Source organism: Pseudophryne corroboree, chromosome 3, assembly GCF_028390025.1.
Source record: "Pseudophryne corroboree isolate aPseCor3 chromosome 3, aPseCor3.hap2, whole genome shotgun sequence".
Lineage (NCBI taxonomy): Eukaryota > Metazoa > Chordata > Amphibia > Anura > Myobatrachidae > Pseudophryne > Pseudophryne corroboree.
Genome location: NC_086446.1, coordinates 199,392,753 through 199,536,931, shown reverse-complemented (window position 1 = coordinate 199,536,931; position 144,179 = coordinate 199,392,753). Strand labels below are relative to the sequence as shown.

General features: G+C 42.3%; 1 long non-coding RNA gene and 2 pseudogenes across 1 annotated transcript; 2 read left to right on the top strand and 1 right to left on the bottom strand.

Annotated features, from left to right (window-relative positions):
* The first annotated feature begins 47,960 nt into the window (after positions 1-47,960).
* On the top strand, positions 47,961-107,578 carry LOC135057591 (uncharacterized). The gene is made up of 3 exons (XR_010244223.1): positions 47,961-48,049; positions 49,263-49,321; positions 107,356-107,578. It is a non-coding gene; the product is annotated as an uncharacterized LOC135057591 (long non-coding RNA).
* On the bottom strand, positions 82,970-83,088 carry LOC134896824 (5S ribosomal RNA; annotated as a pseudogene).
* On the top strand, positions 84,813-84,931 carry LOC134897910 (5S ribosomal RNA; annotated as a pseudogene).
* Positions 107,579-144,179: the final 36,601 nt, after the last annotated feature.

Genomic DNA, 144,179 nt, shown 5'->3' with positions numbered 1-144,179 from the left:
CCTCATCATCCTTAGAGCTGAGTTCTAAAAATATGGTGCCAGACTGCTTACAATAAAGTCCCTATTGTAAGAGCAGCACATTTATCTTTTCACAGTGGAGAACATCCCATGAATCATGTGCAAGTATTGTACACATTGAGATGTTCAGACTGGACAAAATTTATACATTCCTGCCAACCATCTGTTATAAGACCAATAGGTCTCCTTGCTCATCTCACTGTTCCATTGTGCAACTTCCACCTTTCCTAGTAAAGGCAAATACATCAACATATTGGCCCTTTTCTATGAGATTGTGCATAAGAGGGCAGATACCTTGTAATATAGAAGTATTGTCACAATTTATAACACAAACTCTTGGCAAACTTAGACTCAGAACTATTGGCGCTAGGAGAATGCAACTGTCTCCCTGTTCCCTTATACTTCCAGCATGTTTGCTTACTGTATGTAATTTAGCCGCAGTACCTAATAACTACATTAAATTACTACTGGGCAATATTACTGTGAACTAGTGATAAAGCGATCAGTGCCAGTCAGGGATTCCAACTCACCAGAGAGATCACGTAAAGCATCACACTCACAAGGTAAATTAAACACAGCTGGATTGCCTTCAGAAGACATTGTCTATAATACACCTGCAGAGGAATAATTAGAGGGAACAACCAAACAAGTAACAGGCAGGGATGGGGAAATAACATTGGCTGCATAAGAAGCTAGCAGGAGATTAACACAACAGAGGTGACATCATGACACCCAGTGTCTGCAGTAATTGTCCCATTAAGGGAGTAAACTGTGCCTGATTTTGCACTATGGAAGCCAAATTAGTTAGTTTAGCTGATGTAAATGGTTGAGCAGACAGCAAAAGTAGCAGAAGGCACAGTGGTAACTATAACCAACCCTGCTGCCATGTTGGAAGAGGCAGATGTCATTGTGACTGCAATGCACTGCTATTGAGCAAGCCACAAAGCATAACCACCACATTCATGTGTCTAGGGGACCCCTGTCAAGCCTCAGACCTCATTGCTGAGGCCAGACATATTGTAAGAGAGTCCGTATGGCAGTAACCTTGCCTGGTGGGGAATACACCCCTCAGCTGGCTTTTAAAGGACCTACAGTAACTGCACAGACACAGGCTAGTGTCTGAGATGAGCTGTAACACACACAGATACTTGGCACATAGCCAGCAAATAAAAGCCAAAAGTTAAAAAAATAAAGATCAGAAAAATTAGGGAAATAAAGGGAATAAAGGGAAAGGGCATAAATAAAAGAAAAATAATAAAAGGATAATCACTAAGGCATATGAGAAAAAGAAAAGCAGCACGTGATAGTATTTAAGTAGAAAATTGCACAAAGCAACAGCACTCCTCTGTCCAGCAAAATTTCCACATGAAGAGGGGAAGCTGCTAGCCTACTGTTACATATAAACAAACACAAAAACACCTGTGACGCCTAACTTAATAACCTCTTAGTCATTTAAAAAATTAACTGATAACTTAAAGCAGCAACCAAATAAATATTAAAGGGGGATTGCTCTTACCCAAACAAGGGTTTAATTATACTCAGCCAGATCCCTGTGTTTGAATGAATATTAGCATTCATGTAAACACATATCACATGTATACTATTTTGCATAAAAAGAATGCTATGTTATGCATGTTTTGCCTCATGCAATCTTGGCAAAATCATATTACACTGCAGAGAAGGGGGGGATTTATAATGAGAATTCAGATTTACTGTTGGGAAGAGCATATCTGCCCACCACCCCAATTAAATTCTTAATTTTATTTTAAAAACTAAGATGCCCACTATATATGTGCTACATGAAAAAATCAGCCCATATTTTACTTGCATGGTGAAAGTTGAGGGATTGGGATAAATGATGTTCTGCTCAGCAATATTTGTGCAGTTCTAAAGAAAAACCTTAATGTCTTATTTGTAGTAACTTGGGCCCCTAATGGAAAGGAGGTGTGGCATGGTTAATATGTTTGCAAATTTGCAATCCATCTGTGGACAGACATTTTCTGAGTATCTCTTTGCTCCACATCTTAGACAACAGAGTTGTTATAGAGATTTTCTTGAAAGATTGTAGCAAAAACTATCCATGGCCATTGACCCCATTGTAATCTATTCCTTTATGGACACCATTTTCTATTGGATGAATCCCAGTAGAATTTCAGAAGTGGCACCAGATAGCTTTCAAAGATATATGTGTTGCTTCTTCAATGGCCAGAGCATTTTAGCCAATGTGTCAGCCTGAGCAGGCAATCTCACAGTGGCAAATGTGGCAGAAGTCACCAATAATGAACTGTACAGAGATGAAATCAGCAATTATCATAATAAGACAGAGGATACACCAAGGCCTAAGGTTTGTCATCTGCAAATGGCTTGTCTGACCAACAATGCTGACAAGTCTCTGTTGTGAGTAAGAATAAGTGAGAGTAAGTATTGTTCCATTATATGGAGAGATGTAATGGAGTCTGAGATTGCCAGAGGTGCAAGAAGCTGGCCGATCTCAACATTTTTTAAAGGGCCAATCACTTACAAGGCAAGGTTTTGCCTTGTAAGTGTTTTTCCCCCTTTAAAAAATTGTCCAAGATTGTCCAGCATCCCACACCTCCGACTCCATTACATTCTGCCACTAGTCTTTATAGCTGCCTAAACTATTAATATAGTCATCAGAATCCTAATCTGCCAAATTGGCACAATCTGATTATGTATTGTCAGTTAACAGGGAGGAAATATAGTCTGCCCAGGAGCACATCTTACATAAACAACAAGAGCAAATGACCATTGTGCTCCATCCAGGATTTCTGAATTTCTTAGACATGATGTCTTAGTAATAGCTACCAAAACTAGAACTGGTCCCACTGCGTACACCAGATTGCTACAGTCATTGTTAAATCAGTGAGGAAGGAATATGAAAGTGTGTTCTTTTCTGTACTACCTGGAGTGCAGACACACATAGCAGCAGCTGGTGCACAGTAAGAAGATTCACAGTAAGCAAGATTACATGAAAAAGGTGAAAACACAGCAGCAGGTACCTACATGGTAACAGTATAGCTAGCAGCAATAGGCCTAACAGAGTTTTTTTCAGAGCTTTGCAAAAGTATGTTTCTCTCCTGGAAGGAGAGAATGGATCAGACTCCATTTAAACTTAACTTTTTTATTGCCAGTGCCAGATCTCCACTTTGTCATATAAGTTACTACACACTCATAAAGAATCAACATTTTATTAGCATTTCTATAAGATATCCTTATTTGCAGCAGATGTCTAATTGCCTACCAACTATTTAGAGATCTACGTATATTTAATGAAATTTCGTTTTTGTTTTTGTCTTTTATACACTAGCACTTTAGGCTTGTCCTGCTTATTTGCTCATTTTACAACCGTCTGATATTTTTATCCTTGTACTGTACATCTGACTCTTGAAAGCATTAAATAGCTGTGTGCCTCAGCCCACTAATAGAAAGTCTATCCCATGGGTTCCAAATGAGCTATTCCAAAATTTGTGCTGCTAATCTTACAGCACCAAGAAAGTTCCTACAGTTTATAGCTTGCGATAAATGTGACTATTTCAAAATAGCCAAACATATTTTCACTATTTTTACTGTCTTTTCTATTGCCTGTGATCTGCTGAGACTTATTGAGGCACTAAACATGTGCTACTAACTTAAGTGAATTCCCATTAGCTGAATTTTTTTTTCCCCATAAAAAAATGTGAAATGTTTTACATCCCCGCACCAACTTTCACATGCTTAAATTATCTGGCTTGATGAACTGGCAGAGCTAATTATGACAAGTTCAAGGCTGAATGCTTTTTTCACACTCCATGTAAATAGCCCCTAAGCCATTCTTTTTATGTTAGAATGATGTGCATTTTTTTGCTCTGAGTACATCTTGTGGTTGTAATTGATATAAACATTTCTAGTCATTGCTAAATTTACTATTTTAAGATAAGGTGGAAGTTAGTTTCATTGCATTTTGATCTCTTCTAATTTGCTAATACCTACTGTATAGAAGGCAAGGAAATACCTTTGCATAAGGCAACAGGTTTTAAACGGACATAAAAAGAAATGTACAGTACCTACATTACAGTAGCTTCTTTGCAAGTTAGGTACCATAAAATAATTACTGAATAAGATGTTAGTATATTATAATATAATATTGCTTGTGTCTCTATATATTTTGAGAGTATTAATTCCAATTAAATTTTCAATAAATTTACTGATTAGGAAATGCAAGTGAAAACATCTAAATGTGTTTAATAATAGAATAAGGAACATGTGGAGGACAGTGCGATATGTTTGAAATTACAATCACCAAGCAAAGGGCAATTTAGTTAGATGTTTTCATTTACATAGATTTTGGTCAATACAATCCAGGTTTTCACAATTCTTTCTCTTATTGTACACCTGGCTTGGCTTTAGAAACATATCATAGTTATCCTTTGTTGGATTCAGTGATTAGTTCTATAGTCGATGACAGAGCGATTCTAAAATAAACCGTTTTCCCAAATTCTACTCTTTTTTGTAGGTAACTTGAGATGTGTGATTAAGACATGCATAAAATCTGTAAACAGATGTCACTTTGAAAAAAAATATTTTTTTTTCTCTAGTAGATTTTGTCAATGTAACTGTATAAAAGCTTTGTGTATACAGTACCATACACAAATGAGAACTTAAAGAAACAAAGTACTATTACATAACTACATAATTCATAAATCGACTACAAGTTGTGAATTGTTTTTAATAGTTTGTTGTGTAAATTTAGTGTAAGGGAGAGAATTACAACTTCGCTAGGCAAAATGCTAAACAGTATAGGTGGTTTAAAATGTATGGACCCATGTTCAAATTTATTGCAGCCCCTCCCCTCCTAGAAATATCTTACTGCCAAATGAACAGAAGACAACAAATAGTCTTGCATATACAATATTTCTATTGCACTTGTTCGATGTGGCCATGGGACTTACACCATTTATACCCCTTTGAAGTGCCAGCTTATACCCTTGTCTGTCCCTGGATATTGAACACGGTTCAAAGCCAGGGCTTCAGTTTTACTTATACCGTTCACAGTGCCGTATGAGCCCGGGTCAACGTTCACACAGAATGCTTGGATATGATGTCATCTCCTGAGCCTGCCAATCAGTGGCCTTTTAGGCATGCCTTTCACACTGCAGCCAACTAGGGTTGGACCCTGGAATAACTCAGGGTAATGCACAAGGAGAGAGGTCAATACCCTTTATTTTTGTTTAAACATTGGAGTTTTTATTTAAAATTTCACAAACAAGCAGTGAGGGAAACAAAAAAAAAATTAAACATGGAAAACAGAATGGGAGGGGCCTAGGCCCCAGGAGGATTACAAAATATGTACTTTTATATTGTGTGAGATAGCAGAACAACAAATATACATGAACCTGTATAGGCAAAGCAATATAGTCTCAAAAATCATCACAAAGGACATCTAGAATACTACAATCAACCTACTACAGTATGTAAGAGGAGCATCCCTGCACATCATTATATTCCCTTAATTTCATGCCATTTCATAAAGGGAGATGAAGCAGAGGAAGATTATTTACAATCTGCTGTTTCAAACTCAAAGTGTTTCTGAATCTTAAACATACAGTAAATACTAACTGGTGAATAGGAACCTTTCCAATTAATGCGAAGACTTCAACCAACAAATGTTTGCAGGAGCTGAAAATTCCAAAAGACATGAATAATATTGTCCACTTATCCACAGTTTCTTCAGCAGTATTCGAAACTGAAGACCAGATAGTGTGCGGTCTGTCCGGGGTAAAGTATACTCTTAGGATTAATTTACAAAACATTTCTGTATGGTTAATACACCAGAACACCTTAAAACACATATGGAATATAGTCTCCCTGTCCTCCTCAGAAATCAGTTGTGACAGTTCAGTTTCTTATTTAAATATTCTATATTCTTTAGTGACCTTAGCAAGCCAAAATAAAAAACTGAAAACGGTTAATGTCTATTATTTTACCTGAAATGGCAAAGGAATATTGTGAAAATATTCATCCATGGAGTCCTCAAACTACTGAAAAATAGCAACCACTTCTTTTATCTTGGCCAGTAGATCACCACAAAAATATTAAATTGCAAAAACAAATCCCAATGTGCTTGTCTCAAATTAAGTTTCTTGGCTGTATTTAAGTACAGTATTTAGGATGTTTGTGATCTGTAAATGGTAATGAGCATGGAAACCCCTTTTAAGAGTTGATGTTACTCTTTTAGGGCCATTGGAATAGTAAGTACATTTCAATATTTCATTGAATAATCTTGTTTCACTGAAGATCATTCTTTTTTAAAATAAAGCACTTGGATGAAGAGCATCTTTAGGGACTTTATGCTGCGATAGAATAGTAAACCTGGTAAATAATAGAAACCAGGAACAGCTCATCACCAGGCCAATAACATCCCTACAGTGAAGCATAGTGGTGGCAGCATCATGATGTGGTGATGTTTTTCAGAGGCAGGAACTGGGAGACTAGTCAGGCTAGAGGGAAAGATGAACACAGCAATGTACAGAGACATCCTGGATGAAAACCTGCTCCAGAGCACTCTTGACCTCATACTGGGGCAATGGTTCTTCTTTCAGCAGGACAACGACCCTAAGCACACAGATATTAAAGGAGTTGCTTCAGGACAACTCTGTGAATGTGCTTGAGTGGCTTAGCCAGAGTCCAGACTTGAATCCGAATGAACATCTCTGGAGAGATCTGAAAATTGTTGTGCACCGATCCTTCACATCCAACCTGAGGGAGCTTGAGAGGTGCTGCAAAGAGGAATGGGCAAAACTACCCAAAGATAGCTGTGCCAAGCTTGTGGCATCATATTCAAAAATACTTGAGGCTGTAATTGCAGCCAAAGGTGCATCAACAAAGAATTGAGCAAAGGCTGTAAATACTTATGTATATGTGATTTCTTAGGTTTTTATTTTTTATAAATTTGCAAAGAACTTTATTCACAGTGTCATTATGGGTTATTGTGTGTAGAATTTTGAGGGAAAATATTAATTTATTCCATTTTGTAATAAGGCTGTAACATAACAAAATGTGGAAAAAGTGAAGCACTGTGAATACTTCCCGGATGCCCTAAAAGCAATACATGGGCAAGAGCATCTTTCTTTTTTTTTTTTACAAAGAATATTAGAGCCACCACTGGATATCTTGAGGTTCTGATAAAATCCTGTATCCAGAATATCTTAAACATATTCTTTTAAGACCTTCAACTTCAGATAGAGCAAAAATATGTCTGTATGGGATCCCTGGCATTAAATCATTTGGACAATCAGATTGCCTATGAGAAGGAAATGGCACACTATAGACATTATTATTATTTTTTTTTACTCTTTTCCATTTGATGATGTGATTATTCTTCTTTAGCAAGGGTATCTTCAACACTATCAGAAATTTTAAATAATGAACAATGTAAAAAAAAGTGTCTCACAATATGATTAAATGATTCTAATTACTAATTGTGCAATTCCCTGAGCAATACATTCTCCTGATATGATTGGATACCCATAATTTGTTTCTATTGGCAACAATTTTGGTTTTATTGGCATAGACATCATGATGTCAGGATCCGGAGCGTTACCCACTGTCACTTAACTGCACGCTGTTGTGAATTTTCCAGCGATCCGGAAGTCCACCAACCACAATCTTCACTCCACTCAGGTGACTCATGCTTCCAATCACAATTCAAGGGGGATAAAAGGACTCAGCTTTCACTTAGCATTAGCCCCGAACAACGTCGCTGATTCCAGTCATGTTCCTTGGCTCCAGCTTCCAGTGCTAAACTCTTGTTGCTATTTGGACCTGAGTTTGTGGAACTACAGATCCCAGCCCGCTTCTGCAAAAGCTTGGTTTCTCTCTGCCTCTGCACTAGCAGTCTGCTGATACTCTACAGTTGCTTATACATTAACATAATAAGTGTTGTGCTTCAAACGGAGTGCAGCTAAAGACCTTATGACCACCTGTATGGCACAGAGATAGATCAGTTATATAGGAAATGTTAGGTTTTCCGCAATCTCCTGTAATTGTAAAGGAACAGTATATGGTGGTAAAGCAAAAAATAAAAAATATATAAAAAAATATATAAAATCTCTTACGTCCTCCAAATAAATGAAATGCCTCACTTTCTCTAAATGAAAACCTTTTGTTGGTCTTTATGTTTCACCATAAAACTTTTTCTTATCCTTTATATTCAAACTGTGTTGGTCAATTGTCCACCCTCTCTCCAACTCTGTCTCTAGATATATTATTTCTGCATCTCAGGTATATAGAGGGATACAAGAGGTGTAAATTAGTGCAATACAGTTTTATTAAAACAGGATAAGATAAAAAGCACATGTCTGTCAGCATACCTCAGTTAATGGTGTATGATGCACACCAAGTCTCGTTTGTAATTTGACATATATTTGGTACCTTCTGCGAACACGAATCCACCATCAGTGTCCAAGGTTGGGTAGTCTGTCAGGCTAGTGTGTCCTCACCGATGCGTTTCAGCTCTTGGTGAAGTTGGGTTTTGAAAGAAGTTTACTACTGCACAGACTGTAGTCTTCCATTCCTCCAGGTAGGCCTCATGCCCTTTCCCAAGATGACCCCCAAGATCACTGCTATGTGGTCTCTTTGTCTGTGCCCTGTGATGAGCGGCCCTTCTCCTGTATCTACAACATTCCATAGCCCGTGACCCACACCTCAACTCCACTTCTTTACTGGGTGAAGGTTCTGAAGATTCCAAAAATCTAATTATTTTATTTGCAGAGCAAAAAAGCATGCAACTGGGCAAAAAAATGTTGCATTTGAGGTGAGACAGATGTAACATGTGCAGAGAGATTTAGATTTGAGTGGTGTGTGTTCAAACTGAACTATAAATTGCAGCTTAGAAATAAAGCAGCAAGTATTTACCATGCACAGAAAAAATATAATCCACCCAAATCTAAATCTCTCTGCACATCTTACATCTATCCCACCTGCAGTGCAACATGGTTTTGCCCAGTTGTGTTTGTTTTTGTTTTGCTAACAAATTTGAAGCAGGCAGACTATGCCATGAAATTAGTGACATCTGAACCATAATGCTACAAGTTTTTCTTTCATCTCCTCTGGTAATTTTGAGCAGACAATAGTGCCCAAACACATCTAACCTGCAAAGAATCAGGTTAATCCATTTCAGGTTTATTGTTAGACTCCTTTCTTGTTCAAGTTACGGGCAAACCTAAGGAAACTTTAGACTGACACCTCTACAGCCAGCAATCAGTTGAATGAGCGTCAATAGTGATGCAGTGATCGATAAACTTCTCCAACCCATATGGAGGATCTATCCTGGCTAACTAACCTTTGATGTAATTTAACCCATGTCTAAATTGTTGATATTTAGCAGCTGCATAACACTAAGAATCATTCTTCCAGTTTCCGATTTCAAGGGGGAACTCTAATATACTGTACAGTAGACTGAGAACTTTGGCAAATATTAGCCAAACAATTCTCTGTGTAGATGCCCCATGAGGTGAGTATGATATATTACAAAGAAGTACTACACTTGTGTACACCAAGCAATGTTACAATGCTTAACTATACTGTATTGTTTTTGAGCACATTATCACATATCAAAATATGTATTGCTATTCTTGTTAGCAATACATCAATTAATTTTTTATGTACATTATTTCATAAAGAGCTCAACATTGGCAGTGTTTCACATATTAGAAACTACTGTGCAGTTTTTTACATATTAGAAACCACTGCGCAATATATATATTAGAAACCACTGCGCAATCAGGAAAGGCAACAATATATATTATCCACAATGCATCACCATGCAAATTTCACAATTATACATCAAAAGAGGAAGGAGAATAAGACCCTTTGTTGCATTCGCCTCTCCAGGGGTCCTTGTGGGTCAAGACACCCTAAATCAAGAAGAAAGGGTATATGTTAGACTAGTATAACCAAAGTGTGTATTCATGCAACTGCGGCTGCCTTATGGCTGGTGGGGGCCCAGGGGCAATGAAGTTATAGGGGCTCCTACTAGTCAGAGTGATGGCAAATCCTGAGCACACATACCAATGCAACATCACACATCACAAGCAACAGATATGTCCAGCTCAGGGTCACTGTTTCATGGACGAAGGAGCTCCTCGATGGACGCTGTTAATGAACAGCAGAGCCACCAGAGGGGACTCCTCAGCTTAACTCTGCACTATTTGGGGGCCCCTGGACAACCGCCCTATCGCCCCTCCCTTAATCTGACCCTGCATGAAACATATATCAATACTCAAACCACACTTGTCTATGTGACCAATATAATTTCTTATTGTCACACCATAAAATGCACATTACACATTAAAATATATTCATAATATGGCTTAAATACACAAAACATATCACATAGCATAATACTGTATACCACAGTCAAATTAGTGGATTTTATATTGCACTCAACCTTTTCAAGGGTAACTCAGGCCTTGTGTGTCTTTGGGGGTGATTCAGACCTGAGCGCAGATGTGCTAAATTTAGCACATCTACAATCAGCTTCCCTGACATGTGGGGTGAAACCCAGCGCAGGGCTAGCCCTCCCTGCATAGCAGGCCCTATCCCACCACACAAGCACAAAAGCATCCCACAGCGGCAATGCTTTTGTACTTGAAGAGTAGCTAACGTGACACCTGTGTGCTGGCAGGGAGCTATTCATTGCTGCGTTGCCCATACTGTGCCCCCTAAATGGCGGCCAAATGCCACCGGCCTGCCCCCTCCTGCCCAGCAACCGCCTCTGCCTGTCAATCAGGCAGAGGCTGTCGCAGGGCTAAGACAGCCGTTGGCTGTCTGGCATGTACCGGCACACTGCAGTGCCGACGCATGCACAGTTCAGACCTGATTGCTGCTGTGCGAAAATGTACAGCACCAATCATGTCTGAATTAGCCCCTTTATGTCCTTGGATACTCCATTCAGTGGATCTGCTTTTAAATTCAATGGCCACTGGAGACATCAGGTGTAGGGGTAACACATACCTTATTTGAGCACACTATTAAAATACCATATGAGGCAAAGGAACCAATCACCCAGTATCTCAGAGTAGAACAAAGTCACAGTAAACTCACAATCTGGTATCAGTAATTCAGGGGAATCTTACTGGCAAATCCTCTGATATATAGGTTCCTTCCCTCTCCACCAGTACGTGAGTGTGAATGTGTGTATTAAAGTTATACTTTCTATGGTGTTTGTTTGTGTCCTGTATATATATTTATTTTACAGGCGGCCTATAGGTATAAGTGGGTCCTTAATGCCCCACATGCTGGTACTTGTGGTTATCCAAGTGCTAGCATGCAGGGGAGGCTTGCTGGGACCTGTAGTACTCCTGTAAAAGACAATATTATGCTAAATTTCACTTATTACTATCAACTTGACATCCACCACTCAGGGGTGCACAGAATAGCCTTGGGCTTCATCCCAGGCCTTGGGTCCCTTGGATACCCCTTTATTTGGGGGTACACACTTCCACAGCAATTCCCAGCCTGGGCTGCCTAGTTAGGCGAGATGAATACTACTGCCATGTGACTCCATTGAGTGTCCCCCCTGGCTGTGGCATTACTACCCTGCTATTAGAACCCATTGCTGGTTCTAAAAATATACTCATTTGGTTCCCAATATTTTTAGAACCAGGGTATGTTCACAGAGCCTGGGGCTGTTTATGTTTTTTGGCGGAAACCCCACACCTTTTTGTTATATATATTTTTAAATTTTGTCAAATTTGCTAGCCAGAAGCATGTCTTTTCTTTCACAAACTTTTTTTAATGGTTCTGTGAGAGTTTTCAATACATTGTGAGTTTTATGTTTTAAATTGAGATACTGCTGGATTAGAGTTTGCCCTCTGCGAGTAGTGGTAATGTGAATTACATGTGAGTATGCATGTTCCCACAGCCTATTATATGTGCAAGTTCTGAAAATGTGCAAGATTAGCCCTAAACTTAGACCAAGGTGTGGGAGCCTGGTGTCGAAGTTGGAAAATATTACAGTACACACATCACGTACAAACTCCACAAAGATGGCCTCCGTGCGCGTACTTGTTTTGTCGTGCTTGCACATATTCGCAAGTTTCGTATGACCGCTCACGCGGTCCTGCATATTAACGCGTGGTATGGGTAATTACGGTAGCATTGGTACTCGCATGAAAAAGCCACAAAGACATATCTCATATTTAATCCACATAGTGCACAATGTACACATAGCCCACACGCACCACACCAGCAAGTTATACTTGTTTAAAAGGTACAACAACAAAGGGATTCACCTTTACAGGATATGAGGGGACAGCATTAGGTTATAAGGTGGTGCTTGGTATCCAACTGTAGGGTATTTTAAGGGCAACATTCCGGTAGCAGTTTGCAGAAGATAGCACGCTCCTGCGCATAGTTATGTGCAGGAACAGGATATTAATATTATACTGTGTTTACTGTACTCTGATATTCGGCGGGAACCCAGTGGAGACCAACTGCAAGCACACCTGGAACGGACATCGCCCACCTATTCAAACCAACCTATGACCCCTCCTGTACTGTAAATGACCAGCCCTTTGACCTATGGATGAAGAGGTTACAGTTTCCATTGTATTGTGTTTTTACCAACTGTATAAAAGCCAAAGCTGCCTAGCCGGTCACTCTCTCTCTCTGAAGGTCATCTTGCTTGATTGATCTGAGCACCGGGACCGTGTGGCGCTGGCGAAACCAAACGTATGTACCATTGTATTGTAGCCTCTTTTCTCTTATTGTAATTGTATATTTGTTGTAACCCCCTTTTATCAATTATATGTTGGCGGGTCGGATCTCAACTTCTTAAATACAATTGGTGTCTTGTCTCTTTCCCTGCTAAGGTTATAAGTGTATTTCAGCCACACGTGAAGCTGCATTGTGCTCTCAGTGTGTCGGTGTGTGTGTATGCACTGCGTGTACTTTGTATGACCGTCGCGGCGTAAGTACGCAAAGTGCGTACACTGTACGGGGCTTTGTATGCTAGCTGAGTAAAAAGTACGTAGGTTAAGGATTGAATACAGCAGCCGCAGTGGCTAGATTTTAAAGTGTATTGAGTATATTTTAAAGTATTGCTTTTAGTCCTGTAAGTAAATCAGCATTTACAATTGGGGGCTCGATTCGGGTTTTCACACGCTCAAAGGCTAGCAGATCATAGCAGACTTTAATCTATCAGCAAAGGGTGGAAATACATCTTTAAGTTAAACCTTTTCCTGGTTGCTTGGATGTTTTAAAACTCTATTTTGTGCTCTTAGATTGAGTCTGCTCTGTCTGGTCTGCCGAGGTGCTGATAGAACCTGGAGGTAAACAGGAAAAAAGCTATTTAAAAATCGGTGTAATTTTTTTTTGCGCCAAAAGCGTAACAAAGCGTACCAATATTTTGCATACTCCCCCCCACATAGTGTTGCCATTGGTTATTAGTCATTTTAGACATGTGTGAAATCGGATACATTTGTTTGCTAGATAGATAAATTTGAAATAAGTGTATTAAGGGAGTAATTATAAAGACACAAAACGCAGTTCTGGCCTGGTTGCAAAGGTTTATACAGAACAAGTGTGGGTTGTGTTTGTGAGCGATTATAGTTTGTATTGCTCACATTTATAGAGATTGTGTGGTTTGTTTTATTGTGGATGCACGTTTGTACATGTGGTCCGGACAAAATACAGGGTCGCACACACGGCGTAAAAGGCATGCACGGTAGCGTGTGTACACAAGGTTGCGTAGGAGTACAGATGCTAAGTACAAATCACACGATAGTTGTTCAATTAAAGGCGGGATAGTATACATTTAATACAATAGCACATAACTATGTGATTTCAAAAACAGGTTACTTTAAAAATTTAGTTTAAAAACTTTAATTACCTCTAGGGTAAAGTAACCAACCTAAGGGAGTGGAAATTTTCTGTACAGAAAAGAAAAACAAGGTGTATTTGAGTGAGTGAAAGCGGAGTGAGTGGAGCTGAACCCCGGAAATTCGGGTCCCGTGGGAACACTGGGTTAGTAGAGGCTTGGTGGCGTAGGGTTCGCAACCTTACGTGAAAGTGAACTAAGTGTTCAAAGTAAACTGTGTGTCCCAAAGTGAACTAAGTGTTCCAGGTGATAGCGACCATAGGGCGGATAGATAACTAGTATCTATACGCTGTGCGATTGAACCGCACGTCCGTGTGTTCTACACAGCACAACGTGATACCATTGTGTCATATGCGCTGTGGAAAAGCATACGCAGACGTGATTGTGTAAACAAAGGGTTTTTTCTTTGATAACGTCGGGAAATCTCCCTGGTGGACTTCCATTGGAAAGGGTGAAGCAATAGTTATAAGGTAACTGTTTTTTTTTCACCCTACAAAATTCCAGTGGAAAGATACCGAAAAAGAATTTTTCGCTGACTCTCTCAGGAAAATATCCCAACAGAAACTCCACCGAAAGAGATTGCGGTGCTGTAAGGTCTTATAGGAGCCCTAAGTTGGGTACATTGCGATCCACTATCGACAGTGTATCGTTGTACTGGCCAGTGTGGGCGAGAGCGAGTGAAAGGCGCTCGAGTAACTTTCACCACCTGCTTGCATTGAATATTTTGGTGTTTGTGGGTAAAGACCCACAATTATGGGAGCCAGTTGCTCAAGTGAGAGACGTTCAGTATTCAGTGTTCAGGCTGGAGAATTGCGGCCCAGGGGGTCAGCAAGGTTTATTATGTGTGAGAAATATGGTTCACACATGGAGGCTTTTTGCAATGAATGGGTACGTATGACTGCTAAAGATAGGGCATCATTCCCTGGTGTGGGTTGCTTTGAATCAGAGGTACTGCAGAACATAAGGATTAAAATATGTCTGATTAAATCTAGAAAACAAAGGGTCAGACATACCGATTATTTAAACCTATGGCAGCAAGAGGGGGAGGTGCAGAAGGAACTAGCTCGTACAGCAAGTTCCAAACCTAGCGGGAAAGCGATTGATAAGTGCACCACCACCACCATATGTTGATGGGGAGAAATTGGCTACAAGCAATGGTGCATTGGTAAAGAATAGTAAAGTGATTGATCAATGTGTTAACCCTAACCCTTGCCAGTTGTATCCCATCTTGAATTTTCCTTAGGATTGTGAACAGGAAGATGAGCCCAGCACGATATTGGCACTCTCTCTAGCAGCCACCATAAGGGACACCCAGGTGGGCACGGCCCAACCACCAAGAGTAGTAGTGATACCCCCCAGCGGAGGGGTGAGTGAGGTTGTGTCCACTGGTAAGTACGGTACTATACACTATGCAGAGACGGTAGCTCCCCGCATTATAGAATCAAACAAAAATTATATAGTTGAATTAAATCCTGTCAGGCTGATTACAGTTCCCAATGGGAGAACTGATAGTCAGGGAGTAACTCCCATCAGGAACATTGCCATGCATTGTCCTTGGTCCCGAGCAGAGTTAAGGTCAATTATGTCAGAATTCCCCGATCCCAGAAAAGATCTAGTCGGATGCCAGAAATTCGTTATAGAGTTAGGTAACGCCCACGAGCCCACGAATAAAGATTGCCGAACAGCCCTATGTGTGTGTCTACCCTCAAATATTGACATCACGAAATTCATAACGGATTTTAAGTTAGATGCAGAGGTACCTCTCACTGATTAATACAATCAGGAGAATGTACGACAAATCAACCTGCAATTAGGAGTGTATTTCCCTACTGATGTTAAATAGAATAAAATCTTCTCCATAAGAAAAAAAGGAAGGTGAAAAGGCATCCGAATATTTCCATAGAACACTGCAGAAAATAGCAAGATAAACTGGGATCGAAGATATTAAGGAGAATGCACACCACAGGGAGGTAGTTGTTTCTGTGTTGATGGATGGTTTAAAGGAATCACTAAGGACAAGGGTGCAAACCTCTCTACCTAACTGGAGAGGTATCTTGGTGGCTGCGTTGAGAAAGTCCGCTATCGAGCACGATCGGAACATCAGCAAACACAGGGAGTCGCAAGGGGATAGGCTGATGACGGTAAGTATACAGGCTCTTACAGCAAAACCACATCAGCCAAGACCCCAGACCCCTGATGGTAAGTCACAAACAAGACTATGTTACATTTGTAGACAGAAAGGACATTTTTCCCAGGATTGTAGGAGTAAAGGGACATAACGTATAAAGGCCCCCTAGACCTGAATACGAGCTAAACTACAATTCAAATAATTGGGATCAGGGACCATATAGAAGAGAATATGAGCCACATAGAGGGGAAACAAGGAGGTACCCACCCAGGAGAGACTGGCAGGCCTCCTAAAACTCACAGATAACCCCCTCACATATTGTAGCTGCCAACGCGCTGTGGGAGGGTCCCACTAAACAATAGGGGTTGGGCCACACCTGTAGTCTGTAGCCAGTGAAGTTGATTGCTAGCCTTGGTAGTGAACCTGAGGTCATGGTTGATGTAGCTGGTGTACCATTACCTTTTCTTATAGATACAGGGGCGGCCAGGTCAGTATTAAATTACACAGGTGTAAAAACCACGGATAAAACAATTTCGGCAATGGGAGTAACAGGAACGGTGCAACAATACCCTTTGAGTAGACCTGCAGAGATTACAATAGGGCCCTTGCAGACAAAACATTCCTTTCTGCTGGCTGCATCGGCTCTGACTAATCTACTTGGCAGAGACTTATTGTGTAAAATGCGGTGTGTCATATATTGTACTCCTGAGGGTGTCTTCTTGGATATACCTGAGAACCACGCACAAGAAGTGCAAAATATACTAGACACCCCTCAAAGGCTAATGTCACATTCTACTGTTAAAGACACGTGTCCATCGCAGGTAGAGGAAATGATCTCACAAATACCGGGTTCCCTTTGTACCAAAGATGGACAGGACACTGGATTGATGGAGAATGTAGCTCCAGTAGCAGTACAAGTAAAAGATGGCAGGATAGCTCCAAAAATCCCTCAGTATCCTCTGAAGCCAGAGGTAGAGTTAGGAGTGTACCCTGTCATAGAGCGGCTGCTACAGCAGGGCATCCTAGTCAGGACATCCAGCACAGCCAATAGTCCCATCTTCCCTGTGAAAAAGAGTGGGGGGGAGGAGTTACAGGCTAGTGCAGGATCTAAGGGGGATAAACAAAATAGTTGAGAGCCAATTACCCGTAGTGCCCAATCCAGCTGTCATCCTTATGCAAATTCCCTCTTCTGCAAAATTCTTCACTGTAATTGACCTCTGTTCTGCTTTCTTTTCTGTCCCTCTTCACCCTGATAGCCAATACCTCTTTGCCTTTACGTACAGGGGAGTACAGTACACCTGGACTTGACTTCCCCAAGGTTTCATTGACAGCCCGAGTATTTTCTCCCAGGCCTTGCATGACTATTTACAATCCTTTCAACCTGAGAGTGGATCAGTCCTAATACAATATGTTGATGACTTGTGTTCTGACTCACTCGGGTCGTCCTTGAAAGATACTAAACAGCTTCTGTTTCATCTTTCCCAGACAGGACACAAGGTTCAAAGGATAAGTTGCAGTTGTGCCGGACCAGGGTTAAATACTTGGGACACTGCTTGACACAAGGACTTAGGCATCTGACTGCTGATAGGATACAGGCAATTCACGACATGACTCTGCCGCAAACTCAACAACAGATCCGCATGTTCCTCGGAATTTGTGGGTACTGTCAGAACTGGATTCCAGGGTTTTCCATACTGGCACTACCTTTACATGAGATAGTCTCTTCGAACAAACCAGAATGGGTCTCCCACACAGAGGAGTCTGAACTGGCGTTTGAGAGACTAAAACAGTGCTTATCACAAGCACCTGCGTTGGGTATGCCAGATTATGAAAAGACCTTTGAATTGTATGGTACTGAAAGTGCTGGGTGCACGGCAGGAGTCTTAAAACAGAGACATGGTGATGCCAGCAGACCGGTCGCTTACTACAGTGCACAGTTGGACGCCATAGCGCGGTCTCTCCCCACTTGCTTGCAAAGTTTTGCAGCGATAGCTTTGCTGGTAAGTAAAAGCGAGGATGTAGTGTTAGGACCCGACTTGACCATCCATACTCCTCATGCAGTATCAGCCTTGCTGAACTCCGCCCAAACCAGACATGTCTCATCCGCTCGGTTTACAAAGTGGGAATTATCACTGATGGCCCCTGTAAACATCACCATTAAGAGATGCAGCTTACTAAATCCTGCAACTTACTTGCCAAGTGTGCCTGGACAGGCACAAAGGGTGGAAGATGAGAATGATGGTGAAGGAGGATTTAGTGCAGATACTGATACACATGATTGTATGGAATATCTGAACCAAATTTTTCAGCGAGACTTGACATCAGTGACAACCCACTGGAAGGAGTAGACTTTACCTTCTACACTGACGGTAGTTGCCACAGACAGACAGAATCGGGAGATTTGTGCACCGGATATGCAGTTGTAGATGACGAAGGTATCATAGAGGCGGAACCCCTTGGCCCACCACACTCAGCACAAGTCGCTTAGCTGGTAGCCATGACCAGAGCATTTGAGTTGGCCAAAGGTAAGTCAGCTAATATATACACAGACTCTAGGTATGCCTTTGGAGTGGTGCATGATTTTTTTTGTGGCACCTCAGAAATTTCATGACGACAGCTGGCACACCTGTAGCGCTTGCGTCCCACATCAAAAGGCTCCTGACAGCAATACAGGAACCAGACAGAGTGGCTGTTATCAAGTGTAAAACACACACTTACAACCAAGACCCAATCTCACTTGGTAACAGCCGGGCAGACGAAGCTGCTAAATCAGCAGCAAGCACAACCATACGAACTAACATCACATCACTGATGACATTTGAAGCAGTTAAAATGCAACAGTTAATCAAAATGCAAAATTTGTGTTCCCTACAGGAAAAGGCCATCTGGAAGGCGAAGGGATATGGTCCTCAGGACTTTGGACAGATGGACACGGTAAGCCAGTGGCCCCCAGAACATATCTCCCAAGTCTAGCTGAGGCGACACATGGTCTGACTCATCTGGGCAAGGAGGGTATGTGCAAGCTGGTAAGAGCCTACTGGAGTGCGCCAGGTTTCTCTTCTCATGCAGGTAAGAAAGCAATGACATGTCTTACTTGCTTGAGGAAGAACATTGGTAAGGCAATACCAACTGAGCCATCCCATATCCCTCCTACAGACGGACCATTTCAGGTAATACAAATCGACTTCATACAGTTACCACCCTGTAGGAATTTGAAATATGTGTTAGTATGTACTGATGTGTTTTCCAACTGGGTAGAAGCATTCCCCGCTGCCACAAATACTGCTGTGTTCACTGCAAAGAAAATCATGCAGTAATTTGTGTGCAGATATGGTATCCCTAGAATGATTGAAAGTGATAGGGGTACCCACTTTACAGGTGAAGTCTTTCAGGTCATGTGCAAATTGATGGGAATTAATAGCAAGCTGCATACTCCGTACTGACCACAGTGCAAAGGTGGAGAAAATGAACAGCACTATTAAGAACAAGCTGAGCAAAGTGATGGCTGAAACTGGATTGTTGTGGCCAGAAGTTCCGCCACTAGTGTTGTAAAGCATCAGAACCACTCCCAGGTCACCGCTTAACTTATCACCCCTTGAAGTTCTTTTTGGTCGACAACCACATGTAATGATAGACCCCCAGGATGATTTGAAGTGCAATAATGAAATAACTGTGAAATATTTGGTTAGGATGAGCCAGCAGCTGAGAAATCAACAAAGAAATCTAAAGCTAGTGATTCCTGAGCTACCGAACAGTAATTGTCATGACATTGAGCCTGGGGATTATGTGATGATATGAAATTTTCTACGCTCAGGTTGCCTCATTGACAGGTGGGAAGGACCGTACCAAGTCTTGTTAGCAAGCACAACAGCACTAAAAGTCGCCGAAAGAGAGACTTGGGTCCACTCGTCCCACTGCAAGAAGGTTGCTGACCCAGAGAAAACTCGTGACAAAGAGCAAGGCGAAGAGAACCTCGTATCACTAGAGTGTTTGTTCCGGGAAAGCTGAGAGGCAGGACTGTTGAAACGGCACCTGAGCGCGGAGAGCAACAAGATCAAAGGTGGTTGTCGTAGCAGTTTTCTTTTTTTCACCTCCCACCTCCCTTTTTCTCTTTTTCCACCTTCTTATCTCCCTTCTTCTTCCCTTAATGAAATGGATCTACCCCAAGAGACTGCATTTCGGGTTTGTCTGGTAATTCTGTTTTTGCTCAGGACAATTTGTTTTGGTGAGGGTCCCGTAGAGGTCAAGCAAGGATCTGGAATGGGTTCTGATGGCAAGTATGGATTTGTAGGATCTCAGGAGCAGCATAATCACTCGAGTAAAGGCTGGTATCAGTAAGCGCTTTGGTAGTCATGGTGCTCAGAGGCAATGTGACGGGTTATTGTCTGATGAATATTGTATTTGTAGGAATTGTGAGAACATAGTCAAAGATGGGTGCATCCAGAGATTTCAGTCCAACATTAATATCGACATGGACTGACATCCGTTGAGTAATTACCACTCATTAGTGGGTAAGGTCTTAAACCAGACAGAATGTTGGGTGTGCTCACAAGTACCTCAAGGACAGAGTAAGTCAGGATTAGTACCGTACCCTTTAGCAATAGATGAGGTACTTGAATTATGGGGTGGGAGACCAGTGGACAAGGAATTTAATATATCTAGGCCCCCTTGCTTGAAGCTCCACCAGTAAAATGTAGATAGGTCCCTGTTGTGTTTTAATATTTCCAATTTCCAAAAACCAGGAAATTGGGAAGTGACTTGGAATAACCAGACAATGACCTTTTCACACAGAGCTGATAGGATTCCTATCGACTCTGAACTTGTATGCAAGATAGCCAACAGTGGAAAGTATTTTCGGTACCGGTATACAGGTGGAAGCAAAACCATGTGGGTTGGAAAAGTATCGCAGGGGTATTGTGCCCATATCATCCAGCCCGATACTTGTACTGAGCAAATGAGAGAACAATGATTTGTTTCTTTACATGCAAAATTTGCAATATGGTGATGTTACATTTTGTCCCCTATGTTCTCCCAGATGATGCCTATTTCATATGTGGCAGGAAAGCGTACAAGTGGCTTACTCCGAGCTCTGAGGGATTGTGTTATATTGGGAGAGTGCTACCAGAAGTCATGACCATAACCCACGACAAAATAAAAGACGTTCACCGCAGCGCTCATACTCCTTATACTCATACCCACTATGAACACATCATCAAGAGACACCTCATAGATAGGGCAGAGCACGCAGCCTCTGATTTGATCCATGAATCCACCGGAATTCAGTTCCTTCTCGCATTAGATATCACCCGTACTGCCAGAGGAACTATAAATTATAGGTACATCCATGCGCTAGCGAACTTGATAGATAATATAACTGAGATGTATGATGACACCTTCAGGTATACGGGAAGGGAGTTACAAGCGTACAAGATAGAGCTGATCCAGCACAGAATGGTCCTTAATTACGTTACAGCTGTGACAGGTGGGTACTGTGTTACCCTGGCAACTCAATATGGTGTGAAGTGTTGCACATATATCACGAATAGCACTGACGACCCCACGGAGATCATCGATCAAAAGATGGATGAGATCTTACAGTTGAAGTGGGAGTTCAGGAGTGTCACACTGCCACAGTCGCTGCGCTTACCCCTCTGGGTGCGCTGTGTCTCCTGGCGGCCATCCCCGCTGGTGGCCTCCGGGTCCCGGTGTCCCGTTGGCGCTGGTCCCGGCGGTCATTCAGAGTGTGGACGCCGCGGGTACGCCCAGCGTCCACGGAGGATGAGTGGGCGGGTGACATCATCGGCGCTCCCCACCAATCAGACGGAGGCGGGAAGTTCAAATTCAGATGCCGGGCAGAGCTCTGGCGCCTGAGTATCATCTCTTTCTTGGATAAGAGAACTCCAGTGCCCCAGCGTTCTAAGTGTCTCCTATTTCTGCCAAACGAGCCTCTGTGCTTCCAGCATTCAGCGTGCTCCTTTGCTGCACGGACCTCTGGGCTTCCAGCATCCTGTGCTCCAGCATTCAGCGTGCTCCTCTGCTGCACAGACCTATGTGCTTCCAGCATCCTTGTGCTTCAGCAACGCTCACAATCATCGGACACCATGTGCTTCAGCAGCGCTCACAATCATCGGTCACCATGTGCTACAGCAATGCTCACAATCCTTTGTCACCATGTGCTTCAGCAACGCTCACAATCATCGGTCACCATGTGCTTCAGCAACGCTCACAATCCTTTGTCACCGTGTGCTTCAGCAATGCTCACAATCATTTGTTACCAAGTGCTTCAGCAACACTCACAATCAATTGTCACAGTGTTCTTCAACATCGCTCACAAATCCTCTAAATCACTGTGCTTTCAGCATCGTCCTTAAATCCCTGTCTCTGTGCTTGTCAGCCTCAACCCCAGTGCTCCTCAGCATCGCTCACAGTGATTCTTCAGAATCACTCACAGTATTCACCAGCACCGTTCTCAAGTCCTTGTCTTTCAGGTGGCTTCCAGTATCCGTCACGAACCTTGCCTGCGGCTAAATCCTGCATGAAGAAAACCTACATTCGGCCATCTCTACTTCGGCCCAGCTGTGGTTCCCCTTCCCGGTCACCGGAAGAACCCCCGAGTTCACAACACTCTCAACACAGGTCAGTGATAGTATACTCAGGCCTCATGGACCCGGGGGATCGGAACACAGAGTCGAGCTCCATCCAAAATTTGGCTTCCCGAGTTCATAGTCAGGAGGCGACACAAGGCCAGGTGATGCAGTATCTCCAGGAATTGTCCGGTCAATTGGATCAAATTCAAGCATCCTTAGCTTCAGTAATTCCGGTTCCAGTACCCGTAACCGCTCCAGTTGCCGTTTCCAGTAATGTCCAACCTTCGGCCGGTACCAGGTCACGCCATCAGCTTCCTACTCCTTCTCGCTATAATGGGAATCCAAAGAATTGCCGTGGTTTTTTAAACCAGTGCGAAGTGCACTTCGAGCTTCTCTCACATAATTTCCCTACGGATCGGTCTAAGGTGGTGTATATTATTTCCCTGCTCGAAGGGTCAGCGTTGGATTGGGTGTCTCCACTATGGTAACGATCTGATCCATTGGTTTCCAACTACACCGACTTCATCACGTCCTTTCGAAGAATCTTCGATGAGCCCGGCAGGATGACCACTGCTTCTTCCGACTTGCTCCGTGTCCATCAGGGCTCCCGCTCCGTGGGTCAGTACGTGGTTCATTTCCAGACCATTGCCTCTGAACTTCGCTGGAATAATGACGCCCTGAGGGCTGCTTTCTGGAACGGTCTCTCCGACCATCTGAAGGATTAGTTGGTCACTAGGGATCTGCCGGATCCATTAGAAGAGTTGATCTCCCTCTGCGTCAAGGTGGATCTCCGGATGCAGGAGCGTGGAGGAGAACGTAGTCGATCGGATCGTTCCAGGTTCTGGATTCCTCCTCCTAGGCAAGAAGCTGTACCAAGTCCGGACGAACCCATGCAAATTAACCAGTCCCGATTGTCTCCGGAGGAATGACAGCGTCGTCGTGAGGGTAAACTCTGTCTTTACTGTGGAGCCGCAGATCATTTCATCAAGTTTTGTAAATCCCGTCTGGGAAATGGGCAGGCCTAGCTTGTTCCGGAGGAGTCAAGTTGGGAGTCACGTCCAAATCTTCTCCGACTTTGGATTGCTTACTTTCCATGTCTTTGATCTCCAAGTCAGTTGCCAAATCTTTTAATGCCCTATTGGACTCTGGGGCAGCTGGGAATTTTGTTTCTTTTTCCTGTGTCCAAAGTCTGGATTTAAAGTTGCAGTCTATCAAACGGCCTATTTCATTGACTGCTATCAATGGTACCAGAATATCCAATGGCCTTATTACATGTCGCACAGAGCCCGTTAGGCTGCAGGTCGGAGCTCTACATCAGGAACATCTGGAGTTCCTAGTGATTCCGGAGATGCCTCACGATCTTGTCCTCGGGTTGACTTGGCTCAAAACTCATAATCCCCACATCGACTGGAAGTCTTCACAAATTCTGTCTTGGAGTTCATTCTGTCACACTAATTGCCTTACTCCTGTCTGTCCGCTCCGTGCATCTTCTAGGTCGGATGAAGAGCTTATTCCGGAGGCCTATCAGGAGTTCACGGATGTGTTCTCTGAGCAGGCGGCTGATCAGTTACCACCCCATAGACCTTGGGACTGCCCCATTGACCTCATCCCAGGGAAGATGCTGCCTCGGGGTCGCACTTATCCTCTGTCTCTACCTGAGACCCAAGCTATGTCGGACTATATTAAATCCAATCTTCTTAAGGGATTCATTCGCCCCTCTATCTCTCCGGCTGGAGCAGGTTTCTTTTTTGTGAAGAAGAAGGACGGGGGGGTTAACACCATGTATTGATTATCGTGGCCTAAACGATATCACTTAAAAAAATAAATACCCCTTGCCGCTAATCACGGAGCTACTTGATTAAGGTTCGTGGAGCCCACGTTTTTTCGAAGCTCGACTTGAGAGGAGCCTATAATCTTATACGTATCCGACAGGGTGACGAATGGAAGACCTCCTTCAATACCAGAGATGGGCATTACGAATATCTGGTAATGCCGTTCGGCCTTAGCAATGCTCCTGCCGTTTTCCAGGGATTCGTTAACGAAATCTTCAGAGACATGTTATACCAAAGTGTAGTGGTGTATTTAGACGACATTCTGATTTTTTCCAAAAATCTTGCAGAACACAGGACACAGGTCAAAGAGGTACTTCTCCGACTACGAAAGAATCGTCTCTACGGCAAGATTTCCAAATGTACTTTTGAGGTATCGTCAATTACGTTCCTCGGTTATGTCATCTCGGGTACGGAGCTTCGCATGGATCCGGAAAAACTCAATGCCATTCGCGATTGGACTCAGCCTCTCTCTTTGAAAGCAGTACAAAGGTTCTTGGGCTTTGCAAATTACTACAGGAAATTCATTAGGGGTTTTTCCACCATTGTTGCACCCATTACCGCATTGACCAAAAAAGGTTCCAACCCGAGTTTGTGGTCTTCCGAAGCTGTGGAAGCTTTCACCCAGTTGAAATCAGCTTTTGTGTCAGCTCCGGTACTCCAACAACCAAACTTCGAAGAACCATTCTTCCTGGAGGTCGATGCTTCCTCAGTTGGAGTCGGAGCCGTTCCCCAGTACTCTTTGGATAAGAAATTGCATCCATGTGGTTTCCATTCTCGTAAGTTCTCTCCTGCTGAACAGAACTACACTATTGGAGATCATAAACTTTTGGCAATAAAATCTGCCTTGGAAGAATGGAGATACTTATTAGAAGGTGGCAAACATCTGATTACTATTTACACCGATCACAAGAACTTGTTGTACATCAAAACCGCACAATACTTTAATCCCCGTCAAGCTAGATGGGCGCTCTTCTTTACTCGATTCTCTTATGTTATTAAGTACCGGGCCGGGACTTTCAACACAAAAGCTGATGCCCTGTCTCGTTCTCTAACTAAAATTATATGCACACACAGGCGTAGGACACAACCTAAAGATCTTAATACTTCTGTGTGTGTATATTAATTCAGGCGCAAGGTGCTTTTTCAATATACTGTGCTAGTCAAAAAACATAAAAAATATAAAACTACAAGCAGCTCCCACTTGGTAATCTGAAGTATTACCAATTAATAGACACAACTAATACATATAAGAGAAGAGAGCGCATAAAGTTTTATATATTTTTATTACAATTTAAAAATCCTAAAAATCCTTTCAACATTAATAGATGCATATATTACTAAAGTGCTAATTAAATCACTCAATCAATAATCACTATAGTGCTGCTACAGATAAATCATTAGTCATCGGTCTATACCAAACCAACTTAGTCCATATAATTATATATAGTAAACAGCTGCCGCTTAGTATCAACTCAAGTTCCAAGGTTACTTTTGTTTTCACTTAGATGTTTACTTTGTAGCTAACTGTCCCATACATGAAAAGACCACTCGTTGGGTTGAACCGTGGTATTTGAAATGAATAAATGCTGCAGCATTAGTTGTGTTTTACTCTGAATGACCGCTTAAATAGATCTTTCACATGTGTTGGATATTTTTGATGTAGATAAAATATCCTTTCATCCACTTGAACAAGTGTTATAATATATATTGCAGGGATAGAATCTGTTGTTCGTCTATGGCACTGTTTCTCACCTCACTGCGGGCCGGGTTACACTTTCCCCGCTGTCTAGGAGCCACTTACAGCCGTAACATGCCGCCGCTGTTAGCTCTGATGTTCCCGTTTTGCTCCGCCCGCTTGAGTCAGATGAAACAGACCGCGATGAAAGCTCCCAGCCACGGTTACGTATCGCTCAATCTCCCCCTTTGCATCCAACTTCTCTCTGCCGGAGATCGTAATATTATAGTTGGTAGGGAGAGGTAGAAGACATACCGCTGGACTTTAAACCTGCTGGGGCCGTAGCGCTTCCCACCTCCGGAGTACGGGTGCACAAAACGGTGGTTGTCAGACCTCGCCAGTCAACAGCTCCTGCAACAGTGTGGTCCGTATCAGAGTCCCATGTGGATTTCAAAGCACAAGAGTAAGACCCTCTTAACGTGTTTCTCCGTTGTAAGATTCTAACGGTTTCCTCAGAAGATAGCCACCTGTATTATGCACCCTTATTTAAACAGTCTCCTCCAATCACATGTTCTTATTCATTATAAGGAACAGGTGTGCTACAGGTGTATATGCATAAACGTTTCTCTACATATGACCAGCCAAATATATTTCATTCAACAGATAACAGGCATTATATCCTACATCTTTAAACCAAAAAATTAATATATTTTATACAATCAATCACATAAAAATTTCTTTAAAAAGATATTATTAATTTAATCATGACAGCACGTGAGGAATAGAAATTAACATAATTTCATCAATATAAAGGATAAGTGGATCCAAAATGCTCTCCTAACTATCCACCCAGGATCTGGCCTGGTGGAGAGAGCCTCTGACTTACAATCAGTCATCCTGGGTTCAAATCCCATTCTGTCTTTGATATAGACCTCCATTTTCTTGTATTTATAATTTACTCTATATTATCCACTTATACTTTATCTGCAATTCATTACAAATTTTGCATATAATTAATTTAATGTTTAACCATAAAAATACTACCTAATACCCAAACAGAACTATTCTTTTATTCCTGGTTAGATAAATACTTCTACTCCATAAAACCATGGTCTATCCAACTCCTAGGGAATTTTCTAATGGTTTCATAAGTAAACAGAGAATACCAATATATCCAAAACAATTTAGAGGACATATAAAGGAGAAGAGGGAAATAAATAAAGAGGAAGGGAATCCGGAGGCAAACATACTATTATTATTACAAACTAAGCTCATATATTATCATTTTTTAAAAGCCTAGAAAAGAGGAAAAAGGGGGGGGGGTGGAGGGGAGAGGGAGAAGGGGAGGGGGAGGAGGGGGAGAGGGAGGGGGTGGGGGGAGGGAAGGGAAGAGGGGGGAGGGGAAAAAAGGAAGGAACAAGGAGAGGAAGAGATTTTATTTTTAATAAGACCGGCAAACTACTACTGACTAGGCTCATATGTTATTAATTTCTATATTATCATTAAGCCCCAAAGGGGATAATGAACCCAAAGAAAATATCCAGAAAGCCTCTCTCCTGCAGAGACAATTGAATCTATCACCCCCCCTAACTGTAATGGGTATATGCTCAATACCCTGTAATTTCAAGCCATCTATTTTGCCCATATGTTTTTGTTGCAAATGCCTAGACAAACTATGTGTTTTTACTCCTTTCACTATATTTCGCCTATGTTCTAGAAATCTTGTGATAAGCTTTCGAGTAGTTCGTCCTACATATTGAATACCACATATGCAAGTTATCAAATAAATTACATATGTGGCGTTACAATCAATACGACTTTTGATCTCAAAATCAATGTCATACGTAGTAGAATGAAAACAAGTACTCTTGTGCTCTAGATGCTTACAGGTCATACAACCCGTCCGTCCACATCTAAAGCAACCTTTTTTTAGGGGGTCAGAACTAAGCCACGTTTGTCTTGTCTTTTCCATTGGAGCAGAACCCACATAGTGACTAGGTGTCAAAAAACTTTGCAGATTCCGTGCCTTTTTAAACACTATCTGAGGCTCTACTTCTAGCATTGGTGCTAATATTTTATCCGCTTTCAGTATGGACATATTCTTTCTCAACAGATGTTTAATTTCTCCTGAGCTCGAATTAAATTTTGTGATGAACCTAAGTTCAGCATTCTCTTTAGAGTTACTACATTTGATTTTTTTAGGGGTAAGAAGAGACTCTCTATCCACAGTTCTGGCCTGTTCTTTTGCTTTATCTAAAATATCCACAGGGTACTCCTGTTCAAGGAGTGCAGTTGTGAGGTCATATGCTTGCTGATTATAATCCGCAATATCTGAACAGTTTCGTCTATGCCTCATATATTGGCATCTTGGTATATTTCTAAGCCATGGTTGATGGTGACAACTGGAATAATTTAAAAATGTATTACTATCGACCTCCTACTTAAAAGTCGAGGTCGTTATATTACCATTTTTAATTTCTATGGCAATATCCAGAAAGGAAATCCTTGTGTCATGTATCATGCTAGTGAGTTTTAATCCAAACTTATTTGTGTTTAAACTTTCCACAAAGGATAAAGCCGAACTCAAATCCCCCTCCCAAATGAAAAACATATCATCAATGTACCTGCCATAGAGCACCAAGTTCGCCCCATGTACACCAGACCAGATGAGATCTTCCTCAAACCGGCCCATATATAGATTGGCAAAGCTTGGGGCGAACTTGGTGCCCATGGCGGTACCTAGGATCTGTAAATAATATTGTGTATTAAAAGTGAAGTAATTATGAGTAAGAGTGAAAGTGATGGCATCTAAAACAAAACTCCAATCTGGCCTTACTCAGATCGTCATCTTGGAGTAAAAAGCTTCTAATAGCCTGTACTCCCCCTAAATGTGGAATATTTGTATATAGTGATTCTATATCACAGGTGATAAAAATATAATCATTCCGCCATCTCACAGCAGACAATAGATTCAAAAAGTGCATTGAGTCTCTAATGTACGACCTGAGTGTGGTCACATGTGGCTGTAAAAAAGAATCAATAAATGAAGATAAATTAGTGGTGAGGGACCCAATACCAGAAATAATTGGACGCCCAGGAGGTGTGGTGAGGGATTTGTGGGTTTTGGGTAAATGATAATAAGTGGGTATTACAGGATAGGGATTAAATAAAAAATTATATTCCTGTCTGGATATTGCACCCTCTGCACAAGCCCTGTCCAGGAGCACCCTGAGTTCACTCACAAAGCCTGATGTTGGATTGTAGGTTAATTTGGAATAAAACCTTTTATTGTTAAGTTGTCTATATGCTTCCTCCTCATATGTACTTTTATCTTGCACCACTGTACCTCCACCCTTATCTGCATTTTTAATTATGATGGATTTATCCTCCATTAATTTTTTGAGGGCTTTTCTTTCCTCTTTATGTAAATTATCCCTTTTTCTTCTCTTCTTACCACAAATATCCCTTAAACCATCTAAAGTTAGGGTATAGAAGGTTTCAATCATCCCACTTTTGTATTGCATCGGATAAAATTCAGATTTTTTCCTAAAAGTGCTTTTATTTGCTGGATTTATATAAAATATTCTCACAGTCTCCCTACTTTCCTCCTCTAACTCTACAAGAATATTGAGAGCTACTTGATCTGTCGTATCTAAAAAAATAGGCCACTGGTTCTCTCCTTTATTTTTCAACATTTTATTTGCAAAATATCTTTTTCTACACAGATCTCTTGTAAATCTGTTGAGCTCAATAAAGAGCTCAAAGAGATCAGGTTTCTGTGTAGGGGCAAACTTTAACCCTTTTGCGATCACTGCCTTCTCACTCTCACTTAACACCCTAGATGATAAGTTGAATAAACCTCTATTTCTTAATCTTTTCTTGCACTTTTGGTGGTGTTTTTTACTTCCTCCTCTGCATCCTCTGATTCGAGACCCTTTCTTTTGGGTGAGTCTTGGTTCAACATTGCGAAACCTGTTTCAACCTTTCCAAATGGGGTATAGATCTTTCTCTAAAAAAGAGGAACCAGAGGAGGCACCCATCTTTTCCTTACCTATATTAGTAATCTGCTCCTTAGTTTTATGTCTAGCTCCCTTCCTGATATATTCTGTATTAGGGCGGGTAGTATTTATTCCCATTTGAGGATTTCTCAACCTCAAATCATCCCTTGGACTTAGATGTTTTACTGATCCTCTCCTTCCTTCGGTATTCTCTCTATTATTCTCCTGATTTACAAACTTATTCCTCCCATGAGCCTTATTTCTATAACCATAATTACCCTTAGGATATACATTCGACATTTCCTGTCCAGGATGATTCCTGAATCTTCTATTGTAGGACCTAACTTCATTCCTCTCATAATCCTGTATATCCCTAATGAGCTTTTGGTTCTTTGTAGATATCAACTGCGGTTCAAAAGCTTCTAATTTCTGGTTGAGTTTATATTCAGAGTCCTTGAAGTCAGCTCTAACATTAAAGGGCTTCAACAGGCTCTGTATTTTGTCTATCTCCCCAGTTGTTTCTTTAACCTTTGTTTCCCTATATTCAATCAAGAGGTCTATCAGAGAAAGAGAACAACAGTCAAGTGTTTTGTTCCATTTCTCCGTCAACTCCAAATTATCTTTAAATGAACAAGCTTTAAAAATTCTTAGGCCTCTTGGAATCATTTTCTCTTTTCTATATTTTACCAGAAGCCTTTTATCTAGCCAATGACGTGTCTCAGTCATTAATAACGTTTCTAATCTAAAAAATAAATGATGCATATCTAATGGGTTAGCTTCCCCCAAAATATTCTCTCTACTTAAAGTATTATTCAGCAGAAGATTTCTCCTCACATTCCTTTCATCAACCGTCTCACGTGTTGTCATAATGCACTGGTGCCCAAATAAAACTTCAGATATAGACTACAATTACTAAAATTATATGCACACACAGGCGTAGGACATAACCTAAAGATCTTAATACTTCTGTGTGTGTGTATTAATTCAGGCACAAGGTGCTTTTTCACTATACTGTGCTAGTCAAAAAACATAAAAAATATAAAACTACAAGCAGCTCCCACTTGGTAATCTGAAGTATTACCAATTAATAGACACAATTAATACATATAAGAGAAGAGAGCGCATAAAGTTTTATATATTTTTATTACAATTTAAAAATCCTGCAGGAGCTGTTGACTGGCGAGGTCTGACAACCACCGTTTTGTGCACCCGTACTCCGGAGGTGGGAAGCGCTACGGCCCCAGCAGGTTTAAAGTCCAGCGGTACGTCTTCTACCTCTCCCTACCGACTATAATATTACGATCTCCGGCAGAGAGAAGTTGGATGCAAAGGGGGAGATTGAGCGGTACGTAACCGTGGCTGGGAGCTTTCATCGCGGTCTGTTTCATCTGACTCAAGCGGGCGGAGCAAAACGGGAACATCAGAGCTAACAGCGGCGGCATGTTACGGCTGTAAGTGGCTCCTAGACAGCGGGGAAAGTATAACCCGGCCCGCAGTGAGGTGAGAAACAGTGCCATAGACGAACAACAGATTCTATCCCTGCAATATATATTATAACACTTGTTCAAGTGGATGAAAGGATATTTTATCTACATCAAAAATATCCAACACATGTGAAAGATCTATTTAAGTGGTCATTCAGAGTAAAACACAACTAATGCTGCAGCATTTATTCATTTCAAATACCACGGTTCAACCCAACGAGTGGTCTTTTCATGTATGGGACAGTTAGCTACAAAGTAAACATCTAAGTGAAAACAAAAGTAACCTTGGAACTTGAGTTGATACTAAGCGGCAGCTGTTTACTAAATATAATTATATGGACTAAGTTGGTTTGGTATAGACCGATGACTAATGATTTATCTGTAGCAGCACTATAGTGATTATTGATTGAGTGGTATAATTAACACTTTAGTAATATATGCATCTATTAATGTTGAAAGGATTTTTAGGATTTTTAAATTGTAATAAAAATATATAAAACTTTATGCACTCTCTTCTCTTTTATGTATTATTCGTTCTCTAACTGCCTCAGATGAAGAGAATTCCTTTGAGAGGAGTTTAGTTCTCAGTCCAATCTCCATTTCCACTGCTTCCACTTCTCTAGGTCCTCCTCCTGGAAGAATGTTTGTACCAGTTGAATTCCGACCGAGAATACTGCAGTGGGCCCATATCTCCAAGTTCTCCGGTCATCCGGGGGTCCAAAAAATGTTCGAATTCCTGCGAAGGTCTTACTCGTGGAAGACCATGAGGAGGGATATACAAGATTATGTTAGTTCTTGTCCACAATGCACGCAGCACAATACTCCTCGTCTGCCTCCTGCCGGATTGCTTCGTCCTCTGTCTATTCCTAGGAAACCTTGGACCTATATTTCTATGGACTTCATTACCGAGTTGACCCACTCCAAAGGTTACAATACCATCTGGGTGATTGTCGACCATTTTTCAAAGATGGCACACTTCGTTCCGTTGACAGGTCTACCGACGGCTCCCAAACTGGCTCTACTATTTATCTGGGAGCACTTTCGTTTGCATGGCTTACCTCAGGAGGTGGTCTCAGATCGAGGGGTACAGTTCACTGCAAGGTTTTGGAGAGCTCTCTGTTCAGCCTTACAAATTAAACTCAAATTCTCGTCTGCCTATCATCCCCAAACAAATGGACAAACTGAACGAGTCAACCAGGATTTGGATACTTTTCTCAGTGTTTATCTCTCTCCTTCACAGGACTACTGGGTGGAACTGTTACCCTGGGCGGAGTTTGCCCATAACCATTTGTTTCATTCCTCCACTGGCGAATCCCCGTTCTTCATCAATTATGGGTTCCATCCACGGGTTCCAGAATTACCAATCCTTCCATCGGAGGAGGTTCTGGCTGTAACTTCTACTCTACAACACTTCAGTCAAATTTGGAGTAGGGTTCATGCTAACCTCAAGAAAATCTCTGTCCGATACAAATTCTTTGCGGACAAGAAACGGCGGGCCGCTCCTCAATACAAGGTTGGCGATAGGGTATGGCTCTCCACGCGCAACCTCCATCTAAAAGTACCCACTATGAAATTTGCTCAAAGGTTCATCGGTCCTTACCCTGTTTTACAAGTCCTGAATCCTGTGGTCTGCATATTGGGTTTGCCCCCTCACTTTCGTGTACCAAATTCTTTCCATGTTTCTCTCCTTCATCCTCTCATCCTAAATTGTTTCCATTCAGAGCCTTCTAGTCCAACCTCAGTAGAGACTAAAACTGGAACAGAATTTGAGATCAAAACTATTCTGGACTCTCGTTACTATCATAAGAATCTACAATATTTGGTAGAATGGAAGGGTTATGGACCTGAAGAAAGAAGTTGGATAAAGGCTTCTGAGGTCACTGCTCCTCGACTAATTCGGATCTTCCATTCTAGACACCCGACAAAACCAGGAAAGTGTCCAGTGGCCACTCCTAGAGGAGGGGATACTGTCACACCGCCGTGGACACCGCGCTAACCCCTCCAGGTGCACTGTGTCTCCTGGCGGCCGTCCCCGCTGGTGGTCTCCGGGTCCCGGTGTCCCGTTGGCACTGGTCCCGGCGGTCATTCAGAGTGTGGACACCGCGGGTACTCCCGGCGTTCACGGAGGATGAGTAGGCGGGTGACGTCATCGGCGCTCCCCACCAATCAGACGGAGGCGGGAATTTCAAATTCAGATGCCGGGCAGGGCTCCGGTGCCTGAGTTTCATCTCTTTCTAGGATAAGAGAACTCCAGTGCTTCAGCGTTCTAAGTGTCTCCTACTTCTGCCAAACGAGCCTCTGTGCTTCCAGCATCCTGTGCTCCAGCATTCAGCATGCTCCTCTGCTGCACGGACCTCTGGGCTTCCAGCATCCTGTGCTCCAGCATTCAGCATGCTCCTCTGCTGCACGTACCTCTGTGCTTCCAGCATCCTGTGCTCCAGCATTCAGCGTGCTCCTCTGCTGCACGGACCTCTGTGCTTCCAGCATCCTTGTGCTTCAGCAACGCTCACAATCATCGGGCACTGTGTGCTTCAGCAACGCTCACAATCATCGGTCACCGTGTGCTACAGCAACGCTCACAATCCTTTGTCACCGTGTGCTACAGCAACGCTCACGATCATTTGTTACCAAGTGCTTCAGCAACACTCACAATCAATTGTCACAGTGTTCTTCAACATCGCTCACAAATCCTCTAAATCACTGTGCTTTCAGCATCGTCCTTAAATCCCTGTCTCTGTGCTTGTCAGCCTCAACCCCAGTGCTCCTCAGCATCGCTCACAGTGATTCTTCAACATCACTCACAGTATTCACCAGCACCGTTCTCAAGTCCTTGTCTTTCAGGTGGCTTCCAGTATCCGTCAGGAACCTTGCCTGCCGCTAAATCCTGCAAGAAGAAAACCTACATTCAGCCATCTCTACTTTGGCCCAGCTGTGGTTCCCCTTCCCGGTCACTGGAAGAACCCCCAAGTTCACAACACTCTCAACCCAGGTCAGTGATAAGGAGGAAGCACAACCGCACCTTGACAGCTGTGGGTAATGAACTGACTGGCTGGGTCTCATGGTTGAACCCACACAAATGGTTCTCAGGGTTAGGAGAGTGGGCACAGAATATTATGAGTGTGGGGAAGTTTCTTCTTTGTATCCTGGGAGTCATCATAATTATTGGTCTGATATTCAGGTGTGTTCGAATTTTAACACAGCGCAAGCACGGCACAAATTTAATGAGTCTAAGGAGCGAGGACATTGTCGCAGCAGATTTGGTTTATGACCCATCAATAGAAACAGTGCTATGATAAGGATTGTAAATGAATTTCATGGCCTGTTTCTTTCACCATTTTTCTCTGTCTCCCCCTTTACCCAGAAACATCCAACCGGAAAAGACGTCAACCCTACCCAATGTTTATGTGAATGTATTTTTATATATGTGTCTTATCTTCATCACTGCAACCCTCAGTTAATGGCACACATAGTTGACAGGTGTTATCCACATATAGTAGCATTCACATATGTTCCCCCTCCATGTATCATCAACTAAATGTGCTCCCCATTTGTTGGAATAAGAAGCCGAAAAGAGCTCGGTATTGTTTGTTTGCCCATTTACAGACACTTAATACGGGATGAGAAGGATTTAATGTATACTTTGCAATACCTCGAAACTTACTTAGAACATATACGGCACGATGATACATGCCCCTCAGACATTGATTCATACATACATGCTTTTACTATCCCACTAGGCTATACATTTCCCACCTACAACTCTCCCCCGAACATCCGAGCTGTGTATATATTGTATAGGTAATATTTTTAGTTTATTAGTTAAGAGTGGCAGTTATTGGTGACTGCCAAAGGGTGAACTGTCGAAGTCGGAAAATATTACAGTACACACATCACGTACAAACTCCACACAGATGGCCTCCATGCGCGTATTTGTTCTGCCATGCGTGCACATATTTGCAAGTTGCGTATGACCGCTCACGCGGTCCTGCGTATTAGTGCGTGGTATGGGTAATTACGGTAGCATTGGTACTCGCATGGAAAAGTCACAAAGACAAATCTCATACTTAATCCACATAGTGCACAATGTACACATAGCCCACACGCACCACACCAGCAAGATATACTTGTTTAAAAGGTACAACAACAAAGGGATTCACCTTTACAGGATATGAGGGGACAGCATTAGGTTATAAGGTGGTGCTTGGTATCCAACTGTAGGGTATTTTAAGGGCAACATTCCGGTAGCAGTTTGCAGAAGATAGCACGCTCCTGCGCATAGTTATGCGCAGTAACAGGATATTAACATTATACTGTGTTTACTGTACTCTGATATTCGGCGGGAACCCAGTGGAGACCAACTGCAAGCACACCTGGAACAGACATCACCCACCTATTCAAACCAACCTATGACCCTTCGAAGGTCATCTTGCTTGATTGATCTGAGCACCAGGACCATGTGGCGCTGGCGAAACCAAACGTATGTACCATTGTATTGTAGCCTCTTTTCTCTTATTGTAATTGTATATTTGTTGTAACCCCCTTTTATCAATTATATATTGGCGGGTCAGATCCCAACTTCTTAAATACAATTGGTGTCTTGTCTCTTTCCCTGCTAAGGTTATAAGTGTATTTCAGCCACACGTGAAGCTGCATTGTGCTCTCAGCGCGTCGGTGTGTGTGTATGCATTGCGTGTACTTTGTACGTCCATCGCGACGTGTGTACGCAAAGTGCGTACACGGTACAGGGCTTTGTACGCTAACTGAGTAAAAAGTACGTAGGTTAAGGATTGAATACAGCAGCCGCAGCGGCTAGATTTTAATGTGTATTGAGTGTATTTTAAAGTATTGCTTTTAGTCCTGTAAGTAAATCAGCATTTACACTGGCAAAGTAACAACATGACAGAGTAGACTTGTGCCACCAAAAATTAAATTCTAAAATCCCTTTATGGGGACAATATTCTCCTCTTGACACCTAAATCCTTGATAAATAAAAATCTGCAATCTTGTATCAACTACATTTTATTTACAGGTTGTACTGTACAGTATACAGATAGATCCACTGTTATCTTGGCTTCTCTGCTGCGCCTAGGCACACCATGGTTTATTTACATAAACCCTTCATTTATTGTTCTCAGCTGCAATACAATAGAGCACAATACAGCATTGGATTAAATCATTACAGCAGGGGATTAAATCCGACTGCCCAATTTTAGTTAATCCTATTAAAGGCCAAGATAAACATGGACCCACCTGTATGTATAATAGGTTTCCAGGAATTACCTTTGCTAACTAGATTTCTAGTCTTAAAATACACATTCAATACTGACTAAATGTAGAGTACATGTCCCTTCACTTTTTACAAAGTTTAAACTCTCAGCTTGTGCAGAAAAACAAAATGTGATATATAAATGTGCCATTTTGAGAATATATCACCTTTTCTTACACTGAATAAATGAATTAATCCAAGAAGCCATAACTAATGTATGCATTTCTCAGGGATATGTTTAGACATACAGTAGTATAATCATAAAATCTAAAAGATACATGTGCGTACGTATACTTTGCATTTTTAGCAAAATATACAACGCAGGATCAGGCTATGGGGGACATTTACTAAGCAGTGATAAGAGCGGAAAAGTGAGCCAGTGGAGAAGAGCCCATGGCAACCAATTAGCACTGAAGTAACATCTATAATTTGCATACTATAAAATTATACAGAGCTGCTGATTGGTTGATGGGACAACTTCCCCACTGGCTCACTTCTCCACCCATATCACTGCTTAGTAAATATCCCCCTTAGTGTGGAAACCCATCTGCTGTGGAATTAAATATCCAAGCATGCCCTGTCACTCTTGCTGTTAGGACATGCTAAAATTGAGGTAATGCGTGCCATGATGTGTAGTTCCACAGCAGCTGGAGTGCCACAAATTGTCTAACGGAATTCTGAATTAAATAGTAGTTATTCATAATAATAATCATAATAATCTTGCTAGATATTTAGACTATAGGGGGGTACTCACAGAGAAATTGCTGCTTAAAATCTAAGCAATCTGACTAGATTGCTTAGATTTTAAGCAGCGATCACTCCGTGTGTACCCCTCACAGCGATAGCGATGCGCAGGCCAATCTAGCAGGTCGCTTACTTCACCCGCTTGGTGAAAGGAGCGCCCCCTTCCCCGGTCCTCCCACACGCTCAGCACACATCTCATTAGATCTGCCCGTGAATACGGGCCTTATATTTGAAGTACACTGAATAAAGGGCATATTTAACACAATATGCATTGTGAAAGTGTATTTGATTATTACCATTTACTTATTACCAGTTACTTATACATATTCTCCACTGATTTAGAGAATATTTGGCCATTCACATCAATACCTGCCCCAGTGGAGTTTGCGCTCTATATTCCCTACCACATGTATACATACACATACACTAGAGTTACTTGTTGTTGGGAGCCATCTCCTCCCACAATCTGGAAAATATATTGGATTTTTGAATTTTGGAGGAAACCATAAGACCTGGAGAAAACCCACTCAAACATAGAGAGAATATACATCACACAGTTACGGCCATGGTGGGAATCAATCCCAGAACATTAGTGCTATGAGGCAGTACAACAACTGTGAAGCCCTAAAAATAATAACTTCCTGGCTTGTGCTGCAAAAATGTATAGTTAGGCATACAGTACATTAACCAAAGTTGGGACACAGGAATAGCAATTTTGAAAAGCACTGCCTTGGAGAACGGCTACAAACATGCAACAACTAGCACTTTGCTTCTGGGTTCAGACCCAGTAAGTTTAATGCTGGATGAAAAGTATAATATCCAGATGTGCGGGCTTAAAACAGCTCCAGTGAGACTGAGAGCAGACAAACTGAACATCACAGTAGCTAAGTATCTGCTTATCAAATATATTTGGTTTATTCATATCCACTGTATCTCAATTCTTCATAGCAAATAGATCTAGCTTTTTGAATAAATGTCTACTTATTTTCATAATCCTGCTGTTGCGGTGTCACTTTATACTGCTGTGTGCACCGCCGGTCACATAACTATATCCCGTGTGCACCTTATCCAGATAGTTGAGTTACTTGTTGTGATATGTTCTACAAAAATTGTAAGCAAGTTCTCAAAATGACCAACAAAATTACAGTTATAGAAAAATGAGAACAGTTAGTTTTTTAAAGCAGTATAAAAATTCACAATGTATTTTTTTGACATGTATATCATGGGTGGCTGGGGTGTTTTCTAACTGAAACTTGTTTGCTTAGAGCTTAGAAGCTGTACATACATTCAGCCTCATGCTTAACCTGGTAAACAGCAACTGTGTACTAGAGATGAGCGGGTTCGGTTTCTCTGAATCCGAACCCGCACGAACTTCATGTTTTTTTTCACGGGTCCGAGCGACTCGGATCTTCCCGCCTTGCTCGGTTAACCCGAGCGCGCCCGAACGTCATCATGACGCTGTCGGATTCTCGCGAGACTCGGATTCTATATAAGGAGCCGCGCGTCGCCGCCATTTTCACACGTGCATTGAGATTGATAGGGAGAGGACGTGGCTGGCGTCCTCTCCATTTAGATTAGGAGAGAGAGAGAGAGATTGACCTGAGGCTGATACTGTAGAAGAGAGTGCAGAGTTTAGTGACTGACCACAGTGACCACCAGCAGTGCAGTTGTTTTATTTAATATATCCGTTCTCTGCCTGAAAAAAACGGTACACACAGTGACTCAGTCACATACCATATCTGTGTGCACTGCACAGCCCAGTGTGCTGCATGCCTGCATCATCTATGTATATATTATATATCTGACTGTGCTCAGCTCACACAGCTTATAATTGTGGGGGAGACTGGGGAGCACTGCAGTGCCAGTTATAGGTTATAGCAGGAGCCAGGAGTACAAGACAGTCACATACCATATCTGTGTGCACTGCTCAGCCCAGTGTGCTGCATCATCTATGTATATATTATATATCTGACTGTGCTCAGCTCACACAGCTTATAATTGTGGGGGAGACTGGGGAGCACTGCAGTGCCAGTTATAGGTTATAGCAGGAGCCAGGAGTACATATTATATTAAAATTAAACAGTGCACACTTTTGCTGCAGGAGTGCCACTGCCAGTGTGACTGACCAGTGACCTGACCACACTGACCACCAGTATAGTTAGTAGTATACTATATTGTGATTGCCTGAAAAAGTTAAACACTCGTCGTGTGACTTCACTTGTGTGGTGTTTTTTTTTTTATTCTATAAAAAACTCATTCTGCTGACAGACAGTGACCAGCAGGTCCGTCATTATATAATATATATACCTGTCCGGCTGCAGTAGTGATATATATATATTTTTTATATCATTATTTATCATCCAGTCGCAGCAGACACAGTACGGTAGTTCACGGCTGTAGCTACCTCTGTGTCGGCACTCGCAGTCCATCCATAATTGTATACCAGCTACCCGTGTTTTTTTTTTCTTTCTTCTTTATACATACATACTACTACATCTCTTTATCAACCAGTCTATATTAGCAGCAGACACAGTACAGTACGGTAGTTCACGGCTGTGGCTACCTCTGTGTCGGCACTCGGCAGTCCGTCCATAATTGTATACCACCTAACCGTGGTTTTTTTATCTTTCTTCTTTATACATACATACTACGACATCTCTTTATCAACCAGTCTATATTAGCAGCAGACACAGTACAGTACGGTAGTTCACGGCTGTGGCTACCTCTGTGTCGGCACTCGGCAGTCCGTCCATAATTGTATACCACCTAACCGTGGTTTTTTTTTCTTTCTTCTTCATACATACATACTACGACATCTCTTTATCAACCAGTCTATATTAGCAGCAGACACAGTACAGTACGGTAGTTCACGGCTGTGGCTACCTCTGTGTCGGCACTCGGCAGTCCGTCCATAATTGTATACCACCTAACCGTGGTTTTTTTTTCTTTCTTCTTTATACATACATACTACGACATCTCTTTATCAACCAGTCTATATTAGCAGCAGACACAGTACAGTACGGTAGTTCACGGCTGTGGCTACCTCTGTGTCGGCACTCGGCAGTCCGTCCATAATTGTATACCACCTAACCGTGGTTTTTTTTTCTTTCTTCTTCATACATACATACTACGACATCTCTTTATCAACCAGTCTATATTAGCAGCAGACACAGTACAGTACGGTAGTTCACGGCTGTGGCTACCTCTGTGTCGGCACTCGGCAGTCCGTCCATAATTGTATACCACCTACCCGTGGTTTTTTTTTCTTTCTTCTTTATACATACATACTACTACATCTCTTTATCAACCAGTCTATATTAGCAGCAGACACAGTACAGTACGGTAGTTCACGGCTGTGGCTACCTCTGTGTCGGCACTCGGCAGTCCGTCCATAATTGTATACCACCTACCCGTGTTTTTTTTTTCTTTCTTCTTCATACATACATACTACGACATCTCTTTATCAACCAGTCTATATTAGCAGCAGACACAGTACAGTACGGTAGTTCACGGCTGTGGCTACCTCTGTGTCGGCACTCGGCAGTCTGTCCATAATTGTATACCACCTAACCGTGGTTTTTTTTTCTTTCTTCTTCATACATACATACTACGACATCTCTTTATCAACCAGTCTATATTAGCAGCAGACACAGTACGGTAGTTCACGGCTGTAGCTACCTCTGTGTCGGCACTCGGCAGTCCGTCCATAATTGTATACTAGTATCCATCCATCTCCATTGTTTACCTGAGGTGCCTTTTAGTTGTGCCTATTAAAATATGGAGAACAAAAATGTTGAGGTTCCAAAATTAGGGAAAGATCAAGATCCACTTCCACCTCGTGCTGAAGCTGCTGCCACTAGTCATGGCCGAGACGATGAAATGCCAGCAACGTCATCTGCCAAGGCCGATGCCCAATGTCATAGTACAGAGCATGTCAAATCCAAAACACCAAATATCAGTAAAAAAAGGACTCCAAAACCTAAAATAAAATTGTCGGAGGAGAAGCGTAAACTTGCCAATATGCCATTTACCACACGGAGTGGCAAGGAACGGCTGAGGCCCTGGCCTATGTTCATGGCTAGTGGTTCAGCTTCACATGAGGATGGAGGCACTCAGCCTCTCGCTAGAAAAATGAAAAGACTCAAGCTGGCAAAAGCAGTAGCACCGCAAAGAACTGTGCGTTCTTCGAAATCCCAAATCCACAAGGAGAGTCCAATTGTGTCGGTTGCGATGCCTGACCTTCCCAACACTGGACGTGAAGAGCATGCGCCTTCCACCATTTGCACGCCCCCTGCAAGTGCTGGAAGGAGCACCCGCAGTCCAGTTCCTGATAGTCAGATTGAAGATGTCAGTGTTGAAGTACACCAGGATGAGGAGGATATGGGTGTTGCTGGCGCTGGGGAGGAAATTGACCAGGAGGATTCTGATGGTGAGGTGGTTTGTTTAAGTCAGGCACCCGGGGAGACACCTGTTGTCCGTGGGAGGAATAGGGCCGTTGACATGCCTGGTGAAAATACCAAAAAAATCAGCTCTTCGGTGTGGAAGTATTTCACCAGAAATGCGGACAACAGGTGTCAAGCCGTGTGTTGCCTTTGTCAAGCTGTAATAAGTAGGGGTAAGGACGTTAACCACCTCGGAACATCCTCCCTTATACGTCACCTGCAGCGCATTCATAATAAGTCAGTGACAAGTTCAAAAACTTGGGCCGACAGCAGAAGCAGTCCACTGACCAGTAAATCCCTTCCTCTTGTAACCAAGCTCACGCAAACCACCCCACCAACTCCCTCAGTGTCAATTTCCTCCTTCCCCAGGAATGCCAATAGTCCTGCAGGCCATGTCACTGGCAATTCTGACGAGTCCTCTCCTGCCTGGGATTCCTCCGATGCATCCTTGCGTGTAACGCCTACTGCTGCTGGCGCTGCTGTTGTTGCTGCTGGGAGTCGATGGTCATCCCAGAGGGGAAGTCGTAAGCCCACTTGTACTACTTCCAGTAAGCAATTGACTGTCCAACAGTCCTTTGCGAGGAAGATGAAATATCACAGCAGTCATCCTGTTGCAAAGCGGATAACTGAGTCCTTGACAACTATGTTGGTGTTAGACGTGCGTCCGGTATCCGCCGTTAGTTCACAGGGAACTAGACAATTTATTGAGGCAGTGTGCCCCCGTTACCAAATACCATCTAGGTTCCACTTCTGTAGGCAGGCGATACCGAGAATGTACACGGACGTCAGAAAAAGACTCACCAGTGTCCTAAAAAATGCAGTTGTACCCAATGTCCACTTAACCACGGACATGTGGACAAGTGGAGCAGGGCAGGGTCAGGACTATATGACTGTGACAGCCCACTGGGTAGATGTATGGACTCCCGCCGCAAGAACAGCAGCGGCGGCACCAGTAACAGCATCTCGCAAACGCCAACTCTTTCCTAGGCAGGCTACGCTTTGTATCACCGCTTTCCAGAATACGCACACAGCTGAAAACCTCTTACGGCAACTGAGGAAGATCATCGCAGAATGGCTTACCCCAATTGGACTCTCCTGTGGATTTGTGGCATCGGACAACGCCAGCAATATTGTGTGTGCATTAAATATGGGCAAATTCCAGCACGTCCCATGTTTTGCACATACCTTGAATTTGGTGGTGCAGAATTATTTAAAAAACGACAGGGGCGTGCAAGAGATGCTGTCGGTGGCCAGAAAAATTGCGGGACACTTTCGGCGTACAGGCACCACGTACAGAAGACTGGAGCACCACCAAAAACTACTGAACCTGCCCTGCCATCATCTGAAGCAAGAAGTGGTAACGAGGTGGAATTCAACCCTCTATATGCTTCAGAGGTTGGAGGAGCAGCAAAAGGCCATTCAAGCCTATACAATTGAGCACGATATAGGAGGTGGAATGCACCTGTCTCAAGCGCAGTGGAGAATGATTTCAACGTTGTGCAAGGTTCTGATGCCCTTTGAACTTGCCACACGTGAAGTCAGTTCAGACACTGCCAGCCTGAGTCAGGTCATTCCCCTCATCAGGCTTTTGCAGAAGAAGCTGGAGACATTGAAGGAGGAGCTAACACGGAGCGATTCCGCTAGGCATGTGGGACTTGTGGATGGAGCCCTTAATTCGCTTAACAAGGATTCACGGGTGGTCAATCTGTTGAAATCAGAGCACTACATTTTGGCCACCGTGCTCGATCCTAGATTTAAAGCCTACCTTGGATCTCTCTTTCCGGCAGACACAAGTCTGCTGGGGTTGAAAGACCTGCTGGTGAGAAAATTGTCAAGTCAAGCGGAACGCGACCTGTCAACATCTCCTCCTTCACATTCTCCCGCAACTGGGGGTGCGAGGAAAAGGCTCAGAATTCCGAGCCCACCCGCTGGCGGTGATGCAGGGCAGTCTGGAGCGACTGCTGATGCTGACATCTGGTCCGGACTGAAGGACCTGTCAACGATTACGGACATGTCGTCTACTGTCACTGCATATGATTCTCTCACCATTGAAAGAATGGTGGAGGATTATATGAGTGACCGCATCCAAGTAGGCACGTCACACAGTCCATACTTATACTGGCAGGAAAAAGAGGCAATTTGGAGGCCATTGCACAAACTGGCTTTATTCCACCTAAGTTGCCCTCCCACAAGTGTGTACTCCGAAAGAGTGTTTAGTGCCGCCGCTCACCTTGTCAGCAATCGGCGTACGAGGTTACATCCAGAAAATGTGGAGAAGATGATGTTCATTAAAATGAATTATAATCAATTCCTCCGCGGAGACATTGACCAGCAGCAATTGCCTCCACAAAGTACACAGGGAGCTGAGATGGTGGATTCCAGTGGGGACGAATTGATAATCTGTGAGGAGGGGGATGTACACGGTGATATATCGGAGGGTGATGATGAGGTGGACATCTTGCCTCTGTAGAGCCAGTTTGTGCAAGGAGAGATTAATTGCTTCTTTTTTGGGGGGGGTCCAAACCAACCCGTCATATCAGTCACAGTCGTGTGGCAGACCCTGTCACTGAAATGATGGGTTGGTTAAAGTGTGCATGTCCTGTTTTGTTTATACAACATAAGGGTGGGTGGGAGGGCCCAAGGACAATTCCATCTTGCACCTCTTTTTTCTTTTATTTTTCTTTGCGTCATGTGCTGTTTGGGGAGGGTTTTTTGGAAGGGACATCCTGCGTGACACTGCAGTGCCACTCCTAAATGGGCCCGGTGTTTGTGTCGGCCACTAGGGTCGCTAATCTTACTCACACAGTCAGCTACCTCATTGCGCCTCTTTTTTTCTTTGCGTCATGTGCTGATTGGGGAGGGTTTTTTGGAAGGGACATCCTGCGTGACACTGCAGTGCCACTCCTAAATGGGCCCGGTGTTTGTGTCGGCCACTAGGGTCGCTAATCTTACTCACACAGTCAGCTACCTCATTGCGCCTCTTTTTTTCTTTGCGTCATGTGCTGATTGGGGAGGGTTTTTTGGAAGGGACATCCTGCGTGACACTGCAGTGCCACTCCTAAATGGGCCCGGTGTTTGTGTCGGCCACTAGGGTCGCTAATCTTACTCGCACAGTCAGCTACCTCATTGCGCCTCTTTTTTTCTTTGCGTCATGTGCTGATTGGGGAGGGTTTTTTGGAAGGGACATCCTGCGTGACACTGCAGTGCCACTCCTAAATGGGCCCGGTGTTTGTGTCGGCCACTAGGGTCGCTAATCTTACTCGCACAGTCAGCTACCTCATTGCGCCTCTTTTTTTCTTTGCGTCATGTGCTGATTGGGGAGGGTTTTTTGGAAGGGACATCCTGCGTGACACTGCAGTGCCACTCCTAAATGGGCCCGGTGTTTGTGTCGGCCACTAGGGTCGCTAATCTTACTCACACAGTCAGCTACCTCATTGCGCCTCTTTTTTTCTTTGCGTCATGTGCTGATTGGGGAGGGTTTTTTGGAAGGGACATCCTGCGTGACACTGCAGTGCCATTCCTAAATGGGCCCGGTGTTTGTGTCGGCCACTAGGGTCGCTAATCTTACTCGCACAGTCAGCTACCTCATTGCGCCTCTTTTTTTCTTTGCGTCATGTGCTGATTGGGGAGGGTTTTTTGGAAGGGACATCCTGCGTGACACTGCAGTGCCACTCCTAAATGGGCCCGGTGTTTGTGTCGGCCACTAGGGTCGCTAATCTTACTCACACAGTCAGCTACCTCATTGCGCCTCTTTTTTTCTTTGCGTCATGTGCTGATTGGGGAGGGTTTTTTGGAAGGGACATCCTGCGTGACACTGCAGTGCCACTCCTAAATGGGCCCGGTGTTTGTGTCGGCCACTAGGGTCGCTTATCTTACTCACACAGTCAGCTACCTCATTGCGCCTCTTTTTTTCTTTGCGTCATGTGCTGATTGGGGAGGGTTTTTTGGAAGGGACATCCTGCGTGACACTGCAGTGCCACTCCTAGATGGGCCAGGTGTTTGTGTCGGCCACTAGTGTCGCTTAGCTTAGTCATCCAGCGACCTTGGTGCAAATTTTAGGACTAAAAATAATATTGTGAGGTGTGAGGTATTCAGAATAGACTGAAAATGAGTGGAAATTATGGTTTTTGAGGTTAATAATAATATGGGATCAAAATGACCCCCAAATTCTATGATTTAAGCTGTTTTTTAGTGTTTTTTTAAAAAAACACCCGAATCCAAAACACACCCGAATCCGACAAAAAAAATTCGGTGAGGTTTTGCCAAAACGCGGTCGAACCCAAAACACGGCCGCGGAACCGAACCCAAAACCAAAACACAAAACCCGAAAAATTTCAGGCGCTCATCTCTACTGTGTAGTCATCTCTACTGTGTACCTGAACAAACCTTCGATTTTACCTAGGAAAAACTGCCTGTTTATGAAGCTCATTTATCTGCACTAGTTGGACTGGCAACAAGTAAAAACATTGTGATCTCTTAAGGACCAATGTTGCATTATGGATGTTACATCTGAGGAGATCATCCCTCTATTGGTGGCCTATATGGTAACTACAGTATGTGCTAAAATCAGACCTTCTTAGTAATTTTAAGGAGCAACTGCTCTATCTAAATTCTGGATTGTCAACTACATGAGTTCTAATTAGAACAGACACTTATTTACTCTATCAGACTGTTTTGCATTTCTATGTATTACTTTCATTTATTATTTGTGTGAAAGTTTTTTTTAGCTTCTGTTGTATATTATTTATGATATATTTACCTATTTATTAAATGTATGATGTCACCTATCCACTTTATTTATATTATTATAACTGATATGGATGACTGATATAGTTACTAGCACTGCTAGTTATCTTTTGTCATATCTTTTGTAGGACTGCCTATCCCCCCTATGTGGTAGCTGCTGTGCATTAGCATACCATTACAGCACCTGAATCATACCTTGGTAACCACTTTCAAAATTAAATTTGTTTGCCTAGAGCTCAGAAGCCATGTCCGTGGGTACTTCAGCACCCTCTGTCATTATCAATCATATTTAGAGCTCCCCAAATGATTAGTAAAAATGAGTTCCTATCGTTTGGAGCAAGCTACCTTCCAGGCAAGCAAAATAAACATGGTCCATGTGTAATTCTGGATCTTAAATATAAGCAGAGGGGTAGTGACCCTAAAATCTGGAGAATGTTCCTTTCTCTGTTACTGCACAAAGAACTTTTTTGATGTATCAACTAGTTTTGTCTTTTTATGACTGTCATTAAGGTGCTGCTAAATAATATGTCAAGATCACCCTATTTACATGTCCAATGGTATATATGTATGTAATTTACAGTGTACGACATATGTGAATTATTAGAACTCAATTATTCTGTGTAGATGTTTTGCCTACTATCACTAACATACAAACACTAATTAAGTGGTTCATTTATTATACAATTGTAAAGTATTTTTTAGCATTGTTATTTTATATAATAAAGTATATGTAAAAAACAAAATGCATAAAGGACCAAAATAAATAACTGATATGCCTTGTACAGTATCTTTGAGTAATGTAGAGAAATGTTCTCTGTAAATGCATAAGGAAATTTGTTACAACCCAATATCTTTGCAAGTGCCATGCAGATTTGGAAATAAAATCTATATCCAGGGTTACATACATTCTTTAGATAAAGATGGCCCTGATCTGATACAATATAATGTTCTTTAGCGATACAATATTCCTCTGCATAAATTTGTTTCTAGCAGGTGATATGATTATGGTAGGGTCTTAAAGGATATACATTGATACCATGCTTCTGTATTCTCATATTTGTCTGCATGTTATTTAATGTTAACAAGTTGTTTTGTTTATGTATCACTGTTAGGTTACCGGGGCAACGCCCAGAAGGACCCGTCTCTGGTTCCCTTGGTAACTCTCCTGTTCACGCAGCGCTCCGGGACGTCATCACCCAGCAATGCGGAAGAGAGCAGAGCGGGCTGGGGGCGGTGGCACCCTGGAATAGGTGAATATGTTTAGACACTTCTGCTCATTGGTGTGTAGGTATAAAGGTGTGTTTTTTATTGTATGTCTTATTGCTGTCTGGCCCTGAGGACAGGGTATACCCCAGAAACATGTCGGACTAATGGTCAATAAACAGACACTGCTTTAAAGACCCTGTGCAAGTCTGACAAGTGCCGCTGTCATCCAGCGAGTATAAATATATATATATATATATATATATATATATATATATATATTTAAATATTGTGTGATATGTCGTAACCTTTTGACACAATTTGACCTTTTAATTTTAGAAGCATTGTGCTGCTTTTATTTAGCAAATGCCAATATTATTGATACAACTAGGAGATTACAATCTTTATTACTTATTACGGCATATGGACAGACACACAAATACTAGGATTAATCTTGTCAGGAGCCAAATAACCTACCATTATGTTTTGGAGTATGGAGGAAATGTGAGTGCCTGGAGGAAACACATGCAAACACAAGATCTTCATGCTAAAGTTCTCCATTCTCATGCTGGATCTTTTAAATCAGTGATTCTCGACCACTGTCTTCAAGGCACACTATCAGTTCGGGTTTTTGGTATAGCCATGCTTGAGCACAGATGGTTAAATTAAAATAACTGAATAACTAATTAATCCACCTGTGCTCATGTATAGCTATCCCTAAAACCTAGACTGTTAGTGTGCCTTGAAGAATGTGGTTGGGAATTCCTGTTTTAAATGAATCCAGTACTTAAATTATATCTGTATTGATTTATAACTTAGAATTGGCTACATTGTTTGATTATATTTATTTAGATAGGTAAAGAAGTTAGGAGTTTAGCTAAGATGAGGAATATATCTTTGACAAATAATACAATTTGATATCAGAGTGGTTCATGTTATTTTTTCAATGTCAGGGTTATAACAGGTTTTTAATGCAAAAGCAAATGAAGAAGTAATATGGACTTCAATAAGAGTGTGGTAGAAAATGTCGACATCAGAATATCATCATTCAGAATGTCCACATGGATTGGAGGCTGATATATGAAAGGTTGACATTGACATAATATTGACATAGAAACCTAAGCATGGTAGCACCTTTCATTATCTTTAAAAATAGGTTGTGCAGTCTAATCCATTTTCCTTTATATTTGTGTATATATTGAACACTTGAAGGTGAGGCTCGTTCATTTTGGTATTGACACCCCTCTCTTCTACCCTCAGGTGTTTTAATTAGCACAGGTTCCTACATTACTGACTACGTATTGGGCTCTATTTTAAAGGTAAGACCTGGAAACATTTATATAATGTGTAAGTATTAGAGATGTTAGAGACGCATGTAATGAAGCTCATCTGGACATTCTGGATGGGCCAACATATTTGGCCAAACATGTATTAAGAATTTCACATTATGAACATTGTGAATGGTGACAGTAGGCATGCCGACTATGTGGTTTTATAACCTAGTAAAAAATGGTATACCAGTGCTGATGCCGTATATTCACTTGGACGGTTTGAAATGTTAAACCAAATTTAATAATACGCAATTAAACATATATATATATATATATATATATATATATACATATATACCGTATATACTCGAGTATAAGCCGACTTTTTCAGCACTTTTTTTTGTGCTGAAAAAGCCACCTCGGCTTATACTCGAGTCAGTGCAGGCAGAGGCAGAGCAGTGTGAAGGAGGGACATGGAGCGCACAGCGCGCGGCGCTCCTGTGTCCCTCCTGCATCTCCGGCGGCAGCAGCGGCGGTTCTATTACAGGAAATACCCGTTCGTGACCTCTGATCACGAACCGGCACTTCCTATAATAGACCCGCCGCGGCCGCCGAAGATGCAGGAGGGACACAGGAGAGCCGCGCACGCTGTGTGCTTCGTGTCCCTCCAGAAGACAGCGCGGGATCGACGGAGGGGTAAGTAACAGCACTGTGGGGCATACCTGGCACTTGGGGAGGGAACGTATCTGGCAGCACTGTGGGGGCATATCTGGCAGCACTGTGGGGGCATATCTGGCAGCACTGTGGGGGCATAACTGGCAGCACTGTGGGGGCATATCTGGCAGCACTGTGGGGGCATATCTGGCAGCACTGTGGGGGCATAACTGGCAGCACTGTGGGGGCATATCTGGCAGCACTGTGGGGGCATATCTGGCAGCACTGTGGGGGCATATCTGGCAGCACTGTGGGGGCATATCTGGCAGCACTGTGGGGGCATATCTGGCAGCACTGTGGGGGCATAACTGGCAGCACTGTGGGGGCATAACTGGCAGCACTGTGGGGGCATATCTGGCAGCACTGTGGGGGCATAACTGGCAGCACTGTGGGGGCATAACTGGCAGCACTGTGGGGGCATATCTGGCAGCACTGTGGGGGCATATCTGGCAGCACTGTGGGGGCATAACTGGCAGCACTGTGGGGGCATAACTGGCAGCACTGTGGGGGCATATCTGGCAGCACTGTGGGGGCATATCTGGCAGCACTGTGGGGGCATATCTGGCAGCACTGTGGGGGCATATCTGGCAGCACTGTGGGGGCATATCTGGCAGCACTGTGGGGGCATATCTGGCAGCACTGTGGGGGCATATCTGGCACTATGAGGGCATATCTGGCACTGAGGGCTGTGTACGGCTAGAGCTGCATTTCCCACCCTAGGCTTATACTCGAGTCAATAAGTTTTCCCAGGTTTTTGTGGTAGAATTAGGTGCCTCGGCTTATATTCGGGTCGACTTATACTCGAGTATATACGGTATTAGGCCACTAGGTGATATATCGTTTAGTTACCGTCCACTGGACTAGGATCACTTCTCTGGCTATTGTCCAAGTATGTTCATAGGTCACAGTGAGACAGGTTGGACTTTGATATAGATGTCCCAAAAGGTTCTTAGCTGACACTTTAGCAATAAGTAGGTCGGAGGGGTTGACCTTGAGCATACTGATAGCTGCTGTTAAAAGTCCCTGGAGATAAAGCGGGTCCAAATATTATCCAGGATAATGGATTAAATTGTCAGTGTGGCAGATTGTGGCAAGGTATATATGGAGAAGTGGTCCTAGTCCAGTGGATGGTAACTAAATGATATATCACCTAGTGGCATAATATATTTTTATGCAAGGACTTAGACTTATTAGATATAAGTGCTGAATTTTTACATTTGTGCTAACTTTTTAAAATATATATATTTTTCATTGTGTAGTACTACATTTGTTTTAACAATTCAAACAGTTCAATATATGGCATCAGTGCTGGTATACCATTATTTAGTTCTAAATCTTTGTAGGGGTGTGACAACGCCAATACCAGCTGCTATTGGCAGCACACCATTCTTCTTTCTTATATTATGACCATGTGGTTTTGCATAGGTGAGGTCAGTACATCTAAACCTAACTCTAATCGTAGCCTATCCCTAACATTGTGAAAAAATAGCTTTTGACACTCCACTGTGTTTTTCAACCTTATTAAGATTTATAGAAAGCAGATGAGTGCCAATATTCAAAAAAGGGAGACCTTACCAAATATTAATAATGGAGGTGCCAATTTTTTGGAATCCTATTTTTTTAATAAATTGTGTTACAAAAGATCGTCTGTTTTAGTTACAAAACACATTTAGTTCCCATAATGCACCCTGTATGCTGCACAGTGCACACCCCAGCAGAGACATGCAGTAAGGTGAGACACGGTAGGCAGAGCCTTTCCTGTCTTGCTCCAGTATACTCCACAGTTTTGACTATATAAATTATATGAAACATACAAAGAATATGTTCTAAATATCTTCTTTGTTTTTTTTCTAGTCATTTTTATAGTCAGGACTCTGGAGTAAAAAGTCAATTACAGATGAGACCTCCCCGGTCTACCTTCTCTGCATACTGTATCTCAGATCATATAGATCATGTACTTCTGCACCTTTGTATAATGCCCACACAAACCGTTGGGCTCATATATAGTGTTTAAATCTGGCTCAGGTACAAGCCATTGCTTCCTCAGCCATTAACTTCACCACATGTCCTGCCCCTAGAAGGCCCCTTCCCCATGTTTCATGAGTAATCACCTCCTGTGCTTGCTTACAGCTCTGCATTTTGCATAGACAGCCTGCATACACAGAGTTGTTTATGAGTCTCCTTATCAGTGGCACAGATGTGATATCTCACATAATGCTGATGAGGGTACTTGGGAGCCACTACATGCTGTTTGCCATCTGTACAAGTAGAAAGCATAGCCATGGCACCAGCTGTAGTGTCAGTCTGACAAAGTGGGTAAACCGCTCTATCACTCCTCCCACCTTAATTTGTCCCTGACTGTATCAACAAGTTTATTTTTTACAAAAACTGATGTTGGCAAGGAATACCCACATTTCATTCAGCAATATCATGTTTTTCTCAGAAATGACATAAAAAATCAAAAAGGACAGTTTCAAAAGCCACCTTTAGATCTGTATAATCTCAGATTATTTTTGATCTCTTAAATCACAGCAGTTTCTTTATAACATTAACAAATAGTCAGCAAGGTTATATATATTCAATGCTATACTAAAGTCACACCAGTAGAAACAAAGCCAATACTTTATTTGTGTAGCTGGAATTGTGGTAAGGATAAATAGCAGCATCTCATTAAAGAATAAATCCTAGTCAATTAAAATATGTAAATAACATAGTTCAGTGACTTATTTTGAATGATATTACTGTTTATATTCAGTTGAGTGTATATCTACCCAGCAGCATCTCCTACCTCCTGCTGCAAGCCAGGTCCCAGTAGAGGAGAAAAGCTGCTGCTGCTGCCAACAGCCAGGTCCTGGGACCACACATATGCGGTCAAGTGGTGGCTTGACTGAGCATGCGCAACCCCCCAGGCTTTTATGGTCTGTATTGGTTGCAGTCCACAGAAGCTGGGGTTTGCGCATGCGCAGTCAAGCTGCTGCATGTGCCGATTGCTCCCAGGGGATCACAGCCTGGTCCTGCAGTCCTGGAAGGAGGAAACACCCCCAATCGGACTTCATGTACTTAGGTTGACTGGCAGGTAAAACTTCTAATAGAAGTCATCACTGCCAGACTGCAACTGGCTCACTTCCTGCAGTGACATATTTTACTAGGGGATCTGCAATCCTGCAGCCCATAGAAAAATCCACCGCTGCATATACCCCAAGTAAGCAAACTAACCAGTAATGGGTGTGGTATATTATGTTGACATTAATCATATAAATATTCACAAAGTCTACTTATGAAATTCAACACGATTGTAATGTCGACATGCTTTGCAAGTTAAAAATGACCATGTAAAGAGTCATCATGTCAACACTGATAAAATATTGACATGATTAGAATGTAAACAAAATGTCCATGGTGCTCATCTTAACTGGTATGATGGGCGTGGCGGCTCCAGTTGTGTTTTCTGGGACATGTGCCTCCTCATCCCATTATCCTCCACCTAGTGCCTATCCCACACTTCCCCTCACATAGCCCAATCCTAACCTTCCCCTAATGCTTAACCCTTACCAACCCCTGCCGTAGTCTAACCGTAAACCTCAAATGCCAGTCTATTAAGAATATTTCATATGTTTACATTTGAACATGTCAACATTCTGCACATGACAACATTTTCAATGTTGACATTTCCCTGGAATTGACATCATAACTATCAACATTGTGATATCAACATTGTAAATGTTAACATTATGATTACATCCTCCTGGTATATCAATGAAATTCATAATTTTTTACCATTTGCATCCCAAAAAAGTAGGGACAAAATAAGTTTTAACTATGCTTTTCTTTTAAAGTGCCACTTTTGGGCTACCTAGATTTATATTTGTTATATAGAATTGCTTGTATCAATAAACCTTTTTTATATTATGTCAAGCACAATTACATTTGTAAATTAATTATCCAGTATCTTATCATTGGGGACTAACAATAAATCTCTATCCGTATTGACAAGTTATTCCAATGCATTTCTAAGTAATTTATAATTATAATCTCTACCTTGAAAGACTCAATCAGATCTGTACATTGTCCTCTTGGTAATGTCACTACATATAGTTTACATGATGGTTTATATGCTTAAAAAGAAATAATTACTAGAGCTTACACATTTCTGAAAGGTCTTTGAGTTTACTGTACATTCTTATTATCTATTACTGAGTCATATCAAACAAAATGATTAATGAAATATGAAAATTATAAGTGAATTTGAGACTTAAGGTATGGTATTGGTATTTAGGGGATGAACATATTAATTAATGTATCATTCCCTTCTCAAATAAATATCAAATAATCTATATACTGGGAATAGACTTAATTCATCAAAAAGACCCTATTTTAAATAAATTGTATTCAATGTTCACAGACTAATAATACTACATTGTCTGTGGGTCTTGAGACTTCAAATACATCACTACATGTACAAATTACTGTTCCTATAACAATCCTTTGGTATGCAAATTACTCCAGTTTGTAATTAAGGGTCTGATTTGGAAGTAGACACAATGCAAATGTTTTCATAGTTGACCAGTGTATTTTTCACGAGTCGCACTGTGCATGTGCCACAGTAGATTTAAGATGGTGTTTACAGTGTGGATTTTACAGCAGAATGACTGACAGGCAGTTTTTGTGGTAGATAATGGGTGGTCGCAAGTAAAATGTGTCACATCCAGTAACAGCATCCTCATGTGCAGTGGTACTGGCCCTTGCATCTTAGTACCGATGGACATTCGAGCAATTACAGGGTTGCTCAGAATTTTGGTGGTGTGACCAATGAGCAACCTACAGTGTTCTACATCTTAGTATGCAAATGGCAGGTTTGAGATGCCAGTGGTGGGTGTCTCCAGACAAAAGACTGTGGCATTAGCATATATTCTCATTTCCACTACATACAAAGATGCAGTGCCAACAGGATTTGCCCCATGTCTCTAAATCTGTTCAAGTTTTAGCAAAATCTGTACATATGCAAAAAAAGTTGTAGAGAAAGTACATAGAGAGGTAAATCTGGCTGGGTGATCTTCAAGAAGGAGCAAACAGCTGAAGTCTATGTCAAAAATGTTATTATTACCCTCCAAAAAGTAAAATACATATTAAAAAAATATTAACTTTAAAAAAAGGACTAGCATTAAAGTTAGATTGTTATTTTTATTCCTGTGCTACTTGCAGTACTGTACATATGTAACATTGGGGCAGATGTATTAACCTGGAGAAGCAGAAGGAAGTGATAAACCAATGATATGTGCAAGGTGATAAAGGCACCAGCCAATCTGCTCCAATATGTAAATTAACAGTTAGGATCTGATTGGCTGGTGCCTTTACCACCTTGCACATATCACTGGTTTATCACTTCCTTATGCCTTCTCCAGGTTAATACATCTGCCCCATTGAAGGCAAAATGACAAATAAATAATGAACAAAAGCATGTGGTATCATAGCTCTTGAAGAAAACTGACATACTGTAGTAATGTATCATACTGTCTGCGTTTAAACACAACCATAGATAAGTATTTCCTATAGCCAACCAAAATAAATTTGTATAAGATTGGGAGACTATCATGAGTGGTGTATATTAAAAACTTTAGTTAGCATACGTTTTGACCAAATCTGGTACATAAGTCTGAAGCCAATTAATTTGCATATTTGATTTTGCTTTCTCTGTACAGACATGCATAATAGAGCTTAAGAAGACTCAGTTGTGTACTATTATTTTTCTGGATAATCTTATAGAGGTTCCAGCTGCATTAGGAAGAGGTATTTGTATCAACTGTGGCCACAGGGAAAGAACTTATTTTTCTTACTCTGATTCATGTACGCAGACTCTTATCATCTGACTGAGTATGTCATTGTTGGATGGATCTTTTTTATGTCTTTTTAAAGATCGTCTGACAGCGGGTGATATCTGGACAAGGGCCAGTGCATGGGAGAGGCTTGTCACAGCCCCAGGGAATGCTGCTGAGGTCAATCCCTATTTCCTACCTGTCAGGCCACTTGTGAGGGTCCAGCATGCTATGGCAGTCTGGTGAAGTGCTGTTTGCACGGCTGCAGTAGTCACAATGGTTGGGGCTGGGTTCTCTGTGTGCGATGCTTCTGCCAGCATGGCAGCATGGACGATGACATCTTGCCTAGTGTCAGCTGACCAGTCTCTGACCAATTCAATGCAGCCTGATTGTCAGCTGACATTCCCAGCCAATCCTGTGTCACCAAGGGGTTTAAAGCTTCCTGATTCTCAGTGTTCAGGTTGCCAACAGCCCAGTCAGCACTTTGGTCCCATACAGTAATATCATTAGTACAAGTCTGATATACCCAGACCATTGGTGCATGTCCAATGTTCCTTGACCATCGATGAAAGGCTGATTTTCCTCAACCATAGGTGCAAGTCTGATATGCCTTAACCATTAATGATAGTGCAATATCTTCAGCTATCTTCAGTGCAAGTTCATTAAGTTACCGCCTGCTACACTACAGTCTTCTGCCAGATCACTCGGCTCCATTCCCTTTTAGTTCTAGCCCAGGTAACCCAGACAGGGGGCCGCACCCAGCCCATCAGGTGCAGTGAAACTGTAATCCTCTTTTGGGGTCCCTGAAGAAGACCACTGATGGGGTAAGACTTCGCACCCTTTGTCTAGATCTAGTCCACTAGATATAGATTTCATAGCCCTTAGTCCCTTCTGGGGTAAAGTGCTGTTAACTCTTCTATGAGAAGGAACTATAGAAAAATTGGATTCATACTCCCAGCATCTCTGCATCTGCTATATGTCTTTTATACTAAATACTGTTAGGTAAATTGGATTTCATATTAGTAACATTCAGTCTGTAGTTAGGATTGAAATTATTGTGTATTAGTGAGTGTGTTACTGGGCTCTGTGTTCACACTTTGCTTTGGGTGGAGTCTCCTGAGGGTGGAAGCTTCCAATTAGGTCTTTACACAGATCTGCATGTTCTATTTAATCAGGATAGTTTAGTGAAGTGTGTTAGTGTGAAGTGTGATGACATTTAAAAATAAATTACAGAGATCTAGCAGAGATAAAAAGGAGAAAAAATTAATAACAATTCATCTACTTCTATACTGTATCTCCACCAAACAGAAAGTCATCAACAAACAACAGTTAGAGTGGGAATCCTCCTCTCTCCAAGCTGCACCTTTAACATCATCCTACCTGAACCCTCCCTCATTTTCTCCTTTTGATATCTACTCTAGCTGCCTCTTCAACCCCATCCACCTCCATGTGATGGTCATCTATCAAATCCCGGACTCCTATGCCCCATTCCTCAACAACTTTGCTGCCAGGCTTCCCCACTTCCTCTGACTTCCCCTCTATTATCCTCGGTGACTTTAACATCCCTATTGACATCACTAAACAAGCAACTACTTATCTTTGTGCCCGCTCTTTCTCCTTTGGCCTATCTCAATGGACCTCTACCCCAACTCACAGTCTCAGCCACTCCCTTCTCCTTGTCTTCACCTACCGGTGTGATCTATCTTACTTCTCTAACTATACCTTCCCTCTCTCTGACCATGATCTACTCTCTTTAACCCACCATCACCAGATGCAATCTCGGGTCCCTTTACCACACTGTACTATCCTCTTTGATACGCTTCTTCCTCCTCTATCCACCATGACCTGGCCTAACCAGGTGACCTCCTTCTAATACTCCACTCTCACTCTCCACACTCAATTCTGTTGAGCCATCTCCTCTGTCCACCCTATCCCTGCCATTCTAAACCCCTACCCCTGCACTCCAAACTGACCTGTTTCCTGTAAAATGCTTACACACTGCCAAGCATCTCTGGAGGAAATCTCGCTTTCTGGCATACTTTCTCCATTTCAAGTTTATTTTATCTTTATACAGCTCTGCACTCTCCCTCACCAAGCAATCCTGTATCCAATCACTTATCTCTTCTCAGTCCCCACCACCTCTTTGATACTTTCAACACTCTCCTTCAACCCACCCCTCCTCTGCAAATATCTTCCCTCACTGCCTCCTTCTCCCCCAAAATTAAAGAAATCCATATTGAAATATCTCATCTTCTTTAGTCAGCCCTGCTGCTCCCACCATCCTCTCCCTCCAGCCATCCCACCTTGTAATTCTTATGCCCCATCAAAGACAAGGAAGTCCAATCCCTCATCTAACCCTCTCCCCCATTCACCTGCCCACTGGAATTCCTCCCTCCCCATCTCATTAGCTCCCTCACCCCTACTGCCTGCTGCCATCTTGCTCATCTCTTCAACCTATCACTCTCTACTGACTTTTTTTCTCACCATTCAAACATGTTCTTTTCTCACCTATTCTTAAAATACCCAACCTTGACCCTATCTCATCTGCTAGCTATCGCCCCATCTCTCTTCTCCCATTTGCCTCTAAATTACTTGAGAGGCTGGTATATAGACAGATCACCAGCAACCTCTCTGACAACTCCATCCTTGATCCTCTTCAATGTGGCTTTCACCCCCTGCACTCCATTGAAACTGCCCTTGTCAAAGTTGCCAATGACCTGCTTTTAGCCAAATCCAGGGGTCATTTCTCTCTGTTCATCTTCCTGGACCTCTCTGCTGCCTTTGACACTGTGGATAATCCTCTCCTCCTCCACACCCTCCAGACCATTGGTCTCTTCAGCACTGTCCATGCCTGTTTCACCTCTTACCTCACTAACTGCTCCTTCTCAGTTTCTAACTCTGGATCCACCTCACCCCTTTCCATCACCTCCATTGGTGTCTTGGGCCCCCTTCTCCTCTCCCTGTACACCTTTTCCCTGGGTGCATTCATAAGCTCCTTCGGCTTTCAATTCCACCTCTATGTTGACAATATGCAACTAGACCTCTCCCCCTCTGTCCTCTCTCAGGTATCCACTGGCCTTTCTGCCATCTCCTCCTGATTGTCTAAGTGCTCCCTGAAGCTCAGGATGACAAAACTCCAAAAATCTTCTTTCCCCCATCCAGGCTCTCCACCCTCCCAAATCTCTATCACCAATGACAGCACAGTGAAATTGATTGGATCAGGCCATCATTGGTCATCCTACGGCTTGACTATTGCATTATTATCCTCACTGGCTTCCCATTCAGCTATCTAATTCACTGCTCCACATCTATGGACTCCCCTTCAACAAAAACTACACTGGCTTCTATTCCTCTACAGAATCTACTTCAAACTCCCCACCCTCAAGTACAAGGCTGTCTCTAAGTCCACTGCTCCCTACATCTCCAACCTAATCTCCCTACATACTCCCTCCCACCCACTCTGTTCGGCAAAATACAGTTGTCTCTCCTCTACCCTGGTCACTGCATCCCATGTGTGAATACAAGATTTTACCTGTGCTGCCCGCCTATACTGTAATGAGCTTCTTTGCTCTATTAGACTCTACCCAACTTTGCAAGGCTTCAAACGGGCACTGAAAACCCACCTGTTCATTAAAGCATACCCTTACATATAACTTTATTTTGTGGCCATGCTCCCAACCCACTTCATCATGTCTTGGCTATCTGTGCCTCACTTACTTTCTACCATCAGACCGCCTTTCACTTACTTGCACCTCATGTCATCTCTCAATCTCTCCCCACCTCCAGATACAGGAGCTCCTTGGAGTAGAGCCTTCCATCCTGTTCTCACAACCCTCTTTCCCACTTCAATTACAGCTCTCTCCTACATAGCAGATGTCTATACCTGCATATCCTCACACATTCCTGTTTATCTCTTTCAGTTACTGCCTGTCCTCTTAGTAGTATGCCGACTACTCCTTTGCTTTATTTTATCTTGGCTGCAGTGTGTACTGAGAATTGTTTTGTTAATTGTTACCTGTACTCTGTTTTAGTTTTTCTGTTACTGTAATGTTAAGTTCTTGTCACAACTGAGGGCCTGAGCTGACGGGAGGCAGCCTCAGTTGTAGGGGCTGAGATGTACCGGAACCTGGGAGGTTGTATCAGACCCCTGGACATGTAAGTAACATGAATAATAACTGCCCGAAGGCGTGACCACGACAACTTGGATAAAAGTCAATGATGTTTATTATGACAACTCCGCAACACAGCAGCAGTAAAAGAAAACGTAAAAGTCAGCAAAGAATAAATACAGTTCCTGGGTACTACAGGATGGCAGGAGCCACAGAGCACTGGTAGTGTGAGATAGTTCTTATGATCTTCTAGATGGAAAGTCCTTACCAGGCCCGACTGTAGCAATGGAGATAACCAAGGATTGTGCCAGCTGGTGTTCCAGGAAAAGCTGGGTTGCTGAAGATAAAACAGCTGCTGTGGATACAGGCTGGAACCAGACTGTTGTTAGCACGGAGTGGATACTTGCTGGAACCAGTTAAATAATAAATGAACTTGGGAGCGATGAAATATGAACTGAAATGTAGAACTTGAGAGCGGAGAAATAATAATACCGGTGGAGAGTGGTAAAGTGTAGAAAGGACACCGGCCCTTTAAGGGAAGCTGTACTCTGCTGGAAGCTGAGCTGGAAGCAGGTAATGTTGTAGCTGGAAACAGATGAATCCACAATGGATTGGAGAGTCAGGCTACACCGCAGGTGGAATGCTGGTGCGGGTCTCTATGGTGGAAGTCTTGAGACAGGAGCTGGAACCTGGAAGACAATCACAGGAGAGAGACAAACAGGAACTAGGTTTGACAACCAAAGCACTGACGCCTTCCTTGCTCAGGCACAGTGTATTTATACCTGCAGCAAGGAAGGGATTGGCTAGGCAATTATGCAGATTACCAATACTGAGAACAGATTGGTGGAAATGATCAGCTGACAGAATCCAAGATGGCTGCGCCCATGCAGACACTTGGAGGGAAGTTTGGTTTGTAATCCATGTGGTAATGAAAACAGTAATGGCGGCGCCGGCCACCGGAGACAGGAGGCGCCAGGCTGACAGATGCACATCCAACCACGCGGACACAGCGGAGGCCGCGGCTGACGTAATCGCCACTCAGACACTCTGCATGCAGAAGTTCAGGGACGGCGGCGGAGGCCGCGGGAGACGCCATGCCAGGTGTAATATGGCGTTTACTGTGACAGCGTCCCAGAGTGACAGGAGAGGATACAGGAATGTACACATCAGGATAACAGATGGGATCCGGTCCTGGAGCGCTGAGCCAGCCTTAGGAGACATCTGATGGGTAAGAAATGGCGTCCAGATACCCGGATCGTGACAGTTCTGTGTACCCTGTATTGTTCTAATGTCTGCTGTGTGTATGGTGCTGCAAAACACTTGTGGCGCCCTATAAATAAAATGTAATAATAATAAAGAACATATACTGGATAGTGTCAGAAATGCCTTCTACTATAATAAAGAACCTTATATACTATAAAGCTGAGTTTAATAGTGAACGGAACATGTGTGCTTGTAAATGACTGATTAACCTGATCAGATTATAAACTTTTCCATCAATATTGGAGAAATCCTATTACCATGTTTTGTTCACTAAAGGGACAAGGGAAATCCTTAGTGGGTAAAGAATATCTATTGTTAAAGATCTCACACAATACAACAAGTCTAATGTATCAGGAGTATGGAATTGTGACTGTGAAATTTCACAGGAGTTGGCATTCAAACTATCCTGATATAATATTGATAGGAAATGTTGAGTAAAAGGCATGCACATTTTGATTAGAAGCATCTATTTATACTCCCCCTGTAGATTATGTACTGTAGCACAGACAAAGCATTTTAAGACCATATACCAAAAGTGTCCGGACTCATTGAAAGCTATTTATCCAGCATTAGCTAACAAAAGGAAACCAAGTGCATATATGGAAGGAAATTGGATTTTACAATTATATATCAGATCTAATAATACTATGTTGTTTGACAAGGAGGGATGTAATAATAATAAAGGGAAATACTGTACATCCCCACACTTATGACACAACATAAACTTATTATGATGGAAATTTAGTTCAACACACTCAGAGAGAAAAGAAAAAAAATGTACCATATAAAGAGAAGAGTAGTACTAAAATGGGAACAAATTATGCTTAGATAGATACACATAGACAATATCACTACAAATTGTATTATACAAAGTAGAGAAGCACAGCTACAGTACAAAGTTTTACTAGTTCCCCTGAGAGTGGAAACTACTGAAGGCAAGATATAATCATTCCATGTTCCTTGGAAAAGACCAGAATGAACCCATATATGTACTACCTGTGAAGAATATAGTATAAGGAAAGATGAAGTTAGAATTAAATTAGAATCACTATATAGAGCACACTCACCTACACATATTGGCATGGTATACTTGTTTACTGGTTTAATAACCTTTGTGTACAGAACACTTAATCAGAGGCAGGATGGTATTGTCAGCAGCAACCAAAAGATACAGAAAGATGAGGCTTAGCTGAAGAATGGAAACAGCTGATGAAAGCATTTACAATTCTATTCAATACCAGTCTAAATGGAGAAAAATAATAAAGATTAAACAAGGACTTAAACAATTGGTAACAGAATACTAGGTCAGGTTTAGAAGTGAATTAAAAAACTATGGCAATATTAAGAAGATATTTGCATAAAAATATATTTTTCCAGTGCTTTCCAGTGCTTTTGTTGAAGGTCTAAAACCTAATAAAAAATTACTATTATTATTATCCCCTATGTTTTACAAAATACCCAGTGTATCTATCAACTTTGGCAGTACATCATAAGGGCAATTTGGTAACCACAAAATTACAAATAGAACCTAAGATCATGAATCTACACATTAAAACAAATCAAGACACTTGTGATATGGCTGGCCAACAGAAAAATAACATTGCTATTGCACATTGTCTAAATTTTGATAAATCACAAATTATTTGTTACAGTTGTCAAAGGAAGAGACACTTTGCCATATAATGTAAGTGCCCAATGAAACCTAAGCAGTTCACTTCAAATTCAAGTGCAGAAATTGAAGATCTTCAGTGTTAGAATGAAGAAGTCCCTGTTAACATAACACTAATATACTGTGATCCTAATGAAACAACTATTAACTTGACAACTAGACATTCTAAACATTAATTTCTGATTGATACAGATCATCAAGATCACTTATAATAGATGCAAATAATTTACCTAGCACAATTAATATTAGGAGTAGCAAGCAATATTATTCCACTAAAATACAACCCAGGTGGTAAAAATAATTATCTGTCCATTAACTAATGAACACTCATTACTGTTATCTGCAGATGCCCTGCTTTATTTGTTAAGAAAATATTTATTGTATAAACTTGGATGTACGAATTCTGCACTCAAGCTGGGAATTATTTACTATTGAATCCGAGATTTGGTTATTAATAAATTTCTTAATAAACTACACAGCCCATGTTCTGAATCGATATCCTTTAAAAGAACTTCCTTCAGAAGGATAAAAAATGTTTTTATACTTTGTGGACAACAGGGTCTAATGACTTTGGAGAAATTCTACATGTTGCACTAGTTACTGTAAAATTAAAAACCTGTGCAATAATTCCCAAAAGAACACAGTATCCCTAAAACAGAAGTAGAAAGGATGTGCTTCCAGTAATTCAAGAAAAACTACATGAAAAAGTATTGGTTAAGATGAAAAGTACAGAGAACATGCTAATATATAAGGTATAAAAATGATAAGAGGAGCTTTAAGTCTGTTCAAGATCTACAAAAATTGCATGCAATTGTTTAGATATTGCATCCTAAATTACCAAGTGCTGTCCCTATTTTAATGCAAATTCCAAACAGTACACATTTTTTAGTCATTTACTTTTGTACTACATTTTTTTAAATTCCAATATACAGTATCCAGATAGGTAATATCTTTTTGCATCACATATTGTGACACACAATACACCTGGACTAAGATGCCACAGGAATTTGTAAATTCTTCTACAATTCTAAAACAATACTAAATGGAAAACTTACAATGTCTTGTTTTTTTTACTGTTGAAAGTAATTCAGTATGTAAATGATTTGCTACTATGCTCCCCAATTTTTTAAACAATGTGTGAGGAAGGTTTTACCCCTAATGATTGCTTGATGTATGTAAATAGTCCACTCCAAGGGAAGAGGTACAACTCTAGAACCATGACCTTGTCAACTATATTGATGGTAGCCTACATAGGCAGACAGAAACGGAAACAACACAATCAGGATATTCTAGGCAGAGGACACAAAAACAGTTTTTAAATACCACACTTCTTAGTTAACAGAAGTAAAGACACTAACAAAAGCATGCCTATGTGCAGAAGGAAATACTTTTAAATGTATTACAGATGAGCAGTTAATTAGTTTAATTTCCTTTATGCCAACTTTACAAAAGTAGAGATCTGAAGATAAGGCAAAATATCTTTCATGGATCTCCAGGACTATATATCATAAATGAATGAGTCAAATCTGAAATGTTCATCTCCAAAATATATACACAGATAGTAGATATGCTTTAGGTATGATGCATGATTTTGGGAATTATAGAAACAAATAGAATTTTTGAAAGCAACAGGTAACCCAAAAACACAGGAGTAAATGATTTGCTAGAAGCTATAAAAAATACTGTCCCAGATTGCTGTCATCAAATGCCAAGCCAATATGTTAAAATATTTACACAGATAGTAGATATATACATTTTTGTGGTGCACAATTTGGGGGAAATAGGGAAACAATGAGACATTTCCACATCAACAGCAAACCATCTGCACATATAAAAGCAATAAATGTCTTGCTAAAAGATATACAATTACCATACTGAATTGTTATCTTCATAAAGAGAAATTGTAAAGATATCAATTGCATGTTTATTAATGATACATGTGTATCAAGTGAACAAAAAGTGGGAAAATGCATGGTATACACAATGCAATGAAGGTGTATCGTGAAGCTCAGAAGGAAAGTATTTCACCTCAAAATCACTGCTGTCAGCATTGACACAATGGTTCTATTGACTGATCATGCAGATAAGATAGCCATGATTAATCTGACTCAGCCTTACAGATTTTGTTTTGTGTTGATTATTAAGAATTTAAATAAAATATACATAATATACAGTACATAAATACAATAAATGAATTGACAGTATATATAAATATAATAATATAAAATCAATTAAAAAAGAGAGTAGATAGACAAAAACAGATTAAAGTCTTCATAATATAGTTACACCACATATAAATCATATAGTATAAAATAAATTATAAAACTAATACACAGGGTCATGGCCTAAATAGCTGGAAGGAGTCCATGCATGAGGAGAGCTCCTCAGTTTCTATATTCCTACTACAGTCTAAGTTCTCTTTTAATGCACCTAATTACCCAGGCGCACTGTATCAGTGTGCCCTGCTGCCCTCCTATCAGTGAGTTAGAGCCGTAGAGCTGGGTGGGACTTGGACACTGGACCCCACGGTTTGTGCCCTAGCACTTTACTGGAAGCTGGGACCTAAAGTTACAGCTGCAGCTGGACAGTGAGCTTCAGCAGGCATGCGCTGGATTGAATTGCCGCAGCCTGTTCACCTCTGACTCCGGAGGCTCCCTGCTGCATGTGTAACTGAGGGCTGCATTGGACAATCAATCTGGGCTACTGCAAATGGCTGGGTAAGCAGAGCCGGCCCTAGGCATAGGCAAACTAGGCAGATGCCTAGGGCATTTGGCATGCTTAGGGGCACCAGGAGCTTCTGCTGATTAAAATGATATGCAGCATGCCTATATTTGTGTGGAAATAACTGTAATATAGCATTTCGTATGCAGATACAGCCACAGTTGCACACAGAATATAGGCATGCTGCATATCATTTTAATCAGCAAAAGCTGCTTGTGCATCCTAGCCACATAGTAATGCAAATAAGACGCATTTTCATAAACAAAAGGCGCCCCGACGTTAGCAGAGCTGCCAGCTGACTCATGCCAGGCATGTCCTGCAGAACTAGCGGCGGTGCTAGGGGGCACCAGCCAAAATCTTGCCTAGGGCATCATATTGGTTAGGGCCGGCTCTGTGGGTAAGCTATTTGTGTCTAGCCCCAGCAGTCCTTCCCTGTGGTGCAGTCCCATATACAGATGCTAGTCATGGCTCTGTCTGTGATTAGACATGCCCACCTGGGCCCACCTAGATGCTGTGAGTGTCTCTATCTGAATGGGTGCGCACACCCGTATGGAAACTCATCCCATTCACTTTAATGGAGAGCATCTCTTTCCAGGTGGGCACGCATGCCCAGACAGAGATGCTTACAATGGAAAGTGGCTCTGTGCACTCCCGGCGTGACTAGGCAGATGGATTGCCTAGTCACACCTGAAGTGCATGCCTGCGACTAGGGGGGTAAGATAAGGGAGGCTCCATGTGTAGGGTGGTGGACATCTTGCAGCTTACTGTGCTGTTTACTGCTCACCTACATCTGTGAGCACAGCTCTGTCTGCTGATCCCCTGTGAGGATTTTTTTTGTACTACGGCTGGGGTGTGCTCAGTTTATATTTATATTACCTTTCATGTTATGCTAGTACACCAGCCAGTGTAACTTCTCCATTGCCACTTGATAAACCACATAGGTTGGTGAATGGGCTCCATAAACTCTAATATGTGCCACAGACTTTCCAATTAAATTCCCGAGCACCTTCCAGCACTTACTGTGGTTGGCTATGAGATAGTAATATTACTGGTATCCGGACTCCAGGTCGACAACAAAAAGGTCGACACACCTTAGGTCGACGCCAATTGGTCGACACACCTTAGGTCGACATGGACAAAAGGTCGACATGGACAAAAGGTCGACAGGAACAAGGTCGACATGGAAAAAAGGTCGACATGAGTTTTTTATTTTTTTTTTTCTTTTTTGGAACTTTTTCATACTTCATGATCCATGTGGACTACGATTGGAACGGTAAAGTGTGCCGAGCGCAGCGGAGCGAAGGCACCATGCGAGGGGACGCGGTGCACTAATTGGGGTTCCTGGTCACTCTACGAAGAAAACGACACCAAAAAAACATAAAAAACTCATGTCGACCTTTTTCCATGTTGACCTTGCTCCTGTCGACCTTTTGTTTATGTCGACCTTTTGTCCATGTCGACCTAAGGTGTGTCGACCAATTGGCGTCGACCTAAGGTGTGTCGACCTTTTTGTTGTTGATCTTGAGTCCCAGACCCAATATTACTGTACAGGTGGAGTCCTCTTGCTGCTTTTTATGTCAGTTTTGCATTGTGTGTTTTATTTTTTGTTTTTTTCATCTCCCATCTTTCTCATTTTTGCTTTGACGATCCAGTATGCCTCCTAGAAGAAGTAAAGTTTCAAAACCTGTCTCCCAAGTGACCTTTTTCAAACTGGCCCCACAACGACGGTCTACTGGGGGAAATGGTAAATCTCAATCAAGACCTTCAAAGTCTCCTCCCCATCAAAGTCACATTCTATACAAATCAGTGGTGTCACCTCTGTGCCAGTTGGGGATGATGATCCCCTAACTGTGGGGGACATAAAATGTATACTTGCTCAATTTAAGGTAGATGTTGCTGCTGAATTCCATGCTACACTTCAAGTTTGTCAACAATCTATTGAGGATTTAGGTGAGCATACTGATCATTTGGAGACTAAAATGGGAGAGTTTGTGGGATCCCACAATGACTTAATTGACTAGTATGCAGCTCTTGAAATGGAAGTTGCAACTCTCAAAGAGAAAATTGATAATTTAGAGGACAGATCCCATCGGAATAATCAGGGTGTCCCTGAATCTGTCTCAAACAGCAGCCTTCACGATTACATACTTAACCTATTCAAGAAACGAGTACCCTCAGCTTCTTCTCTGGATCTTTTAATAGACCAGGTTCATCGCCTTCCCAAGGCAAGGAGCGCTCCAGAGGGGCACCAAGGGACAATCTTATGCAGATTCACTATTACCACATCAAGGAAGCTCTGCAGAAAGCTGCCAGAACCTCGTCTGAGTCTTCTCAGATTTTAGGCTACAGCTCTTCGGTGATCTATCTGTTGCTACTCTGCTTAAGAGACGTTTATTCCAGCCACTCACTGCAGCTTTCAGAAAGGCGTATATCCTGTACAGATGGGGCTTTCTGACTAGACTCCTAGTGTGGATGAAGGAATGAAAAATTTGACTGAGTGGAATATCCCAAGCTCTTCTGTTTCCTCTTGTACAGGCCATGGATCTCAGCAGGACTGGTCCTTGGCGGAGAAGTCTTCCTGATTTAGAGTGATATGTCTTGTGAATTTCTGATTATTTCTAATAAATATTTAAGATGCCAGCATTAATATATGCAGCAGACGCAAGGCGCATCTTATTACCATATACGATAAAAGTGCGCTGTACGTTGCAAACACTACATCCCTTAAGAGAAAACAAGCACTCGCACACATTGTCGGAGCTCCAACACTCATTGATATATATATTTGATATTAAAAGGATATGCATACAATATAACACATGTACAGTATATATATGGTTACAGATTTACAATTACACAGGAAGCAGATAGATACAAAAGAATCCATTACAGCCAGCAACACTTCACCCTATTTACTCAATGCACACTCCGCTCCATCTTTGGATCTGCCTCAACACCAACAAACCGCAACTACCAGTAGCAGAATAACAGCAATCACCTATACACTGTGTATATTTGGGGAGTACAGGTCTTCTGCTATTGGTCCAGGGAAGGGAACTTTCTCATTCATGATGTGTCATTGGTCAGTGGGAGGGCTTTTGTTCTAGGTTGCTGGCCCATGTGTCTTCAAGAAATCCTTTGTTCACTTTAGAATTCTGGCTTCATATTCATACATTCAATCATAACTAAAAGTTGCAATGTGCTACAACCTAACCACTGCCATCAAACCAACACACTCATTCCCTTGATCATTTTGACACCAAGCATGACATGTTTATCTTGTTCCGTTCCATTAATACATATACATGATATTATACACCATTATATAATTTAAAACATTATAATGTCTAGTGCTTGACATGTTTAATTTATGTGTGGTATGAAATATGTGTTGAATATATCCTTGTGACTTGTCTGTGTGAATGCATATGCTACCATATATTGCTGTGCACACTGCGCATATTCGCACGCACAGCGACTCAATGTGTGGAGTTTGTATGGTTTCTGTATGTAATATTTTTGACTTCGACAGTCTCCATAACCACCTTAAAAGTGTTTTTTTCTACTGGTTATTGACTCTAAGTTGACCTACCTTTGTTCGGTTCGTTTTACTAACCTGGTCCTTACATATGTATGTTACCAGATAATTTTGGTAGGTGATACAGTCTGTCTTATAAGTTATATATTGTGTTGCATATTTTTTTATCTCTCTCTCCGCTAGAGTTATTATTTTCATAAGTGCTGGGCCCCTACCCCCCATGCTCTGGTCTAAGATGGACATGGTATGTCGCCTTACTATGATACCACATGGGGTAATTTTGGTTATTGTCTTCTTTTACCGCATTCTCAAATTCTCCATTCTTTTCTTTGTTTTTTTCCCTGTTTCCATATCTTCTACCGTACATTTACTATTTGCCAGGTGCATGCTGTCAACATTTGTGCTCTGTTTATGTTCTTATGATGCAGTTTTCTTTCATTTTCATAATGGTTACTATAATTTCTATCAATGCCTTCATCAATGCTATAATCTCTATCAATGCCTATCAAGGGCTTAATTCTCCTCACAAACATAAATTGGCCTTCAATTACTTCCACAAAATGAAAGCTAATATTGTAGCAGTCCAGAAAACCCATTTTCAGCTTTCATCCCCTCCTAAATTTTTTGATCATAGGTTCACCCATTGTTACACAGCTAATAACCCCTTGAAAAAGGCAGAGGTGGTGATCCTCATTGCTCATCACTGTCCTTTCATATTGGAGTCTATGCACCCTGACTCAGAGGGGAGGTATTTGATTCTAGTAGGTAAACTATATAACATAGATGTCACCTTAGCTTCCTTTTATGCCCCCAATACTAAGCAACTTCAGTTCTGTAGACGCTTTTGTAGTACTCTTCATAGACACATCAGGGGTGCCTTTGTGATATTGGGAGACTTTAACATGGTCATTGATCTGACATTGGACAAATCTAGGTCTGCTGTGGTGGGCTATGCTAGGACTAATGATTTATCCTCAGGTTTCCATCAGATTTTAGCAGAGTTTTGTTTATTTGATTCCTGGAGAGCCAAACACCCAACGGTCAGGGATTATACTTATTATTCACACATACACTATTCATATTCCAGAATTGATTTTGTTTTGACTGACAAGTGGTCTTTAGAATCAAAATATAAGATGAACATATTACACATGTCCTGGTCAGATCACTCTCCCCTTTTTGTTTCATGGACAATTTCTCAGAGGAAAGTCACAGCGGGTCCTTGGTGGTTGGGGAAATATATTTTGACTCAATTAGAGGCCTCTCAAGCTATTTACCAGTCCCTCTTGCAGTACCTGTATACTTATCTCTCTGAGGATACCTCGATTTTCACACATTGGTGTACTCTCAAGGCAGTGGTCCGGGGGTCTGCCATTCAGGTGGCTGCCAAACTCAAAAGGGACCATTGGATTATGTTTGAACAAGCTGTTGCTAAATCTGCTAAATTGGAGGTGCCCCATAAGGCAGACCCTTCAAACAAAGCTTGTTACAATCTTCTACTTATTGCACTTAAGGAAGTTAACGCATTTTCGCTTAGAGTGATACAACGTAACATCTTCTGTCTTAACCAGAAATTCTACTCATTTTGGAATCATACAGGTCACCTCCTGGCTCATAAACTAAGAGGTCGGCATGTGAAATAGAGAGTTTACAGTGTTTATAAGTCTAAGGGGGCATAACTGACTGACCCAAATGCCATTGCTAATGAATTTGCAGGCTTTTATTCTAAATTGTATAATTTGAAAGTCGATATTAATACCCCGAAACCTTCCCTGGAGCAAATTGATGCCTTTTTAAATAGTCTCTCATTAACCTCTCTAGAGAAAGAGAGTTGTCTGTTCACCTTGGAGCCTGCCTGAGGTAGAAAAAGTGATTGACTCCCTCCCCTTAGACAAGGCCCCTGGTCCGGATGGGTTTCCCTCTTTTATAAGACCTACAAAATCAGATTTAGCTCCTGTCCTCTTATCTGTGTTCAATGCAGCTTCCAACTCTAAAAAATTCCTGAAGGAGATGCTTGAAGTGCAGATAGTTACGATTACTAAACCAGGTAAACCCACCACTGCCATATAAAATTATCAACCCATTGCACTTTTAAATACCGATGATAAATTGTACGCTAAACTGATTGCCCAAAGTCATTGCCCCTTATTAACCTCTTTAATCAGCGCCAACCAGTTCGGGTTTGTCCGCGGGATGCTGGCTCCGTACAACACCCAAAGAGCTATTAATATTTTAGATTATTGTACTGTTGACAGAGATCCCGTACTAGTCCTCTCCCTGGATGCCAAGAAAGCTTTTGATAGATTGCACTGGCAATATCATCAAACAACTTTGGAGCGTTTTGGCATCAGGGAGAGGATTCTGCATTCAATATTAGTGTTATATTCATCCCCCTCTGTTAGAGTTGCCGTGAATGGGTGTTTGTCCTCTGGGTTTGATATTACCAATGGAGCCAGGCAAGTTTGTCCTTTCTGCCCACTTGTCTTCATATTAACTATAGAGCCTCTGGCTGTGAGAATTCAATCGTCTGCTGAGATCGCGGGGCCTGTAATAGGTGGCATTTCACATAAAATAAGTATTTTCACTGGCAATATTCTGTTATTTATTTTACAGCCTACATTATCTTTACCTCACCTACATTCTATTTTAGATGACTATGCCAAGATCTCCTACTATAGGTTGAATACCTCCAAATCGGAGGCTTTGCCTTTTAATATTTCAGGTGATGCTGTTGAAGTACTGAAAGATGACTATAAATATTCCTGGCAAACTAAGTCATTGAAATATTTAGGAGTTCAATTGGCTAATGATGGTGACTTTTTGGAATGTAACTACAGTATATCCCCTTTTATGGGCATTTGACACATTGACCAAAGAATGGTTATTACATAAATTCTCCTGGTTAGGTCATGTTGCTGCAGCTAAAATTCTATTACTGTGGGTTCGCATCAAACGCTGGACGCTGGAGACACTGTGAAAGGAGGAGAAGCGGTGAACCGGAAGTTGAAGTGCTCACGGGTCGCAGATAGGTGAGGTCGGAGGTCAGATGTGTGTAAGGGGCCCAGCTCAGGTACTGGGTACCAGAGGGGTGGAAGAGCAAGCACCAGTGAGGAGGACAGAGCTGAGCAAAGTACACAGCCACTGCCGCTCTCTGTGTAAGTCTGCGAGGGCTGCCTTTTTGTGTGAGAGAGGGGCTGTAACTTTGTTTGACTGATGGGCTGTGATTTTGTGTGTTGGAGGGTCTGAGATTTTGTGTGTGTGTGAGAGGGGGCTGTGATTGTTTGTGTGTGTGTTAGGGTCTGAGATTTTGTGTGTGAGGGGCTGAAATTTTGTGTGTATGTGTAAGGGGCTGAAATATTGTGTGTGTGTGTGTGTGTGTGTGTGTGTGTGTGTGTGTGTGTGTGTGTGTAAGGGGCAGATATTTTGTGTGTGTAGGGCAGCCTGTTTTGTTTTTGTGTGAGGGGATGCATTTTTTGTGTGAGTGTACTAGGTACTGTCCAGTGATGCTGCTGCAGCCGAACTGCAAATTGCTGCCGTCACTACTGTCTACTACTGCTGCTGCCAATAGGAGCTGCTCAAAGGGGCCAGAGGTTGCTGCTGCAGCCATCATTGGAGTGGACGGAGGATGCCGGAGACTGCTGCCCTTGCTGTTGCTGCCACTGGAGGAGCCAGGGACTACTGCTGCATAAAAGAGAAGTATCAGGGGGTTCACAAGAATAGATAAGAATAAGCCCAACTTCATTCTTGTATAAGTGAGTGTTTTTTGTGTTTTTGTTTTTTATCTCCTGTTCTCACTGTCCTTCTTTTTCTACCCTTGTCCTTGTTTTATTTTGTATAATCAATTACTGTCCTATTGTTGTATATTGTTTCTCATCACAGCTAGGTTATAGTACTGTATTGCATTACATAGATTGTTTTCTTTTTTCTTCTGAAGGTAACAGGGAGTTATACCTAACTAAAAATATGGGTGGAGCTGTGATTGGAGATCTCACTTAGTGCATGTCATGCAAGATGTATGCGCACCTGGAGAAACCATCCCAGTGTGATTACATCTGCATGAGGTGTGTGTAAATGGTTGCCCTGGAAGCCCAGGTACCTGATCTAGAGCAAACCATTATGTGGGTGAGGGAGATTCACAATCTCAAGCAAGGCTTAAATAGAATGGTGGAGGAGTTGCAGGAGGGGTCACCGGTAGATGAGGATGACCATGCAGCTAGCTGGGTCACAGTTAGAAGGAAGAAAAAGAGGGGGAGGCTTGACAACTCTGAACTACCAAACCCCAACTAATTTGCCTGATTGGATGAGGATTCAGTGGATAGTAGTGAGGAAATGACGGTGCTAGAGGAGACTGTTCCCTCTAGCAACCAGATGAGCAATCCCTCTGGCACAGTTGGGATAAAAGATAGTGAGGTACCTAGTCAGATTGTGGTGGTAGGGGATACCAGTATCAGGAAGACAGATAGGGCAATCTGTTACCGGGATGGCAATACAGTCTGTTGTCTCCCAGGTGCTCGGGTGCAGCAAATCGCAGACTGGGTAGATAGATTGTTGGGAGGGTCTGGGAATGACCCAGCGGTCTTGGTGCATGTTAGCACCAACAACAAAGTTAGTGGAAGGTGGGATGTCCTTAAAAAAGACTATAGGGACTTAAGCAAGAACCTTAAGGCATGGACATCTAAGGTAATATTTTCCAAAATATTACCCATGCCACATGCTTGCCCAGGGAGGCAATGAGATATTAGGGAGGTAAATGTGTGGTGTAGGGATTGGTGCAGGAAAGAGGGGTTTGTGTTCCTGGAACACTGGGTGGACTTTTCAGTCAGGCACCATCTTTTTTTGTTGTGATGGATTGCACCTGAATGAGGAGGGGGCAGCAGTGCTGGGGGGAAGGATGGTTAGAAGGTTGGAGGAGATTTTAAACTAGGTGCCTGGGGGGAGGATTTAGCTAGAAAGTACGGGTCATGCAGTGAGAATAGTGGGGATGGTGGTAGTAAACGAAAGGGGGGAGGAGAAGGGGGGAGGGAAAGAGCAGCCGGCAAGGGTATTTACATTGGTATTAAAAAGGTTTTACCAAAACACTAACTAATAACGATTACGGGTCATCGTTGCTGCATAAAGAGAATGATGTCACTAGCACAAGTGGAAATACTTATCTTAATTGTATGCATGTAAACGCTAGAAGCCTTACAGGTAAAAAGGGTAAACTAGAAATCCTTGCAGCAAGCAAACAGTATGATATTATAGGCATTACTGAAACTTGGTGGGAAGAATCTCATAATTAGACAGTCAATCAAGAGGGTTATGTTCTGTGAGACAGATTAAATAAACGGGGTGGAGGGGTATGTCTTTATGTAAAGCCGTTTCTAAAACCTGATATACGGTAAGATATTCAAGAGGGGACTGTAAATTAGAGATGTGCACTTGAAATTTTTCGGGTTTTGTGTTTTGGTTTTGGGTTCGGTTCCGCGGCCGTGTTTTGGGTTCGACCGCGTTTTGGCAAAACCTCACCAAATTTTTTTTGTCGGATTCGGGTGTGTTTTGGATTCGGGTGTTTTTTTCAAAAAACCCTAAAAAACAGCTTAAATCATAGAATTTGGGGGTCATTTTGATCCCAAAGTATTATTAACCTCAATAACCATTATTTCCACTCATTTTCAGTCTATTCTGAATACCTCACACCTCACAATATTATTTTTAGTCCTAAAATTTGCACCGAGGTCGCTGGATGACTAAGCTAAGCGACCCTAGTGGCCGACACAAACACCGGGCCCATCTAGGAGTGGCACTGCAGTGTCACGCAGGATGGCCCTTCCAAAAAACACTCCCCAAACAGCACATGACGCAAAGAAAAAAAGAGGCGCAATGAGGTAGCTGTGTGAGTAAGATAAGCGACCCTAGTGGCCGACACAAACACCGGGCCCATCTAGGAGTGGCACTGCAGTGTCACGCAGGATGGCCCTTCCAAAAAACACTCCCCAAACAGCACATGACGCAAAGAACAAAAGAGGCGCAATGAGGTAGCTGTGTGAGTAAGATAAGCGACCCTAGTGGCCGACACAAACACCGGGCCCATCTAGGAGTGGCACTGCAGTGTCACGCAGGATGGCCCTTCCAAAAAACACTCCCCAAACAGCACATGACGCAAAGAAAAAAAGAGGCGCAATGAGGTAGCTGTGTGAGTAAGATAAGCGACCCTAGTGGCCGACACAAACACCGGGCCCATCTAGGAGTGGCACTGCAGTGTCACGCAGGTTGGCCCTTCCAAAAAACACTCCCCAAACAGCACATGACGCAAAGAAAAATTAAAGAAAAAAGAGGTGCAAGATGGAATTGTCCTTGGGCCCTCCCACCCACCCTTATGTTGTATAAACAGGACATGCACACTTTAACCAACCCATCATTTCAGTGACAGGGTCTGCCACACGACTGTGACTGAAATGACGGGTTGGTTTGGACCCCCACCAAAAAAGAAGCAATTAATCTCTCCTTGCACAAACTGGCTCTACAGAGGCAAGATGTCCACCTCATCATCATCCTCCGATATATCACCGTGTACATCCCCCTCCTCACAGATTATCAATTCGTCCCCACTGGAATCCACCATCTCAGCTCCCTGTGTACTTTGTGGAGGCAATTGCTGCTGGTCAATGTCTCCACGGAGGAATTGATTATAATTCATTTTAATGAACATCATCTTCTCCACATTTTCTGGAAGTAACCTCGTACGCCGATTGCTGACAAGGTGAGCGGCGGCACTAAACACTCTTACGGAGTACACACTTGTGGGAGGGCAACTTAGGTAGAATAAAGCCAGTTTGTGCAAGGGCCTCCAAATTGCCTCTTTTTCCTGCCAGTATAAGTACGGACTGTCTGACGTGCCTACTTGGATGCGGTCACTCATATAATCCTCCACCATTCTTTCAATGGGGAGAGAATCATATGCAGTGCCAGTAGACGACATGTCCGTAATCGTTGTCAGGTCCTTCAGTCCGGACCAGATGTCAGCATCAGCAGTCGCTCCAGACTGCCCTGCATCACCGCCAGCGGGTGGGCTCGGAATTCTGAGCCTTTTCCTCGCACCCCCAGTTGCGGGAGAATGTGAAGGAGGAGATGTTGACAGGTCGCGTTCCGCTTGACTTGACAATTTTCTCACCAGCAGGTCTTTGAACCCCAGCAGACTTGTGTGTGTCGGAAAGAGAGATCCAAGGTAGGTTTTAAATCTAGGATCGAGCACGGTGGCCAAAATGTAGTGCTCTGATTTCAACAGATTGACCACCCGTGAATCCTTGTTAAGCGAATTAAGGGCTCCATCCACAAGTCCCACATGCCTAGCGGAATCGCTCCGTGTTAGCTCCTCCTTCAATGTCTCCAGCTTCTTCTGCAAAAGCCTGATGAGGGGAATGACCTGACTCAGGCTGGCAGTGTCTGAACTGACTTCACGTGTGGCAAGTTCAAAGGGCAGCAGAACCTTGCACAACGTTGAAATCATTCTCCACTGCGCTTGAGACAGGTGCATTCCACCTCCTATATCGTGCTGAATTGTATAGGCTTGAATGGCCTTTTGCTGCTCCTCCAACCTCTGAAGCATATATAGGGTTGAATTCCACCTCGTTACCACTTCTTGCTTCAGATGATGGCAGGGCAGGTTCAGGCGTTTTTGGTGTTGCTCCAGTCTTCTGTACGTGGTGCCTGTACGCCGAAAGTGTCCCGCAATTCTTCTGGCCACCGACAGCATCTCTTGCACGCCCCTGTCGTTTTTTTAAAAATTCTGCACCACCAAATTCAAGGTATGTGCAAAACATGGGACGTGCTGGAATTTGCCCAGATTTAATGCACACACAATATTGCTGGCGTTGTCCGATGCCACAAATCCACAGGAGAGTCCAATTGGGGTAAGCCATTCCGCGATGATCTTCCTCAGTTGCCGTAAGAGATTTTCAGCTGTGTGCGTATTCTGGAAACCGGTGATACAAAGCGTAGCCTGCCTAGGAAAGAGTTGGCGTTTGCGAGATGCTGCTACTGGTGCCGCCGCTGCTGTTCTTGCGGCGGGAGTCCATACATCTACCCAGTGGGCTGTCACAGTCATATAGTCCTGACCATGCCCTGCTCCACTTGTCCACATGTCCGTGGTTAAGTGGACATTGGGTACAGCTGCATTTTTTAGGACACTGGTGACTCTTTTTCTGAGGTCTGTGTACATTTTCGGTATCGCCTGCCTAGAGAAATGGAACTTAGATGGTATTTGGTACCGGGGACACAGTACCTCCAACAAGTCTCTAGTTGGCTCTGCAGTAATGATGGATACCGGAACCACGTTTCTCACTACCCAGGATGCCAAGGCCTCAGTTATCCGCTTTGCAGCAGGATGACTGCTGTGATATTTCATCTTCCTCGCAAAGGACTGTTGGACAGTCAATTGCTTGGTGGAAGTAGTAAAAGTGGGCTTACGAGTACGACTTCCCCTCTGGGATGACCATCGACTCCCAGCAGCAACAACAGCAGCGCCAGCAGCAGTAGGCGTTACATGCAAGGATGCATCGGAGGAATCCCAGGCAGGAGAGGACTCGTCAGAATTGCCAGTGACATGGCCTGCAGGACTATTGGCATTCCTGGGGAAGGAGGAAATTGACACTGAGGGAGTTGGTGGGGTGGTTTGCGTGAGCTTGGTTACAAGAGGAAGGGATTTACTGGTCAGTGGACTGCTTCCGCTGTCGCCCAAAGTTTTTGAACTTGTCACTGACTTATTATGAATGCGCTGCAGGTGACGTATAAGGGAGGATGTTCCGAGGTGGTTAACGTCCTTACCCCTACTTATTACAGCTTGACAAAGGCAACACACGGCTTGACAAATGTTGTCCGCATTTCTGTTGAAATACTTCCACACCGAAGAGCTGATTTTTTTTGGTATTTTCACCAGGCATGTCAACGGCCATATTCCTCCAACGGACAACAGGTGTCTCCCCGGGTGCCTGACTTAAACAAACCACCTCACCATCAGAATCCTCCTTGTCAATTTCCTCCCCAGCGCCAGCAACACCCATATCCTCCTCATCCTGGTGTACTTCAACACTGACATCTTCAATCTGACTATCAGGAACTGGACTGCGGGTGCTCCTTCCAGCACTTGCAGGGGGCGTGCAAATGGTGGAAGGCGCATGCTCTTCACGTCCAGTGTTGGGAAGGTCAGGCATCGCAACCGACACAATTGGACTCTCCTTGTGGATTTGGGATTTCGAAGAACGCACAGTTCTTTGCGGTGCTTTTGCCAGCTTGAGTCTTTTCATTTTTCTAGCAAGAGGCTGAGTGCTTCCATCCTCATGTGAAGCTGAACCACTAGCCATGAACATAGGCCAGGGCCTCAGCCGTTCCTTGCCACTCAGTGTGGTAAATGGCATATTGGCAAGTTTACGCTTCTCCTCCGACAATTTTATTTTAGATTTTGGAGTCCTTTTTTTACTGATATTTGGTGTTTTGGATTTTACATGCTCTGTACTATGACATTGGGCATCGGCCTTGGCAGACGACGTTGCTGGCATTTCATCGTCTCGGCCATGACTAGTGGCAGCAGCTTCAGCACGAGGTGGAAGTGGATCTTGATCTTTCCCTAATTTTGGAACCTCAACATTTTTGTTCTCCATATTTTAATAGGCACAACTAAAAGGCACCTCAGGTAAACAATGGAGATGGATGGATACTAGTATACTTATGGATGGACGAGCGACTGCCGACACAGAGGTAGCTACAGCCGTGGACTACCGTACTGTGTCTGCTGCTAATATAGACTGGATGATAATGAGATGAAATCAATATATATATAATATCACTAGTACTGCAGCCGGACAGGTATATAATATATATTTATTATGTAATGACTGATGACGGACCTGCTGGACACTGTGAGCTCAGCAGCACCGCAGACTGCTACAGTAAGCTACTATAGTAGTATGTATAATGAAGAAAGAAAAAAAAAACCACGGGTAGGTGGTATACAATTATGGATGGACCAGCGACTGCCGACACAGAGGTAGCTACAGCCGTGGACTACCGTACTGTGTCTGCTGCTAATATAGACTGGATGATAATGAGATGAAATCAATATATATATATATAATATCACACTAGTACTGCAGCCGGACAGGTAGATATATTTATTATGTAATGACTGATGACGGACCTGCTGGACACTGTCAGCTCAGCAGCACCGCAGACTGCTACAGTAAGCTACTATAGTAGTATGTATAAAGAAGAAAGAAAAGAAAAAAAACCACGGGTAGGTGGTATACAATTATGGATGGACCAGCGACTGCCGACACAGAGGTAGCTACAGCCGTGGACTACCGTACTGTGTCTGCTGCTAATATAGACTGGATGATAATGAGATGAAATCAATATATATATATATAATATCACACTAGTACTGCAGCTGGACAGGTAGATATATTTATTATGTAATGACTGATGACGGACCTGCTGGACACTGTCAGCTCAGCAGCACCGCAGACTGCTACAGTAAGCTACTATAGTAGTATGTATAAAGAAGAAAGAAAAAAAAAAACCACGGGTAGGTGGTATACAATTATGGATGGACCAGCGACTGCCGACACAGAGGTAGCTACAGCCGTGGACTACCGTACTGTGTCTGCTGCTAATATAGACTGGATGATAATGAGATGAAATCAATATATATATATATATAATATCACTAGTACTGCAGCCGGACAGGTATATAATATATATTTATTATGTAATGACTGATGACGGACCTGCTGGACACTGTCAGCTCAGCAGCACCGCAGACTGCTACAGTAAGCTACTATAGTAGTATGTATAAAGAAGAAAGAAAAAAAAAACCACGGGTAGGTGGTATACAATTATGGATGGACCAGCGACTGCCGACACAGAGGTAGCTACAGCCGTGGACTACCGTACTGTGTCTGCTGCTAATATAGACTGGATGATAATGAGATGAAATCAATATATATATATATATATATATATATATATATATAATATCACACTAGTACTGCAGCCGGACAGGTAGATATATTTATTATGTAATGACTGATGACGGACCTGCTGGACACTGTCAGCTCAGCAGCACCGCAGACTGCTACAGTAAGCTACTATAGTAGTATGTATAAAGAAGAAAGAAAAAAAAAAAACCACGGGTAGGTGGTATACAATTATGGATGGACCAGCGACTGCCAACACAGAGGTAGCTACAGCCGTGGACTACCGTACTGTGTCTGCTGCTAATATAGACTGGATGATAATGAGATGAAATCAATATATATATATATATATATAATATCACTAGTACTGCAGCCGGACAGGTATATAATATATATTTATTATGTAATGACTGATGACGGACCTGCTGGACACTGTCAGCTCAGCAGCACCGCAGACTGCTACAGTAAGCTACTATAGTAGTATGTATAAAGAAGAAAGAAAAGAAAAAAACCACGGGTAGGTGGTATACAATTATGGATGGACCAGCGACTGCCGACACAGAGGTAGCTACAGCCGTGGACTACCGTACTGTGTCTGCTGCTAATATAGACTGGATGATAATGAGATGAAATCAATATATATATATATATATATATATAATATCACTAGTACTGCAGCCGGACAGGTATATAATATATATTTATTATGTAATGACTGATGACGGACCTGCTGGACACTGTCAGCTCAGCAGCACCGCAGACTGCTACAGTAAGCTACTATAGTAGTATGTATAAAGAAGAAGAAAGAAAAAAAAAAACGGGTAAGTGGTATACAATATTATATATATATTATATACAATTATATATATATATTAAACTGGTGGTGATTATTAAACTGGTGGTCAGGTCACTGGTCACACTATCAGCAACTTGCAAGTAGTACTCCTAAGCAGACAATCACAATATATATTATACTGGTGGTCAGTGTGGTCACAATGGCAGTGTGGCACTCTGGCAGCAAGTCCTGCTCTCAGACTCTAACTGCTCCCCACTGTCAGTGTCTCCCCCACAAGTCAGATATACATTATACAGTCACACTATCTATCTATCACTTCAGCAAGTAGTAGTACTCCTCCTAAAGTACTCCTCCTAATGCTCCCCAAAATTACTACTGTGTCTCTCTCTACTGTCTCACTCTCTTCTCTATAAACGGAGAGGACGCCAGCCACGTCCTCTCCCTATGAATCTCAATGCACGTGTGAAAATGGCGGCGACGCGCGGCTCCTTATATAGAATCCGAGTCTCGCAATAGAATCCGAGCCTCGCGAGAATCCGACAGCGGGATGATGACGTTCGGGCGCGCTCGGGTTAACCGAGCAAGGCGGGAAGATCCGAGTCGCTCGGCCCCGTGTAAAAAAAACTGAAGTTCGGGCGGGTTCGGATTCCGAGGAACCGAACCCGCTCATCTCTACTGTAAATACTGTTGAGATGTTATGGGTAGAAATTGCATGTGGGGGTAAAGGAATAAAAACGTTAGCATTGGGGTTATGCTACAGGCCGCCTGGAAATAATGTGCCTGATGAAGAATTGTTACTGAAGCAAATTGAAAGAGCAGCAGGAATAGGCAACATAGTAGTGATGGGAGATTTTAACTATCCAGAGATAAATTGGAAAAATGATTCATGTAATACTGCTAGGGGTAATATGTTTTTAAACACACTAAATGATAACTACTTAGTTCAATTAATCGAGGAACCTACTAGGTACAATGCAATCTTAGAAGACCTGGTATTAACAAACAATGGGGAATTGGTATTAAATATTATAGTAGGGGAGCTCATAGGAAACAGCGACCACAATATGGTCACATTCAATATCAGTTTTCATAATCAGTCCTGTACTGGCTCAACTAGGACTCTAAACTTTAGCAAAGCCGACTTTGACATGAAGAGGGAAGCTTTAAGGGACATTGAATGGGACATTTTGTTTCAAGGAAAAAATATTACGGAGAAATGGGATGTATTAAAGTCACTGCTAGTTAAAAATACTCGTAAATTTGTTTCCAGGAGCAGCAAAAAAATAAGATTTTACTCACCGGTAAATCTATTTCTCGTAGTCCGTAGTGGATGCTGGGGACTCCGTAAGGATCATGGGGAATAGACGGGCTCCGCAGGAGACTGGGCACTCTAAGAAAGATTTAGTACTACTGGTGTGCACTGGCTCCTCCCTCTATGCCCCTCCTCCAGACCTCAGTTAGAATCTGTGCCCGGAAGAGCTGACATTACAAGGAAAGGATTTTGGAATCCAGGGTAAGACTCATACCAAAAAAAGAGAGGGTTTTTGATCCTGCACCAACCTTAGATTCAAAACACTTTATTAATCACATAGTAGCCAGAAATGGACATAGTTTATGGAAATTCCTATCTGTCCGTATGGCGGTGCGCCCAGAGTCAAAAAAAGAAACAATTGTATATGTACAAGAAAAGAAGTATGACTCTTGTTTTGGCGCACTCTTGTTTTAGTATCTAAATGATAATAGGTAACTGATAACCAAAAAATAGGAAGGTAGTCTTTGTTTCTGCTCTTTGGGATACAAAGGGACTCAGTATGCCCTAAAGGACCTATGTATGAAAAAATGATGAAATGTTCAGATCTTAGTTATGCCTTGATAACCGCATATTGGAAGGTAGCTACATATTAAACTGCTTCCGTCTGCCAAAGATCTGTACAAACTGTGTTTGTATTAATGCACCCTTTGTTGGGTTGTGTAAGTGGGTGGGAAAACCCACAGTATAAGAAAATCTGATAGTCAACCCCTGTCATAGATAGTTCATGATGATTGAGAATACAAAGGTATAGAAATAAAGTATAAGTGGTGATACTGCTGTTGGTGTTCTTCTAACAAGGAAGAAAAAATCTCCTACTCCACTGGGTATTCCCTAGAGGTCGCCCATCTAGGTACTGACCCAGCCCGCCTTCGTTTAGCTTCCAAGATCGGACGAGATTGGGCGTGAGCGCAGGGGTATGGTCGTAGAAAGATTTGACCCTGTGCCACCAATGAGAGTGCACCGAAACGGAAAGATAGAGTACTCTTCAGAGAAGAGTTAGGAATAAGATTGGGTGGTAGCTGCAGTTAGAAGGAGGTTGCAGCAATTGGATGGGTGTGAATCTGCTGTCCACGTTAGACTGAGGAGACTTGTCCCCTGGGGGGCACGCTCCCCAGAATCGTGGATGACAGTTCACAGAAGGAAGGCAAATGGAAATTGGAGGGGGTATAGAGTGGGAGGATGGGTGCTGAAAGGAGGAAATAATGACATATACAGTAATTGGAAACAAGGAGAATCCCCTGTTGGTTAGACTGTCACTTGCTAGTCGAAATGAGTTAGACAGGAACAGTGGTTGCTTTCTATCAAATAACAGGCATTAAATAAATGTCACTGAGTTGTGTCACACTGTGCTCTTTTTTTAAACATTAACCTGGTTGGAGATACCCAAGAAATTTGTGACACGAGTTATCGTATGATGCAGGATTATTCTGCTAACACATAAATTTCAAGTGGTGACACAAACTGTTTTACAATTGCAGAGTTAGTTTGCTAAAGTATACAATTCTAATATCAGGCATTAAATAATCTCCATTCAAAAGTCAGCAGACCTGTCTATAAACAGCCTAGCTGGCTATGCCAGCAGTGTTGATAACACAAAAATTATGTACTAGCTAGGCTGGAAATACCAGCAATCCATTCGAAGGTCAGACAGGCAGATGCCCATAACAAGGCTGGAGATACCAGCAATCTTAATGACACAAAAAATATATATATACAGAATTATTCTGATAAGTATCGGTTCTAAATCAATAAGGTATCAAATATCACCCATTCAGAGGTCAGACAGGCAGGTGCCCATGAGGAAAACGCGTTTCACCCGGTCACGGGTTGTTCACTTCCATTCTGATACTTAGCAGAATAATTCTGTATATATATATTTTTTGTGTCATTAAGATTGCTGGTATCTCCAGCCTTGTTATGGGCATCTGCCTGTCTGACCTTCGAATGGATTGCTGGTATTTCCAGCCTAGCTAGTACATAATTTTTGTGTTATCAACACTGCTGGCATAGCCAGCTAGGCTGTTTATAGACAGGTCTGCTGACTTTTGAATGGGGATTATTTAATGCCTGATATTAGAATTGTATACTTTAGCAAACTAACTCTGCAATTGTAAAACAGTTTGTGTCACCACTTGAAATTTATGTGTTAGCAGAATAATCCTGCATCATACGATAACTCGTGTCACAAATTTCTTGGGTATCTCCAACCAGGTTAATGTTTAAAAAAAGAGCACAGTGTGACACAACTCAGTGACATTTATTTAATGCCTGTTATTTGATAGAAAGCAACCACTGTTCCTGTCTAACTCATTTCGACTAGCAAGTGACAGTCTAACCAACAAGGGATTCTCCTTGTTTCCAATTACTGTATATGTCATTATTTCCTCCTTTCAGCACCCATCCTCCCACTCTATACCCCCTCCAATTTCCATTTGCCTTCCTTCTGTGAACTCTCATCCACGATTCTGGGGAGCGTGCCCCCCAGGGGACACGTCTCCTCAGTCTAACGTGGACAGCAGATTCACACCCATCCAATTGCTGCAACCTCCTTCTAACTGCAGCTACCACCCAATCTTATTCCTAACTCTTCTCTGAAGAGTACTCTATCTTTCCATTTCGGTGCACTCTCATTGGTGGCACAGGGTCAAATCTTTCTATGACCATACCCCTGCGCTCACGCCCAATCTCGTCCGATCTTGGAAGCTAAACGAAGGCGGGCTGGGTCAGTACCTAGATGGGCGACCTCTAGGGAATACTCAGTGGAGTAGGAGGTTTTTTCTTCCTTGTTAGAAGAACACCAACAGCAGTATCACCACTTATACTTTTTTTCTATACCTTTGTATTCTCAATCATCATGAACTATCTATGACATGGGTTGACTATCAGATTTTCTTATACTGTGGGTTTTCCCACCCACTTACACAACCCAACAAAGGGTGCATTAATACAAACACAGTTTGTACAGATCTTTGGCAGACGGAAGCAGTTTAATATGTACCTACCTTCCAATATGCGGTTATCCAGGCATAACTAAGATCTGAACATTTCATCATTTTTTCATACATAGGTCCTTTAGGACATACGGAGTCCCTTTGTATCCCAAAGAGCAGAAACAAAGACTACCTTCCTATTTTTTGGTTATCAGTTACCTATTAACATTTAGATACTAAAACAAGAGTGCGCCCAAACAAGAGTCATACTTCTTTTCTTGTGCATATACAATTAAGACTCATACCAGCCACACCAATCACACCGTATAACTTGTGATAAACTTACCCAGTTAACAGTATGAACAAACAACAGAGCATCAACCAATGGATGCCAACATAACATAACCCTTTATTAAGCAATAACTATATACACGTATTGCAGAAAGTCCGCACTTAGGACGGGCGCCCAGCATCCACTACGGACTATGAGAAATAGATTTACCGGTGAGTAAAATCTTATTTTCTCTAACGTCCTAGTGGATGCTGGGGACTCCGTAAGGACCATGGGGATTATACCAAAGCTCCCAAACGGGCGGGAGAGTGCGGATGACTCTGCAGCACCGAATGGGCAAACACAAGGTCCTCCTCAGCCAGGGTATCAAACTTGTAGAATTTTGCAAATGTGTTTGAACCCGACCAAGTAACAGCTCGGCAAAGCTGTAATGCCGAGACCCCTCGGGCAGCCGCCCAAGAAGTGCCCACCTTCCTTGTGGAATGGGCTTTCACTGATTTTGGATGCGGCAATCCAGCCGCAGAATGAGCCTGCTGAATCGTGTTACAGATCCAGCGAGCAATAGTTTGCTTTGAAGCAGGAGCACCCAGTTTGTTGGATGCATACAGGATAAACAGCTAGTCAGTCTTCCTGACTCCAGCCATTCTGGTTACATAAATCTTCAAAGCCCGTACTACGTCAAGCAACTTGGAATCCTCCAAGTCACAAGTAGCCGCAGGCACCACAATAGGTTGGTTCAAATGAAAAGATGACACCACCTTTTTGCAGTTCCGGGTACCAAGTCCTTCTTGGCCAATCCGGAACAATGAGTATTGTTCTCACTCCTCTTTTTCTTACAATTCTCAGCACCTTTGGTATGAGAGGAAGAGGAGGAAACACATAGACCGACTGGAACACCCACGGTGTTACTAGTGCGTCCACAGCTATCGCCTGAGGGTCCCTTGACCTGGCGCAATACATTTTTAGCTTTTTGTTGAGGCGGGACGCCATCATGTCCACCTGTGGCAGTTCCCGTCGATTTGCAATCTGCGTGAACACTTCTTGGGGAAGTCCCCACTCTCCCGGGTGGAGGTCGTGCCAGCTGAGGAAGTCTGCTTCCCAGTTGTCCACTCCCGGAATGAACACTGCTGACAGTGTGCTTACGTGATTCTCTACCCAGCGAAGAATTCTGGTGGCTTCTACCATCGCCACCCTGCTCCTTGTGCCACCTTGGCGGTGTAAATGAGCCACTGCGGTGATATTGTCTGACTGGATCAGAACCGGTTGGTCGCGAAGCAGGGACTCCGCTTGACTTAGGGCGTTGTATATGGCCCTTAGTTCCAGGATATTGATGTGAAGGCAAGTCTCCTGCCTTGACCACAGCCCTTGGAAATTTCTTCCCTGTGTGACTGCCCCCACCCTCGGAGGCTTGCATCCGTGGTCACCAGGACCCAGTCCTGAATGCCGAATCTGCGACCTTCGAGAAGGTGAGCACTCTGCAGTCACCACAGGAGAGACACCCTTGCTCTGGGGGATAGGGTGATTAACCGATGCATCCGAAGATGTGATCCGGACCACTTGTCCAGTAAGTCCCATTGGAAGGTATGGAACCTGCCGAAGGGAATGGCCTCGTATGATGCCACCCTCCTTCCCAGGACTCGAGTTCAGTGATGCACTGACACCTGTTTTAGTTTTAATAGATTCCTGACCAGTGTCACGAGCTCCTGAGCTCTCTCTATCGGGAGATAAACCTTTTTCTGGTCTGTGTCTAGGATCATGCCTAGGAGAGGCAGATGAGCTCTAAGAACCAACTGCGACTTTGGAATATATAGAATCCAACCGTGTTGCCGTTTCACTTCCGGAGAAAGCGATATGCTGTTCAGCAACTGCTCTCTTGATCTCGCTTTTATGAGGAGATCGTCCAAGTACGTGATAATAGTGACACCTTGCTTCCGCAGGAGCACCATCATTTCCGCCATTACCTTGGTGAATATTCTCAAGGCCGTGGAGAGACCAAACGGCAACATTTGAAATTGGTAATGACAATCCCGTACCGCAATTCTGAGGTACGCCTGATGAGGTGGATAAATGGGGACATGAAGGAATGCATCCTTTATGTCCCGAGTCACCATAAAATCTCTCCCTTTCAGGCTTGCAATAACCGCTCTTAGCGATTCCATCTTGAACTTGAACCCTTTCAGGTATATGTTCAGGGATTTTAAATTCAATATGGGTCCGACCGAACCATCTGGTTTCGGGACTACAACATGGTCGAATAATAACCACCTCCTTGTTGAAGGAGGGGAACCTTGATCACCACCTGTTGAAGATACAATTTATGAATTGCAGTTAACACTGTTTCCCTCTCGTGGGGGGAAGCCGGCAGGGCAGTCGGTGAGGGGGCATCTTCTCAAAGTCCAGCTTGTATCCCTGAGACACAATATCTATTGCCCAGGGATCTAACAGGGAGTGAACCCACTTGTGGCTGAACTTACGAAGGCGTGCCCCCACCGGGCCTAGCTCCGCCTGTGGAGCCCCAGCGACATGCGGTGGATTTTTGAAGAGGCCGGGGAGGACTTCTGTTCCTGGGAACTAGCTGTGTTGTGCAGCTTCTTTCCTCTGCCCCCGTCTCTGGCAAGAAAGGACGCACCTCGGACTTTCTTGTTTCTTTATTCGAAAGGCTGCATTTGATAATGTCGTGCTTTCCTAGGCTGTGCAGGAATATAAGGCAAAATATCAGAATTACCAGCTACAGCTGTGGATACCAGGTCCGAGAACCCTTCTCCACACAATCCTCAGCCTTCCACATGCCTCTTAAATCGGCATCATCTGTCCATTGCATATTCTACAGGACACGTCAAGCAGAAATCGACATAGCTTTGACTCTAGGACCCAGTATACTCATGTCTCTTTGGGCATGTTTAATATATATATATATATATATATATATATATACCTATCACTTAAGACAGCATCTTTAATATATATATATATATGCATACTAGGGTCTCAATCTCTGCTGATAAGGTACCTGTCCACGCTGCCACAGCGCTATAAACCCATGCCGACACAATCGCCGGTCTGAGTAGTATACTAGAATGTGCATGCTATCTGCAGGATCCCTGAGAATAGCTAGTGCTACCTTCTGTGCAAACGGGACACCCTAGGGGAAGATTCCCATCACATCCTGGCCCTAGTGGGGAAAGGATACTGCTTGAGAATTTTTTGTGGGAAGCTGCAGTCTCTTGTCTGGGGATTCCTGCTCTTTTTCCTCATGAGAGGAGGGAAATTTACCTCAGCTTTCTTCCCCTTAACATGTGTACCCTTGTGTCAGGGACAAATGAGTCATCAGTGATATGCAAATCATCTTTTATTACAATAATCATATATTGAATACCTTTCAGCCATCTTGGCTGTAACTTTGCATTATCGTAGTTGACACTGGAGTCAAACTCCGTGTCGATATCAGTGTTTATTATTTTGGATAGTGAGCACTGTGAGACTCTGAAGGTCTCTGTGACATAGGGACAGACAAGGGTAGATTTCCTGTCTGTTCTCTAATCTTTTGTGCAATAAATTCACCTCAGCTCTTACACATATCCAAACAGGTGTCGGCGTTGTCGACGGAGACACCCTCTCACACACATATTTGCACTATCTCCTCCTTAGGGGAGCCTTTTACCTCAGACATGTCGACACACACGTACCGACACACCACACACACAGGGGATGCTCTATTTGAAGACAGTTACCCCACAAGGCACTTTGGAGAGACAGAGAGAGAGTATGCCAGCACACACCCCAGCGCTATATGACCCAGGAATCACACAGTAACTTAGTGTTAACCCAGTAGCTGCTCTATATTGTTTTTACGCCAAATTTATGTGCCCCCCCCTCTCTTTTTAACCCTCTCTATCGTGCAGGGGAGAGCCTGGGGAGCTTCTCAGCGGATCTGTGGAGAGAAAATGGCGCTGGTGAGTGCTGAGGAAGAAGGCCCCACCCCCTCAGCGGCGGGCTTCTCCCGCGATTTTGTGTAAAATTAATGGCGGGGGCTCATGCATATAACAGTGTCCAACTGTATATATGCTGCTTTTGCCAGGAGGTACTTAATTGCTGCCCAGGGCGCCCCCCTGCGCCCTGCACCCTACAGTGACCGGAGTGTGTGGGTGTAATGCGGGAGCAATGGCGCACAGCTGCAGTGCTGTGCGCTACCTCATGTGGATACAGGAGTCTTCTGCCGCCGATTTCGATGTCTTCTTGCTTCTGCCGGCTTCTGTCTTCTGGCTCTGCAAGGGGGACGGCGGAACGGCTCCAGGAACGGTCGACCAAGGTTAAGATCCTGTGTTCGAACCCTCTGGAGCTAATGGTGTCCAGTAGCCTAAGAAGCGCAACCTAGCCGCAGTTAGTAGGTTTGCTTCTCTCCCCTCAGTCCCTCATAGCAGAGAGTCTGTTGCCAGCAGAAGCTCTCTGAAAATAAAAAACCTAACTAAAATACTTTCTTATTAGCAAGCTCAGGAGAGCCCACTAAAAGCACCCAGCTCTGGCCGGGCACAGATTCTAACTGAGGTCTGGAGGAGGGGCATAGAGGGAGGAGCCAGTGCACACCAGTAGTACTAAATATTTCTTAGAGTGCCCAGTCTCCTGCGGAGCCCGTCTATTCCCCATGGTCCTTACAGAGTCCCCAGCATCCACTAGGACGTTAGAGAAAAAGGAATAAAAATCCCAAAGCGATGTGGCTTAACAAAAAGATAAAGGAACTAATGGGCAAGAAAAGGCGAGCATTCAAAAAATACAAATCTGATAGGAATGTGGAGTCATTTCAGCACTATAATGATTGTAACAAAATATGCAAAAAAGAAATGTGTGGCTAAGGTAGAAACTGAAAAACTAGTAGCAAAGGAAAGCAATGCGAATCCCAATTTTTTTTTAAATATATAACAGCAACATATTAAAGAAGGAGAATAGAGGCCCTTTAAGAGACAAGTTGGGAGTCTTAATTAAAAATAATAATGACATAGCGGACAAACTAAAAGAGTTTTTTTAATGGTATTTACAAGAGAGGACCAAATGCAGAGACTAACACACAATCTCAAAAAGATAATGGCCCTCATTCCGAGTTGATCGGTCGCAAGGCGAATTTAGCAGAGTTACACACGCTAAGCCACCGCCTACTGGGAGTGAATCTTAGCTTCTTAAAATTGCGACCGATGTATTCGCAATATTGCGATTACTAACTACTTAGCAGTTTCAGAGTAGCTCCAGACTTACTCTGCCTGTGCGATCAGTTCAGTGCTTGTCGTTCCTGGTTGACGTCACAAACACACCCAGCGTTCGCCCAGGCACTCCCACCGTTTCTCCGGCCACTCCTGCGTTTTTTCCGGAAACGGTAGCGTTTTCAGCCACACGCCCCTGAAACGCCGTGTTTCCGCCCAGTAACACCCATTTCCTGTCAATCACATTACGATCGCCGGAGCGAAGAAAAAGCCGTGAGTAAAAATACTTTCTTCATAGTAAAGTTACTTGGCGCAGTCGCAGTGCGAACATTGCGCATGCGTACTAAGCGGATTTTCACTGCGATGCGATGAAAAAGAACGAGCGAACAACTCGGAATGAGGGCCAATGTTCCACTGCTAAGTGCTTATTTAAGTGACAAGGTAGTCTGTGACCGATTAAAACATTTTAAGATTAATAAGTCACCAGGTCCCAATGGAATTCACCCAAGGGTTCTTTTGGAGCTTCACTCTGAACTTGCAAGACCGCTATTTTTGATCTTTAAAGATTCAGTTATATCAGGTATGGTTCCCAAAGATTGGTGTATAACGGAAGTAGTGCCAATATTCAAACAGGGAAGTACAGCTGAACCGGGTAATTATAGACCAGTTAGTCTTACATTTATAGTGGGGAAAGTATTGGAAGGTATTCTAAGGGAAAGTATTCATAAGTTTCTTGAATCCAATAAGGTAATTAAAAGGAAGATTTGTGAAGGACATATCATGTCAATCCAACTTACTTGACTTTTATGAAACAGTAAGTGCGAACCTTGATCAGGGTAAGGAGGTGTTTGTAATCTTTTTAGACTTTGCCAAAGCTTTTGACACAGTACCACACATTCGACTTATCTATAAGCTCTAAGAAATAGGGCTAGGGAGAACAATATGCACTTGGGTCAAAAATTGGTTAGATAATAGGGAGCAGCACATTTTGGTTAATGGATAATTTTCAAATTGGACTGAAATGCTAAGTGGTGTGCCACAAGGGTCTGTACTTGGACCGCTATTGTTCAACATTTTTAATGACCTAACCGTAGGTCTACATCATTAACGACCTAACAGTAGGTCTAGAGAGCATGGTGTCAATTTTTGCAGACGATACCAAATTGTGTAAGGTTCTAAATATGGAGGGGGATTCAGAATGACTTAGTTAAACTACTGTAGAAGCATGGGCAACCAAATGGAGAATGAGCTTCAATACAGACAAGTGAAAGGTAGTGCACTGTGGTAGCAAAAACAAAAATAACACCTACATACTAAATGGGGTAATATTGGGGGATTCTGTACTGGAAAAAGACTTAGGCATTCACATAGATAGCAAACTAACCAGCAGTACCCAAAGTAGGATTGCAGCAAAGATGGCTAATAAGATATTAGCATGCATAAAACGGGGAATTAATGCAAGGAATGAGTGTGTTATACTCCCATTATATAAATCACTAGTGAGGCCACATCTTGAATACTGCATCCAATTTTGGGCACCATACTACAAAAAGGATATCCTGGAGCTAGAAAAGGTTCAGAGGCGGGCGACCGAACTAATTAAGGGCATGGAGACTATGGTGGCCAATCCCGGGATCGGCGGGATCCCGGGATTTAGGGCCAAAAATGGCCGGGATTCAATCCCGGGATTGGAAGCTCCAATTCCGCGGATTGAGGGATCAGCGTTGAGCGTTCACAGGACACTCAGATGCTGCCCGGCTTCCTTGTTCCAGCTCCCCAGTGCAGCGTGATAGGTCACACTGCACCATCAGCCGCTGCTGGGAGCCACCAGCAGCGATCAGAGTGTGTTCCCCACCCGCTAACCCCCGGTATATGGTGAGTTATGTGTGCGGGGCGGGCGGGATGGGGTGGGGCGAGGGGGCAGCCACATAGCTAAAAGCCAATCCCGGGTATCCCTGGAATCCCGGGATTGGCCATTTTTCAATCCCGATACCCGGGATTGAAAAAATGGTCCGGGATTGGCTTCCCTAATGGAGATGCTGGAATACGAGGAAAGGCTTGCAAGGCTAGGCATGTTTACACTGAAAAAGAGGAGACTAAAAGGGGACATGATTAACATCTACAAATATATAAGGCGACAATACACAGAGCTTGCGCAGGACCTGTTTGTGGTAAAATCAGCACAGAGGACACGTGGACACTCGCTTAGTTTAGAGGAGATTCCACACAAAGCGTCAAAAAGGTTTTTTTTCACAGTAAGGACAATACAGTATGTGTTTGGAATTCCCTGTCTGAGAGTTGTAATGGCAGAATGGGTTAGATAAATTCTTAATGAATAAGGATATCCAGGGTTATGGTGTGTAGTCACGCACTATATTTATGAAAAATAGAGGAATAAAGCACAATATCTGTCATCAGCATCAGACAAAATTTAGCCCAAAAATAATACTGCACAGGAGACCACAAATAAGTTGAACTCTATGGACAAATTGTCTTTTTTCAACCTTCGATAGAATGTTACTATGTTACTTCCCAAACCTATGTACCTTTTTTGTACAAACCCTAGATCTACAGTATTTCCAAGTACCTCTATACCAAATTCAACAAAATTCTTTCTCATTTTGTATGGAAAGGGGCCAGACCCAAAATATCTAGAAATGTCCTTGTCCTACCTAAAAATGAAGGAGGGGTTGCTTTTCCCGATTTCAAAAACTACCATAGGGCTTGTTTACTTAGTCAATTTATCAATTGGTTCCAATTAGATAACCCTAGAACTTGGGTGATTAAATAATGCTTATTTTTGCCCTTACCATTGATAGATCTATGGTGGTTACCAGCAGACATTTCTTCGATGCATTATGGTCTGGGCAAGGCAATATGGGTGAGTTTGCAAGCCTGGCACAAGTTTGTTGTGATGGTCTTGCTTTGCCCTTTCCAGAACTATCACTATAAACTATTGCTTCATTTATTCCTAATTTACATTTTGAGTCCTGGATATCCAAGGGTATTGTGAACCTGGGTGATATTTGTGACTCAGGGGGTCTAATTTCTTTCAGTACTTTACAGGAATCATATGAGGTATAAAAAAATGATTTCTACAAATATTTGCAGATTCACCACTGGGTCAGTAGCCAGCCTTCTTTTAATGTTGAATCTTCCTCCACTCTGAAACTGATTTGCTCCCGTCTACAAAAATTGCAAAGTAGAGTTGGTATTTCTTGGTGGTATTCTTACTTTATATTAGAAACTAAAACAGGGAAGTTATCATCTCAGATTAAGTGGGAATCTAACCTTAACAGGACCCTCTCTGATGAAGACTGGAATCATATAGCTGGTTTATGCTTTAAAATTTCTAAATGTATACCCACTCTGAAATGTACTACAAAGTGTGTCAAAGAGCTTATTTCATTCCTGAAAGAAATAACAATATTTTGCTTACCTTGTCAAAATATTGCTGGAGACAATGTGGTTGTATAGGTAATTTATATCATATTTTCTGGACCTGTCCAATGTTACAGTCTTTATGGTCCAATGTGTTTGCACTTATCAATGAGGTGCTGGTAGAAGATGTTCCTGTGGATCCTGTAGTAGCCCTTTTTCATTACCACCCAAGGTTACTATCCAATGGTGATGCCTATTTACTAGATCATATTCTAATTGCCACAAAGGCAGTTATAGCTCAATTGTGGAAGTCAACATTAATTCCTTGCCTCTCTATTATTGTTAACAAGATTCATAAGCACTATCTTTATGAAATATCTGATTGTACTTGTTCCAGTTCGACCTCGTTGCCACCCATGAAATGGGTTAAGTGGGGTGAATACATGAAAAAACAGGGATAGTCTCTCTTAGGTAGCACACCCATTGTGATGACTTCATATATTTATTTTTGTGTACATAGCATGCACCTGAAATTCTTTTCTTCTCTCTCTTCTCTTCTTTTTTCTCTCTTTTCTTGTCTCTGTGCTTCCCTCTTTCTCCTTCCTTTTGTTACAGAGGTATCCCCTTCTTTTTATTATTAGTCTGTGGTGTGGATTTCTGTGTGATTATTGCACTGCATTTGTTCCTTATTCCATTCCACATTTTATATTATTCTATGTTTTACGTGTGTCTGTTATTCTTCAACATGAGGGATATTTTTGTTATGGTATTCTAACTATGTTGTGTTGTTTACTTATACCCTTTAATATGCTCCCTTCCATTTTTTCTGTATCCTTATAAACTGAATACAAAATATAATTAAAAAAATAAATAAAACTATATTCATCCTTACTACCACCCAACCTACAAACTTATACAAAGGGAAACTGAGCAAAGCTTAATATATGTATGCAAACCAATTCTTTAAAAAAAGAACATGACCTAAATTAGGGCCTAATTCAGACCTGATCATAGCAGCAAATTTGTTATCAGATGGGAAATAAACATGTGCACTTCAGGGGGGCAGAAATAACATGTTCAGAGAGAGTTAGATTTGGGTGGGGTGTGTTCAAACTTAAATCTAAATTGCAGTGTAAAAATAAAGCAGCCAGTATTTACCCTGTACAGAAACAATATAACCCACTCACATCTTACTCTCTCTGCACATGTTATATCTGCCTCAACTGCAGTGCACATGGTTTTACCCATCTGCTAACAAATTTGCTGCTACGATCAGGTCTGAATTAGGCCCCTAATGTGGCTTGAAATTAAAGAAAATTATTCTATTGGCTGGACCCAGAACTATCTCAAGTGGGCTTCAAATGCCATAACAATGAGCACTAGCTGACAGCATCCATTCTTCCTTTGTTTATATCCATAATCCACCTCACCCCAGAATTAAGCTTCCAATACTCCACGTGGAAGAATTTTATTTCTGAGGGTTACCTTTCCCTGGGCACTCCATGGTAAAGATTTACTAAAGCCCAATTTTAATCAATTTAAAACCAATGAAAATCAAGGGCAAAGCACATATTTATTATAATTTAAAAATTAATATAAAAATGATCCTTTAACAAATGTGTATTTCAACCACTGAATAACAAAATTCATTTATATCGATTTAAAATCAGACAAAAGTTACTTTTAGTAAATTTTCCCCTATGTGTGAATTCTAGTAGATAAATTAAGTGTGAATTTTAGTCGATAAATTAAGATTAAAAATGGTGTAATGGTTTAAATTAAATTTACCATTACCTTTGAATGCACCATAAACCCACTCAGGGTTACTAAGCCCTGAAAGGCATGGAATTTAAATGGCCCTTCATTCTGCTTTACAAACTTTTACATTAAAGGGACAGTTTAGTGTGAAGTTTGATTCAGCCTTACTGGTATAATCCTTGTTTGCATCAGTTGCAGCCATATACTGTTTCCTGCATTTAATGCTTGCAGAAAAATGCAGGCCAACCAGTAAAAACAATACAGTACCTTTGCATCTTTCCAAAAATCAGATTATTTCCATACCATTATTCTTACAAAGTTTAGAATGCTTTAGTATGTTTAGGTATGTGTAGACTTATTTTCAAGGTGGGTCAAAGGATATACTCTTGCTAGTTCAACAGCATCAATTACTAGTAAGAATCTCATACAGGAACTTGTTTGTAGGTATATTAAACCTTATGTAATATCATCTGACAAGTCACACATTTTATTGGACTAGTTTTTATAAAGATATGTCAATTTCTCAGAATAAAACAACAGCTGCGTACACCATATCGTCCACAATCTAGTGTGAAGATCAAATGTTACAATGGGTCAATTGAGAATAATCTATCTAAAATATGTAGATAAAATATTCTGCAGTAGCCAAAGCTTTGCCATTAGTACTGCATTATACCAGAATAACCCCCAGAGGAGATTTAAATATTCTCCCTATGAGATACCATTAGGATAGCTATGCAATGTCAAAATTGCAACCTCAAATGAATGCAGTACTGGTACACAACCAATAGTTATGGAAGGTGCTTGGTACAATCAACATCCTGGTGATAAGATAATGGTCCATAATTTAATGATAACATGTTTACTGATGGAATGGTTGGAATAACCCTATCATTTATTACTGACAACTCCATCTGCTGTTAAAATAAAGGAAAACATGTCATGTGTTCATACTATACATTGTATAAAATTTGAGAAAGCACAATTGGAGGACATTCATCCAGATACAGCAACTACACTTAGACACCTCTTGGGCCACTTACTATTAAAGTGAGAAGATTGACCAATCATAATAAAACTGTGAAGATCATCATGAACAGAAATATGATGTTGAACTCGAAGCCAGATTTGGGACTTTAGGATTACATTGTTGAATGAGGTATTCAGATAATCATGACATTTGTGCTAACTGAAAATGTAATTATTTTAATGACTAAGAATGATATTATGAATTATATACTTACATATCTGAGAAATACATATGAGTCCTCATACATCTAGCCTCAATATGCCTCATAGTGGGAGATGCCTGGTATGAGTGACCTGAAAGGTCCTGTGTGATTTCATTAGTATTGGGCATCTCTTTTTTTTCCAAAAAATGCATCTTCTTTGTATCACCATGCAAATAAGATGAACAAGCACACTTTGCTTATTGAAATGATATGAGGCATGCCTATATTCTCTGTGCATCTGCAGCTGTAACTGTAATGTACCATTTTGAATGTAGGTACAGCCACAGTCATGCACAGAATATAAGCATACCATACTTATTCAGCATAAGCTGCTTGTGCATCCTATTTGCATAATTTTGTAAACAAGATGCATTTTAAAGGAATAGGGTGCATGTAATGATGCTTGGTGCTACTAAAACTAGCCATGGCATGGCGAGACTATAAGGGCTGTTTAATGTTCAGGGAGGCTAAATGTAAGTGGACACATCTATATGAGCTAAATGGTAAGCAAGTAAAAATGTGTAACATTTTACAAAGGCCAGATCATAAAAATGATATGACAAGTAATTCAATGATAGAAATGCATAGTCAGATTGTAAAAGCTCTTACATGTAAATGTTAGATTGGTACATACTTAACTTGAGTGTAGAGGCAGGCATTCCAATTCTATGCACTTTATCAACACTATAGATATTATACAGAGAATGTTCTTACCATAAGAAATCAGATGGGAATCAGAACTGCCTAACAAGTTACTGGAAATGCAGTCTGTAGTGGATTTCCCCAATCTTAATGTATCATCAGCTAGTTTAATTTATGCCCCTGGCTTGCAAATAACAGTTGCTTTTGCATCTGTTGTTATACTTCCATATCATGAGTGCTTGTGAGCACACAGCTTTCTATATGAAAGGCTGCATGCTATAGGTGAATATGTAATGCAGGGATATTACCTTAATGGGTATTATTAAAAAAATCTGGATTTTCAACACTATAAGTCTGTGCACTTTTGTGATCTATTGTTACTTGGACTTTACCAACAATTCCTTAAATATTTATCTGCCTGTATCATATATTTCTTATCATATGGCATCCCCAGCATCACCGTTAGATATTTAGGCATCCATATTGAATTATTCACATTCTGTTTTTTCTGTCAAACTACTCTCTAACTTTTTTGGTCTCTCTAAGTAATTTAACTCTTTCAGCAATTGTTATGATCTTATTTTCTCAAGATCAGTTTCAGATTTCATTACTACTATCCTATATTAGACCAAAACCTTTGCATCTACCATCTCAATTTTATTATAAGCCTAATACCAGCAGCAAACTCTATTTAAATATTCAATAAATTTCCAATTCTTTGCAACAAATTCTCCTTTTATCCGTCTGTATCAATTCCACATTTTAATCAAACTATAGCAATGGCCATTGATCAAATGGCTTCCGCTAACTTTCCTCACTGTTTTGAACACAACTCAATTGTAGTATGCAAAAAAATGCATTGATATCAGAAACTCTTGATAATGTAGATTGTCATCGGTGGTCACTGTAATTTTAATGACTCCTCAAAAATACTGATAAAGTATCTATCACTCCTCTTAAAATCTATGTATATGGTGAAATATATATATATATATATATATATATAATGGTTTAAGTTTTCTAAGGTTGAGCATTAAACTCCACAAATAAAGTAGCAGGAGTAGTAGCATAGTAGCAGCAGCAGTATGTACTATTCTCTGGTCACTCTACACCTTTAAAAATCAGTCAATACCTGTCTCATGTGCTCATGCCATCCTTAACTAACATAAGTATTTACTCCCCCTTCAGGTATCTTACAATTATTACTCAATTGCATATATTGATTAGTGCTATTCTCAAAAAAAGGACACAAACTTTGCAGACTGTATCCCAACTTTTATGCCCTCCTAGATTCTTTAAAGATTCATTTATATACTCCTTTCTTTTCATATCTTCACACAGTCTAATGGGACCTCTGCAGCCAGGGTTTCATTCCCAAAATTTTCATGAAACTAAACATTTATTCTGCTTAATATCTACTTCTCTCATGCATGCTCTTTATAATCTTCCATTCTCGATTACTGGTATGGATCTAACTGGTAATACTATAGTAAGTCTCTAGAAACAGTATCAACTGCATCACTTATAACAGCTGCTTTAACTTAAAGCCAGAAGTGTTTATTGATACCTGAGGTCTACCATTAATTCTACATTTGGTAGTAATGTCTTAGCAAATGTTAGTGTGGTAACTAAAGTATATATTTTACAAAACACACACCCATCAGGTTTAATACCAAAACAATACAAAGAACCAATGACATGGTTCAATGCAAAAATAATGTATGAGAAGAAAAGTAAAATCATGCAGCAGTATAAGAAATCAACAACTACTGGTACCACCAATGTGAAACAACTAAAATAGCAAAATAAATAATTGATATAAACTGAAACTTAACTAAATACAAGTTCTGAAAAAGTATTATCCAAAAAATTACATTTTCTTGACAAGCAAGTCAAGAATGTGGACGAGGAAAAAGCTGAAGTCAAATACCAGGAATTAGCAGGGAACCAATATGGAGCAGAGCTAAAACTTACTGATATGGAAGATATCACTGGCACACTGTGACAGACTGGAGTATGAAGGATCCATTGGGGTCCGCAGTTGAAGCGGACAACATTTAAAGAGCATGGCCATGACAGGGGGATTTGGACAACTATTAGAGAGGACATAATTAGCCTGCAAAGAACAGGGCCTCTTTATAAAGGAGGGGGCATGGGTGTATCAGAACAGCCCACTTTTATTGGCAGAAAGGCAAATTTTAATGTAGTTTCCTAAGAAACAAACCTAGCACCCAAATAAATCCATGATCCTACTTCACCAAATCACTCACTATCTAGTAGAGTAACAATGCATAATTTGAGTGCAAAATCTGGAACCTGAATCCTAGAGATGGGGCCACAGGCCATGGTGCCCAGTGAAGATTTCTCCTGTACACTAGTGGGCCAGTCCATCCCTGCTGCATAAGTAAAATGGCAAGGTGGCTATTTAAGGCTGTGTACAAAATTAATCACTTTAGGCAAACTTTCAAAACTCGTCTTCTTCCTTCTTAACCCCCAATCTGCTACACAGTTCACTCCAACTTCATTGTATATTCCAAAGCCCTCTGACTCCTAAATGAAACATATGGCTCCACTAAGTTCATTTTACCCCTAGTATCAATATCCAATACAGATGTCATATAATGCATTTAACTTTATACTGTATATCAGCCTTCAATGTACTTATCAGTTGAAAGCAGGGCAACCTTTGTCATTTAACACTCAGCCTTGTTTTATTGCTGTATTTTCCCACAATTGCAATGTGCCATAGAGTATTCTGGCACTATAAATAAATGTTAATAGCAGTTAATAAAACTGGGAAAGCATGTTATTTGCTTGTCAAACAATTGTAGCACTTGCATTTATGTGCAACGTGTTACATTAGTGCAGGGCTACATTTATTGGCTAAACTAGGGGAGCATAGAAGGTAAATGGCATAGTGTTAACTGATCATAACAGCTCATCACACTGAACATATTGCAAATATTCCACCACAGTTTAGTTCGGTAAAGGCGGTTGCAAATGTGTTACAGTATAATGTGCATTACATCTACATAAATAGGCACCTTAATATGTCATATTTTGTTGTAGCACAATTGTAGTTATAAAAGCAACATTATACAATAGTGTAACAGTGAAAATTATATTTGTTAAAAAGAAAACAAAATATTCACTTAGAAAATATGAGATCTACTCTCACAGAAGTCATTCAAAACCTTGAAGTGTTGTTTCATGTCATATATTAGCATTATAGTTGTAATATTCATTTGACATTAAAAAAATCTGAAACAATTCATCTGATATTTTCTTTTTGTGTGCATTTAGAGTCAGCTACTATTCTTTAGTTTGATTAGGCTAAAGTCAATTTAATGTGTAGCAATACATTATTTCAGTTACTGGGTTTGTGATATAGATCTGTGCCTTCTTACTGTCACTCTTAATAATGTTTACACCTAGAAAATTGATTTGAGTTTTCTCCACCTTGAGAGAAAATTTCACATATGGGTGTTATGATTTGACTTCTATTATTATAGTCACAAGATATTCTAGTTTAGATATCCAATGAAAAACTAAATCATACACTATATCTACTATAAAGAAACACTGAACATACTAAATTCTGTATGAAAAAAAAGTAATTCACAAAACCTGAGATATCAGATGTGTATATTGTTAACACAAAGTCAGTAAAAAGAAAAACATGCTGAATAGTTACATTTGTCAGGTTTATGCTATATTGTAGAGCTTTTGAATATCCACAAACTAATCTGTTTGTATACAAAAGGGGTGGGTTCAGCCTATACTATTTACTCAAAGGTGTAAATCAGAGTTACTGTACATGCAAAGCAGCCACTAATGAAGACTCATTGCATACTTGCATTACCTACATGAATTACGATGGATAGAAAACAGTTTTGCTTCCTTATTGCCACCTTAATACTACCAAATCCTTGATCATTCAACAATCATGTCTCCTATTACTATCAGAACCCTAATTTTTTTCTTCTTTCATGTCCACAGTCATGAAGTCCTAGTTTCCCCCTACAGCAAACTGCTAGTACTCACTGATAAATCCATACATCACATTAATATTGTACCTACTTGAATTCTACCACTCTCTCTTATCTAAACTAACCACCTTATCCTGGTGCATCACAAAAACTACCAGCATTGTTACCTTTAACTTTGGTATACTTTTTACATACATTAAAATGTACCACATGAAGAACCAAGAAAGACTTACCCCAATGGAAAATGATACCAAGAACCTGGTAAGTTATATACTTCATTTCTTTTGTTTCTGTTATGTTTTTTCCATTGCTTTTTCAACACTGAATAATCTACAAAACTAACTGCACTACTGGTTTATTAATTTTGTTTGTAGAAACACATGTGTAGCACTACTATTCTTGTTTAGTTATGCTGAAAGTATTTCTCAGTGTGAAGGCCAGGGCATAATGCCCTATCATTAATAATGTTTTAACTATTGTTTATTTGGAACTGTGTATATAGATACATTTGTTAATGTAAATTTAATCCAAGAAGGCAGTAGATGAGTTCTTAATAAAATATATGTTCTTTGATTGGGTGAGCCTTCTGAAATGGAACTGTAGGACTACAGTATAATGGTACATAATGGTGTTTTGCAGCATTTGATTTGAATAACTAAATACAATACATTGCAACCATATATAGATGCAAAAGGTACTGAAAGGAATAGAAGGAAAGATTTATTGCTATAATTTGACTCACTACCTCTGCTTTCTGTCAATGTACCTGAGCAGTGGAAGAAAGATGAGAGGGCAGGGAAGCTGGTATACTGTTGGTTTAAGACATTTCTGCTAATTTTGAAAAAAAAAATACTATAAAAAACATAAATGTCATATAGGCAGTGCAGGGTTTCAGTAGCACTTACCCTTGCAAAGAAAGGAGTATGTAGAAGTGGTGGTTATAGCTGGAAGTCAGAGAGCTGGATTCACTTGCTAAAGGTCTTGTTAATGCTGTAAAAAGATCCAGAATAAAAGTGATTATGTCCATTTTTCCCTGGTCACAAATAAGCCTAGATATAACTCCTCTATTGTGGCAAATGTGAATGCTGAGCAACCAAATGGAGTCAATGTTTTGTTTATGGATGCCTGTTTCAAACAGTACATCTAAGTAATGGGTTAACACGGAGTTTCTAAAACTCCATCAGTACAGTCCTGAGTTTAAGAATATTAATGCTTGTGTCCAGATGGTTAAACTAAATTGACTGAGATACTAATTAAGTGACCTGTGCTGAAGCATGGATAGCCTTAAAATATGGATTGTAATGGCAGAGTTTGGGATGCTCTGGGTTAACCAATCCAGCAGTTTGTCCTGTGACTCACAATGTTATCATACAATTAAGTTTAAGCATCAGTTATGATAAAGGACATTGTAATAAATGTTTAATATATCAGTAACATTATAGTACTGTAAATGCCACAGATTGTATAAATGAGTATTGATTGCAGTTAGTGACAGCTGGTGGAAATTCCGTATTGCAGTATTCCACACTATTCATAGGTAAGTCAAATTTTCAATAGTTAATGCTAAATAGTAAGATGAAAGAATGGTGACCTGAAAGTCCAGTAATTATATCATACATATAAGCCATGAAAGACTATAAAGCACTAGAGACTTTTATGGATCAGGAGCAGACCTATACCTTGTGATTGGCAGTATTAACAGTCATCATGTGTAACATCAGTGCTGCATGATCACATTAGCCATAGCAGGAGTAGTAAATGCTGCAATGATTGTTAAAGAAGATTAGTAATGTTGAGGAAAGGGAACATGCTGTTAGAACAGTGTGACATCTAGTAACGAGTGCCAGCCACAACTCAATTCTTGAAAGTAATGGCTACTGATAAGGGGACTGTAGTTACTGAAAGTTATGATAAATTAATGTTAGATGGGAATAGCGACATGCCTAAGATGAAGCATGATTTTGTAGAGGAATCATGTTGTTTTTAGAGAGTGTAGACAAACTGTTAGGATGACCAGCTGTATATCCCCAACCTTAGCCAATAGTGAGTAATAAGATGATATAATAATAGTAATAATAGTAGTAATAATAATAATAATAATAATAATAATAATAATTATTATTATTATTATTATTATTATTATTTGATAAAAGTAGTAATAATAACGTTGTAGAACAAACTATAAAATTAAGTATGGAGACTACATTATGTCCACGAATAGATAAATGTTGACATAATATACCAATAAGTAGTAATAGATCCATACATCAGCTGGAACATGTAAGTCAAAGAAAGTGCAAAACTGATGTTAGAAAGAAAAAGTTCCAATCTGACCAATTGAGAAGATGATGTGACCTGCATGAGTATTACCATTAAGAGATGATTTCAGTACATCAGTAGTCCTGGTGAAAGTTTCTCAGGGAGAACATTTAAATACAAAGAAAAACTAAAAATTTCATAAAACACTATACTGTAGTTCTGATAAGTTGTTATATTAGCAAAATGTACAAGTATTTTTATAATCAGGGGACTAAGACCATTATTATACATCACTGGACATATTTATGACTTGCTGAAGCCATATAATTACTTATTACTCAAACTGAATGTCAAAAGAGGATGATCGGTGATACAGTACAGTATCTATGCAAAGGTGAATTTATGACCAATCTAACAAGTTTATTGTTGGGATTCTGCAAGGTTTAGGTGAATCAAAATGTGATATCTAATAATTATATTTTAAAAGAAAGTTTGTACAAGGTAGGTGAAAGCTTTATTAGCACATGACTGCCCTCCCTTCAGTTACATCAGATAAGTGGGGGCTGAGGAAAAAAGGAAGGTTTACAATCTGCACTAACATGAGACAGGGATCAATTGCAAAATGAGAAAATGTTCTTATTTCTATCTGTTCCCCCAGCTAGCAGAAGATAAAAACTGTGTGTTATATTTCTGAAACATTTCTTTTTTTGTTTGACTTGCTACAGTATAAATGTAGTATTTATTGAATGCCTGGCCAACCTGTGGCTCTCCAGCTGTTGGGAAAGCTACACATCTCACCATGCCCTGCTATTGTTTTAGCATTCCCTAATAGTAAAAATGTCTCAGGGCATGATGGCATTTTGTACTTTCACAAAATCTGGAGAGCCACAGGTTGGCCATGACTGCAATATTGTTATTGACAACTTTGTATTATGATTTTTGGAACTTCTGCAAGCATTTTAATATTTTTTGGAAATAAACTGTTTATTAGTCTGTTCATATATGCTCTGCATCTATGGCCTTTGATTGAGCTTTTGAATGCTCAGGCTATTCTAAAACTTTTATTGTTATGGTAAGAAGTATTGTGAGACTATTAAATTAGTGCTATTTGGTGTCACAGAGATGGTATTATTGTAACAAGGGCATTTGGAGACCTGTGTCCATGATTCCACAGATGGTGGCAAGCTACATGGTGATTCAGATACTTATCTAGTGAGTGTGAACAACAAGGGGATAATACATTATTTTGATTGCAGAAGCAATTATATGTCCCACCTTCCATATATCAGAATTTAGGATCTATGTGATATTGGTCCTGACTATCTGTATTTGTTATTGATTTCTAGTGTATAATAAATGTGAGTTTTATTGATATATGAAGTACAGAATTTACGGTTAGTCAGTAGGACTTGTCAGAATATATTTTCCTAAAAAAAAGACATACTGCTACTTTTTACATTTTCTTTGACAATCAGGCATTTTTAACCCCACAAATCCTACATGTGCCTCTAGATACAACTAAATGTCAAGTACAGCAAATATAAACATTTCTGCCGGGAGGTATTTAGTATGTATACAAGTTCAGAAAGCTAAATCAATATATCTAATTTCAAAAAGTCCTATAAAACAGTTGAGTGGCTATTTCTTGCACACAGTACAAATCAATACACTACATATAAAGAAGCAGATTCTGAGTGGCATGCAAATTGCTTGTAAATGCATGCAACAATGGAAGTCTGATTTACTACCTAATGCTATTGTGGGAATCTGCAAATTAATGCAGTGGTTTGCAATGATGTACCTTGGTTTAACGTAAACTGATGAAACTTTCATCATTAATATCTATACTTCCATTCCACATACGCAAGACTCAGTAATTCCCAGAGCTTTATATACATTTGGAGCCACGCTAATCGTGGCTACGTCTGTGCCTAGTCACACCCGGCGAGGTGGACCGCCAGGAGCGAACGGGGTGCACGTGCGTCGTAGATACACATGCGCCCCTTTCAATGTGAAAGAGAGTGTCTTAGCATGCCTGGTGGCAGGCCAAGGCACAGGCACACCTAGGCACGCCACTTGCCCCTGCCTGCGATGTACGCTCAATGAGTGTGGCTCCATCTGTACACATCTACGATACTCCCATGACACTCCCATAAATCAGGGAGGTTACATGCAATTTCACTGTCATAATCCAGATCCATCCCCAAAATGCTCTATTAGAATAGAGCTAGGGGTGGCACTCCAGAATGAAAACACAACTTTTCCAGGTGCCCTCTCAACTATTATATCAATATATTAAAGGTGCAACACTCAGGTCACAGAAAACCATAAATCTCCAGGCAGGATTAATTTGAAGACCCAGATTATTATAACCTTAACTCTGGACAGTCTACCTCAGGACTTCTGGGTTAGTTCTCAAATACAGGAGACAGAAAAAGATACAAGAATATATTTATTAGAGCTTTACTTAATAGAAGTACTTTAAATCAGCTATATAATAGACACATTTAGATTCATTTGAAATTAAAACCAGACAAAAAGATTCCAATAAACATCAGTTTACTGTTAGACTATGGACTCTCCCACACGGTCTATGATTGATGTCCAGATGTGATATACTTATACAGGGCCACAGACAATTGATATAGTTTCTGTATAGCAGACTCACAAATTCTGCAATTCCACAATTGTAGAATAAACCAGGAATTGCATACTAGTCTGCAATCCCAAGAATAGCTTGTAATCCAGTAGCCACAATACTCCCAAGCACAGTCATCAGCACACTGGAACACACTGAGACCAGTAGCTTGCAGAAGAAAACACACACCACGGAGTTCTCTTGCATCTTTCATTTAAATAGGGTTCAAATATCCACCACTAAAACCTCTCCAGAGGGTTATCTTAGAAAAAGCTCTTCCATGATTTGAAGAGTTTAATGAGGGTCTGCAAAAGAGATGAGTCATGATGAGATCCCCCTGCTGTTTTCATTCCTCAGTTTCTGACTCAGTTTTAAGGGAGACAATGGGATCTTGAAGTAATTAATCGTCTAGTGATAGTGGATGATAGCCAATCACTACCATTTTAAGCCCTTATAGTTATTTGTGACATCAGAGCTGTTGCCAGCTTCCTGTTCTGAGTGTTTCTGCAGGAAGTGAATGGCCCAGAATAAAACAACACATCTGGCCCTGTTTAAAAACAATAGCTGACTGCTCAAATCTGTACTAGCACATTGTTAGAATGGGCCTTTGACAGTTCATTCTGTCACAATTAATATCAAACATTTCAGTATTTTTTTTACCTTCTTAAGAGAACGCATACACAGTATTATCTGAAAATTCTACTAACATAGAAGTTTGTGGTGCTGAAAATGAAAGAAGGTTTTGTTGAAGTTATATTTATTTTCATTAAATAACAGTCAGTCGCAGAATAACTCCTGCACATGTGCACAATACTGGTAATCTATACTCTGCTGCATGTAAAATAACTCAAACCACATCTGAATTATCCCCACTGTTTTAAGGAATGTTTCATGGAAACCCAACTACCCAGACCCCAGATGAGAAAGAGGATTAGGCAATGCTGTAAACTACATTAGTTTCAAGACCAATATAGTCGTGGCAGTGGTGGAGTATGCAGGAGAATCAGAGAAAACTGATGGCCCATCTGATAAGGAGCTACCACTGGGAAAGATGCTGGAGTCTTTCCATGATCTTACTGAAGGCAAATAAATGTGTAATACAGTGTTCTCTTCTTGTCTGATATCTGTTATTCCTTATTTTTAGTAATTTAGATGAGTCCATGTTATACACTTTCAAAGAAGGCAAACATTACAAAATGATAAAAGTGTAAAATAACATTATAAAAACATTTTTTTTTATTAATATATTTTGGTGCAAAAAAATGTTGAATTTAAGAGAGCAATATTATTTATTATTTCTATTAAAGGATTAACATTAATTAATTGTTAATTGGCATTAAAAATGTATTTATGATGGGAACAACTTGTATTATTTTACAAATGGTGCCCACATCCTAAAATACTAAATTTTGGCCTGGTCAATACAAATTAATAATTAACTAATATTGCTCTTTTATTGTAATTAATAAATATAATTACTCTTGCTCTCCTAACTAAATGAAACACTAAAGCACCAAATATATTAAGAAAGTGATATTGCATCCAAAAGAGTATGTATTCATTTTATTTTCCTCCTTATTCAATACATGATTGCCATTATTGGGAGTTCTCTGCTTCTTATCAGATAGCTCAAAAAGATTTCTGAGTGCTTGACTCTGAGTTAGAAACAGCAGTATCTGTGTCTGCATAATTTGTTTTAGTCAAGTATATAACGTTTGCCAATGCCACTAGAAAGCCATTCCCTGGTATACATCCATGTGTCCAAATGTGTAAGGTCTAAGATGCCAACTTTCAGTGTCTGCTGAAACTTGCACTATGGTATATCCATCTGAATATGCCCTACTATATGAATAATTCTGCATCTATGAGTGCAACCACTTTCTACAACACACTCGTAGAACAATTAGCTACAATGGGCCAAATGTAATAGGGTACAAGTCAATTTTCAGGATCAAACTCGCAACTACTTACACAATATTAAGGTGTGAGTTTGTCACGCATCTCACAAATGTAATAGCCCATGAATTAGAAAGTTCAAGGCTATTAAAAATGTGAGTCTTAGAGAGTTTTTTTGTGGGTATACTCGCACCTTGTAATGTGAGTTTCACTACAAAGTACGAGTTTGACAGAAGCATGCACAGACCAGAAAGACCTGTGTATGCTTCTTTGTGCAAAAGTAAGAAAAAAAAATCAATATGCAGCCCCCTTCCAAACGCATAACCAGCCCTGGCTCTTTCAGCAGGCCTTGGTTCAAAACATTCATGGAAATATATGTGTGGGGTTTCTTTAATTTTAAAAACCAGCACCAGGCTCATGGACTGGTCCTGGTTCTATAAAAATAAGGAAGCAAAATAAGTAGGGGTCACCTGTATGTTTAGAACCAGTGCTGGGCTCCATTAGCAGGAGTGGGGGGTAGGGGGCAATACCACAGCCAAAAAACACACTTTATGGGTTCCTGTGGCCAAAGCAGGCTGTGGGTGTCAAGTTGATTGTCCATTTGTTTAAGTGTATAAATAATATTTTTTTAACAGGAGGACTACAAGTTCCAGCAAGCCACACCCACATACTGTTACTTGGAGAACCACAAGTACCAATGTGCAGGACATAAAGGGCCCACTGGTACCTATAGTCCCCCTTTAAAATAGAAATTTTAATAAAAACAGGACACACACCATAGCAGTAAAGCTTTAATACTTGGGGTATGTGGTCCACTTGTCCATGTAGATTCCGCTAGATGGGAGGGGGAAAAAAATCTATATTCACCTATCCCTAGTAAAGATCGGGTTATCTTGCCCAGTAGGCATACAAGGGTTGAAAAAAATCAAACCGAATCACCCATTCCATGCAGGACAAGATAAGCTCTATGGGGGTCATTCCGAGATGATCATAGCTGTGCTAAATTTAGCACAGCTACGATCCTTCACACTGACATGCGGGGGGGGGGCCCAACACAGGGCTAGTCCACCCCGCATGTCAGTCCGCCCCCCTACAGAAGTGCAAAGGCATCACACAGCGGCGATGCCTTTGCACTTCCAGAGTAGCTCCCAATTAGCACAGCTTTAGCGTGCTGGCCCGGGAGCTACGCGTCACACCCTGTCCCGCAGCAGCTGCATGTGATGTCAAGCAGCCGCCATGCACTGCCCCCCCAACGGTCTGGCCATTCCTGCGTTGGCAGGACCGTTCCCCCTTGATGGTGGCTTAACGCCGCCGTCCAGCCCCCTCCTGCCCAGCGACCGTCTCTGTCTCAGAGGTTATCGCTAGGCAACAACGGCTGCCATGCGCCGGCGCACTGTGGTGCCGGCGCATGCGCACTTCCGACCCAATCACTACGCTGCGAGAAACTGCAGCGAGCGATTGGGTCGGAATGACACCCTATGTGTATAAAAATAGGACTCCTTTAGGCAAATGCTGGGACATACGTTAGTGCTGTCATTAGGAGAGTAACCAGCCAATCAGCAGCTACTTCCTTAGGATTGGCTGAATGACAGTCTGCCTGCTCACACCCAATAAACAGCAGCCCCAGGTTCTCTCAGCCAATGAACGCTTACCCTATTCACTATAAGGGTGGGAATCAATAGGTTGACTGCCAAAACCTTCTACCAAACTCGCACCTTCTTACAACTTGCAACATTATCTGAGTTGTATGTTTTCCATGCAGCCATTCAAGCAGTGGATTTGCGAATAACATGCAAGTTTGTATGTTCTCGCAGCCTATTACATGTCCAAGATCTACAAAAGTGTAAATTTAGCGCTAAACTCTCACTTATTTAGAACTCCACCCTATTACATTTAGCCCAATATCTCTGCGCGCCTTTTTAGACACCCCCCGTTACCTCCCAGTCACTGTCCAGGAACAGCCCATACATTTCTGCTACAGTGTGTCAAAATTTGTATTGTGACTCTGTATTACCAAAATCAGGTAGCATGCACAGAATCACTCAGATGCATTCCTAAATGAAAAATATTGCTCCACTGTGTTCAACTTTTGTCCTTTTATTTGGTGGGTTATTTGGACAATTTTATTGGCAATTTTCAAAACCACTGTATCTATATATTATTTTTATTAATGAAAACTTGTGAGAGCAATGTGTCTAAACATTCCTATTATTTTCATGGAGTAAATCCAGTGATTTCAAGATTGTAAAAAAAAAGTAAGTTTTTGGGGGCGTTGCCTTACAGCCTAAGCAGCCAGATGTGTTCTCTGTGAGCTCCTGCAAACCCTCTTTATATTAGGGTTTTTGTTAGCGATATCCCTGACTTACCTGAGGTCTCCCCCCTTCCTGTTTGCCCCAGCGGACCCTTTCCTACAACACTGATTACCCCCTGCTACTCCTGCAGTAGACTGAGGAGGTACGCGCATTGCGGCCCAGTCTGCCTCCTGAGCTGGGGTGTGGAGTATGCACTGTGGCCGTCCCAGACCTCCAGAACTACTGCTTTGCCTACACTTCCCACCGGAGAACCCTCGCTGGACAGCCGCGGCTCTCCCCAACCCCGCAGTACCTGTGCCTTTCTGAAGAGAGATGGGTGTCCCGACCCAGCGGCTTAAGGGCATGTCTGAGTGGGCACTCCCAGCAATGGACATTGTGACTCCTGGCCCGCGCATCTTTCCAGCTGGTCGGCCTCTCCTCACCTGTGAGCTCTGTCCGCCTGATACCTGGTGCAGCTGCTAGATATGCACCTCCCACCCTCTGCACTGCAAACTGACTGTGTCTTGGAAAGCAGGGTGGTGGCACTGGAGTACCTCAGTCCAGGAGAGCCTGCCACAGATGGAAACTGCCAGTGGTCATCATTTTGTGAGAGGAGGTGAAAATCGCAGCACTGCTGCAAGCCTTCCTCTAAGCTATAACCAGGCACCTCTCCCCCTTGTTTCCACTCTTCTCCTCTAGCATCACACCACTCTCTCTCCCACCCCTTCACAGAGGACCACTTGCCTCCAAATCTGGGGCCTTTACAAGGGGATATAGCTGCATATGGTCTCCTCACATGCCAACACTGCCACCTGGTTGTTATATTAAGTAACTGAGGGGAATATCACCCCAATTATACCATTATCTACATTACTCATTGTCCACAACAGGTGGTAGACACTTCCTAGGTGGATATTTACACCATCACAGTTACCAAGTGTACTGTCTGGTGAATACTCCTGCCCTTCTCTAACTGTTGTTGATGTCAATGTTTGCGGGTGCTATCATGCTTTTGGTACATCTACTTTACATGTGAATGCTCATTCCACCCCCTACACTCTGAGATTATGTATACAGTAACACCCTGATGTGATGCCTCTTGGGTCTCTATATAACTGTTCTCACTTGCTTTATTATAACATACTTCACCAGTGCACTTTGATTTAATATCACACTGTCTGCGACAATGCTGCCCAAATGGCAGAAGGAAATGACAGGGGTCCCCACCTGTTAATTTCTTTAAACTCATTCTCCACATCCTACCAAAAGTGCTTCCTCTACCAAAAAAACCCACAAACTATCTGCTCTATGCAGCCCTTTAAAGCCTTCTGCTGTGGCTCCAAATACACAAGCCAACCTTGGAGATGATGCTCCACTAATGTTTGGTTCAATGAAGCAGTTGTTAGCCTTCTTTAAAGCGGATATCTCAGCAGAATTCAGATCTGCTCTACAGGTTTGCCAGCAGTCTATTGACAAATAGGGACAATGCAGTGACTGGTTGGAAACCAAACTGGAGGAAGTGGTTAACGCCCACAATAAGCTTATTACCCTTCATGATGATATGCAATCGGAAATTACCGATCTTCGCGCCAAGCTTGGAAACCTTGAAGATAGGTCACGTAGGAACAATGTTAAAATACGGGGAATCCCAGAATCTGTCTCGGCTGTGGACCTGCCTGAGTTTGTCACGGACATATTTACTAAACTGCTTCCAAAGGTTATGCTAACAGATTTTTTAGCGGATCGTATACACCGACTGCCTAAATCCAAATACGCCCCTAAAAGGTTAAAAAGGGAGAATATTGGGCCTTTAAAGGGGGAGTTGGATGTCTTGATTAATGATGATAGGGATAAAGTGGATTTATGTAATACATTATTTTCATCATTATTCACGAATGAGGACAGGTTGACGAAAGTAGAGCATAACATTAGCTATGATAATGACCCGATGCTAGGTACTTGATTAAACGAGGAAGTAGTCCGGGAGAGACTATGTCAAATTAAGATAAATAAATCTACTGGACCGGATGGACTATGTCACGATCCGGGTATCTGGACGCCATTTCTTACCCATCAGATGCCTCCTAAGGCTGGCTCAGCGCTCCAGGACCGGATCCCATCTGTTATGCTGATGTTTACATTCCTGTATCCTCTCCTGTCACTCTGAGACGCTGTCACAGTAAACGCCATATTACACCTGGCATGGCGTTTCCCGCGGCCTCCGCCGCCGTCCCTGAGCTTCTGCATGCAGAGTGTCTGAGTGGCGATTACGTCAGCCGCGGCCTCCGCTGTGTCCGCGTGGTTGGATGTGCACCTGTCAGCCTGGTGCCTCCTGTCTCCGGTGGCCGGCGCCGCCATTACTGTTTTCATTACCACATGGATTACAAACCAAACTTCCCTCCAAGTGTCTGCATGGGCGCAGCCATCTTGGATTCTGTCAGCTGATCATTTCCACCAATCTGTTTTCAGTATTGATAATCTGCATAATTGCCTAGCCAATCCCTTCCTTGCTGCAGGTATAAATACACTGTGCCTGAGCAAGGAAGGCGTCAGTGCTTTGGTTGTCAAACCTAGTTCCTGTTTGTCTCTCTCCTGTGATTGTCTTCCAGGTTCCAGCTCCTGTCTCAAGACTTCCACCATAGAGACCCGCACCAGCATTCCACCTGCGGTGTAGCCTGACTCTCCGATCCATTGTGGATTCATCTGTTTCCAGCTACAACATTACCTGCTTCCAGCCCAGCTTCCAGCAGAGTACAGCTTCTCTTAAAGGGCCGGTGTCCTTTCTACAGTTTACCACTCTCCACCGGTATTATTATTTCTCCGCTCTCAAACTCTACATTTCATTCATATTGCATCGCTCTCAAGCTTCATTTATTATTTAACTGGTTCCAGCCAGTATCCACTCCGTGCCAACATCTGTCTGGTTCCAACCAGAACCCACAGCAGCTATTTTATTTACAGCAGTCCAGCTTTCCCTGGAACACCAGCTGGTACGATCCTGGGCTTTCTTCATTGCTACAGTCGGGCCTGGTAAGGACTTTCCAACTCGCAGATAATAAGAACTGTCTCATACTACCAGAGCTCTGTGGCCCCTGCCACCCTGTAGTACCCAGGAACTGTATTATTTCTCTGCTGATTTTATGTTTCTTTTACTGCTACTGTGATGCATGGAGTTTGTCATAAATAAACATCATTGACTTTTATTCAAGTTGTCGTGGTCACGCCTTCGGGCGGTTATTCTTCATGTTACTTACATGTCCAGGGGTCTGATACAACCTCCCAGGTTCCGGTACATATCAGCCCCTACAACTGAGGCTGCCTCCCGTCAGCTCAGGCCCTCAGTTGTGACAGTAAGCACTGACCTAATGAATCCAGCCGGAGACCAGGATCAAGCGGCCAGGCCGATGCAAGAACTGGCAGCCCGACTAGAACATCAGGAGGCTGCACAGGGCCACATCATCCGCTGTCTCCAGGATCTCTCTACTCGGCTGGATGGGATTCAGACAACTCTCCGTGGATCAGGCGCGTCACCACAGTGACTCCAGCTATAACCCCACCCACCTTACCCATTTCTGCTCCACGTCTTCATCTTCCAACGCCAGCAAAATTTGACGGATCTCCAAGATTCTGCAGGGGATTTCTCAACCAGTGTGAGATTCAGTTTGAGCTACAACCTGGCAATTTTCCCAGTGACCGTACAAAAATTGCCTACATTATTTCTCTTCTCAGTGGCTCAGCCCTTGATTGGGCATCACCATTATGGGAGAGGTCCGACACCCTGCTATCTTCTTACACTGCATTCGTCTCAACATTCAGGCGCATCTTCGACGAGCCAGGTCGGGTAACCTCAGCTTCATCCGAGATTCTCCGTTTACGCCAGGGGTCACGTACTGTAGGACAATATCTGATACAGTTCCAGATCCTGGCATCCGAACTGGCATGGAACGACGAGGCCCTGTATGCTGCATTCTGGCATGGCTTATCTGAGCGTATTAAAGATGAGTTAGCTACCAGAGACTTACCCTCTAAGTTAGATGAGCTAATCTCACTCTGCACGAAAGTTGATTTACGTTTCAGAGAGAGAGCAACTGAGCGTGGAAGATCATCTGCTCCAAAATCTTCTGCTCCTCCTCCTCGCCAACTGTCACCAACTAAAGATGAGCCCATGCAAATTGGCCGTTCCCGTTTAACTCCTGCTGAGCGCCGAAGACGTCTCTCCGAGTCTCTCTGTCTTTATTGTGCAGCTCCGTCTCACACCATTAATGCCTGTCCCAAACGTCCAGGAAACTCCAAATCCTAGCTCGCCAAGGAGAGGGCCGGCTAGGAGTAATGATCTCCTCTCCATCTCCTCAAGATTGTAATCTCCCAGTCTCGCTTCAAGTTGCTCAACGTTATCGGAACGTCATTGCCCTCCTTGATTCCGGAGCAGCTGGGAACTTTATTACCGAAGCCTATGTTAAACGGTGGTCCCTACCCACCGAGAGACTTCCTTCGTCCATTTCTTTAACTGCCGTGGATGGCAGCAAAATTTTTGATGCAGTTATTTCTTTAAGGACTCTACCAGTTCGTCTGAGAGTGGGAGTTCTTCATTCCGAACTTATTTCTTTTTTAGTGATTCCAAGAGCCACACATCCTGTGGTCCTGGGCCTTCCATGGCTCCGTCTTCACAATCCTACAATTGATTGGACGACTACGCAAATCCTGGCATGGGGTTCCTCCTGTGCTGAGACATGTTTGTTTAAAGTATTGCCTGTCTGTTTTTCCTCCCCCAGGTCGTCTGATGTTCCACCTCCTCCATATCAAGATTTCACGGATGTGTTCAGTAAAGCTTCTGCTGATATCCTTCCTCCTCATAGAGAATGGGACTGCCCGATTGATCTCGTTCCAGGGAAGGTTCCACCTCGAGGCCGAACTTATCCATTGTCTCTGCCTGAGACGCATTCTATGGAGGAATACATTAAAGAGAACCTAGCAAAGGGGTTCATTCGACCTTCTTCTTCTCCAGCCGGCGCAGGCTTCTTTTTTGTAAAAAAGAAAGATGGTGGTCTGCGGCCGTGCATCGACTACAGAGGTTTGAACGACATTACCATCAAGAACCGTTATCCTTTACCCCTGATTACTGAGCTCTTTGACAGAGTTAGCGGAGCTACCATCTTTACAAAGCTGGACTTGAGAGGTGCATACAATCTCATCCGGATCCGTGAGGGTGACGAGTGGAAGACCGCCTTTAACACCCGTGACGGACATTATGAGTACCTCGTCATGCCCTTCGGATTGAGCAATGCTCCAGCTGTCTTCCAGCATTTTGTCAATGAGATCTTCAGAGACATTCTATACCGTCATGTCGTGGTCTATCTAGACGATATCCTAATTTTTGCCAACGATTTAGAGGAACATCGTTTTTGGGTTAAAGAGGTTCTGTCCCGTCTCCGTGTCAATCATCTCTATTGCAAATTAGAGAAATGCGTCTTTGAAGTCAAGTCCATTCCGTTTCTAGGGTACATTGTGTCCGGTTCCGGACTAGAGATGGATCCTGAGAAACTACAAGCAATCCAAAATTGGCCGGTACCCTTAACCCTCAAAGGGGTCCAGAGGTTCTTAGGGTTCGCCAACTATTACCGAAAGTTTATACGAGACTTTTCCACCATTGTGGCGCCTATTACTGCTTTCACTAAGAAGGGTGCTAACCCGTCCAAGTGGTCTGAAGAAGCCATGCAAGCATTTCATCTTTTAAAACAAAGGTTCATCTCTGCGCCTGTTCTGAAACAGCCTGACATCGACTCTCCTTTCATCTTAGAGGTGGATGCCTCCTCCATTGGAGTAGGAGCGGTGTTATCTCAGAGGGCTAAAGATGGCCATTTACACCCTTGCAGTTTCTTCTCCTGGAAGTTCTCCCCAGCTGAGCGCAACTATGCCATTGGCGACCAGGAGTTGCAAGCCATCAAGCTCGCTCTAGAAGAGTGGAGGTATCTGTTGGAGGGAGCTTCTCATTCAATCACCATACTTACAGACCACAAGAACCTTTTATATCTGAAAGGCGCACAATGTCTCAACCCTCGTCAGGCCAGATGGGCACTTTTCTTTTCCAGGTTCGACTTTAAACTCCAGTTCTGTCCGGGCTCTCAGAATCGCAAGGCCGATGCCCTTTCCCGCTCATGGGAGCAAGAAAATGAGTCAGAGTCTTCAGACAAGCATCCTATTATAAATCCGTTGGCATTCTCCACGGTAGGGATGGACTCTACGCCCCCATCAGGGAAAAGTTTTGTGAAACCGATGCTAAGGAAGAAGCTCATGCATTGGGCCCATGCTTCCCGTTTTGCCGGACATACAGGTATCCAAAAAACCCTGGAGTTTATCTCTAGGTCCTATTGGTGGCCAACTCTGAAAAAGGACGTCTTGGAGTTTATTGCATCTTGCCCAAAGTGTGCTCAACATAAGGTATCCCGCCAGTCGCCTGCGGGGCAACTGGTTCCACTATCTGTTCCCCGTCGACCTTGGACCCATTTGTCGATGGATTTTATTACAGATTTACCCATGTGCAACAAGTTCAATACCATCTGGGTGGTAGTTGACCGGTTCACCAAGATGGCACACTTCATTCCTCTCACCGGTCTTCCGTCAGCTTCCAAGTTGGCTCAAGTATTCATACAAGAGATCTTCCGACTCCACGGTCTTCCTGAAGAAATTATCTCAGATCGAGGAGTTCAATTCACAGCCAAATTCTGGCGAAGTTTATGCCAAGTCCTCCAAGTCAAGCTAAAGTTTTCCACGGCTTACCATCCTCAGACCAATGGTCAAACCGAGAGGGTGAATCAGGACTTGGAGGCCTTCCTCCGCATCTATGTGTCCTCCTCTCAAGATGACTGGGTTCAATTACTTCCCTGGGCCGAGTTCTGTCATAACAACCAGTATCATTCTTCATCTGCTTCAACACCATTCTTCACTAACTTTGGATTCCACCCTAAAGTCCCTGAGTTCCAACCGCTTCCAGCAACTTCTGTTCCCGCAGTGGATATCACCTTGCATCAGTTTGCCAATATCTGGAAGAGCGTACGATCAGCTCTGCTCAAGGCATCGTTCAGGTACAAGAAGTTTGCGGATAAGAAGCGTCGAGCAGTTCCTGCTCTCAAGGTGGGTGATCGGGTATGGTTATCCACGAAGAATTTGAGGTTAAGAGTTCCCAGTATGAAGTTTGCACCTCGCTATATCGGTCCTTTCAAGATTGAACAAGTCATCAATCCTGTTGCTTACAGACTCCAGTTGCCTCCCTTCTTAAAAATACCCAGGTCATTCCATGTTTCCCTGTTGAAACCGCTGATCTTGAATCGGTTTCATTCCTCACTTCCTCCAACTCCGAAAGTCCAAACTCAACGAGGCGTTGAGTATGAAGTGGCCAAGATCCAGGACTCACGTCACCGTTACGGTCAACTACAATATCTTATTGACTGGAAGGGTTATGGCCCTGAGGAACGTTCATGGACCAATGCTTCTGATGTCCATGCTCCTGCCTTGGTCCGGAGATTCCATTCCAAGTTTCCTCAAAAGCAAAAGAAGTGTCCTGGGGCCACTCCTAAAGGGGGGGTGCTGTCACGATCCGGGTATCTGGACGCCATTTCTTACCCATCAGATGCCTCCTAAGGCTGGCTCAGCGCTCCAGGACCGGATCCCATCTGTTATCCTGATGTTTACATTCCTGTATCCTCTCCTGTCACTCTGAGACGCTGTCACAGTAAACGCCATATTACACCTGGCATGGCGTTTCCCGCGGCCTCCGCCGCCGTCCCTGAGCTTCTGCATGCAGAGTGTCTGAGTGGCGATTACGTCAGCCGCGGCCTCCGCTGTGTCCGCGTGGTTGGATGTTCACCTGTCAGCCTGGCGCCTCCTGTCTCCGGTGGCCGGCGCCACCATTACTGTTTTCATTACCACATGGATTACAAACCAAACTTCCCTCCAAGTGTCTGCATGGGCGCAGCCATCTTGGATTCTGTCAGCTGATCATTTCCACCAATCTGTTTTCAGTATTGATAATCTGCATAATTGCCTAGCCAATCCCTTCCTTGCTGCAGGTATAAATACACTGTGCCTGAGCAAGGAAGGCGTCAGTGCTTTGGTTGTCAAACCTAGTTCCTGTTTGTCTCTCTCCTGTGATTGTCTTCCAGGTTCCAGCTCCTGTCTCAAGACTTCCACCATAGAGACCCGCACCAGCATTCCACCTGCGGTGTAGCCTGACTCTCCGATCCATTGTGGATTCATCTGTTTCCAGCTACAACATTACCTGCTTCCAGCCCAGCTTCCAGCAGAGTACAGCTTCTCTTAAAGGGCCGGTGTCCTTTCTACAGTTTACCACTCTCCACCGGTATTATTATTTCTCCGCTCTCAAACTCTACATTTCATTCATATTGCATCGCTCTCAAGCTTCATTTATTATTTAACTGGTTCCAGCCAGTATCCACTCCGTGCCAACATCTGTCTGGTTCCAACCAGAACCCACAGCAGCTATTTTATTTACAGCAGTCCAGCTTTCCCTGGAACACCAGCTGGTACGATCCTGGGCTTTCTTCATTGCTACAGTCGGGCCTGGTAAGGACTTTCCAACTCGCAGATAATAAGAACTGTCTCATACTACCAGAGCTCTGTGGCCCCTGCCACCCTGTAGTACCCAGGAACTGTATTATTTCTCTGCTGATTTTATGTTTCTTTTACTGCTACTGTGATGCATGGAGTTTGTCATAAATAAACATCATTGACTTTTATTCAAGTTGTCGTGGTCACGCCTTCGGGCGGTTATTCTTCATGTTACTTACATGTCCAGGGGTCTGATACAACCTCCCAGGTTCCGGTACATCTCAGCCCCTACAACTGAGGCTGCCTCCCGTCAGCTCAGGCCCTCAGTTGTGACAGACTACACCCCAGGGTTCTTATGGAACTTAATGTAGAGATATCGAGACCCCTATATTTGATTTTCAGAGAGTCAATTAGATCAGAAATGATACAAAGGTCATTACTAGGAATCAGCATGGTTCTGTGAAGGGCAGATCCTGTCAAACTAACTTAATAAGCTTCTATGAGAAAGTGAGCAAAAGTATTGATCAAGTTCATGCAGTGGATGTGATCTTTTTGGACTTCACTAAGGCCTTTGACCAAGTTCCACATAAGAGACTAATTCTCAAATTAAGGAATCTTGGGTAGGGGACACTATTTGTACTTGGGTTAATAATTGGCTGTTCAATAGGGAACAGTGAGTGGGGAGTAATGGGATGTACTCTGAATGGGCTTCAGTGCTCAGTTGAATTCCACAGGGTTCAGTACTCGGACCATTGTTGTTTAATATATTCATTAATGACCTAGGAGAGGGACTGGAAGCACAGTGTCAATTTTCGCAGATGATACTAAGCTATGTAGAATAATTAATTCAGACAAGGATGTTGAGTCTCTGCAGAATTACTTTTCTAGACTTGAGGTCTAGGCGGATAAATGGAGAATGAGGTTCAATACAGACAAAAGTAAATTTATGCACTTTGGGACTAAGAACAACTAGGCAGCCTATAAACTAAATGGGGAAAATGCAGGGCTAACAGTATTTGAAAAAGATCTGGGAGTGCTCATCGACAAAAAACTTGGTAGCAGTACACAATGTCAAAATGCAGCAACAAAAGCAAAAAAGGTGTTAGCATGCATTAAACAGGGAATGGAGACAAGGGATGAGAGTGTAATCCTGCCATTGTATAAATTATTGGTGCAGCCACACCTGGAATATTGTGTACAGTTCTGGGCACCTCCCTATAAAAAAGATATCTTGGAACTCGACAAGGTTCAGAGGCGAGCCACCAAATTGGTTAAGGTGTTTGAGGCACTGGGTTGTGAGGAAAGACTTAAAAGGTTTGATTTGTTTACACTGAAAAAGAGGCGACTGAGAGGAGACATTATTAATATTTTTAAATACATTAAGGGACAATACAAGGTTTTATCAAACAATGTGTTCTTCAAAAAAGCACTACATAGGACACGAGGCCACCCCCTGAAGTTAGAAGAAAAAAAATTCCATACACAACAGAGAAAAAGGGTTCTTCACAGTAAGAACAGTAAAGATTTGGGATTATTTGCCAGAGAAGGTAGTAACAGTGGACTCAATCAAAAAGTTTAAAAATGGATTGGATAAATTCCCAGCGGAAAAAAATATCCAAGGATCAGCATTTAGTTAGATTTAAAAAAATATTACTACAGGTTGAGCTTGATGGACATTTGTATTTTTTCAACGTCAACATCTATGATGCCTCAAGAGACACTATAATGCGGATTCATTACTTCCATATCAAGGAAATGGTACTCCGTGCAGCTCGTCCATCTGATTCCTCTGAAGATATTCTGGGTGACCTACACATTTTTGGTGATCTATCTGCCGCAATGTTGGCGATCTGTCGCTCTTTTCATCCAGTGACCAGGGCTCTAAGGAAGTCTGATATCCCATATCGCTGGGGATTTCCCACCAAGTTGATCTTCAGGCGGAATGGAGCTACGAGTATAGTCTCCACACCTTCGGCCAGCTCCAGGCTTCTGCTATCATGGAACTTAGCAGACGATTCTTCCATAATACCTGCAGGCCCCAGATTCTCCCCTAATTGGGCAACTAAGCACCATCTTCCCTGAATGTAATGTGTATTGCCTGTCGCTTTTCCTTAACATACCTTGCGGTCATATGTTAATTTCTCTTTATATGTTATATATTAATGTTTTTTTTTTATATATATATTTAATTTGGCGTGGTGATCAGCTACGTGACGTTATTTAACCTTTTGTGGCTGACCTCGTCATCTCAACCTGATAGCTTGTTATACACTGGTGTTACCTATTTCTTATTTATTTTCCCTTTGCTGATTGTTATCTGTTACTGACCATACCATAGTTTCTGTTTGAGGCCATAGTCTAATTGTACCTTACTCAAATGATATGTTATTTGCCCGACAGGTGCGGTGCACTACTGTTATAGCCAAATTTAGACTATAGTATTTCTGTTTTGGACTGTAGGGGGTGGCCTATATGGCCTCTGCCCTTTATGTGCCACCACGTTTGGCGGCCTCTAGTTGCTCCCTTGTGGTGCTCGACTTATTTCTCCATTTTTTCCTTTTTTCACCATTTTTTCTCTCCATGCCTATTCCTCTTATTGCAATGTGTATGGTGTATACTTAGCTACATGCGTGTTTTCTGGTTCGCAAACCCAAAACAGTTCTATGCTTATGGAATGGACAACGTAGTCTCCCTTAATGTCAAAGGTCTTAACTCCATGAATAAATGGAGGCTTGCTTTATGTCAATTTGCCAAAATTAAACACATATGATAACCCTACAGAAAAACACTTTATGGCATCCTCTCCCCCAGTTTTCGAATCACAATTTTCCATGTTGTTATATTTCCAATGGCCCCAAGAAGAAGGCAGGAGTGGCCTTTTTATTTTACCGTTCATGTAACTTTGTAATAGATGAACAATTCACTGATACTGAAGGTCTATATTTAATTCTTACTGGGAAATTGAATGACAAACCGTTCACGCTAGCAGTGGTTTATGTCCCTAATGTCAAGCAAATCTCTTTTATTAGAAAATTTTGTACTACCCTCCAGTCCTGTCTCAGTGTATCACTGTTACTCCTCAGGGATTTTAATCTGGTTTTAGACTCCCGCTTAGATAAGTCAGCCTCCTATCGTCCTTAAAAACTCTCCCAACCCAGGATCACTACCAATCATTTAGATGCATTTTTTATGAATATGGCCTGTATGATGTATGGAGGGCAAGGAATCCCAACTGTAAAGATTACACCTTTTACTCCCTGTTCCATGGGTCATTTTCTAGGAAAGACTTAGCACTGTCAGATAAATGGACGTAACAACAAATACAGCGGGCCACCATACTGCCAGTCTCATAGTCAGACCATTTGGCGCTGAAATTACGGTGGGACTTGACTTCTTTTTACCCTTCCCTGCGACCCTGGCACCTTGGCGAGTACCTCCTGACAGATAAAGAGGCAAAAACCTCTATCTCCAGATCCTTATCCACCTATTTAAAATGTAATGATCCCACTGACATGTCCATATTCAATAACTAGTGTGCCTTAAAGGCTGTGGTTAGGGGCTTCATCATCCAAGCTGCGGCCCAACATCGCAAGTTATTGCGTAAACAGCAGCTTCCGGTTCCGCCTCCGGCATGTGAGGATGCGCTTCGGAGCGGCTCCGTCCCCAGACGCCCAACATAGCATATCACGGCTGTTACATAGCCTCTTGGCCGGTCTGAACCCCCGCCCGCACTCCCTGGGTTCCTTCCAACGGTGGATGGAGTAGTATTTCTCTCCCCTGATGCTGGGAAAGAAATACCGCCAGCGGCAGCACAGGCAGAGCAGGGGAACTAAAATGGCGCTGGACGCGGCGGACTCTGGAGAAGAAGTCAGCTCTGCACCTTCCTCTCCTCCACCTGTTCAGCGGGACCAAGGTACGAGGGCACTGGGCTCCCCCAAACAGGCGGCCCCTGCCCCTGATGCACCGGTAACGTACGGCGATATAGTGGGGCGATAAGAGAAGCCATGGGCCCACTTATTAAGGAGAAAACGGCTCACATAACGGGACAGCTCTCTAGCCTCACTAAAAAGGTCAGAGAGACAGAGCAAAGAGTGGGTGAACTGTTTGCTGATTTAGCCACACTGCAGGTCACTCAGGCGAAACACACCCGATCACAACGTCAGATTTTAAACAAGCTAGATGACATCGAAAATAGGTCGCGGAGGCAGAACCTAAGGGTGGTAGGATTACCTGAGACTGTCAAGGGACCGGATTTGCTGCATTTCTTAAAATCGGTGTTGCCGGCTCTATTGCATGTTGACACGGAATGTGCGGAGATGATAATTGAGAGAGCCCACCGTGTAGGTCCACTGCGCACACAACCTGGAGCCCGGCCGCGGGTAGTTTTATTTCGCAGCCTTAATTTTTTACACAAGGAAGCATTGTGGAGAGCCTCCCGTAAGCACTGTGACATCAAGTGGGAGGGAAATGCTATCTATATTTTTCAGGACTACTCCACGGAGTTAACTAAAGCCAGGAAGGCATTCTCACCCATCTGCACTCACCTGATTTCCAAAGGCCAGAAATTTGCCTTACTATATCCAGCGCATTTGTGTATCTTTATGGGAGACACTTATATTGATTTTCTGAACCCAGATGAGGCCCAGACCTACTGCGAGGAGGACAATGGTACTCAGGCGCCTTTATGTGAAGGCGGTGATGATCCGGAGTGACTTGCTACTGGAATCATTCTCTGCTATTTCTGTTATATAAAGCCCTGGTTTGTGACTCTGGCAAGATGGAGGATAGGATTCCATGTTTTCATGTGTTGGGAAATGATTGCTAGGCAGTCCTGTCTGAACCTACTTATATCCACATGAGCTCTGACTAGTAATGCTGCTATGGCTTAATTATTTTTGCTAAAGTTTACTGCTGGACTTACAGATGTGAATGGAGGCACACTCATATTTGAATGTTTATTTGTTCTCTCATACTATCTAATGGTTTATACTGCCCCGGGCAGAAGTTAGAATTTTTGATATGCCACATGATAGATACCCGCTCAATATGTCTTTTAATGTTGGGACTCAACAGAATGTGGTATCACTTAACAATTAAGATAAGAGTGCTTTCCTCACCCTCCCTTCCCCTCCCCTCCCTCCCACCCCTTCCCCCTATACACATGAGCTCTGGCTACTATTATTACGGTTATGGCTTAATTTTTATTTTTTTGCTAAGGAAACTGTTGGGCTACACAACATAACGAAACAAGCGGAGGAATATTCATATTTAAACGCTTACTTGTTTTCTCATACTTGTTCATGGTTTATACTGCCCAGTGCAACAGTTGAAAATTTGTGAAATGCCACATGCTAGATACCCACCCGATTTGTTTTTAACAATGTGAAACCACAGATTGTGGAATCCATCTGCAATCAAGATAAGGGTGCTCCCCTTAAAACCCCCCCCCCCTTTATCCGATTTGGACATGGAAATATTACATGATGATAACATTTGTTTCTAACGTTGGGTGTAGCTGGTGGTAAGCCAGCATCCTAAGCTACAGTTTAAGTTGATTTATGTTGTTTTTGCAGTTTTTAAACCCTGGAAGTCTACGCATGGGTTGGTTTTCGCCACATGGCGAATACTATATGTTGTATAGTTTACTTTCTCTTTTTTCTCTTTTCTCTCTCCTCTTTCTCTCCCCTTTGTACTTTCCTTCATGTTCTCTCCCTCCTCCCCTCCTGAAATATTTTGCTGCATTGCATGTGCAATATGTGATTCTAAATACACACGCATCTGGGTACGTGGACATTTACTTCCGCTTTGTTTCGATGCTTTGGCTTTAGTGAGGGTGGCCACATGGAATATCGGTGGAATTAACTCCCCATCCAAAAGACGGAAAATTCTCCTGTACGCCAATAAACAAAATGTAGACATTTTAATGCTGCAAGAAACTCATTTGACATTGTCAGAAAAACTTAATATGTTAAGATGGAAAGTGATATCGGTAGCCCCATTTACCTCTAAAGCCAGGGGTGTAGTTATACTTGCAAAGGTTCATGTTCCTATAGATGTGATTAAGACTGATGCAGACTCTGAGGGAAGTTTTTTGATTTCTGAAGTAATGCTTTCTGAAACTAAACTGATATTGTGTACTATGATATATGTTTCTTGCAGACCACAAAACTTCGGCGCACAAATGCAGCTTTTAGAAAAAAATGATCCAATTGGATAATACCCCTATTCCACAACATACAATAGACCTAAGAAAGTAGGATCATTAATTTCATAAAGCGCATGAGAAGATGTAACTCCTTGTTTTGCGTACCCCCACTCACGCTGTAAAGGGGTGTTTGAAGCACATCAAGGTATCTTTGTTCTTCTATATGCACAATTCTAAATATCCACAGTTTCAATACAGAAAGGGGAAGAAAGACTGGGTGTCGTACCCCAACTCACACAGCTACGTCGGTAGAAACTCCTATCAAGGTTTCTTTATTTTACTGTTCTGAGATGTTGGTCTCTAGGATGTATTTCTGGTCCAAAATCACCTCATATGGATCGGTGCATGGGGGAAAGAAACAACCAATGTGTAATACCTCCTTCACAAAGTAAATTTCAGTGTATGTTGGATGATCAATGTATCACCATATAGAGACCCTCCACCAATTACTGGCGTATATACACGTACCCCAACTCACACAATAATAGGTGGGGTGACTCCCGTAAAGGTATCTCTAAAGTAGTTTATAGGCGTACCCAAACTCACACATGAATCCGCAACATGGATCCCATCAAGGTATCTTTTACTGCTCCCCTCTGAAAAACCGTTTCTTTTTGTGCACCAGCCAAAATTATAATAAAGCTTATGTTCTCCAGAAAAAGTTGTAACAATTTATTGGTTCCTCAAGTAAACATGAAATGATTTCAATCATATGTGCACATGATCAAAAAAGTAAAAAATAAAAAAATTATAAAAAATACACGAACAAGTCCATAAATTTCATAAAATTCACTGGTATAGAGATGGCTACTCACACAGCAGTCTGCCGATGCGTTTCGGTCTTTCGTCCAAGGATCGAAATGCGTCGGCAGACTGCTGTGTGAGTAGCCATCTCTATACCAGTGAATTTTATGAAATTTATGGACTTGTTCGTGTATTTTTTATAATTTTTTTATTTTTTACTTTTTTGATCATGTGCACATATGATTGAAATCATTTCATGTTTACTCGAGGAACCAATAAATTGTTACAACTTTTTCTGGAGAACATAAGCTTTATTATAATTTTGGCTGGTGCACAAAAAGAAACGGTTTTTCAGAGGGGAGCAGTAAAAGATACCTTGATGGGATCCATGTTGCGGATTCATGTGTGAGTTTGGGTACGCCTATAAACTACTTTAGAGATACCTTTACGGGAGTCACCCCACCTATTATTGTGTGAGTTGGGGTACGTGTATATACGCCAGTAATTGGTGGAGGGTCTCTATATGGTGATACATTGATCATCCAACATACACTGAAATTGACTTTGTGAAGGAGGTATTACACATTGGTAGTTTCTTTCCCCCATGCACCGATCCATATGAGGTGATTTTGGACCAGAAATACATCCTAGAGACCAACATCTCAGAACAGCAAAATAAAGAAACCTTGATAGGAGTTTCTACCGACGTAGCTGTGTGAGTTGGGGTACGACACCCAGTCTTGATATTGTGTACTGTCTACGCACCAAATGTATATGTGAAATCTTTCTTTCAGACACTGATTGCTAAATTACTTACCTATGATGAGACTATAATGTTGATAGGCGGTGACTTTAATTTAGTGGCATCCACCACATTAGATAAACAAGTCCAGAGGGGAACCCCTCATAGGCTCACGAAAATGGGGATTCCTCCCTTTAGCAAGTGCCTTCAAGTTCTTGACCTTTGGAGATTGTATAACCCTACTGAAAAAGCATATTCCTGTTTGTCAGCAGCTACAGGATTCATGTCCAGAATAGATTACATTTTTTGTTCCCACACTCTACTGATAAGAATTAGTGAGGACAACATGGAAGCAATTTGTCTCTCGGATCACGCCTTGGTGTGGTGTGATTTTAAACTGGGAATAGAAAGAAGCCCTGGTATGACGTGGCGATTTCAGACTGCTATCTCCAATTCTTTGAGTATTAGACAGAAATTGGAATCGTTATGGGAGGAGTTTAGCTTAAACAATTCTGTCTGTTTGGTGAAGGATCCGCTACTTTTTTGGCAATCAGCTAAGGCTGTGCTTAGAGGTGAATTGATTTCACACATGTCTTCTATACGAAGATCTCTTAGGAAAGACCATGTGCAGGCCCAGACAAGGATCGCTGAATCATTTCGGATGTACCAGTCTGCCCCTACATATGCTAATAAAATGTCATACTTAGAAGCAAAGACGCATTATGAAGGGTTGCTGAACAAGATGGAATTTACATTTTCTTTCAAAAAAGATCAAAGGTTCTATAGATATGGGAATAAGAGTGGTAAATTGCTCTCAAATATTTTGAAAGGTCAGAAAGCTCCAATGGTGGTCCGACCTTTGAGGCAAGGGGATGACACTTTAACCAATTCAAATGTTCAGATTGCTTAGGTGATGTCTGCTTATTACACTTCTTTATACTCTGCCCCTACACCTTCCCCACAAGTAGAAGTAGATAAATTCTGGGAAAACTTGCCGATACCCCAAGTACCAACTGCCCTTTCAGACTTACTGACTAAACCTGTCACAGATGACGAGGTGTCCGGGGCTATCAAGAATCTGAAAACTGGCAAGGCCCCAGGTCCGGATGGATACCCCCCGGAATTTTTTAAGATTCTTTCTTCTAAATTGATATTGTTGTTAACTAAGTGTTTTAATAAGATCATGCAGCTGGAACCTCTCCCGCTATACTTCAATTCAGCCATAATTAATGTTATTCCCAAACCCGGTAGGGATTTATCGAATCCTGGCTCATACCACCCTATTTCATTGTTAAACACTGACTTTAAGTTGTTAACCAAAATATTGGCAGACCGTTTAAAACACGTATTGCCACATGTCATACACAAAGACCAAACAGGTTTTATTATTGGCAGAAGCTCCACCCTTAACATACGTAGGGTACTGGCGGTGATAGAATGATCTAAAAACCCTGGGTGGGACTCCCCGGAAGCGATCTTGGCATTAGACGCGGAGAAAGCTTTCGATATGGTACATTGGGAGCATCATTTCTTGTCTTTGGATCGGTTTGGGTTCCCGGCTGGGTTTATTAAAGTGTTGAGGTCCTTATATACTAGACCAAAGACTCGGGTGCTGTACAATGGTTATCTATCTGAGCCATTTCTTATTCAAAAGGGAACGAGGCAGGGATGCCCGCTTTCCCCACTGTTGTTTGCGGTGGCATTGGAGCCATTGGCTATAGCCCTGAGGCAGTCGCCTTTATATCAGGGTATCATGATTGGATCTACAGATCTTCGTCTGGCATTATTCGCAGATGACATGATACTATTTATGTCTAACCCATGCTACTCCCTACCGATAATAATGGATGCTATTGCACAGTTCGGGACTCTTTCCGGCTATAAAATTAATACCAATAAATCTGAAATCATGTTACTGGGCCCCACTGATAAATCCTTGACGGTGACAGGTGACATTAAAGTAGTCAAATCACACTTTAAATATTTAGGGGTGCACATCCCGAAACAGATGTCAAAACTTTATTCTTTGAATTTTAAGCCTTTGATTACATCTGTGCTTAAGTTACTGGACTCTTGGCAATCTCTAACTTTATCCCTGATGGGTAGAACAGCCGTACTCAAGTCAGTTATCTTCCCTAAAATTATGTATACTATGCAAATGTTGCCCATTCGATTGTCTGACTCAGACATAAAGAAATTATATAATGGTTTTAGTACTTTTCTCTGGAGATCCAGATGTCCCAGGATTGCTCGGATTAAACTGCAGTTGTCCAGAGCACAGGGGGGCCTGGGTCTTCCAGACTTAAGTTGATTTTCCAATTCCGTATTTTTTCGTTACATATCTGACTGGCTGTTGGAAAGAGAGCTGTTCTCAGTTTATGCATTAGATTGTTCGTTTAGCTTCCCATATTCACCGGGGGCATTACTTCACACACCGAAGCAGTCTCTACCACACTACATCCACAATAACATCTTTTTTAGGGACACTCACTACACGTGGTGGGCAATTAATAGAACTTTAGGCAGGGACCCTTGTAACTCCCTTGCACTACCCTTGTGGGGTAATCCCCAATTCACACCGGGGTTGAAATCCACAGCTTTTGTGCGGCTGAGGGCTAAGGGGTTAAGGCTTATGACTGATGTTTTTGAACACGGGGGCCGGTTGATGACCTATTCAACCTTTAAAGATACGTATGGTTTATCTGATCAGTATCTACTACCATATCTTACATAGTATCTGAGGTTGAAAAAAGACAATTGTCCATCGAGTTCAACCTATTTGTGGTCTCCTATGCATGATGATTTGACTAAAATTTCTGACTGATGCCGTTGCATTTTATCCCTATTTATAGTAACTATAGTGCATGACTATGCACCATACCCCTGGATATCTGTTAGGGTCTCCTGCCCTGTGCTGCCACGTCGTCATGGCAACCGGGAGACAAGTGCTAGTGGAGTAACCTGAGCGCAGCTGATACTCCGGTTCGGGTCTTTTGCTGTGCAGTGGTTATAGGCTCTGTGCACGGCAGGGGATCCGGTGCTGGTTTTTGTGCTCACAGTCTGTGAGGTCTGAGTGGGGCGTGGACAGCACCTGCTTTATAAGGCCTCTTTTCAGGGTAAGCAGATGCTGCTGAATCTCTGTTGGTTAGTCAGTTCATGAAAGTTAGCCAGTACTGTGTAGCTTTGTATTTGTTTGTTGCTTACTGCAAATAGGCCTGGGGATTTGGTATTACACTCTGCCAATCCAGACCTAGCAGTAAGACTGGAGTCAGTCGTTTAGCTTGCTGGGGTTCTGTTATTACTCTGTGAACTTAGCAAGTTTGCGGCTGTATTCTAACACTTGCCTGTCTAATCCTGTCTCACTGTGCTAGGTGTCAGGGGTCAGTTTAGTGGCAGTAAGCTTAAACCTGTGCACTGCAAGTGAGAATCAGGATTGTGGAGGCTCTCCTTGTGTCTATCATTCCATCTCTGACCAAGGAGTTTACTGCCACACCCGTTGGTAACCCTTTAGGGTTTTGCTGTTGCCCTTAGCAACAGCATTTCGGGTTCTCTACGTATTAAAACACAACATCTTGCTTTTTACATCTGAGCAGTTCTAATACAAGGGAGATACCCAGTTCCTTAGCCTCTGGGCTTCTCTGTTCACTGTGTGTGTATTTTGTTACCCTATCACCTTCTGTGTACGTTATGTCATATTCCCCAGTTTGTCTGTGAGTCCATTTGTTTTGCATAACAGTTCAAACACCAGTACATTCCTGCAGACACTGGAGTGCATAACAGTTCTGACACCAGTACTTTCCTGCAGGCACTGGTGTGCATAACATATTCAGCAGCCTAATACTCCTGTTGAAATTTTGTGGGAATATGGAGCATACCCCTCAAAATACGTTGCAACAGGTGGTCGATCAGGTGCAGGTCCTGACTCGACAATTTAATGATTTGTCCATTAAAATGCACACCTCCCAGGCTGCTGGCGGAGCTCCCGCAGCAGCAGCACCTGCAGGGGTTAAGGAGCCGAAAGTAAATCTCCCGGATCGTTTTTCTGGAGATCGCTCGCAGTTCTTTTGTTTCAAGGAGAGTTGCAAGCTATACTTCCGGCTTAGGCCTCAGTCTTCTGGGTCGGAGATTCAGCGGGTGGGCATAGTGATTTCCTTGCTACAAGGAGACCCACAGGTCTGGGCATATGGGTTGCAGCCTGACTGTCCGTCGCTTAAAAGTGTTGATGCTTTTTTTACGGCACTGGGCATGTTGTATGATGACCCTGACAAGACGGCCTCAGCCGAGGCTCAGATTTCGATCCTTAAGCAAGGGCGAAGGCCAGTTGAGGTTTACTGTACGGAGTTTCGGAGGTTGGCCCATGATACCCAGTGGAATGACCCAGCCCTGAGACACCAGTACCGAAGTGGTCTTTCTAACCAGATAAAGGACCAACTGGTACAATATCCCTTGCCTGATAGCTTGGATCAGCTCATGCAGTTATCCATCCGGGTGGATAGACGGCTGAGAGAGCGTAGGCTTGAAAGGGAGACTGAGATTTCCTTCCTTCCCAAGGGAACCTCAGACTCTGAGGAATTTTCTGAGGAGCCTATGCAGATTGGGGCTACCCGCCTCTCCTCGCGTGAGAAGACGCGGAGGAGACAGCAGGGGTTGTGTTTGTACTGTGGGAATAAAGGTCATGTGGTAGTATCATGCCCAGAAAAGCCGGAAAACTTCAGGGCCTGAGGGTGATGGGAAATATCCTGTCAGGCCAGAAGTCAGAATTTCCCAAGAAGACTTTTATCATTCCGGTGACCTTGAAGATCCTCGGTCAAACTGTCAAGACTGAGGCCTTTGTGGACAGTGGGGCCGACGGGGTTTTTATGGACCGCCAATTCGCCCTAAAACACTCTGTTCCCTTAGTACCCTTGGCATCGGAAATTGAGATTTGTGGGTTAAACGGGGAACCATTATCCCAAGGTAAAATTACCTCTTGCACTAGCCAGATTTCTTTGTTTATTGGAGCCACACACTCTGAAAAATTGTCCTTTTATGTGACTGTCTGTACTTTTGCCCCATTGGTGTTGGGGTTACCCTGGTTAAGGGCCCACAATCCTCAATTTGACTGGGTCTCTGGGGAGATTCTTAGTTGGGGTACTGATTGTTTCAGGAGTTGCTTGAGCCTTCCAGTCAGGCTCTCGCAGCTAAGTTTGCCAGGATTGCCAGGGTGTTATGCAGATTTTGCGGACGTGTTCTCCAAAAAAGTTGCAGAGGTACTACCTCCCCATCGCCCCTATGACTGTGCCATTGATTTGTTGCCAAATGCTAAGCTTCCCAAGAGCAGGTTGTACTCCCTGTCACGTCCTGAGACTCAGGCTATGGCAGAGTACATTCAGGAGAACTTGGCTAAGGGATTTATCAGACCTTCACAGTCTCCAGTTGGGTCGGGGTTCTTCTTCGTGGGTAAAAAGGACGGTTCGTTGCGACCCTGCATCGACTTCAGGGAATTGAACCGTATCACGATTAAAAACTCATACCCACTGCCTCTCATTTCGGTCTTGTTTGACCAGCTTCGTACTGCCACCATTTTTTCTAAGATTGACCTACGCGGTGCGTACAATCTAATCCGAATAAGAGAGGGGGATGAATGGAAGACTGCCTTTAATACCCACTCAGGGCATTATGAATATTTGGTGATGCCTTTTGGGCTCTGTAATGCCCCGGCAGTCTTCCAGGATTTCATGAATGATGTGCTCAGGGAATATTTGGATAGATTCTTAGTTGTATACTTAGATGACATCTAAATCTTCTCCCATTCCCTGGAGGAACATCGGAAGCATGTACGCTTAGTCCTCCAGAAACTCAGAGACCACCGGCTTGGGGCGAAGCTGGAGAAGTGCGAATTTGAAGTTCAGCAAATCGCATTTCTAGGATATATTATCTCCCCAGAAGGTTTCCAAATGGAGGGTTCCAAGGTACAGGCAGTCCTGGATTGGGTGCAGCCCACTAGTTTGAAGGCGCTTCAGCGTTTCCTGGGCTTTGCGAATTTTTATAGACGATTTATCGCTGGATTTTCGTCTATAGTGGCGCCCTTGGTGGCACTCACTAAGAAAGGGGCGGATGTTGCTCACTGGTCTTGTGAGGCTAAAGCGGCTTTTGCCCGTCTCAAAAGGGCATTTGTTTCGGCCAAGGTGCTGCGACACCCAGATCCAGAGCGTCCTTTTGTGGTGGAGGTGGATGCCTCTGAGATGGGTATTGGGGCAGTGCTTTCTCAGATGGGAGTGTCTGATAATCGCCTTCATCCCTGTGCTTACTTTTCCCGTAAATTTTCGCCTGCCGAGATGAATTATGACGTGGGTAACCGGGAATTGTTGGCTATTAAGGATGCACTCGAGGAGTGGAGACACTGGCTTGAGGGGGCTAAGTTTGTGGTCTCAATTCTCACTGACCATAAGAATCTGGCATATTTAGAGTCAGCGAAGCGTCTCAATGCCAGGCAGGCACGATGGGCTTTGTTTTTTGCTCGCTTTAATTTTTTGATAACATATCGCCCTGGGTCAAAAAACATCAAGGCTGATGCGCTCTCGCGGAGTTTTGCTCCAATCCAGGAGACCACCGAGGAGCCGTTGCCCATTGTTTCCCCATCATGTATTAAAGTGGGCATTACCCAGGACCTCTTATCATTAGTCCTTAGAGCACAGGAGCAGGCTCCTCCAGACCTTCTGGTAGGTCTTTTGTTTGTGCCTCCTAGGTTAAGACAGCGAGTGTTCCTGGAATTCCATGCCAAGAAGTCGGCAGGTCACGCGGGTATTGCCAGAACTCGGGAGTTGCTATCTAGGGTGGTGTGGTGGCCCTCGGTGGCTAAGGATGTGGATCAGTGGGTTCGGGCATGTGACATCTGTGCCCGAAATAAGACTCCTAGAGGGGTTCCTGTTGGCCCATTACATCCACTCTCTATCCCATCTAAGCCATGGACCCACATTTCAATGGATTTTGTGGTGGACTTGCCCAAATCCTCGGGGATGACAGCCATCTGGGTTGTCGTTGACAGGTTTTCGAAGATGGCGCACTTCGTTCCACTGGTTGGGCTGCCATCAGCCAGACGCCTGTCTGAATTATTTATGCTGCATGTTGTGCGTCTCCACGGGTTGCCACTTGATGTGGTCTCTGACCGCGGATCCCAGTTTGTGGCCAAATTCTGGAGGGCATTTTGTTCCGATCTCCAGATTTCTGTCAGCTTGTCGTCAGGCTACCATCCGCAGTCTAATGGGCAGACTGAAAGGGTGAACCAGTCCTTGGAGCAGTTCCTCAGGTGTTATGTCTCCAAGTGTCAGACTGACTGGGTTGCTCATCTGTCCATGGCGGAGTTTGCCTATAACAACGCGGCTCACTCTGCTACAGGGATCTCTCCCTTCCTTTGTGTGTATGGGCATCATCCTAAGGCCAATTCTTTTGACCCCCTGGACTCCACGCCTGGTGGTTCCTCTGTGGTTTCGGTCCTTAGAGGTATTTGGCGGAAAGTGAAGAAAGCCCTTGTGTCTGTGTCATTAGTGACCAAAAGGGTTTTTGATAAGCGGAAAAGACCCTGCAGCTTCAAATTAGGAGACTTCGTCTGGTTGTCTACCAAGAATTTGAAGTTGAGACAGCCATCTCATAAGTTAGGGCCCCGGTTCATCGGCCCTTATAAGATCACCAGGGTTATCAATCCGGTGGCATTTCAGTTAGATCTGCCCCGTTCTTTGGGTATCAATAAAACATTTCATTGTTCCCTTTTAAAACGGGCGATTAGTAATCCTTCTTCCAGTGGAAGACCTTCCCCTCTTCTGATACGTGGCCAGAGGGAGTTTGTTGTTGAAAGGATTCTTGACTCCAAGGTGGTTCGGGGTCGGCTGTCATTTTTGGTGCACTGGAAGGGGTATGGCCCGGAGGAGCGGTCGTGGGTGCGCAGTTGTGATCTTCATGCCCCCAGACTGATACGCTCTTTCTTCTCGCAGTTCCCCGATAAACCCGGTGGTAGGGGTTCTTTGACCCCTCGTCAGAGGGGGGGTACTGTTAGGGTCTCCTGCCCTGTGCTGCCACGTCGTCATGGCAACCGGGAGACAAGTGCTAGTGGAGTAACCTGAGCGCAGCTGATACTCCGGTTCGGGTCTTTTGCTGTGCAGTGGTTATAGGCTCTGTGCACGGCAGGGGATCCGGTGCTGGTTTTTGTGCTCACAGTCTGTGAGGTCTGAGTGGGGCGTGGACAGCACCTGCTTTATAAGGCCTCTTTTCAGGGTAAGCAGATGCTGCTGAATCTCTGTTGGTTAGTCAGTTCATGAAAGTTAGCCAGTACTGTGTAGCTTTGTATTTGTTTGTTGCTTACTGCAAATAGGCCTGGGGATTTGGTATTACACTCTGCCAATCCAGACCTAGCAGTAAGACTGGAGTCAGTCGTTTAGCTTGCTGGGGTTCTGTTATTACTCTGTGAACTTAGCAAGTTTGCGGCTGTATTCTAACACTTGCCTGTCTAATCCTGTCTCACTGTGCTAGGTGTCAGGGGTCAGTTTAGTGGCAGTAAGCTTAAACCTGTGCACTGCAAGTGAGAATCAGGATTGTGGAGGCTCTCCTTGTGTCTATCATTCCATCTCTGACCAAGGAGTTTACTGCCACACCCGTTGGTAACCCTTTAGGGTTTTGCTGTTGCCCTTAGCAACAGCATTTCGGGTTCTCTACGTATTAAAACACAACATCTTGCTTTTTACATCTGAGCAGTTCTAATACAAGGGAGATACCCAGTTCCTTAGCCTCTGGGCTTCTCTGTTCACTGTGTGTGTATTTTGTTACCCTATCACCTTCTGTGTACGTTATGTCATATTCCCCAGTTTGTCTGTGAGTCCATTTGTTTTGCATAACAGTTCAAACACCAGTACATTCCTGCAGACACTGGAGTGCATAACAGTTCTGACACCAGTACTTTCCTGCAGGCACTGGTGTGCATAACAATATCCTTATTCATTAGGAATTTATCTAACCCATTCTTAAAGGTGTTGACAGATTCCGCCATTACAACTCCCTCGGGCAGGGAATTCCAAACACGTATTGTCCTTACCGTGAAAAAGCCTTTACGCCGTATTGTGCGGAATCTCCTCTCCTCTAACCTGAGCGAGTGTCCACGAGTCCTCTGTGTTGATCTAACCAAAAACAGGTACCGCGCAAGCTCTGTGTATTGTCCCCTTATATATTTGTAGATGTTGATCATATCCCCTCTTAGTCTCCGCTTTTCCAATGTAAACATGCCTAGTCTTTCAAGCCTTTCCTTGTATTCCATCGTATCCATGCCCTTAATCAGTTTGGTCGCCCTCCTCTCAACCTTTTCTAGCTCCAGGATATCCTTTTTGTAGTACGGTGCCCAGAATTGTACACAGTATTCAAGGTGTGGCCTCACGAGTGATTTATATAACGGGAGTATAATACTCTCATCCCTAGCATCAATACCCCGTTTTATGCATGCTAATATCTTATTAGCCTTCTTTGCTGCAGTCCTACTTTCGGTACTACTGCTTAGTTTGCTATCTATGAGGACACCTAAGTCCTTTTCCAGTACAGAATCCCCTAATTTTACCCCATTTAGTAGGTAGGTGTAATTTTTGTTCTTGTTACCACAGTGCATTACCTTACACTTGTCTGTGTTGAAGCGCATTCTCCATTTGGCTGCCCATGCTTCTAATTTAACTAAGTCGTTCTGAAGAGACTCGGCATCCTCCTCTGTATTTATAGCCTTACACAATTTGGTATCATCTGCAAAAATTGACACCATGCTCTCTAGTCCTTCTGTTAGGACTTTAATGAAAATATTGAACAATAGCGGTCCTAATACTGAGCCTTGCGGCACACCACTTAGCACTTCAGTCCAAGTTGAAAAAGATCCATTAACCACAATGCGCTGCTCCCTATTATCTAACCAGTTTTTGACCCAAGTGCATATTGTGCTTCCTGGCCCTGATTCTTGCAGCTTGTAGATAAGTCTCATGTGTGGTACAGTATCAAACGCTTTGGCAAAGTCTAAAGATTACATCCACGTCTTTACCCTGATCTAGGTTTGCGCTTACTGTTTCATAAAAGCCAAGTAAGTTGGTTTGACAGGATCTGTCCTTCATAAACCCATGTTGATTCCTTTTAATGACCTTATTGACTCCAAAGAACTTCTGAATACTCTCTCTTAGAATACCTTCCAATACTTTCCCCACTATAGATGTAAGACTAACTGGTCTATAATTACCTGGTTTAGCTTTACTTCCCTTTTTGAATATAGGCACTACTTCCGCTATACGCCAAGTCTGAAACAGTAAATCAAGTTCCCTGGGCGCAAAGCTGCCTGTACACTTCCGATGTCTAAATAAATGTCACCACATTTATCAAACACAGATATACACAAAAAAAATAGACACCAGACTGTGTCCTGGGCGCTTATAAAATAAATAATATATACAATACGTTCCTTTTAGAGATAGATGACCTCAGAATTGGTTCACTCCTTGAGGAAGAATCGTAATCTCATCCAGTTATATTGTATCGTGGTTAGTCGTACATATGAAAAAATAAAAAATAGCATGCAATGTGTAATATTGCTAATAGTCCAATGACAACAATACTAAGGAACAGCTGGTGTGAATGATGATCCTAAAATGTCTTGCGTACCCCACTCACACTAGGATAGATATTGATGTGCCCATAAAGGTATCTTTTATGTAGTGGTATTAACAGCATCCAGGTGACCAGACATCAAATGGTAACGGATCAAACACACACTGGCGTACCCAAGACTCACACGAATAATATGGGGAGTACTCCTTAAAAGGTATCTTTAGGCTTTATATTCTTCATAAAAATGAGGCGTACCCCAACTCACACTGGAACTGGAAGTTATGTTCCTATCAAGGTTTCTTTATTCCATGATGGTACTTCCAGCAGACTCCAATGATCTGATTCATTAGCTCATAAATATGCAGAAAAAAGGAAAACAATAGCAAGCAATGTGTAGTATTGTTTTAAGCAAAAAAATGTGCACAAATTATAAGGCACTGCTGTTTGATAGGCAACTGATGTTTCGCGTACCCCACTCACATCAAAAGATAGGTGGCAATATGCCCATAAAGGTATCTTTTATATGGAGACTCTCACAGACCGTGAACTAAAATTTTATCCGGAATAGACTAACATACACAAGCGTACCCGAACTCACACAGGATATATAGTAGCTGTTCCTATAATGGTATCTACTTCCGCTATACGCCAGTCTTTGGGAACCATACCTGATATTACTGAATCCTTAAAGATCAAAGATAGCGGTTTTGCCAGTTCAGAGTGAAGCTCCATTAGAACCCTTGGGTGAATACCATCAGGCCCTGGTGATTTATTAATCTTTAAATGTTTTAATCGGTCACAGACTACTTCCTCGCTTAAATAAGTACCTATCAGTGGGATATTCTCATTATTGAGATTGTGTGTCAGTCCCTGAATTGGGTCCTCTCTAGTGAATACTGTTGAAAAAAACTCATTTAGTGTGTCCGCTATGTCATTATCATTTTTGCTTAAGATTTCCAACTTGTTTTTTTAAAGGGCCTATACTCTCCTTCTTTAATCTCTTGCTATTAATGTAATTAAATAATTTTTTGGGATTCGCTTTGCTTTCCTTTGCTACTAGTTTTTCAGTTTCTACTTTAGCCACTCTTATTTCCTATTTGCAAACTTTGTTACATTCCTTATAGTGCTGAAATGACTCTGCTTCCCCGTCAGATTTGTATTTTTAAAATGCTCGCCTTTTCTTGCCCATAAGTTCCTTAATCTTTTTGTTAAGCCACATCGGTTTATGATTTTTATTCCTTTTTTTTGCTGCTCATAGGAATAAATTTGAGTGTATTTTTAGCTAGCAGGAATTTTAGTACCTCCCATTTCTCCGTAGTATTTTTTCCTAAAAACAAACCTTCACATTCAATATCCCAGAAAAATACCTTCATCAAATCAAAATTTGCTTTGCTAAAGTTTAGAGTCCTAGTTGAGCCAGTATAGGGCTGTTTATGGAAACTGATATTGAATGTGACCATATTGTGGTCGCTGTTTCCTATGGGTTCCCCTACTATAATACCTGATACCAAATCCCCATTGTTTGTTAATACCAGGTCTAAGATTGCAATACCAGGTCTTAAATTGCAATACCAGGTCTAAGATTGCTAAGATCTTCAAGTCAAACACTATGCTATGTCTGTATATGGGTCTTGCCTTCCCCCGGTGTCTTCAAATCCAATGGGGACGCTTTTGAACTTAATCAAAACAATTCCTTACAAGACAAGGTACTTGTATGATGACCTTATTCAGGTATCTACCCCCCGCACTTGGTCAAAGATATGTGCCCCCTGGCAGACAGATTTAGATATGAATATAGTAGGTGAACAAATGTTTAAAAACACCATTTTTGTGATGAAGTCTCTTCACTCCGTCTCGTTACAAGAAACACATTTCAAAATAATACATAGAGCCTACATATCACAGGCACAGAGAAAGCACTATGTGCAGAGCGAAACGGGTCATTGTTTGAAGTGTAAGACTACTTCAGTGACACTCCTACATAATTTATGGTCATGCGGGACCATTAAAAATTTTTGGAATAAGATAGTACAATATATCGCCAGAACGTTTTCGTGTAACGCGACTCTGGATCCGAGAGCTCTGCTCTTTGCGGATTTCTGAAACTGGGGTTTCGGGACAACTAAATTTGATTTGCGCCCGTTCTTAACTTTAATGGTGACAGCTCAAAAATTGATTATGCAGCTGTGGATCTCGAAGTCTATACCCAGACTTGAGATAGTACATAATATGCTTTTGAAAACTCTATTTATTGACAGATTTTCTACTATGCCTGATATTGAGACGGGAGTGGTGACATTTTATCGAAAATGGGGACCGTACATAGAGTCTTTACCTGATAATACTAGACACAAGATTCTTCAGATTTTTGAAAATACTGACTGGTATCACTACCGGCAACTTTCTGAAACACATATGTAGCTGGAATGATATCAGATTGTCAAACAGTCTTACTTATTGTCAAGTTTCATATTTATAGAGAAGTATGCTAGTCAATACCTTAGTGATAACTCACCATAAATACAGGATGGTTTATTTGTAACTGAATTTATGAGGTTTCTCACACCTCGGCTTCGCCGCGAAAGTTGTGGCATTCTAGTAATCCTTATGTGCATGCAGACATTTTTCAGATCACTAATATGATCAGTGGGAAAGACCCCCCCCCTCTTCCCTCCCCTTTCTTCCCTTTGTAATTGTCGCTTCTTCTTCTCTATTTCTTTCCTATTTTCTTTGTTTATGGGATTTTCATCTTATGGCAATAATATATTTAGTATATGGGATAGGAGACAGTAGGGGCAGATCATTATGTGTACCATTGTTTATACTTTTCCGCGATGGATCTATTGTTAGAAGCCCTGATGTGCCTGTCTCTTATATGTCCAAATTGCTATGTTTATCTTTTGTATACACATTGAAAAACCAATAAATATATTTAAAAAAACAAAAAAACAGCAGGACGACATCGAGGCTCGCCTGACAGACTTGGAAAGCAGACTTAAATCCTCCCTCTCTAATAAGTTGCTCTATAGGGCACTTCTTTGCACTAGGGAAGAATGGAAAATCCTGACTCTGAAAGAGGTTCATAAGAACCTTTTTAGGCTAAAACACAAATTCTATACCCAAGGGGATAGGGCGGGAAGAAAGTTAGCCAGGAAACTGAAAGTGAAAGTGGCGAAAGAGTTAAAGACGTCACTACTGCCAAAGGCCAGAGAGTGTCTGATCCCATAGACATAGCAAATGCCTTTGCAGAGTATTACCCTGCTCTATATAACCTCCTTACGGATTCCTCTACCCCGCAGCCATCTACTATTGAGATTGACGCCTTTTTGAGCAAACTAAAGTTACCCAGCTTAGACCACCACTCCCTCCAATTATTGGAGCGTCCTTGGACTTCCGAGGAGATCAGTTATTGATGGCCTCCCATCAAATAAGGCCCCTGGCACGGATGGATTCACAAACAGGTTATTTAAATGCTTTAGATATTTCCTGGTCCCAGTCTTAATAACTGTTTTTGACAAGGCTTCGTCTTCTGGTTCGTTCCCATCAGGAATGTTGGAAGCCAGAAAAAACCCAGCCATGTTATCTAATTATCGTCCTATAGCTCTCCTAAATTCTGATGTAAAGATATAAGCAAAACTGATAGCTAATCGGCTAACTCCGCTGCTCCCTACCCTCATTAACCAGGACCAAGTTGGATTTGTTTGGAATCAACAGGCGCCTGACAACACTAGGAGGATTATAGATATTTTGGATGCCTTCTCTGCATAAGTGGAACCTCTTTTGCTGCTTTCGCTGGATGCAGAGAAGGCGTTAAATAGATTACATTGGGGATATTTGAAAGTTGTTCTGATTAAACTCAGTATTTTGGGTAGGGTCCTATCCTCTATTACTGCACTCTACTTTGTTCTATCGGCTAGAGTGATCATAAATGGTATGCTCTCTTCCATATTTACTATTTCCAGTGGTATTCACCAAGGCTGGCCATGATCTCCCCTGGTCTTTGTACTAGCTATAGAACCCCTGGCGGAATCTATTCATGTCAATCCGGCTCTGTTTAGCAATATACATAAGGTATTTCTCTTTGCGGATGACATTCTTCTCACCATTACCAAACTTCATACTTCCCTCCAGGCCCTTCATGACATTTTGCAAGCCTATTCCCCTGTCTTGTATTACAAGCTTAATACCTCCAATACGGAAGCTCTCCTGATCAATTTCCCTTCTTAATGCTTTGAAATCTCAATATAATTATGCCTTGCAAGTAAACTGCCAGAAATACTTGGGCATCTATATTCCTCCCAAGGTCTCTGACCTTATTTGGTGTAAATACCCCCCCCCCCTTTTGACTAAATAACGATGTTGACAAATAATTGGATGTTACACAATATATCGTGGTTAGGCCATATAGCAGCCCTGAAGATGGTTCTGCTCCCTAAGTTGCTATATCTATTTAGGACAATTCCTATTTTATTACCTAACTCCTTACTGACCAAATTCAACTCTGTGTTAATACAATATGTGTGGAAAAGCAAAAAAACAAAACTTGCCCGTAAAATATTATCCTTACCGAAATCAAAGGGGGCAGCATGTATACTGGCCCCGCTGGGAGCGTGGTATGAAGTGGATACCCCTAAATCGTGGGTTCCCTTGGAAAAAGGCCTGCTATTAACTCCCCCTATATTTAGAGTATTAGGAATGCCCATTTCAGAAGGTTCGAACCTAATCTCGAGATCAGTTGTGGTTCAATCTGTTCGTAAATCCTGGCTGGCTCTGGTGGGTTTGTTATGGGAACTCTCTCCCTCTGCTAGATTTCCCATTAGATGGAGTGGCAGGCCTCATTCTGGATCTATCATTTCACTTGTGGATTTTTCCCAAGGGGCTAGGGCCCTTCAAGAGGTAACAGAAGCGGGTATTGTAATGTCATACACCCAACTACAATCTCGGTTCTCCCTCCCCAATGGAGACTTTTATAAATATCTCCAGCTCTGACACTGGCTTATGAGTGTAATCCTGCCCCATAGTAGAGTGCTACTGATCCCCAAATATATTTATACATTGATTATGGGAACAGACCGTAGAGATACAGTGTCCACATGGTATGCCCTCCTCAATTGCTCCCCTCACCCAGTGAAACTTAGATCTCATAGAAAATTGGAATCTGACCTGAATGGCTTTTGGTATTTAACTCTTGCTTCCATGTGTCTAATAGAACAGTTCTATAAACTAATAAAATTGCCAATACCTAACGCCAGCCCTTCTTTACTCAATCTGGCCAACTACCCCCAATGACTGCTGGCGATTGTGTGGTATCAAGTTTTTAATCTAATTTCTGGGATTGTTTGTTTCCCAATATCCACCCAACCTACACTGGCACTGCTACACTTATTCCCCATGCATATACCCCCTCAAGCTAGATATGTATTGGGCCACATCTTGGCTGCCACAAAGTTGCTATTTGCATGTAACTGGTGCTCCCCTACGGTCTCTTCTATTGATGCTGCTGTCCAATCTCATTTCGAATTTGAGATTTCAGGTGTGACTTTTGCCCCAGAGAATTCTAGGCAAGTCACGGAATGGGCAGTATGGAGCGAATATAGGAAAGCGCAGCTCCCTTGATAGCACCTCCTCTAAGACTATAGTCTGCTTCTGGACTGGAAGTTACAAGTTTCTCGTCCTCCCCCTCTTTTTTTATATAATAAGGTTTCACTGTTTGTAGTTAAGTCTATTATCGAGTAAGGCTCGACATGCTTTAATGAAGTGCCCGCATAGGGCATATCGCTCCCGTTATTGCCCGATACTCTGCCTCCTTCAGGAGTTAATTTGTAATTTCTGTTTCTAAAAATTGACCTGCATGATGTAGACTGATATGATGAATTTGATTATTTCAGAGAACACTGTGTGTACTATTATGCAATTTCTGCTCCCCCTCCCCCCCTTTTTGAGAACACTGTATGAACTATTATGCAATTTCTGCTCCCCCTCCCCCCCTTTTTTTCCATTTCAGTAACCACCTTCCTTCAATTCTATTTCAAAAAAATTGTGAGAATGAATCTTGAAAAAAAAGGAAGTTTTTACAAACCACCCTTTAGTAAATTTGACATCATGTATGTAATAACTGCCTCAATTAATAAATTAGTACTAATTAAAAAAATATTGCTTCCTTATAATAATATAGAACCAGGGATGTAGGAGTAGGCAAATATCCCAAGTGTTAATTAGAAAGGTTTAAATTGCTTTAATTTTTGTGAAAATGTACAGTTTATTGAGTAATGAACCTAAATGAAGATATACAGTAAGTGAAAATGTAATAGCCTGTGGCATGGAGGCATTGGCGAGATACAGATGGTTCTTTCTGATGGTTTAAATTGACAATCACCTAAAAGGCAAAGCCGACATCCCATCTGCTCTCTCCAGGAGAGTTCAGCCAGGTCAGCATAGCAGGGGATGGGGCAGGGCTATGATGCTCAGATGGGGTGGGGCGGAGGTAAAACAGGGGTGAGGTGGGGTGCGGGCGTGGTTACAGTGTTGCTTCATTTAAGCCACACACCCTCTCTATAATGTCGATATTACCACCATTATACTACAACGGGCGTGGCTATAACGACACAATTCAGCAAGAATCACATCATCGACTGCCCAGACCACCAACTTTACTCAATAAGAC